The 144,179-nt window shown below is 40.8% G+C and overlaps 2 protein-coding genes across 6 annotated transcripts; both read left to right on the top strand.

Annotated features, from left to right (window-relative positions):
• Nucleotides 1–30,611: 30,611 nt before the first annotated feature.
• HBS1L (HBS1 like translational GTPase) lies at nt 30,612–98,201 on the top strand (the record flags this gene model as incomplete). Of its 3 annotated transcripts, XM_080941674.1 has the most annotated exons (18): nt 30,612–30,771; nt 33,669–33,734; nt 39,734–39,847; nt 42,797–42,991; nt 71,447–71,555; nt 74,964–75,226; nt 75,623–75,788; nt 78,240–78,357; nt 80,412–80,558; nt 80,947–81,021; nt 83,684–83,801; nt 84,482–84,550; nt 86,639–86,743; nt 88,755–88,845; nt 89,151–89,259; nt 94,724–94,824; nt 97,045–97,189; nt 97,652–98,201. In XM_080941674.1, exons 1-18 carry the CDS (start codon nt 30,729–30,731, stop codon nt 97,661–97,663), a joined length of 2,046 nt encoding a protein of 681 aa, XP_080797800.1. In that variant the 5' UTR covers nt 30,612–30,728. The 3 variants fall into 3 exon arrangements, with proteins under 3 accessions (XP_080797800.1, XP_080797801.1, XP_080797802.1); XM_080941676.1 differs by lacking the exons at nt 30,612–30,771; nt 33,669–33,734; nt 39,734–39,847; nt 42,797–42,991 and adding an exon at nt 44,659–44,727; XM_080941675.1 differs by lacking the exons at nt 71,447–71,555; nt 74,964–75,226; nt 75,623–75,788; ... (9 more) ...; nt 97,045–97,189; nt 97,652–98,201 and adding an exon at nt 44,512–45,920.
• Nucleotides 98,202–108,766: 10,565 nt separating this feature from the next.
• On the top strand, nt 108,767–127,671 carry ALDH8A1 (aldehyde dehydrogenase 8 family member A1; the record flags this gene model as incomplete). Of its 3 annotated transcripts, XM_080941806.1 has the most annotated exons (7): nt 108,767–108,904; nt 112,197–112,344; nt 113,755–113,910; nt 116,421–116,570; nt 120,399–120,655; nt 124,300–124,461; nt 127,219–127,671. In XM_080941806.1, the coding sequence occupies 7 exons, from the start codon at nt 108,767–108,769 to the stop codon at nt 127,669–127,671; spliced, it is 1,464 nt and encodes a 487-aa protein (XP_080797932.1). The 3 variants fall into 3 exon arrangements, with proteins under 3 accessions (XP_080797932.1, XP_080797934.1, XP_080797933.1); XM_080941808.1 differs by lacking the exon at nt 116,421–116,570; XM_080941807.1 differs by lacking the exon at nt 124,300–124,461.
• Nucleotides 127,672–144,179: the final 16,508 nt, after the last annotated feature.

Raw genomic sequence — 144,179 nt, 5'->3', positions numbered from 1 at the left:
TGGAATTTCAATGCATGCTATCAAACCTCTAAAAGAATTAAGTACTGACAAAAATATATTCATATAGTGTTATCCCAAAATGCTTTTAAAAATCTGTATATGTATCTCTCTTTTTTAAATAAAGTTGTAAGAAAAAAAAAGAAAAAAAGAAAAAAAACCAAAAAAAAAAAAAAAAAAACAAAAGCAAACAAAACAAAAGAAAATGAGTGAAAGTGTGTAAAAAGAAAAAGAATAAAAGCAATAGCAGAGAAAACATCCAGTACTGATTAGATTTCTTTTCTATGGCCTGTAGAACAGGTTTATACAAACTTGGTGTTTTAAGATAGCACATGTTTATTACCATCTATATTTTTATAGATCAGAAGTCTGAGAGACTTTACCAGGCTTAAATTTAGGAAGTTGGTATGGCTGCATATAACTTCCCAAAGCCCTGAAGTAGAATCTGTTTCTTTGACATTTGCAGCTTCTAAGGTCTGTTCATATTCCTTGTTTCACAATCTCTTCCTCCATCTTTAAAACCCACAGTAGCAGACTGGCTATGTAAGTCACATCTTTAAAATCATTCTGCAATCTACTGTTCAGACATCTTCCTTTGATTCTGACATTAGCCTGGGAAGGTTCTCTGCTTTTAAGAACTCATGTGATTGGGTTAAAACTACCTAATAACAAACAAAGAACAAAACAAAGCCAAAATCAAGCAATAACCAACCGACCAACCAAGCAACCAACTAACCAACCAAACAACAATCAAACAACAACCAACCAACAAACAAACAAAAGCCAACCAACCTACCACCACATAACCAACTGACAATCAACCCAACAATGAACCAGTCAACAACCAATCAAAGAACCAACTAATAACCAACAACCAATCAGCTAAATAAGCAACAACCAACCAACCAAACTAACAACCAAACAAGCAGCAAACAAACAAATGACAAAACAAAACAACAAGAAAAAAACAAAAAACAAACAAACAACCCCCCAAACCAGGATGGTCTCTTTATCTCAAAGTCCTTCATCTTAATCACACAAGCAATGTTTCCGTCCTAATGTGTTCTAATATTCAGAACTCAGAAACTGGACACCCAGAGAAACCATTACTCTGTTTAACATGTTGTAAAGCAATGTTCTTCTGAAGATGAATAGTCCCATGCTTTCTTTCAAAGCAATGACCAGCATTTTATGCAACATCAAATATAGATTATCACAAAGTCCACATACACACAAATTACATTTTATTAGAGGTATATACAGGAGATTTTACTGGAAACCAAACAGTACAAGGTAAAGCAGGAACGTCATCATCCTTAAGAAAGATATGGGCTGTTAAAAATTCTGGAGGCTCTTGTCTTAGGAGCCTATCACACAATTGACAACTATCTGAGCAGTATATCTTATCAACTGGAGTCTGAATTAGTCCATTTGTGGCCACTTCATTATTACTACATTTATATCTTACTTTCATGAGACTCCTCTTTTTGGCTTTTGACCTCTTTCTATTATGAGATTCAAATAACAAGTCCGGGTGTGTGTTATTCCTGGGCCAGAGTACGTTAGTGACAATTTCCAGTGTGGGTGGATCTGAGGTTCTGAAGGTTGAATGAATCTTTCCAGTTTGCTTTTCTATCAACATCAAAGGCTCTCTCTTGTCACAAGTACCCCACTTGCCTCAGCTTCATGGCTATTATGTAAGAAGTTCTCAACCTTAAGATCTTTCACAGAGGTCTTCTTTCATACATTTATGTCTTCAGTTAATTAAAGGAAGGCTTTCCCCACTAACTACCCATGTCAGAACTGCACAAGAGGCTTCAATGTGTGTTGACACATTGCATTTAATCCTCAGAGTGCATCCTGGGGCCACAAATGCCAGCCCTACCAGCTGAGCTTCGTTTGTCTCAGCCATACCCTCCAGGGTATCACTCCCCAACTCTACATATAAGACTTATCTGTGTTTAATATTGGCCATACTTAGCAATATCAAACCCTCTTCAATTGTCAAAGGTTTGTCAATATGAAGGTGGCTGCACTTAGGTAAGTAATATTATAATATTTGCAGATCCCTTCAGACCACCACTATATGTAAATGATAGTCATTTATACAGCTGGGCATTCTTACTAATGATACTTAGTCTTTATATCTAATTCCTCAGCCCCTTTTGATTTTTCTCAATAAATTTAAGTGTTTCTTCAAGGTTAGTACAAGCACATGTCTAAAAAGTAAAATATTAGGTATTGTAAAAAATGAATTAGTTGCTTAGATTTGACATAGGTAAATAAAGTAATATGAAACAAATAACTTGTTTATGCAAAATTCTAGCTTCTCTTCCAGAAAATTTGCTTCCATCTGCTGGGGCCCCATGTGTGCTACCCCTTTTTCTAGGCACAGAAGAGGGATTGGCTGACAATAAACTGAAAGGCATGGTTCTGGAGTACCAATTTTTATAGAGACCTTAAAGTTCTCCTACAGTTTCAAAACAATCAAAGAACTGAACTTCTACAGGTGGAATAAAAACCAGGGCAGAGATTTCCTGCTGGATGGTGGTGGTGGGAGTGGGGGTATGACTCAGTCCTAGGACTCTTAGCTGGCCTAGGTGAGATCCTGGGTTCCATCAGTAGTACAGGCTGTCAATAGAAAAGGAAAACAGATTCCTTTAAGAACAACTTATCAAGCCAACTTTTAGGTAATTATAGGTCTAGACAACAAGAGTAAATGTTATATTTTTAAATTTATTCGTATTTTATGAACATGGGTTTCTCTTGCTTTCTCTCTCTCTCTCTCTCTCTCTCTCTCTCTCTCTCTGTGTGTGTGTGTGTGTGTGTATGTATGTATGTATATATGTAAAGAGCCAGTCCAGGCTGCTCTTGGAGAGCTGGTGGGAGCATTTCCTTCCATTTCAGGGTCAGGACATGATGTTCGTAGCATGAGTTGGATTTAGTGGAAGTGTTTACTCCGTGGAATTTGAAAAGAAATCAGAATTATATCTCTAATTTCTATCTCCCGGAGGAATAAATGCATACTTTGCACTCAATTGACATTTAGTTGTTATCTCTGCAGACTCTAAGCTGGATCCACTGAACCAAAACTCCAGAACACATAAGATCGCACACAAAACAGGGATCTGGAATACTTTTGTGTGTTTCAGGATCTGTAAAGATTGAGGAGATGTGAGGGCACAGCCCTTCAACTCCTGGCAGCTATGGCTCAGTAGGGAAGCCAGAGGGCCACCAAAGAGGAACCCACATGAGGAGAACTTTAGCTGGTTAGGAGATATGACAAGGAGAGAGAGAGTGGAGTAGGTAAAAGGAGGATTGGACTTGGAGAAGGATAGAAATGCTTTTCTAAGAAAGTGATCACAGGCAGAGGTGTTAGAGGCTCAGTGGTTAAAAGCACCCGGCATGGCACACAGTAAGTGTTCAGGGAAAATAAGTGGAGAGGTAAATTGTATCTGAATTTACACTGGAATCCCCACTGAGCTTTGACAGCCGTGATCTGGAGAAGGCAGGTTCTTAGATTTCAAAACTGTTTTCAGCCGGAGATGTCTTTTTGACCCCTCTAAATTCTCTTTTAAAAGCTGGTTTCCAGGAACCGTTAGCACCTGCTCGCTGGATGAGCTCCAGCTCTCTGTGAGATCACACACAGGAGAGCAGAGGCCTGTAGCTACACAACCACGCAAGTCGCTGTGGTTTGCCTAGTTGGGGGTAGAGGGGAAGGGATGCTTCTACTTTAAAAGCCCAGAAACTGGCAGGCCATGGGGCTGTGATGCTGTTGACTTTCACCTCTGGTGCTGGTGTGTACTTGCGACTCATGTTCCATCTTGTTTATTCATGTCTATGTTGCTTTGCTATTCAGTTGTCAACGGTAAAATTTTCTCAGTGAAAAAAGAACACAGGCCTAGGACCAGGTTTAAAGTAGTAGAACTTAGGGGTGGCTCAGTGGCTAAGCTGACTGCTCTTTCAGGGGACTTTGGTTCCATTCCCAGCACTCACATGTTCACAGACATCTTTAGCTTCAGTTTTAGGGGATTTGATGCCCTCTTCTGGTTCCCTTGAGCATCTGGCATGCAAGTGATGCACAAACCTATATGTAGGCAACATACCTATACTCATAAGTAATAAAATTTAGAAATAATAATTTTAAAAAATTCAAAATAGTAGAACTTCATCTTTAAAAGCAATTTTAGCTTATTTTGCTCTGGGCAATAAAAACTTATTCTAATATTAATTAAAGATGCTTCTTAGAGGTGCTGATAGGGAAGAGGGAAGGCAAAAGCCTCAGGACACAAACATACCTCTGTGAAATCTGCTATGAAAACACCTTCTGGCACCTGTTGGAAATCCTCCTGGCCTCGACAAAAGAGCACGAGTAACACACTAGGGGGCGCACTGGAGTAGGTTGCTCAGTTGAAAAAGGATAGAGGAAAATTGTCCTTATGGTCAGGTACCCTGTGCTCCGGCTGTGCTATCTACTCATCTCAACCTCCCTATCTCTTTCTTTTTCACTGACTTTCACAAAGGGAAAGGAATTTCACAGATGAGTAGGGAGTCGGGTCATATGCCTTTAGTCCCAGCACTTGAGGGGCAGAGGCAGGCAGATCTCTGGGAAGTTGAAGGCCAGCCTGGTCTACATAGTGAGTTCTAGGACAGCCAGAGCTACAGAATGAGACCTGGTCTTAACAACAAACAAACAAACAGAAGTTTCCATTTAAAATGTGAACGCTTATGCCATCCTTATAGAAGGTAAGGTTTTGCACATAGTCTTGAATAGCCATCAAGGGGTCTTACAGGTTACTGGTTAGTCTTGTGCCTGTAAATCCACTGGGTGCTAGAACCTTAGGAGGTGGGTTTAATGGAAGGAAAGTTGTCTCTGAAGCCACAGAGTGATGGCACTCTTAGGATCCAGGTGCTTTTTGTCTCTTTCTCTGTTTCCTGAAGTGAGAGCCATGGAAAAGCTCTGTCACAACAGACTGTAGTATCATCACAATCCCAAAGTAACATGGCCAGGCAACCATGGACTTAGAACCACCTGGATAGTGAGCCCAAATAACCGTTCCTCATTTGAAGGTTTTTCTTTTTGGTATTCTTTCCCTGCAGTCTAGAAAGTTGTTCAGCATGCCATTGTAATCCCTTGGTCTGATACTTAATCGCTATCCATGGTCAGAAAAACCAACATCAAAACAATCCCTCTTGATTAAGTTAAGTGCTCTTATATTGATCACATATCATTTATAAGCTTTTAAATTTGCCTATCATGATTTAATTCTCTCAGAATGCCCAAAGCAAGGTGCCATACCTATTTTCGTTTTTGTAGGGTTTGTTTTAGTTTTTTTTCTCCTTCTTCTTCTTCCTCTTCCTCTCCCCCTCCTTCTCCTCCTCCTCGTCATTGTCTTCTTCTTCTCCTCCTCCTCGTCATCATCATCATCATCATCTTCTTCTTCTTCTTCTTCTTCTTCTTCTTCTTCTTCTTCTTCTTCTTCTTCTTCTTCTTCTTCTTCTTCTTCTTCTTCATCCTGTATCAGTCTAGCATTGTGGATAGGAAGTAACAGTCACTTCCTAAATCTCAGACTAATTTCTCAGTTTCAACAAGTTAATAAGCTTGTTTGTCTTCTTCCAAAAGTGGCTAAAATAAGTAAAAAGAAGTACTATTCTTTAAAATGCACTGTTTACACTGGGTGTGGTTGCCCATGCATCTAATTGTTGCACTGCTTTTGGAAGGCAAAAGCAAGTGGATCTCAGTGAGTTCAAAGCCAGGCTAGTTAATATAGTGAGTTCTAGGTCATCAAGACTGCATGATGAGACACTGTCTCAAAAGAAATAAAAAGCATTGTTTAAATACAAAGCTGTTTTTCTTTTAAGAACTGGTATTTGTTTTCCACTAGTCTTATCTTCATTTTGGCAAATAGCTTAACACTGGGAGCTTACTAACAATCTCTGGTAGCAAGCCAGACACTCTAGTCTTCATTAGGGAGATACTGAACAGACACAGATAGTTCTATCTGCCTTAAGACCAGGCTGTGAGTTCAGGTACAAGGATGCTCAGCATAGACGAGTCCAGTCACACTGACATTCTTCTTTGGTACAGCCCACTCTTCCTTTCTAAACTGTTCTAGATCTTTACAGATCAAGTATGACCTCCCATGCAGAACTTCCCAGATCATCATCCTCCATCTCAGACCTGGGGAGGGCGCTCCCTTGCTGTTATTTGGGATACCGATGTACATCCCAGTATGGAGGAAACTCTGTTGCACAGAACATTGGTTTTCATAAGACACCACATGAAAGATCATCAGTCACCACCGGAAGTTATAGTTCCGGGAACATTACCCAGGATGCATCAGTGAAGATTCCAGGAGGGAAGAGCAAGCCGTGGGAGTGGCTCTGGAAAGCAGTCAAGTCAGGCACAGGTTGCTGGCCAGGATTCCTGTATGATGATGCACTGACAAGCAAAGGCTTCCCCAGGTCCTCTCCAGGCTTGTGATGTAGAATTTACTTCCTGCTCTTTTATAGTTGAACAGTTGCAACAGAAAATCAAAGATGTCCCACCTAAGTGGATTTCTGATATAAGAATGGTCTTCATTGTCAAGACACTAAGAACTGACTATTATGGAAGTTTCTTCTTAAGTCAGAGGAATCCAGAACTCCAGCATGGACCCCTCTTTAGGTCTCCTGGAATATCCAAGTCAAAGTTATCCTTGCTGAGTTCTTGCTCATGGGATGCTTAAGCAGAATTTCTTACAGCTACGGCTAACCATGGGACCTTATAATCCAGAATATATAAGCAGGATAGTAGAAACTGTCATATGTGTGTAACATAGAGACAGAAAGTTCAGAGACTTTACCCAGTTCATAATAAATGTAGAACCGAGGCAGTACGGGGAGAGCTTACTGTGTCAACAAAATAAAGAACATGGAAGAAGGCTATCTGTGTGAAGTGAGGGAAAGCCTCTGAGTGTGTCCTTCCATGGTATGCATGCAACACTGAGACAGTTCAAAGCAGAGAAATTCTTATTCCTTATCCGGGGTTTCTACCCTGCCCTTGACCATTCCATTCCCAGATAAAACAGACACACAACCCTTATATTGACAATAAGCCTTAAGTAGCACAAGGGCTGGACAGATATCTATCTTCTAGGCTGTTAGAACCTACTTTCCTGTTGATAACCCCGAGTTATTACTTACTATGTTTCATCTTGGCTGCTCTTAACTCCAATTGGCCAGTCCTCACGAGTCACTTAACCCATGGCAGCTTCTTCCTCCCTTAACCTTCTCTCTCCCTCGTGGTTCTCTCATGATGTCCATCCCCCCTCAGGCATGGAACCCTAAAACCTACCTACATCTCTTCTGTCCAGTATTGGCTGTTGGTATCTTGATCTACCAATCAGAAATAACTCGAGGGAAAGGTCACATACCATCACTTGGGTCTACGTGCAGAGTCTATCATCTTTGAGGCAACCAGGTCAAGGGGGCCCACACTTAGCATTAAACACACAGCAAAAGACCAAACCTTCACCCTGACTGATATAGATTGGTCCATATGAATGGGACAGTTCCCATTTCACCCTTCATTGTGACATTATTGTTATACATTCTTCTCTATTTAAAGATTTATTTATTGATTTTATCCATGAGTACACCGTCTTCAGCTGTACTGTAGCTGTCTTCAGACACACCAGAAGAGGGCATGAGATCTCATTACAGATGATTGTGAGCCACCATGTGGTTGCTGGGATTTGAACTCAGGACCTCTGGAAGAACAGTCAGTGCTCTTAACCACTAAGCCATCTCTCCAGCCCTATTATACATTCTTGGTCATAAGCCTTGTCATAAGCCCATCAGTACCATGTTTATTGTTACCACTGATGCCCTTCCTCCCTTCTTCCTTTCTTTTCTTCCCCTTTTCCTTCTTCCTCCCTTCTTCCTCTCTTTCTCCTCCCTTCTTTCTTTCTCCTTTTTTCTTCCTTATTCCTTTTCCCTTCTTCTTGTTTTTTCTTCCTTCTTTCCTTCTGCCTCCTTCTTCCTCCCTTCCTCCTTCCTTTTTCTTTACTTCTTTCTTCTTTTCCTCCCTCCTTTCTTTTTTCCTTATTTCATTCTTATTTCTTCTATTCTTCCTTCTTTTCTTTTTTCTTCTTCCTTCCTTTCTCACTTTTTCCTTCCTTCTTTCTCCCTTTTTCCTTCCTTCTTTCTCCTTTACCTCCCTTCTTCCCTCCTTCCTTCCCCCTTTCTTTTTTCTAACTTCTTCCTTTTTCCTTCTGCCTCTGTTTTTTCTTTTTCTTCCTTCCTTCTTTCTTTGTTTCCTTCCCTTTTCCTTCTGCCTCCTTCTTCCTTCTTTCCTTTTTCCTTCCTTTCTCACTTTTCCCTTTCTCCCTCTTCCTTCCTTTTTCTTCCCTTCCTCCCTTCTTTCTTTTCTACTCCCTCTTCGTTTCATCTTTCTTTCTCCCTCCCACCATGCCTCCATCCTTGCTCTCCTTATTCCCCTTTTATTTGGGACAGAAAGTATGTGAATATGAGGAACAGGTTTCTCTATGTAGCTCTGGCTGTCCAGGAACTCACTATGTAAGCCAGGCCGTCCTTGAACTTTCAGTGCTCTGCATGTCTCTGCCTCTTGATTGATGGCCCTTTTAAAAATTTCTGTTCCTTGGCTGCATAGACCCAAGTTAGTAAATTCTCTCTTCTGCCTGTTCAAATTTGCTGTTCATGCATACAGTGAAATTTTCATTATTGTCCTTTTTATCTATAGAGGTTAGAGCTTTTATTTAGGGTTTTGTGGTTCTTGTTATTATTTTTTTTAATCTGCTTGTTTGTTTTTAATCCGGAGACACAGGATATCCAATCTGGCCTTAATCTTACAAACTCAGGAAGTCTTTTTATCTCATCCCTTGAGCAACCATGACAATAGGTGTGTGCCCGTGTGCTATTTATGTAGGTCTTTATGACTCAACTTCAATCTGTATGTGCTGGTACATACCTATAGTGCTAAAACTTAGGAGGCTAGGGCAGGAGAGGATTATGATTTCAAGGCTAGTCCAGGTTAGCTAGAAATTGACAGCACACTATTCTTACATTTTCCATTTTATGTTATGCTGTGCTGTGCTGTGCTATGCTATGCAATGCAATGCTATACTATTCTGTGTGTTTATTTACTTGTCTCTGTGTTTCCCAGGGTGGACTTAAGGATCAAGCATTCTTCCTGACTCAGCTTTCCAGGTGGCTGAAACTTCAGGCACGTACCATTATACCAGGCTTGCTTTACTCTTCAGCCATGACTTTTTCATCTCTTTGTGTACCTGCAATATAGCTGGTTTGAAGGTTCTTTTTTATTTAATTTATTTTATTTGTATGGGTATTTTGCCTGCATGTATGTCAATGTACATGTGTACCTGTGCCTTTGGAGGCCAGAAGAGGGCATCAGAATCCCTGAAACTGGAGTTACAGATGGTTGTGGGCTGCCATGTGAATGCAGAGAATTGAACTAAAGTCTTCTGGAAGAGCAGTCAGTGCTCTTAACTGCTGAGGCATCTCTCCAACCTTGAGTTTTGTTTTGTTCTTAAAGGAAGCTTAAATTCTGTTTCTCCTCGGGAACAACTTCTATGGACTATCATCTTCCAGCAACAGCAGTCAACCATTCTTAATTCTTTTTGTCCTTGATACTTTTGGTTTTCTTGTTTAAAATTGGTCGTAAAAATACTGTAATGTAAGAACTTTGGAAGTCACATTCTCCCCTTCCCCAGGGTGTCTTGCATGACTGCTGTTGACTCGCTTTCAGATCCACCAGGATGGGCATCAAGCAAGAGTGCAGAAAGAACATTGAGTGTTGTTATATGGAAATGTTTTCAGATCATAGTGAAAGTATTAACCCAAGTGTCTGCAGCAAAAAAAATTATTCCTGGGCCAGCCTGCCATGGCTCAAATATGGCCAATCCCAGTAGAGATTTCTAAAGTCTCCAAGCAACTGCAATTGCCTGCTGGTCAGGGCAGCACAATGTCATCCATTGAAACCTCTCCCACTACTGAGTGTTCAGTTCTTAGTTTTCCTTACCAAACCTGTGTTTGCTCTACCTCCTTCTTTTACCAATCCCATTGCTTGTGGTGAGACAATGAATTTGAAAGCTATCGACTTAGGGTGGCTTTGATGATCCAGCTCCCCAAGGTAAGCCCAGTAAGAGCTAAGAAAGACCCTGTTTACATGCCAAAAACATACATCACTAGAAACCAAAGTAAAGCCACATTTAATTTTAAACTAAGTTTTATGATATTTGTCTCCTAGTATACTAAAAGAAAAAAGAAAAAATAATTTTTTCTCTATTTCTATCTTAAGCAATTACAAGTTAAAAACAAAAATAAATCTAAATTGATGGACTATTACATATTAAGAGTACAGTTGCTAACTTATTCTGTATAACTAAGGAACAATAAAACTCACTAAACAACCTGTCAGATAACTAAATAGTCCTTTGTTGGCCCTGTATGCTTTCTAATAGGGGATGTGTGTAGGCAGGTCTGAGGTAGGTCTTCCAGGTTTTTGGTCTCTGATCCAACAAGTTGTAAACAAGAGCTCATGTAGTTTTTGTTGTTGTTGTTGTTTTTAAAGATTTATTTATTTATTATGCATACAGCAAGTCTACCTGCCCATATGTCTGCAGGCCAGAAGAGGGCAGCAGATCTCACTATAGGTGGTTATGAGCTACCCACTATGTGGTTGCTGGGAATTGAACTCAGGACCTCTGTAAGAGCAGTCAGTGCTCTTAGTGACTGAGCCATCTCTCCAGCCCACAAGGTTTTACAAAAGAAACAAAATATATACTCAGAGGAAAGTAATGGATTATAGATAGATACACTGTGAAGGCTGACAATGTGCAACAAGAGGACTAGTATTTAAGGTCCCCAGTATTGTTCAGGGCTTCCATTTATGAGGTTCAAAAGGAGGGATGGTTACTAAGGGAATAGTCTGGGTCAACCTCTGATTTTGTTAATAGATTAATTGCTTGTTCATTTTTTTCTCCTAATGTACATGTCCCTTTCTACAATGCATCCGATTTTAATGATATTCACAACCAACTGTATGCGTAAGCATAAGATGGTAAGCAGGATTTGCCCTACAATTTTATTGATGATGCAGTTTCACTTTACTGCATGTGCACCCCAAACCAGTTCAGACTGGATTAGCCCTTCAACAGAAGCATATAGTGGAAATGCACTTGAGTAGAAACTTTAAAAATTTGTTTCTTACTTGGACAGGGGAAACTTATGCTGTTCTTCAGAAATGGAAACATATGAAACCAGAAGCAGGTGTGGGTGTTCAGAGTCTGAGGTTGGTAGGTGCATTGTTTGGGAAACATTGTGTCTGCACAGTGCACATGGATAAAGGAACTAGACTCCCAAGTTCAAGGTGTGTGTGTGTGTGTGTGTGTGTGTGTGTGCGCGCGCGCGCGCGCACTCGTGTGTGAGTGTGGATGTTTGCATGCACAAAATAGCCAAGCTAAACTATCTCTTATGCTTGCCTGTTTCAGAGGGAGGATATAGAAGTTTGAATAAGAATGGCCCCCACAGGCTCCTATATTTAAATGTTTGGTGTGTTTGGATTAGGAGGCATGGTCTTGTTAGAGTAGGTGTGGCCTTGTTAGAGTAAGTATGTCACTGGGGTAAGCTTTGAGGTTTCAAACTCCCATGCCAGCCAGACCCAGCCTCTCTTTCCCTCTCCTTCTCTGTCTCTGTTTCATTGTATCTCTGTTTTTCGGTTTCTCTGTCTCTTTGTGTCTCTCTGTCTCTCTGTCTCTGTCTCTGTCTCTGTCTCTCTCTCTCTCTCTGTCTCTCTCTCTCTCCCCCCCCCCGCCCCCTCCATCCATCCCCTCCCTGTGCCTATAGATAAGGATATACTTCTTAGCTACTACTCCAGTGCATGCCTGCACGCTGCCATGTTCCCCACCACAATGATGGACTAAACCACTAACCCTCTGAAACTGTTAGCCCAGAATTGCAAGGTTTTGTTAGTTAAATAAGAGTTGGCAGGTCATGGCGTCTCTTCACAGCAATAGAACAGTGACTAAGACAGGGGTATCAAGTTCTAGGGGTATCAAGTTGGGTACCAATACAAGAGTTTGGGTGTTGACAGAGTATGCTGCAAAGAATGTGGACTTTGGGACTTTGTATTAGGAAAGCAATTTAACACTTTTGTAGAGCTTAATGGGACATTAAGGAGTGCGGAAGACATTGATGCTTAGAGGACTGTAAATTGTGACAACGAGAAGTTTCTGAAGGAAAGAGTATCAGTAAGTGACCTACAGACTTTCCTTGTGATATTTTGGCAAAGAATGCAGCTGCTTTTTGCCCTTGTCCTAAAATATCCCAAGGCTAAATTGAGGAGTTAACAACATTGGCGTTTCCAATTTCAAGACAGTCTAGTACTAACTGCTGTATGGTTGTTAGAAAGCAGGAAGGACCAAATTTCAGTTTCATCAAATAGTAAAACTTGGAAGATTTGGCCTTGTGGTTCTGTATTTAGAGTCAAGGATACAATAGAAGGATTGTGGAATCTCCCTTTGTGGCTAAGGAAAGCCTCCAAGACCAGGCATGTGTCAGAGGTGTCTCTGTATGGAGGCCCAGAGAGACCATTACATAATACTATGAAGATGAAGCCTGAGTTGCCTAGGAGACCCCAACCTGTTAGAGATGCCAGAGACCATGGGATTCCTGCCAAGGCAAGCTGCTAATGATGTGTAGAACCAGCTCAAGAAAGAAAAATGTGTTGCAGTCAACAAAACTGAAAGGAGCTAGAGATCTGATGAGAAGCCCTTTGACATCAGACATGGAGATGTAGAATTCAGAGTTTGCTCTGCTGGTGTTAGGTCTTGTTTTGGCCCAATACTTCCACACTATGAGCCTTCCTTCCCTTTTCTAATGGTAATGTTTGAATGAGAATGGCCCCTATAGGCTCACAGATTTGAATGCTTGTTTACCAGGGTATGGGAGTGTTGGAAAGGATTAGAAGGATTATGAGGTGTGGCCTTGTTGGAGGAAGTGTGCCTCTGGGGGTGGGCTTTGAGGCTTTCTCTGTCTCTGTCTCTGTCTCTCTCTGTCTGTCTGTCTGTCTCTATCTCTGTCTCTCTCTGTCTCTGTCTGTCTGTCTCTCTGTCTCTGTCTCTGTTTCTTTTTCTCTCTCCCTGACAAACTAAACCTCTGAAACTGTCATCAGGCTCCCTGTTAAATGCTTTCCTATAGAAGAGTTGCTAGGGGCTGGAGGGATGTCTTAGTGGTTAAGAGCACTGCTTGCTCTTTCAGAGGTCCTGATTTCAAATCCCAGCAACCACATGGTGGCTCACAACCATCTGTAATGAGATCCAGTGCCCTCTTCTGATGTGTCTGTCAACAGCTACAATGTAGTTAATATATAAATCTTGAAAAACAACAACAAAACAAAACAAAAAAGAGTTGCTATGACTTGGTATCTTTTCACAGCAATAGAACAGTTACTAAGACAGAGGTGTTGGTTAAGTTTTTTTAAATGAAATTTAATTTTTAAGACAGGATGAAAGAGAAGTTTCTCATTTGGAAATGTACACAACCAAAGCATGTCAAGAAATTGCAAAATAATGTGTAAATAGCAACCTTTGGCTTTAGTTTTAGTCTACGTAACTTGGATAGTAACTTATATACGTAAAACCATACCACACATAAGTTGTACTAAAAAAATAACAAAAGTATCAGGGAAGCTGAGGAGGTGGACTATAATTTCTGAAGGTGCATCTAAGAATTGGCCCTCATTTCTTACTTATGTAAATTAAATGTAATACTTGAAGCGTGAGAAAGGTATAGCTCTGATTTTAAAATCTTGTTCTGTCAGCTGAAATTTAATAATGTGGCAGGACAAAATGTGTAGCCCAAATTTAAAAACAATCGTGATCCCAGCCAGAGCAAAGGAAAGATTTATTAAGATGTCTTAATTTTCCAGGCGATCTGACAGCTTGTGTTCATGCCACAGTGTCTCATAAGACTGTTGTGTTTTTTTTCTTGCCAATGTTCCTCTGTGATCAAGACTGAGCATGCTCTTAACACCCACCTGTCCCCATCATGTTATTTATTTTCTTCGTTGACGTCTGAGTGACAGGCACATTGATACAACCGAAACGTCTCTCTGCAGCCATGGCTTTGTTATCAGAATGGTTCTTAAGTAGATTTGGGCATTTTAAAGGAGCATCCGTTAGACAAGATTAGTCTTTGTACAATATGACATCCATCCTCGCAATGGGTGATGGAATTTTACTTTCTTGACACGTGAAGCTCGCTAGATAGTGAGCTGACGTGGCGCTAAGCAGTTCTTTTCTTCATGGTTATCAGGTTAAGCCAGAATGACGCTGGAAGAATATTATTATGAGAGTTTACTGGACCAGGGATAAAGTACTACCTTCCCATGATGCCAGGGGTTTTTTGACAATGAAGCCAAGTTAGGTCTTGTCTTGTTAGAGAGAGAAGTCAGAAAGTGCCTGGCATCTGAGAAGTGCAGACTCGAGCTGAGGCTGACACTCATCTCTTCTCCGAGTTTTCTCCCTCCCCCATCTCTTTCCCTTTCTTTTTTCCTCTTTTGATTTTCTTCTTTCTCTGTATATGCATATGTATTTATTTATCTGCTCTTTTGCTGGTGACCAATTTCAAACACCTTCTTAATGGTGTGGCCTCTTAACACAGTTCCTTGTGTTGTGGTGACCCCAACCATAAAATTATTTAACTACTTCATAACTCTAACTTTTTACTGTTATCAATTGTAATGTAGATATTTGATATGCAGGATGTCTGATATGTGACTCTTACAAGAAGGTTGTCAGACCCCCAAAGGGGTTGTGGCCCATAGGTGACAAACAGTGTAGACACCCATTCTACCCCTAACAATTTGTACATCCCAGCTGTCTTTTGATTTTTTTGAGATGAGGTTCCCTTACATTACTTGGGCTGGCCTTAAACTCAGCTTACCAAACACTGGGCTGTGTCATTATGTTCCATAATGCTACAATTGTGAACCTAAATAATACTCCACAGAGAACCATATAAAACACAAGAAAATTTGGAAAGATGTGTTTTACTAATCCATCTTTATAAAAAAACTACATTGCTACATAAAAGTAAATGATATCCCCTAGTCATGATAGCTCATAAGTATATAATAGTATATAGAGACTTTGTTTCAGAGATGTAACAAGTTTGGTATCTATTTTTAAAAATATTTAAGAATCATATTATCCTAAACACCATAATTACAGAAAAGAATTCTAGACATGCTTTATTAGGTTTTAAGGAAGTGGCTTGCTGCAGTCACACACAGAGAATTTGGAAGTGGAATGTAACTGAGTTGGAATTCATCTGGGATGCAAGGATATCATCAGCACGCCATCTTCTTGAAATAGTTTGTAAATGGTAACACGTTCACATGAGTGCCAGTTTTAGTTACTTTTCAGAGAGGGGTTCCCTTTGATCAATGTCATGGAACACCGTGTGAATGAATACCTTATGTGTAAACTACAGGCTGTTTGGAGAGTTATCTCCCACATCATATTGATAGCCCACATATCTGTCTGCTTGCGTCTCCAGCTTCCGGCTTCTTCTTTATTCTCTACCCTACCTCCCATTGTCAAAATTAACAACAACAACAAAAAAATACCCAGTGGTTTAGTGCATATCTGAGTCTAAACTCCTATAGTACCAACGTCACTAACTGCTCGGTGCCAAGGATGGAGGTCAGTGGATTCTCTTGCACACTGCTCTGCTTCTGAGCTATATCCGCAGCCCCCCGACAGGTTTGAAGGATCAATACACTCCTATGGCACCACAGTGACTTTAATGGCTTATCTGCTCTCTATTCTGGTTAAACCATTCTGCTTGTGTTTTGGATCAAGGCATTGATTATCAAAAGGAAGGTCAAAGAGCTTTGGGGTTTTTGTTTTGTTTTGTTTTTCCTGGTCAACTATCTTTACTGATCTTACCTTTCCCTATTACATGTTTTCTGTTTACTCTCCTGTACACTCTATTAACTTCTTCCACTCTCTGTTTTATACTTGAAATGTTTTTCTGTCTTAGGTTATTATTTATAAAGGTTTGTTGGGTTATTTTTATTTGTGTGTGTGCATGCATGTATGTGTGTGTGTGTGTGTGTGTGTGTGTGTGTGTGTGTGTGTGTGTGTGTGTGTGTGTGTACACTGGAGACCAGAAAAGAGCTGTGGATTCCATGGGCCTGGAGTTACATGTGGTGTGAACCACCTAGTACTGGACACCAAACTAGGGTCCTCCTGGAGAACAAGAAGCAATGACTACTCATGTTTCTCCAGTCCTATCTAAAGGTAAAACTCAATATTAGCTAGAGTAGTTTCTCTTAAAAGGATAACTAGTTCAATCCTTATCCCAAGACCAAAATGTTTACTTTTTTGTGTAAGTATGCCATATTTTGTTTTATTCATTCTTTGGTTGATGCATAGTTAAGTTGTTTCCAGTTTCTGGCTATTGTGAATAAAGCTGCTATGAACAGGGTTGACTCCATGTCCTTGTGGTAAGATGCAGTGTCCTTTGGATAAATGTCCAAGGGTGGTATCCCTGGTACAGTGAGGTAGATCAATTCCTAATTTTCTGAGAAATTGTCATATTGATTTCTGAAGTGGTTGTACAAATTTGCATCCTCACCAGCAGTGGAGAAGTGTTCCCTATGCCCCACATTTTCAACACCATGTGCTGTCACTTGGGCTTTTTTTTTTTAACTATTCCTTACCACTTTATTATTTTTAAAAGGAGGGATACATTTACAGATTTTTAAAGGCATTTTGGCATAACATTATATGAATAATTTTGTCAGTACTTAATTCTTTTAGAGGTTTGATAGCATGCTTAGAAATCCCACTAGTTACCATAAGCATGAAGTACATGTAGGACAGAACATAACATGGAAACAGTTTCATGTTGGGTATAGATTAAGCATAATGATCTGTGAATACCAAAAATTGCCACAAGGCTATTATCTTAGTGCTTACTTTAAAAAAAACAAAAAAAACAAAAAAAAAAACAGTTTTTCACAAGAGAAAATTCACTGTTTCCTGGTCCCTTAATTTCATTGCTGGGAAACCTTTTTACGCTGTCCTCAGGTTTGAGAAAGACCATCCCCGGCAAAGGTCACTCTTCTGTGATAACACAGAATAAGTGACCCCTTAACCACAGAGCAGTTCTTAAAGTACCTGACCACTGCGTTCCTACCTGCACTGTCTTTCTCTTCTCTTGGTGGGCTAGCTTTCAGGGTATTCTTTTTTTTTTTTTTTTTTTTTTTTGTCTTCTACAATGTGATGCTTACATCACATGCTTGGTCCCTTACTTTCTGTGACTCTGTGTATAATCACACAGGACCCAAGACTTCTTGCTTTAGTTCATTTGGGCTATTATAACAGGGTCAAATTTCTCAGTTTGTAGATTCCTATTCATTTTCTGAGTCTTCATATGGAGAATAGAAATCTCCAGGGTCCCGAGGGACTTAGTTAATTATCTTTCAAGGTCTCTACCTTCTAATACCATCACATCTGAGATTAGACTCTCAGCATACCAATCTGAAGGATGCATAAGCAGTCAATGTGACATTTTCTTTCTTCAGTTTCCCAGTAACTCTGTTAGCTTCTAAATGTTTTAACGTGTCCAAATCTGTATACATTGCTTATAACAATTTGGGTACAAAGATTCCATTACCCCTTATATTTCTTTCTTTTGTGTGCATATATGTGTGTATATGTTCATGTATGTGCATGTGTGCTGGCTTGGCACAAGCTAGAGTCATCTGAGTTCCTTTGGATCTTAATTGAGGGGCCTTCATGAAGGAATTACCTGCATAAAATTGGAGCCAAATGTGTAGGGCACTTTCTTAGTGATTCATGGGGTGGGGCCTACCCTTTGTGAGTGGTGCCATACCTGAGCTGGTGGTCCTGTGTTTTATAAGAAAAAAAGCCAGGAGGAGCAAGCCAGTAAGCAGCACTCCTTCATTCTCTGAACTAGCTCCTACCTGCAGGTTCCTGCCCCATTTGAGTTCCTGTTCTGGCTTCTAGATATGGAAGTGTTAAGTTAAATAAACCTCTTTGTCCCCAACTTGCTTTGCGATCATGGTGTTTTGTCGCAGCAATAGAAGTCCTGACAGAGACGGAATGTCAACGTGTGTAGACATGTGTAGGCCAGAGCTCAACCTCATGAAATTTTCTAGGCACTGTCTACCTTGTCCTTTGAGACAGTCTTACTGATCTGTCTGGATTGACCAGCCACTGAGCCTCAGGCTCAGCCTGTGTCCCTCCATCCCCACCCCCACCTCAGCATTGGAGTTACAGGCACTCACTACTGGCCCAGCATTTTTTGTGAATGCTGGTAGTCAAACCCAGGTCCACGTTGCTACTCAATGAGCACTTCTCCAATTGAGCCATTTTCCCAGGCCCTTACATCTCACAAATGTAACATATCAAATGGTAGAGAAAATTGGGAAAGTAGTTTCTTCTGATGTAATCATCAAGGTAGATATTGAGATGGGACATTCAAAACAACTTTCTGTGTGGAAAACCAGCATCTACAATTGCCTATATTTTATTGTTGGTCGTGATCTATAAAGATTTTTGAACAGGTTATACAAGATTAGTTTAAGCAGTGAAAGACTAGGAATCTATGTATATTATCAGAGCTGGTGGAAAACTCTGTGTGTGCATACGATACTTCAGTTCCAGGTGTGTGACAAAAATAAACAGGAGGAACTGAGTTAAAGGGGAAGAGGTGTTTATGTTGGGGCCTGGCTTCTAACACCAGCCATCTCAGGAACTGAGATAAGACAAGTGTGGTAGAGAAAGATATCATGTTGCTGGGATGCTCACTTCTGGGCCATGCACAAGTGGCCTCTTTCCTGCGAGTGGGTCACATATCCTAATTGTTTATTCAGCTATGACTACATGAGTGGATTTACCAATCAGTGAACTCAAGTCCCTCATCATTCTGTCTCTGAATTCTACTGAAGGGACCACATCACACGTTTGCTCAGAGGACACTTTATATCCAGAGTATAACGATGTGTTTCCTGCTTTTGCCTTCAGAGGTAACAGATGCTGCAATCCCAGAGCCACAGAAATGCTCAACTTGGAAGAAACTTAGAGACTAGGAATAAAATTGTTTAGACACAAATAAACCAAGCAGAGAGGAACAAAAGAGAGTCACTGTGAATTAGCAACCAGAGAAGAACCAGAGTCTGTAAATTATAGTCAGATAGTTCTTTTATCTAAATTAAACTGATCTTAAAAGGGGGCAAAAATGAAATTGTCCTAATTTTCTCATCCTTATAAGGAAATCTCTAGCCACTGTTCACACTGGTGAGGTGTATAGTTTTAGGCTGTCTGGGAAACACGGTAAGTGCTGGACACTTGTCATGACTTGAAGGACACCAAAGGCTCACAGTATGGATTCTTTCTAAATCGTGTTTTTATTCCCCCCCCCCATTGCTCTATATTGCTTCCTACCTCTGAAGAACATTTCCCAACTTCTTCTAAGACACTTTCTTTCTAAACATTAGCCCACTCTCAAAACGTTCTTTTGCTAAAGTAATGGTCAGAAGATACAATCTCTTTATAAACCATTCGGGCTTCAAGCGGACACTCCTAAACCCATGGTTGAGAAGAGAGAGGGTGGAGGTAATGGCGGTCTATGGCTGGCTCTTTCTGTGTTCTCGCCTATCACATTGCCCAGTATCATGATGTGGGATATTATTTTCCTGATGAGCACATTACTGATCTTGATCAAACAGCAATAAGCTATAATTAACAGATAGGAAAGTTTGTAGCTGTACATTGAAGTACATCAACATGTACTAGTGTGTTCTGAGCATGGGAACAAACTTGCCCTCTGCCTTTTCTTGTTCTAAAATACCTTGGAGGGAATAATTAATATTTTGGAATTTTTCAGAACATTTGAAAACTCTCATGGAGAATTGCTGTGTTTATTAAATTTGATCAGGACTGCCCTGGCAACATGATGAGTCACCTGATGTTTAATTTCCTGCTCTTTCTCAATTACTAATCAAAAGGTAGCCTAAGGAACAGACAGTCCTTAAGGTAGGTAGATCAGAATCAATTATCAGCACAATCAAAATGAAGAAACCCTGTAGTAATTAAAAAATAATCATAAACAACTCTCATGTTCTATCTTGGGAAGGAGAAACTTTTATCAAAAGTTTCATTGTTGAAATGTGGCTTTTTTTTTTAAAGCATAAAGCCATTTCTTAAAACTTTTAGGCAGTTGATATGTTGAGTAATGTGAAAGAGCAGAGACTACAGAATTTCATAATGTGAGTTTTCTAGTCAGAAAAACCAAGTCTTTGCTACACACTCATCTTCCTGAGTAATTTTAGTATTACATTTCAACAGGATAGAATAAAAAGCTCTTTTTGTGAGTTTCCATTGTATACCAGGAGGTGGTTGTTAGACCTGTGGCTTGTGACTGAAGCACATGCCATGGGAAGCCCACTTCCTACGCTTTGATTCTTGCCCCACAAATGATCACAGGCAGTTGTAATTTTTTTAACCATTTAATCAATTGACATCTTTATAAATCATGAGTCTTTAAGCATGAAGCCTTTTAGTAACACATGTAGATATTCATCACCTATGATTTTTTGTATTAATAATTCCAGTTATATATTATTGCATACCAAATAACTGCAGAAGCCAATTCTGTAGACCACAATTATACTGTTCCTAAGGCTTCATGGTTATGGGGTTGATGAGAATTGGCTGCCTCTCTTCCGCTGAACATCAGCTGGAAGAGTTGTGATCATCTGAAGCCTTGTCAATGTGCACATCTGGTCACAGATGCTGAATGTCATCTGGTCCCTTAATTGAGGCACTGCTGAAACACTGCATATAGTCTTTCTATAAAATGACTGTTTTTTCAGAATGAGCTTTCCCAAGAGGACTAGGTGCATTTTTTTAAATTTTATTTTTTATAGCTTAGCTTGAGCAGCTGCATAACATTGCTGTCACTGTAGCCATGGGATGTCCCAGGGTTGGCAGGAGGAGGTGTCTCTCAATAAGTGAGTGTTCCCATCTTTTAGTGCAGGGGTATCAGCATCACAAGGTAGGAACATTCTGGATGAGATATACTAAATGGTCAACATAGAAAAAGATTATCCACCGCAGTGCTGATAGGAAATTATAAGATTAATTGCTGCCCTTCTGCTGAAGAAGGACTGGGGGCTCTGTCTGTCTGTCTGTCTATCTCTATTTTTATTATATTTTATTTTGTTATTTTTATTGTATTATATTTATTTTATTTATCTACATTCCTATTTCTATCTACTTATTTATATTTCTACATGCATATAAACCCTTTCATTATTACCCCAGTGTAGTGATGGAGCTCTTAACTAGCTTACTCTAAAGTCAAAAGTTGTGAAATAAAGAGAGGGTTTTTATATTGTATTTTATTTTTATGAAAAGGGATAGGAAAGTCTGTCTGATTAGCTTGACTACTTCCTCCAGAGAAATAGAAACCAAAAGCAGAGTCTTCTAGATGATCCCTCTCACATGCATAGAACATCAGCAGTGAGTAACCTCATTTCACTATGACTGTTTGGGGAGAGTTTGCAAAATCTCCAGTCAGTACGGAGAGCATACTGCTGTGGAAATGACCTATGTCCCTGTTTTCAAGATGAGCAACACCTTCATCTCTGCACACATTTTACACTTTACTCCTCTTATGACCTCTACTCAGAGCCCTCAGGGGTGGAGGGGTTTCTCTGACTGACACGATCTTTTTCTTGCCTTTTCAGAGTTTCTCCAGGTTTCATCTCCCAACCGACATACTGACACTATACGCCATCTGCTTTTCAAAGACACGGAGCAAGACAGGGCAAGGAGGGGGAAATTCCTCCAACAGCTCCCTGTTTTAAATGCTTCTAACAAGAGCGGAGGCCCTTTTACACCTTTAAACCCTACCTTTTATGCATTAAATTTTTATTCAGAGATTTTCTTTACTTTGTATTTTTCCCCCATGGGGTTTAAAAGTGCTTTTCCCTTTGATTTTTTTTTTCACTAATATTCTGCTGGTGACTTGAAACGTTCTGCCTGTGGATATAATTTTTCTCACTGCTAAAGGAGCCTGTGGGACCCTAAGTGATGTGTACACAGAAGCTGTTCACAGTGACACCCATAAGTAAACAGATTAGACAGAGAAGTTGTGCACACACTAACAAGAGCATCTACACGCACCCAGTGTGGATTCAGACCAAGAAAGACTACAAATTCACATTTCAGCTTCCACTGAAGTACTCTTTTTAAAACTTATATTACATTCAAGAAGAAAAGTTCTCTTTAACCCGAGTAGTGGCAGCTGAGCTTTCCAGATGGAAAGTGCAGCAAACTTGTCTCAGGGAGAGGGAGAGACAGAGAGATTGATTGATTGATTGATTGGAGATGGGTTAGATACACCCTGGAGCTCTTGGAAGTGGTTTCGTTTTGCTTAGCCTCCTTTGAACAAAGTTCCCTACTAAATCCCTTACTTGCCTTGGCGCAGAAGTGATGTTGAATGCTAGGCAGGAGGAGGTGTGGTACCTGGCTGTGGACTGATATCAGTGATGGGTGGGGGTGGGGGGATTCTCTGAGTGTCACATGCTGCCTCAGAGAGCTGAGAAGGCAATGGGAGCCATCATTACCCTTACAGAAGTATATATAGATCAAGGGCCTTGGAGGTGACTTCAGCACCAAGCACCAGCCCAGAACCAACAGGGTCTGTCTTGCTGCCACAGAAATCAGGGAGGCGGGAAATAGGGAACATGTAGATTGCTGGGACTCTCTTATGAGTGGAGCTGTTCTAGCTGTTCCACGTCGCTGTTACCATGATGTCATCACCGAGGAAGGCATCCTAGTTCCTACCCTTTCACCCTGAGGGAATGGAGCAATGTGTGGTCCTTGTTAACCAGCTTCCTTCTCTTCATGTACTGGTTTTGAGGTTGATCCACGTCACAACATATTATCATAACTTCATTCCTTTTCCCTACCCAATGCTATATTCTACCCACCATTTTATGTATTTAGTTATCAGTTAATGGAGGTTTTAAACCTACTTTCTGACTCCTGTTAATAAACCTTCTATGAATGTTCATGTGAAACTTTTACATGCACATAAATTTTCATGTCTCAAGGACATACATACAAAACTCTTGAAACATTCCTTTTCAGCCTTTATTACTTTCCTCCACCAAGTCCAGCCCACTTAATCTGAAAATTGTCACATGCCACAGATTTATGTGAAAGCATCCCTCGGGGATGTGTTTTGTTAGTGCCAACCTGGAATTCGAGAATGTCACCACGAGACACTGACAAACAGAATAGCCTCTATTCACTTTCTTACTCTTTGCAGATAGTTTCTCTATCCAGCATCCCACTCATATTGTTTCTAAGCCGTGATTTTTTGTATTTTACAAAGCATACTTGTTCACATGCCATGCATACATTCACGAGTCACTCAGAGTGTTTTAATTTATGTAGTTCAGTCTTGTACCAGTCACTGTAATAGCTGGCAGAGGGACAATGAACTAGTGACTATCCTTGTCTTTGAGGAACTCTTGTCCAGGTAGGAAGCTGACTGGGACAAAGGCAGTTAGAATGTCTCACATATGCGCTCTAGCACAATCAGAGTGTTTAGAGGGCATAGAAGGATGTTCTTATTCTCAAGGTACACGTCACAGTATGTTTGACCCTGGTGACACGGTAAGTCTAGCCTGAAGGACCAACATGTCCCACTGCCCTGGGACAGAACACATAACCAGAATTGAAACCTTTAAAGTGGGATCTTCAACCTGCAGTTCCACTGGCTGGGAAATAGAGTCATGGCAGGTGAGGTGAGAAGCCAGCTGGGGTTGAAATCATCCTGGAAATCCTGTCTTTCTAGGGGTTTGGACTTGAAATGCTTCCACTGAAAGATTTTAATCTGGAGGATTAGTTCTTACTAGAGCATTTAGAACAACACGGACTTTTGAAAAGTGAGTCTTGTGAAGAACTTGTGAGGTAGCTTTACTATTATGTTTCATGATACTATGATTGACAACTAGACAGCATGGGCGGGGCTTGGAAGAGCAACCATAGAAGGCTGTGCGCAGGTGTTAACTGCTTTGAGGGCATTCCCCTGCAAACGCATGTCTCCTTATGGAACTCGGAGTTCTGCTTTGTTCTTTCGGGGATCATTCTACTTGATAAGTTTATGACTCACGCTGTCCCCTTTCCACCCTCTTAATACATTCTGTATTCACTCCATAATACCACAAAGAAACGAGAAAGCACCCCAGAGTCTTCTTTGAAAGGATTCACACACCACTGTGTTTGTTTAGGTGTGCGGTCAGCGCTTCTGTCAAATATAGAGCCTCTGTGTGGTGCTTTGGGGTTAGAACTGTGCCTTGATATGAAGATCTATGCAGAGAATCTTGCCTCCTTCACTCAGCAACATTTCTGCCTTTCAAAAAAGTAAAAGGAAAAGATAAACGTTGTTAGACAAAGAAAATCTGGTAGCATAAAGAACACAAGGAGAAACTCCATGGAGGGTAAAAATATCAGTAGCTTTTACAGGTATTTTGCAACCATAGTAAAGATGAATGGATTTTAGTTACTGTGTAATTACAAGTCCTAAAATAATCTGCAAAGAACAATAAAAGACTTGAAGGATGTAGGCCAGTGTGTGTGTGTGTGTGTGTGTGTGTGTGTGTGTGTTTTGTATGTGCATAAGAGTGTCTGGGTGTCTGAATTCAGGTGTAGGTACATGTGAATATCTGTTCACACTAGGAGGTCAGAGGCTGGATCTGGGTGACTTTTCTCAATTGCTTTCCACCTTATTTATGAGACAGGAGCTTTCGAGGAGTCCAGAGATTACCAATTCAGCTAGACTAGCTGGCCAGCCTGCTCCACCTTCCCAATGCTGAGATTACAGGTACCTGGCACGCCAGACTTTTAATGTCGGTGCTGGGTATCTGTACCCAGGTCCCCATGGTTGCATAGCAAATATTTAACAGACTTAGTCTCTCTGCCTAGGCCCAAGACTCAGGACATTTTATAGCTTGTAGTGCAGTCTAAACATGCCTACGTGTTTCATTGTACATCTCTAGAACGCTTGAGATCTATCATGTCTGATGTCATAATTATTAACTATCATCTCTCCCACTTCCTTTCCAATTATAAAAATCAATTCTATTTCACTGTAATAATTATAGAGAACAGAAATAACTGTAATTCATAAAAAAATAAAGGTATTTAAGTATCCACCAAGAGTTTCAGTCATACAAAGTCATTTGAATTTAAATTCCATGGATAAATACTGTTCACCTCTGAGTAGAAAAAAGAACTGTAAAACATACTGTAATATGAATAGGCTGTTAAGTGACTTAAAGTTTATTTGTATATCCAAAATTGTATGCTAGTACTCATAAGCAAAATATTTAAAATAAACAAATACTTGAACTAGATAAAACATATGTATGTATATTCATAGAACAGAAAATTTTTACTTAGTTTTTTTTTTTTACATTTTTCTTTAGTTTTTACACTTTATACTTACGGATTTAATTGTGCATAACTTATGTAACACAAAGTACCTGAACCTTAGGTGTCTAGCATAATACAATTTACAGACCTGTAAGACCATTTAACTTACTCATATCAATGTATAGAACATATCAGAATCCAATATAACTATATATTTATGTATTTATCATTGAGACCAGGGTTGCTGTGTAGCACAGGTTTGCCTCCCACTTGTAATCCTTCTGCTGGAGCCTTGTGAGCACTGGGGTTTCAGGAACATGTGACCAAACTTGGCTTCGTAGAGCTCTGTTTAGTTCTTCCTCCCCAGACGTATTAACATTTATCACAAATATCTTCATTATTCTGTTTTCCGTCAAGCTAGAACAGTTTGGCTTGCTGTACAAGGCTCTATAGGGATCCAATGCCTGGGTCCTGTTCATTATATGTCTCTGAGACTTGTTCAGAGTTGTCCTGTGTGTATATGTACAGTATCTAGGTAGACAATGTAACTCATCCAGCACCAGTCTTTGTTCTGAATATCTTGGTTATTTCAGAAACTTTAGATCTAAATTATACCTTTTAGGGTGTATATGTCTCTGTGGTGTGCACATATGTATGTGTACGTATGTGTGTCTGTGTGTGTTTGTGTGTGTATATATATGTGTGTGTGTGTATGTGTATGTCTTCGTGTTGTGTGAATATATGTGTGTGTTTGTGTGTGTGTGTGTGTGGTATACATGTATGTGTGCATTTGTGTGTATGTGTGTGTATGTCTCCGTGTGGTGTACATGTATGTATATGTGTCTCTGTGTGGTGTATGCACATTTATGTATGTGTGTCTCTGTGTGGTATGTGTGTGTGTGTTTGTGTATATATGTATATGTGTGTGTATGTCTCTGTGTTGAATGAATGTATGTGTTTGTGTGTGTGTATGTCTCTGTGTTGAATGAATGTATGTGTTTGTGTGTGTGTATGTAGGCTAAGGCTGAGATCTATGTCATATGTATTTTGTAGTTGCTTTCTGTCTTAGTTTTGTGACAGCGTCTCTCACTGAAACTAGAGCTTTCCAGTTAAGCTGGCTGGCCAGTGAGCTGCAAGGATTGCCCCCTTCCTCTACTCTTTGTCTTCTCAGTCCTGAGAACACAGGTGCACATTGTGGTTGCTGTCTGGGTTTTTGTGTGTGTTCTGGGGATCCAAATACTTTTCTTACTGGGTCATCATCCCAGCCCCTGAGATAACATTTAAATTACAAAATTTAAGTTACAGAATCTGATTGTTATCTAGGAATGAAGCTTAATGGTACAGTGTACTTACCCAAAATGCTCAAGACTCTGCGTTCAATCCCCAATACAGAAACGAAAAACATGTTCAGAATATGATTCATAATTTCCATCACAATAAACAGCCATTTTTCAAGAAATGGACTGTGCTCTAAATGTTCAACAACACTATGCTCAACCAAAAATGTCTGATAAACTTAAATTTAAAGCCTGAAACTGTAAACCATAAGAACTGGAGAAAATGCGTGTGGCTTTTGTTCTGGTAAAGATTTCTTAGATGGAAAATTGATAGCAATATCCATGAAGGTCCAAAAAATGAGTAAATGGGATGTTACCAAAACAACAGTTTTTAAAGGCACTATTAAGAGAATAAAAATGACTGAGGAAGCTCAGTGGTACAGTGCTTGCCTAGCGTCCTCAAGACTCCAAATTTCATCCCCGACCCTGCAAGAGGAAATGCAACAGTGAGTCGCAACACTGGGAGAAATATCACCAAATTATACATCTGATTAGGCAAAGGAATTGTATTGTGAATATCAACATATTCCCCAGACTCAGAGATAAGGAAACATGCACCTCATTATGAAGCAAAGAAGAGTCAATCAGAAAATCAAGTATCTTCAGACAGGGAGATGTTTCGGAAGGCTGATGCAGGTCCACCACTCAGGGATGTGTAAAATCATCCAACTGCTTTTGTACTTTGCTGGATACTTTCTGTTCTTTTCCTTTTCTTATGGTGCTGAGCACAGTAACCATGCTTTTGTGCACATGAGGCAAATGTTCTACCACTGAACTCTATCCTTAGCACTGCTAAAAGGTAAATGATAATCACCTCACTTAACTATTCCATGGCCTAGTATTTGTTCAGGGAATAGAGATGTTGTATTTGTAACGGATACTCATAGCAGTCTCAACACTGAAAAGGACCAAAGTGGGTTTCAATAGATTAATGGAAGCAATACAAATTGTGGTGTCTCTATGCTTTCGTTACTGGAGAATCCCCCAATAAGATAGCAATGACCGTGGGTTGCTAAAGGGCATTGAGATAAACCACTGTGGAGACAGTTTCAGGGAATAGTGTCGTGGAAGCCTGTGGCCTGTGATTGGTTGGCAAATTACCTTGAACTGGATAGTGAACATTAGTACCACCAGGGTCTCTGTGCAGAAGACACACACAAAGGAGACACAGAGAGTTCACACTCTTCAAGGACAGCTACCAGCTCTTCATGCTTCTTGAGAACCCAGTGTTCTGACTTCTGGAGTGTGGTGCACCAGGCTTCTTATATAGGACTGCAGTCTGCCAAGTCAGCTGGCAGTCAGGTCAGGCCTGTACTCCCTCCTACGTTCCTACATGGAAATCTTTCTGAAAGAAAGAAAAAAAAAAGGAACAAGCTGTCGATGTAAGGACCTATGTGGCTGAATCTCAAAATAGTTGAGTAAATGAAGATTAAAAAAGAAAAAAAGAAAAAGAACACACATCTTCAGGTGTAAACACTCCAGATTATAAACTTAGAGTATGTCCCGCTTGTGGTTTTCAAAGTTACTCCAGTACCATTATCAACATGTAGCTTTCAAGTTTTACCTTTTGCTGTGTGTCTTAGTTAGGGCTTTAGTGCTACCACAAAACACCAGGACCAAAAAGCAAGTTGGGAAAAAAAGGGGTTTATTTAGCTTACCCTTCCACATACTGTTCATCACCAAAAGTCAGGACAGGAACTCAAGCAGGGCAGAATCCTGGAGCAGGAGCTGATGCAGAGGCCATGAAGGGTGCTTCTTACTGACTTGTTTTCCCTGACTTGCTTGGCCTGCTTTCTTATAGAACCCAGGACTACAGGCCCAGGGATGGCTCCACCCACAACGGGCTGGGCCCTTCCCCAATGATCACTACTTGAGAAAATGCCTTACAATTGGATCTCATGGAGACATTTCCTCAACTGAGGCTTCTTTCTCTCTGATGACTCAAGTTGACACAAAACCAGCCAGTACAGTGTGTAGACTCTGACAAGAAAACAGCTTGTGGGAGAAAAGGGCTTATTTGGTTTACACTTCCAAGTTATAAATACATCACTGGGGGACATCAGGGCAGATTTGGAAGCAGAGACTATAGGAGAAACCACTTACAGGCCCTCTTCAGCTCACGCTCAGCTCTCTTTCACTTATAGCCCAGGCCCACCTACTGAGGAGGTTGCCCTGTCAAGCAGCCTGGAACTCCGTGCATCAATTGTCAGTCAAGACAACTCCTCACAGGACAATCTGATAAGGCGATTTCCAGGTTACTCCAAGTTATGTCAACTCCCCAGTGAAACTAACAAGTCTAAATAATATACTGTTTTCATGAGTCAACATAAAATGAACTGGTCCACAGATCCAAACTATTCATCATGTTTGAGGCAGGATTGTTTTCTTATTCACCTTACTAGTTATGTGGTCGGTTTACAACTCATTTACTTCAAGAACTGCACCAGGGACTTGTAATTAACAGCGTTCACAATTAAGGTGGGGTAGAAGCTGACTTTTGTCTTTAAGTTTTATGTATATGAAGTTGAGACAGGGTCTCAAATAGCGCTGGTTGGCCTAGAGTTTCCTTGTGTAGCCAAGAATAACCTTGAAGGAGTGAGCCACCACATTTAATATATTTTTTTAAGCATTTAATGTTCTGTGTTAAGTCCTCTTACGTGGGCAAATATTATTTATGAGTTTGATAATGTATAAGATAATATCTTCATTTACAAAGAGATAGGCTGAAATGTGGAAATTATTTAAAGGTGTAAAATAAAACACTTAAAAATCATATAAAATTAGCATCTACTTTTTTTTGTCCATAAAATTTTGCCTTGGAGCCATATGAAACAATGTTAGCTAAGAGCAACCATTTGATAATCAGAAATAAAATCTGAGCCATTTGCATATCTGAATTTAATTTGTGCTATTCTTGTTGTGGATAAGAAAAGCTGAGAAGGCAGAATTTGACATTTACCTTTGATACAGGTCTTGGCATTGAAAACACAAACTACAACAAAGTGGTTTGTTCAGTATGATAATAAGGTTGATGTTCTTTACCCAGCATTATTAGCCTTATGGTGTATGAAACGATGATGTTTAATAACAGGTTATAGATTTATGTGTTATTATTACATCATAAGCACCCAAGGCTAGTTCTGTGTCTGAAAAGCTGTACTAAACACCCTTAGCAAGTTCACATGTTTATGTATTCAATCAATGCCTAAGGCTTCCTTAATTAATCCGTGCTAATGAAATATTTTACAAAGCTAAGGTCAGACAGCTGTTTTTCAGAGCTGTTAATGAATTTAAGATGGAGCCCACACCTGAAGCCATAAAGTACACGCAAAGCATATTGATCGGCTACATTTCAAACTTAAAAATTACTAGTTCAAAAAGTCTCCCTCTACAGCTTGGACTAATTATTAAGCCAAATTTACAAGTTTGTTGACACTGCCTATCGTGTTTACTAAGGCTTAAAAGCTGAAACAAAGTCCTTCCTTTAATTGAGCGAAATAGGCAGCTTTTCAGATGATCAAAAACCAAAGCTGGGAAATAATACTGAAAACTAGTGTAGGTCAAAGATCTCCACTCGACAGCCTAGTGGTTGCTCGGTTTCTGGCCGGTAGGTAAATCCACTTCAGCCAACTTGCTTGTGGGAGGGACCTCGCGCCACCCGCCAGCTCGAGAGCGCGCATGCGTACCCGGGAGGCCGGCCGTGACCCCGAGAGCTTTCCGTCGCGTAGTGCGCAGGTATGACGTCGCGCATGCGCGGAAGCTCGGGGCAGAGGCCTGGCGGAAGGTAAAATGGCGCGGCGGAGCTTGTCCGCCGGCGGCCCGCGCCTCGTCGTTGTCTGAGCCGAGTTTTTCTGGAAGGGACTGCTGCAGACGCCCTCTGTGCGCGATGGCCCGGCATCGGAACGTCCGGGGCTATAACTACGATGAAGGTGGGTGGTAAGGCCGCGTGGGCCGTCATCTTCGCTCTTCCAGCTGCCGCCCTGGCCGCTCTACGCCCGCCTGGAATCGAGCGCGGACCCGGCTGCCACGTTCTCACTGGTGTCTGTGGCTGGGAGGGACCAGGCGGAGAAGGAGCAGGAGAGAAGCCTCGGGAAGTAAGATAGCGTGTTGTCGGCCTCCTGACTGAGCTGTTGACGGACGGGGCCAGGGTGTAGCATCTCCAGGGCTCACAGGTGTAGCGAGGTTGGGATCCGATGCTGTCTAAGCATCACCTCTTGTTTCATTCGGGGACCACCAGTGAGTTTCTGACTTCTGTCTCATAAGCCCTCAGACATACCCACAAGGCTTTACTTAGTTATTAAAACAGGCTGGCTTAGCGCTTACCTGCAGCCGACCTGCTGCAAACGTCAGATTTAAGGTTTTCCCCGTGTCCGCGCATTTTTACTGCAGAACCTAGTCTGTCCCGAATTTCTCAAGGAATTTCAAAACTGGGGATGTGAGAAACAGGAAAGATTTTTGTTTAAAAGGCTCAAGAAATTAGGTCGATTTGCTGATCTTCAGGTGTATTCACTCAGTTACTGGCTGATAATGCTTAATGTAAATTTATTTTAAAAAGGACACGGAAAACAACGTTAGCGAGGAGGTCATGAGAAAGGGACTCGTAGTTTGTTTGCTTTTTTTTTTTTAAGCGAAAAATACGTCTATGAATGTTCTCTAGGAGTTGTTGAAGTGGTTATAGGAAGAATGTCATGCACTGAGTTGATGGTAATAAGCATCATTAAGCATCATAGAAGCTAAAGATAAACACAAATATTAACTAGTGCAAAAATCCTAAAGACCTGCTGGTTTTTAAAATGAACATGTAATGTTTAAGAAGGTGGTTGTTATTAACCCCCTTTGGGGGGATTGTGAGCTTCAATGTCTGCAACAGGTTTGGGCAGCTAACACTCTGGGCTGCATTTGGAGACTTTGACCCAGTGTGCCTGGAATATCTTACGTGGCAAACATTCACTGTAAGAATATGTAGTGACTGTATAAAATGCCTGATGGACCACTACCACTAAGAAATGACTTTAGACTGGGAGAGATTTTGTAGCTATGAAATAAAGGACATTCGTTACTAATTTATTTCCTCATCCAGCGATAATTGACTACTTAATGGTACTACTTAACATATTGAGGGCTGTGTAAAAGTAACAGCTGGTGAAAGCATGAGAGATTCCATACAGTGTCAAAGAGCTAAGAATTTCTGTGTGTCCTCTTGAGTGCTGAATATCTTGGCTATCTGAGGTCAGGTTTTATTTCTTTGTAACAGCCAGTGACATCATAACCAAGCATAGCCTGTCCTGGAATGTTCCTACCTTCCTGTTTATAAAAGTTCAATTCATTTTCAGTTTTCATCTTCTCAGTTAGGCTTCCCCTTAGGCTTTCAATAATTAAAACTTAACAAAAGTATTCTCATTTCATTATAGTTAGTCCGTGGGCAAAAACCTATTGGTTCCTCTGTGTAACACCGGCATTACTTTTCTGTGTAATTCTAGGTGCTTTTCATAACACCCTCTACCACTAGGATTTTGTTTTGAGACAGTTTCATGTAGCCCCTATCCTCCTGCCTCTGTTTCTGTCTCCCAAGTCCCAGATGACAGATTTGGGCTGGCAGGCCTGTTTTATACAGTACAGGCTGTTGGAACCTAGTGCATAAGGGGTGAGCAACTGAGCTACATTTGTAGACTGTCTTCGATAGTTTAACAGCCTTTAATTTTATGTCTAGTCAGTAGTGATGTGATACCTTACGTGTAGTTAATCTCTCCAGTGTTTTGTTGAAAAAGTGAAGCACTTTAGGAAGACTGCAGGGAAGAGTTCTTTTCATATTTGTGTGTTGGCATGCTTGAGGATCACTGAAGGAGAAAAAGGGATTTGTAATATCTAAAGATGTTTGTTTTGGGGTTGTGAGTGAAATTTTAAATTTGGGATTACATTCTGATTTCATTCAGTCTTACATATTTTCATCTAGTTAACTCAGTCTTACACATTTCCTTTGCCACAGCATTTGGTTTTGGCCTTTAACATGCTGTTCCTACTGTCTGCATGCCCTAGAAAACTGGCCACCTCCATCCTTTAGAATTGGTTTGGATATTCTCTTTCTGGTTTTGCTTTGCTCACATTTTTTTCCTGGATTGCTCCGTATTTCCTCATGCTGCCTAATCATCATGGAGTTTGTAATCACCCTTTTCTGGTTAGTTAGATTTTTGGCATTAAGAGCTGAAAAAGTCTCCATAATAGGCTCTGGTATAAAATTATATATGTTCCTTGCAGCTTGATTTGTTAATCTATAAACACATTCGTTTAGTGGCCCGTGTATGCCAGGTACTTAACTAATTTTGCCAGGAAGGATCTGTGATTTCTAATGCATTGAAACGTGTTGTACTTGGAAGACAAGGAATTAGAGGCAGCAAAGGTAAAGGTGGTGGGGAAGACTTCTGGGAGCTTACCTAGAGAAAGAAGCAACCTTAGGAAATCTCAACAAAGAACATATTCTTTGAGGTCAATTAACAGTCACCAAAGTTAGGCATCCTGGTTTCCCACAGAGAATGTCTGTATTGTTGATTGTATACCCTGTGCCTACCAGTTCTGTAAAGATGTGTGGTTACAGAGGAGAAGGGAGGTAATGTGAGAACATTAAATATGTCTTTCAAGTATAGATTGTCAGTAATGTAGATTGTTAATGAATGCCTTCTTTGTGGGACAAGTTCTTAGAATTTATGGGAAAGTAGATGTTTCAGCTTCCTTGAAAGTTGATGTTAACTTACTTTGTAGATAATTCAGGAGTTTCCTCACTAATATAGAAGACTAACTGGACTTGTAAAATAATCTTTTATGTTTTTAGATTTTGAAGATGATGATTTGTATGGCCAGTCTGTGGAGGATGATTATTGTATTTCACCATCAACGGGTAAGTTGTTAAAAATAAAAAAATGATTTCTTTGATTTAGCTGTCTAAAAATGTCAAGTACAATTGTCTTTCTGGACAAGAACATTCATGAGACTATAATATGTAATGTTGAAAAAGATATATATATATATATATATATATATATATATATATATGTATGTATACATGTTCATATACACAAACGTTAACATTTAAAATTTGTATAATTATTTGAAAACAAAAAGATGTTTTATAGGCCAGGGTGGCCTTGAACTCCTGGTGGTCCTCCAGCTTTGGTCATACTTGGATGAATTTGTAAGTAAGTATGCTCCACCAAGTTTGCCTACAAGAATTTTTTTACCCATGAATAATTTTTGTTTTCTATGTGTGTGTCCTGTTTGTTTTTGTTTAGCTGGATGTTTCTTCTGCACACTTATGGCATCATGTGCCATTCTCCCCCTTAGTTCTTTATGTCAGGATCTCTTGTTGAACTGTGGGCTGGGCTGGTGACCAGAAAGCCTCAGAGATCCTGTGTCTCTGTCACCCAAAGCACTGTGGTTACAGACATGTACCTGGCTACACCTGACTCTGATGGTTATTAGGGATTGAATTCAGGCCCTAATGCTTGTGCAGTAAGAGCTGAGACATTTTAAGGAAAAATTAAGCAGTTTAAGAAAAGTTTTGGTGCCTTTTCCCCCTAATATTCTTTGTAACAGGTAGTTAATGTAAACTCACTAAAATACTTGATCATTAGTGAAATTCTTAAATATCTGAAGGCAGGTAGTAATAAATTTTATATCAGGAATATTCTGAATATTAGACTGGCACTTGGGAACAATGTATTTAGGAAAGGAATAGTAGTATTTAGACAGATTAGGGAGCCTTAGAGAACTTGAAGTCTGCTAGGTATGGTGGCATAATCCTTTAATTCCAGGACTTGGGATCAGTCTGAAGCATGCTGATCTCTGTGAGTTTGAGGCCAGCCTGGTGTATATAGCAAGTCAGGCCAGCTAGAGCTACAGAGACCCTGTCTCAATCTCTCTCTCTCTCTCTCTCTCTCTCTCTCTCTCTCTCTCTCTCTCTCTCTCTCTCTCTCTCTGTGTGTGTGTGTGTGTGTAGGTCTTCAGGGTTTGTTGAATATAGTTTGTATAAAGTGGTATGTTGATACAGCAGAGTTTGCTTACAAATAGTGCAAATTCAAAGTCTCTCTCTATATAGGCAGCATTTACCTAGTGTGCTAACAACACAAAAGTTATTCTTTCAGAAGTTGCTCCCCTGAGAGTTACATGTGTGGCCTGGTTTATTTGATGGTTGATCACAGACTTCCATGTGTCTCTCATGGCTTGACTTGCATCTTGTATTAGTCACATTCCTGATATCCTAGCTATGTTGAACTTTTTGAAAACCTATTGACATCACCACACAGGAGATAATTAAGTGCTTTTGCTTCTTTGATGCTTTTACAAAAACATGTAAATTTGAATTTATTTTCCAGAACATTTTCAGGGCGCTTAGTAGGCATGTGAGAGATCCAGGTTGTGATCACCCTGACAGCAACAACAAAAACACCATCCTAAAAGCAATCTAGGGGGGGAAAAAAAAAATATATATATATATATATATATATATATATATATATATATATATATATGGCATAGCAGTTGCATCAGACCAGAAAACTAGCCTGTGCTGGCTTGAACTTAGCATGCATCACAGGCTGGGAGTCCCTGCTTCAGCATCCTCGACTTGGGATCACTGGCCTGTGTGCCCTGTGCATGGCCAAGGTTATTTATTTAGTGTGTATTGTCAGGAAATTTCCAATGAGAAGTGAGTTTTGGACTAGTTTTTTTCTTTCTTTTTTTAAAGATTTATTTTATGTATCTAAGTACACTGTAGCTGTCTTCACACACACCAGAAGAGGTCATCAGCTCTTATTACAGATGGTTGTGAGCCACCATGTGGTTGCTCAGATTTGAACCTAGGACCTCTGGAAGAGCGGTCAGTGCTGAGCCATCTCTCCAGCCCTGGATTAGTTCTGTTACTTAGAGCAGTAGCCTCCCGAGGCAGAGCAGCAGGATTGCTGCTGGGTCTTGTTGGGTGCTCTGAAAAGCACCTAACATCCTTATCACGGGTGTCATTGTTGGTATCTGTCCTAGTTTTCTCCTTCATTGCTGTAATGAAATTAATAAAATATCAAGACCAAAAGCAACTTGGTAGGACAGGGTTTATGTAACAAAAGTGCCCCAAGAGACATGCTCATGGGCCACTGTGATGTTGACAGTTCCTCAGCTGTGGTTCTGTCTTCACACCAGGATCAGGCATCACACTGTCCAAATACTTCAGAAGAGTACTTCTTCTTTGGGGATTAATGAACCCTTGATGTCTTGAGCTCAGGGAATAGCAATCTCCCTTTTATTCATTCAGGAATCGAACATACTCTACTCATGGTCTAATGAAGCCTGTACTTGTAACTTCTAAACTTTAGTCATGAATGCATGCATTTTTTTATTTCTTGATAAAAGTTAGTTTTTTAAATGTACTTTAAAAATTTCTTTATAAAAGATTTTTTTCATACTGATTATTGAATGTATGTCAGGACACTAATAGCAAAAGAGCCAAGAAAAGCAACTTGAATAGATATTTTGTTTCTTTTAAAGTGAGTGGAAGTAGCCCTTTGATATATTTGTCCTGAACCTTTTTACTCATCAGTAATTTATGTAAGAAAGCCCTGCTGTTTCCTTCTCCTATAAAGCAGCTGTGTAAGGTCCTCTGCAGATAGTTTGCTGCTGTACACTGTAGAGAACAATCCTGACTTAGGTCTGAGCATGCTTGATAAGGATGGCCGAGTAGGGCTGGTAAGTGGGGAGTATGTAGGTAGAACAATGGCTACCGAATAATGTTGGTTTTGGGAGACTCATGGAATTCATATAAGTCACAGCATGAAAGCATGGGTGGGACACAGGAACCAGTTGTGAAAAGTCTTTGTCATTTGTGTCTGTGTCAGCTTTAACTGGAAGTATCTGAGCAGGGAGGGGATGCTGTTCACCAGGCAACTGATGATGTACAAACTAGCTGGTTGTCCTGGAACTCACACTGTAGAGTCCTGGCCTTGAATTTACAGAGATCTGATTGCCTCTGCCTCCCAGATTAAAGATGTATGCTACCAATCCTAGCATGACAATGTTTCTTACGCTTACACTGTGGGAAGGAACAGCAAAGAGTAATTGCTCAATGCAGGTTTCTTTTTTATTTGTACTAGTTGCCTCTCCTCCTCTGCCACCTCTGTCTCTTTCCTAACCTCAGCCTCTATGGTTCCTTATTCTATTGACCTACATGGCAGTCCCAAACCACTAGCAAGGACTTCTACAGCAATGGCCATAGTATAAGCCTGGAAGTGGATTTTCTTTTTCTTTTTGATTTGGGAAATAGGGAACATCCCCAGAAACAGACGCCTCTAGCAAATGGCACAGGCGTTTGAAAGCTTTAACTTCCGCTTTGCTGTCAAAATCTCTAGCGAAACTTGTTAAGGGAAGCATCTGATTCTCACCAGGGTTTTTGGGTGGCAGTGGTATTAGACAGATGGAAAATGTACAGTTAATACTGAGCTAAGCAAAAAACAGTTCATGAAAGCCTGGAAAACAATTGTCAATCTCTAGGCAGAAAACAGCACCATTTGTATTTTTAGGCTGACAGAGTAAATCTAAAATGCCAGGATTTAAAAGCTTTACTTTACAGACACTAGAAATAAAAGACTGTCAATCTAAGTATTACTTGATAGTTATAAGACATCTCTGGTGTGTGATTTTAACCATGGAAAATGGATTCTTAGAGAATCTGAAACAAAATGTCTTCAGTGTTTGCCTATAAATACTAATTTTATTTCCCTGCTTAAGATAGGGAAGAATACACATATATGTAAATAATATGTATATTCTTGAAATACTTTGCGGTGTTCAAAAATAAAATTAATAATTACAGGGAAAATAAAATTAGGGCATGTCTTTTAACCTGTAGATCACTAACAAAACCAATAACCATCTTATTGAAAATGCTTGCACATTTGGAAAGATCTATTAGTTCTCTAATAAAGAATATTGGTTCAGGACTCTTTACCTTAAAAGGGCAAAAGCTTGCTTGGAAGAGGTGTAGGGATTGTGACTAATGTTAATATTGCATTCATATTAAACATTCCTGGAACAAGGCTGTGGCTAACTTGAGAAAGAAGGTGTTGGTCACAGTGTACCTATCGGTGCAGTAGAAATCAGACTTCCATAGAACGCTGAAGTGTTGGGTGGAGCTGTCAAGACTGAAGCATATTTCCTGGGACACTCATCATGCCTTTACTTACTACACTTGCCTTTAGTTCTCAGTTTCCTTGTATATATTGACTTTTTGTTCATTCTTCAATTTTTCTATGCTCTTACCTCCTTTATTGTTACTGCTTCAGTCTCCAGTGATTAATTTGTTTCTCTATTACGTGTTAAATATGCTACTTGTATGGATTTTAAAACACAACAGTACAACTTTCTTTTCTTTTTTTTTTTTTTTGTCCTCCCTGGCAATCTATATGGTCATTGACTTGTGACCCTCTGTTTTCTGAATATAAATATTACATATGGGCTGTAACTTCAGATTTTCTGCATTATCTATAAATTTTGGAGGTAATTTTTCCTTCCAACATTAATACCTCCCTGGAACCATGCACAGAAGTCCAGTGTAGGAAATCTGTTCAGTGGGCGTGACATGTTCTTAGGGGAAGTGAAATACCGTCAAAGCCCATTTTGGTAGTGTTGTGTTTGTGTTTCTGTCCTTAATGAATATATGCCTAGGTCATATACTAGAGTAACAAGTTTGTGTGTGTGCATGTGTATGTGACTGACTGGGTTACCGTGCATTTGTATGATTGAAAAATTAGTTGTTCAGAATTTAAGTCCTGTTGAGGACTCAAGAGATGATGGCTCAGTGGTTAAGCACACTACTATGGGGGACCATCCATCACCTCAGTTTCAGAGGATCCAATGCCTCTGCTGATGTTCAGAGCACATAGCATGCTTGTGTTGCACAGATGCATACTGGAGCAGCATATTCATACATTAAGTAGCTAAAAATGCATACATACACATGTGTATACTTAATTTAATGTTTATGCTTTCAGTAACTTTGGATTCTGTCAAAATTAGTGTTTCTTAGGTAGTAAAAGTTAGTCTAATGTTTGCTTTTCTATGAAAATACATTTGGAGCGTTTTCTTAAGTAAATGAGTTTGATGGGTGCTTTAAAAATCTCAGAACCAAGAGAAAATAAAGGGAGCACAATTGTGAGCAAGGATGAAAGTAGGTGAATGGAATGGTCTTGGGATTAGGGGATAGGAGAACTGCGGGAGATTAGTAAATCCTTAGCTTGAGGATTTTGGTAGAACTTGGGTGGATTTATATTGTCCTGGGACATTTCTAATTCATCATTCTTGTCTTTATGCATGTGAATATATGTCTGTCCATGTGCATGTTTGTGTGTGTGTTGTGTGTATGTATGTATGTATGCTTGTGTGTGATGCACAAATGTGAATATGCAGATGCCTGCCCCTTGTGTATGAGCATAGTGAGGCCAGAACAGAACATTCTGATATTTTCCTCTGTTTCTGTTTTAGTACCTTCAGACAGGATTTCTCACTGAGCTGGAAACTTGCTGTTTAGGCTAGGCTAGCTGGCCAGCTATCTGTTGGGTTTTGTTTCTCTGCAGCACAGGGGACACGTGCATGTGTGACCTTGATTTTTTTTTCTGTAAATGCTGGGCATTCACAGCTTACCATGCTTGCAGAACAAGGACCCTAAGCCATTAGGCAGCCCCTTAGCCCCAGGATTTTTATTTTCAGTACTGAGAGCCAAATCTAGGACCTTACATATACTGGGAAAGCACTTTACCAGTGAGCTATAGCCACATCTCTTTTATCTTAGCTTGTGTTAGAAAAAAATAAAATATTAGGAATTAGCTGTATTATAGCATTTTTCATTTTATATTCTAGCTGCTCAGTTTATTTACTCACGACGTGACAACCCTGAAGAAGAATATGGTTATGAAGATCTGAAAGAGTCTTCTAATTCTCTTTTGAATCACCAATTAAGTGAAATTGACCAAGGTATGCTTTTTTTAAAAAAAAAAAATAGCATGTCTTCATTGGCTGAAAATGATTAATCACCAAGGAAGAATTTATGAATTTTATGCAAGTTATTCATAGTAATGTTTATGGACATTAATGATACAAGCACATCTTTGAAGGCAACGTTCCACCTTATTTGTTGTGTTTTTGAGGGTGTTTAATTGTGTGTGGAGAAACTGATTGCATTGAGCACAACAGCTGCTCAGTCAGACTGTGGACTGAGTTTTCTCTTCCTCTCATCCTTTACATGGAGGAAAAGTCCAGTGATTAGTTATAAGAACATGGAAAGTCATCTCTTGAGCTTTCATAGGGCAGATGATTAAATGACAAGAACATGGCTTCCATGTTTCTACAGAAAAAAGCACTGAAGAGCAGAGTTCAGGCTGCCGCTGCTCTGCTGCCATGTCTGACAGGGAAGTTTCCAGGAGCGAGGAAGGAGCAGCAACAGCAAACTGCTTGTTTTTAGCTCTTAAACATTTGAAAAGGGGTAATTTTTTTTGGGGGGGGCTTCCTTTTACAAGTACATTTCACATTGCCATTGCTGGCCAGGGGTGTGAATGATGCCATCTGTGGGAAGGAGGGAGGCTGAGATGTTTCACTCTTCCCTTGCAGTATATTTTTTTATGTACATGCTTTTAACTTGTAAGTTTATAAGGAAACAGAAAGCGATGGGGAGTCTGTAAGCTGATCTTTGAATGCTAATAAAACAGCAGCTACTGGGGCTGGAGAGATGGCTCAGTGCTTAAGAGCACCGGCTGCTCTTCTAGGAGACCTGGGTTCTGCTCCCAGCACCCACGTGGGGTTTGCAAGCACCTATTAATCCAGTTCTCTCTTCTGACCTCTGTTCCACCAAGCCTGGACTTGGTGTCCATACATACATACAAGCAAAACACTAACATGAAATTTATAAATAAATTTGTATTTTTTAATGCCAGGTGCTAACAAAATCAGGATAAATGGAAAGAAGACATATAAAATTAGAGTCTAGAAACAATAGCAATAGAAGAAATTACATTTTACTTGGGAACTCTGTAGACACACTTGACCATCTGGTGGATTGCAGAGCTGGTGTATGCACTCTAGAGTTCTCTTTGTACTCTTAGCAAAGTCTTGAGGGATAAGAAGGTAGGAGTGGGCTACAAGTCCCTTTTCTGCTATGTGTGCTTCTGTGGCTAATAATTGAGGACTTATAAAAGTCCCAAGTTATATTGAGAAAGAAGACTAGTTTTCTGGCCTGGCATGTAGCTATCTATATATATGACAGGCATAACTGTCATGTATTTCACGAAGTGCTTTGCTGGCGCTGTACCAACACCCTGAATCTAACAGGTCTATCGGTAAATCTTATTTTATAGGGACACAAATAGGATATGTATCAGTTAGACCAGTCTACCTTGTATGGTCTCCACTTTTCACCCATTATGACAGTTCTTCATTATGAATGAGTAGGGAATAGATCCTAGAGGTAGTTACTAGAGGTTTTGATGCTATCTGCTAACTACTGACTTCCAGTTTCAATGATTCATGTATTAATCCAACACATTACTTCCCTAGTCATAGGAAAAGCCTGTAAACCCTTTTTAAAATTTAGTTGTTCATTTTATGTATGTGAGTACACTGTTGCTGTCTTCAGACACACCAGAAGAGGGCATCAGATCTCATTACAGATGGTTGTGAGCTACCATGTGGTTGCTGGGAATTGAACTTAGGACCTCTGTAAGAGCAGTCAGTGCTCCTAGCTATTGAGCCATTTCTCCAGTCCCTTGTAAATCTTTTAAAGTAAACCATACACAGATATAAAATAGAATTGTCCTGGTATTTAAGGAAATTATTTTTAATAATTAAAAGTGCAGTTAAGCATGTAATGCAGTATTTACATAGAGCATCTTAACAAGAGATGCCTCACAGTAGATGTTGCCTGTGGGTACATGAAGACTGCATTCCGTGACGTACAGAGTTCCTGTATTCTGTACATTAGCCTCTAGGTACCTGGTTTCGTTTTTAGGTCTTAAAGCCATGAAGACTGTGATGAGTGTAATACTGACTTTTTATATTATAAGAATAGTGAAAATCTTTAAGCATTACAATCTCAGGCCTCAATGTGGTTTTTAAATTGAATATTCACTTCCGGCTTAGTTTTATGAACTTTATTTTTATGCTAAATTGTTTTTTGATAACTTTAAAGGATAATTTTTGTTGGCTATGAAGAGCTCACTAGTTTGAAAAAATTCTTAAAAGTAGTAATTTATAACATGTAAGAAATATAGTTAGTAATTAACTGGGTTCACCAGGTTCAGAGTAGTTCCCAGCCCCTTTTCCTTTTGAGGCATGCTAAAAGTACTGAGTACAAATTACACTGTCACTGTCCAAATGTTAGAGTGTACCATTTGTAATTCCATAACTTTTTTTTGTTTTTAATTATGTGTACATATGTGTGTTTTGTGTGTGTGTGTGTGTGTGTGTGTGTGTGGTTGGCTTGTGCATGTGAGTAAAGGTGCCTGCAGACTTCAGAAGAGGCTGTTGGATCCTCTGGAGCTGGGGTTACTGGCTGATCTGATCTATTCAGCATGGGTGCTTGGGAACAAACTGTTCCCTGTAGGAATAGTGCCTGATCTCACACTCTGAACCATCTCTCTAGCTCCATCCCCTCGTAGTTTTAAAACAAAAGGCAGTATTGTTCTGGAGATATGTAATGTCATCCTATTGCAAAGGACATTATTGTATACACTTTAGATGTATTTTCTAGGTGTTATTCAGAAACATTGATTACATTGTTTTTTTTCCAACTGAAATGTGAGGAGACAGGTGCATAGAAAAATGTAACTGTTGTAACTTCTATCAAAGAAAAGGGGGATTTGAGTATCCTAGTGTAGTTTAAAATTCTCAAATGTGACAATGTAGAGCTTTCTAATCTGTTATGTGTCCTAGCTCGCCTTTATTCATGCCTTGATCACATGAGAGAGGTGCTGGGGGACGCTGTGCCTGATGACATACTGACTGAGGCAGTTCTGAAACACAAGTTTGATGTGCAGAAGGCTTTGTCCATGGTTCTGGAACAAGATGCTGTGCAGACGTTAAAGGAGAAGAGTGAGCGAGCAGTGTGTGCAGGACAGCCTTCAAAAGGTATGCCTTCACCTGCTCTGTCTGGCTCCGTGGGAACCCGGATGCTATGCTTTGCTCACATACATCATTTTCCTTCTAATTTGCAATTTTAAGATTTTTTTATTTTATCTTATGTGCCTGCATTTATATCTGTGCCCCACACATGTGTGATGCTGTGAGAGGTCAGAAGAGTGTGTGTGGTCCCCAGAACTGGAGTTAAGAATGGTTGTGAGCTACTATGTGGTGCTGGGAACCAAACCTTGGTCTTCTGCAAGATGAGAGGGATTAATGCTCTTAACTACTGAGCCAACTCTAGCCTCTGCTTTGGGAATTTTCACCTTGAGTAGTATTATGTTCTCTTCTTGTGAAAGTGTATGCATAATAATAACACTAAGAAAATAAAATCAGATGAAAGAAATAATTTTCCTTGTTAGTTTTTTACTGAGCTATTGCCTTTTAAGAATCCTAATGAGATAAGATAGAAATGAGAACCTAGCTAGTAATGTTAAAAATTCCTCTGTTTATATCATGGATGATTACAATTTCATGTTATTTAAGTATCACAATAAATACTGAAATTATACTCATGACATTTTTATTTTTAGCTAACATGTAAGAAAACAATAGATTTTTTAAAAAAAGACTTATTTATTTTATGTATATGAATACACTGTAGCTGTCTAAAGACACACCAGAAGAAGGCATCAGATCCCATTACAGATGGTTGTGAGCCACCACCATGTGGTTGCTGGGAACTGAACTCAGTACCTCTGGAAGAGCAATCAGTGCTCTTAACCACTGAGCCATTGCTACAGCCCCCAACAATAGATCTTTAATGTTAAAATTACAGGGTTTGGGGTATAGAATTTTGTGAACATGGAGAACTGTGGTACACACATGTATTGTTATAATTTCTGTTAGTGGGAGTATGATCATTTGTTAACTGTATTGATATGTTCTTCAATCTTTGGACTCGATTTTTGCAAAATTACCTAGCCTACTACTTTGAAATCGGTATTTTTCCAGTGGGGGGGGGGGGGTGGACTGAAACATGTGCTTTAAATTGATCATGATGATAATGTCTTCTGCATTAGTAATGTGTCCTTAAAACAAATTAAAAATGTCACAGGTGTTGTTTGCTTGCTGTTGTTAATGTCTTAAAATACAGAATAAAATGAACCCATTTTTTAAAAAATTTTTAAAAGAAGTTTTAAGGAGGTAATTATAATTTTACTATGATAGACCTTCACATTCATGAACTTTATGATTCAATAAATTCATGACAACTAGAACCTTGGTACTTACTGTTACATATACAGTGAACATAGTGTGAAGGTCACCTTAGGTTGTAATATTACTTTTTTGTTTTCCTCATGGTCCCTATTGCTAAATAATGCACAAGTATCATTTTATTTATATCTTGATCAATAGAAGCACTTAGTAATTAAATGCCTTATTTCATGTCTCCTTTTGGTTGCTGTGACCGTCTCCTGCAAATGTCAACTCACGCATCTGAACATTAATGGCTCTTGTAAGGTAAGGAGTCTTATTTTCTTCCTTTAAAGTTTCACCCAAAAATATCCAACATTCTTATCCTCAGTCAGAAAATCTTTTGGATAGTAGTAGCAAATCTTTTGATTGTTGTAGCACAATAGCAGAATGCGGATCCGATAGTTCTTCACTTGAGCCACGTCACTACTTACTTCACAGAAAAGAAAAGCATGACAGACCCCAAAGTGAAAAGGAACTAGAATCATGTAAGTTAACAAAAGAGCTGGCTCTAGCTCACCTGATTCATGATTCGCCAAGAGATTCTTGTGCAAGCCAGCCGTCAGCCAGACTGCCACCCTCACCCAGTGGGCAGAGTGGGCTTCTTAAGAGTCTAGATGCTGATGTGGTAAGACCTGCATCTGCGTGTGCTCCTGAAGAGAATTTTACTTTCAGAGGACTACCAAACTTAGAGTCCTTAATGAGGGAGGACACAGTAGCTAGTCATGGTTCTTGGGGTAGTTCACTACCTGATTTTCGAAGTGTTCCAGTGAAGAACGACTTGGGAAGTTTAAATAATCCATTGCATGTATCTAGCCCAGTGGAAAATAATTCCAGGATAAACACTGAAGTTGAGCACAGTGCCAAGAATAATAGTGTAAAAAATAACAGTTTACCATTTTCCCAGCTTGAAAGTCCATCCCTAGCTGAGCTGTTTGAGCAACACAGAGAAAGCAGCTCTGGCCAGTGCTTTACTTTGTCTGATCTATGTAACCAGTCATCTGCCAGCTTGGGTTCCCTTCCCTTGTCAGAACTGGCAAACCGTTCTCAGTCTGCTAACGGAGTATCAGAATTAACAGGATCTCTGTCATCTTTGGCATTTTGTAAAACTGCTCCCACAAGAGACCTGGAGAATTTATCCCTTTCTGATTTGATTGCAAAAACGATTGAACTAGACAGTTCTCAGATTAAGAGAGATTCCTTTGATCTTAGTTTATCTGCAATAAGGAGTCCTGAAGTTGATTCAAATATTGATCTTAGTGTCTTGATAAAAACTCCAGAGATTGTCCCAAAGCCTGTAGTCAACCCATTAGTTGATCTAACACCAGACACTAAAGTTCTGAGTTCAAAGTTAGGAAAACCTCCCAACTCTACTAAGGATAGTAAGAAAAACAGAAAAGCCTGCCTTGCTAGAAAAGCTCCTCTGTCTCTGCCGTGGACCAAGGCCCTTGCTGCTAGGCCTTCAGCTTTTGCTTCAACGCTGTGTCTTCGTTACCCACTGAAAAGCTGCAAAAGGCGCACTCTTGAGCTCTACAAGACTTTCCTTTATAGCAGACAAGTTCAAGATGTGTTGGACAAAGAAATCAGTCCTCTTGTAGGAATAACACCATTTGACTTCAAATCAGCATCTCCCGATGACATTGTAAAAGCTAATCAAAAGAAAGCATTTACTAGAGAATAGGAACAGAAGAAAAACTTGGCTACTATTGTAAGCTTTTTAATCTCAATGTAAAGTTTTTGTAGGATCATTTTATATTATGGGATTCAAATTGTGATTTTTATTAAAATTGTCTTTAGTTCATTATAACAACTTAAGGATTTTTTGCACTGAGAATTTTTTTATGATGTCTTGGAGTAATGAGTGTTTTCATTTAAGTTGCTAGCTCATAAGAGTGTATGTTTACAATGTGCATATGGAAAACATGATATTGTGAATTGACCTGATATTTCATTTGATACCCAACTTAAGTTTTTTCTATGAAATATTTTTGTCCTCTTTTTCTTAAATGAAAAGGCAACTACTTGGGATTGTCATGGTATGAAGACTGTTCTCAGGACATATAGCATGACTGAGAATGCTTGTATTTTCAACTATTATTGGTGTCATTCCTTGTTCTATTATTTTACTTTGGCGACTACTAAAACTTTCCTATTAGAAAAACTTAAAATTCTTGATTTTTGCAAGTCCTATGAAATATGGTTAAGGTGAACTTTTGATGATGTAATGAAAGTCTTTTAAGGGACCATGTATATATTGGGATTGGATTAATACAGAAATTATTTTTATATATTATATATTTTATAGGTTTTAAGGTATCCTCTTTAAAATAAACATATAGAAAATATTTGGAAGTATGTTTGCATGTTATTTAAATAGTTTCACCAGCTCTCTGATAGTTCCTGCAAAGTGAATAATGAGATGTGGATCCCTTTTGTTCCTGAGGCTGTGTGTTCAGCAGTCCCTAAGTTCCACAGAGGCCAAGCCCTGAGAGTGCTTTGTGTGTTCAGCAGTCCCTAAGTTCCACAGAGGCCAAGCCCTGAGAGTGCTTGTGGTTAGTGGAATAAGGATACTTGTACAGCATGTGTTCTCAGCTAGAATTAGGAGTCATTATTATTGCTTTCCAGTCTGGCTGAGTAGGTTACTGAGGGAGGCCCTTGGGAATGTATTTTCTATAGATACTTAGATATCAGGTGATACATATGTCTGCTTTTCCTGGAGAACTGTGGAGTAAAAATTTTAATACCAAATATTATGAGACCAAGTTAATTTCTAATAATCGGGAATATCAAGGACAAGTTACTAATCAGGAATAAATGCCTAGAAAGATACACAGTAGTGTTAATATTACTTGCATAATTTTATTCCTTCATAAAAATCAAGTAGCTGCCCACTAAGTATTTTCTTTTCTGTCAGGTGCTTCACTATTCTTTGATTTTGTGTGTGTGTGTGTGTGTGTGTGTGTGTGTTTAGATTCATTTTATCAGTAGTTGCAGCTGTACATGATACTCCCACATTCAGTATTTTATTTTCTGAGCCACAGTATGAGTCCCACAATGTGTTTGAAACTGAATATTTCATTGTTTATAATGTTTAGGAGATAATAAAAACCACAACGTGCATTTTAGAATTAGCATTAAAATTTGGGTTACCTGTCTTTGGTTTTCTAGTCTTTCACCTCTAGTACTTTAGTAGCCGAACTGTTTAAATGACTTACCAACTAGATTTATATGCAGGTAGTGTCTCATTTAGTGCTGAATGTACTCTGAGAGTTTGTAACGTGTAATTACTCCTCATAGATTAACCCCTATGTAAGTGATTTTCTTTCCAGAGAAAGCCAAATATTCACATTTAATTCACACTGAAGAGTATGATAGTATTAATTTACTTTTTATGATGGAATAATTTTTAAGAAGAAAAACAATACTTTGTAAGCTATACTTTCTTAGTTAGGTGGGCTGTGTGCCCTTGTTGGCTGATGAAGATTGCAACTACCACTTAGATTTTTTTTTTCATTTGTGTGTGTGTTTATACATACATGTATGTATATATGTAATTATATTTACATGATATATATGATACATGTGTTTATATATACATATATAAAATGCCTTTTAAAAAATAACTTCCTAGCCTTCCTGTTTCTCTTGACTTGGCTCCTGGCCTGTCTGACATGTGCTTAACAAGATCTTGTGCCTCTGACTGGGAATGTCACAGTTTCTGAGACTCAGGAGTGAAGCCGAGAGTCTGCTGTCACCCTTACCGTGGTCCTTGGCAAAGAGCAGGATGTGCTTATGGATAATTGGCTTTTGTGAATATGTTTACAGTAAGTGTGCACCAGCTGATTTGGTAGCTCAGGGATGTTGAATGTGTTGGGTTTACTTTATTTCCTATTTCCAATATCCATGCTGACACATAAAGCTATCTTTGTGCTATGATAAATGCCTCCATTTACATGGGAATAAAATACAATACAATTAGTTATTAATGATGTAAAAGATGTTCAGAATGATCCCTTTGCTCTTTGTTCTCTTCATTCTTTTAAAAGTTCTGTTGGGTCCATGGGCATTTTGTTATTCTCATTGTAAAGGATGTGGTTCTTAGAATTGTCTAGAATTACGAATCCTTTTGGTACAGAACACTGTGTCTTGCTTTTTCTGCTTTCCCACCTATGTGCTCTCTGCTTTGAACCTTTCTTTCTTTTACCCTTTCTCAAAGAAATAGTAACAGCTATTATAGTTGATATTGGTATGGGACTATCATGGATCTAGTTGCCACCCCAGAGATAACACCAGGGAAGGTGTTATCTCTTTGACTATAAAAGGAAGCACTTCAGATAATACAGTGCAGAGAAAAAGAACACATTTGTAAAATGGCTGCTGTCTTCTAGGTTGGCCTGGAACAACATGTATTTGAATTGTTAAATATTGAAAATGAATTATGTATTGTCAACTTTATCTTATGTACACAAATGTATGGATGTATGTGTATATACATATATTTCTTTATAAAATTAGTTCTATAATAGCTTAGAAATTGTTTTCTGTATTTTAATAATAGAATGTGTATAAGCGGAGAGAATTGTGGATAGAAAGGGAATAACCAATAGGCTTTTCTGTGATTGTTTTTTATATTTGTACCTGTAATTATGTAAGACTGTAATTGGGTAACTAATTTTCAGGCTGTGGAAACTTGTCACATTTTGAGTGTAAATATACATTTTTATAAAGCTACATTGAAAGAAATTACAATTCTGAGGTTTTCTTAAATCAAGTATGAAAACATTATTTGCTCATTAGAGTTTCTATAGAAATTTGGTATTTCAAAATGGTATTTTGATAATTTATCCAGAAAGTACCACGTTTTCATCTTTCTGTAGAGAAATTAGAAAACAATCCACTCAGGTGTGAAGAATTTCTTCCAATGTATTCATTTATAGTTTGTGTGTGTGCATGTGTTGTATGCATGTTTGTGATTTACTATTTTATGTGTCATAGAAACATAAGCATTCATACAGGTTACTGAATTTTGATTTCTGAAATGATAGTGGGCAGAGAAAGAATTGAGTGCATACTTCCTATCCTGTCATGCCTGACTTATATATTGTGTTACTTAAAGCAACGTTTTAGATGCCAAAGTGAACAGCCTGAGGGTTCTTCAAAGAGAAAGGTGGATGTAGGCATCTATTTACAAGTTGCAACACTTGTAACTCTGAAAGTGATCTCTTTCTTTTTGTCTCCTCATCTGAATGCTACTTCTTGCTTTTTTTCTATCTTCATTAATTATCATCCTCCATTGCTTAGGTCAGAAACTCAGCATCGTCTTTGCTGCCTTTCTTCCTTGACCTGATACTTATAATTGATTACCACTCTTATGTCTAAATTACGAGTAAGCAATTTATTTTTATACTCATGCATGCAGATAACTAGTTCTTATTATTTGAGCTAATTATATTGCACAAGGTGACTGAAAATATTGAACTAGGATATACTGAGACATTCTTTGTATAGGACATATATGACTATTGTGTCTTGTAGCTGATGAGCCACTGGTTTCATGCACATCAACCACTCAGTATGTAACTTGGTTTTACACGTGTCTCTATTAAAAGAGCGATTACTTAATATGCATTGTTGCATCTCATTGCTGCATTAACATTGAGGTGATATAGTTTAACATAATACCTCATCTAATGTGCACTCTATTCACAACAAATCCCATAGTTTTCTGGTGCTCAGGGATTGTAGGCATGTCAGTGTTCTGCTTCTAAGAAGACAAAAATTGAAAACTAGGATACCAAAATCAACCATAAGAAAAGCACGTGTTCACTGTATGAGAGCTGAAATAAGAAAATAGTGTTGCCGTGTTTGGCCTCACCTGGAAGGGAGCTTATCTGTTGGTTACTCAAATTGTCCAGTGCTCTGTGTAGGTCGGTATGTGGTGGCCACAGTGCCCTGAGGAATATGATTTGGGGGTTACAAATACATGATAATGAACATTGGCATATCCAGTTTTGGGTCTAAGAATCAAGGGAATTTGGCACACATCATCTGGCCTGCTAGTTCCCATCTTTACTGCTCTCTTAAAAGCTGTTAGCTTTTGGAAGAACTGAAGAAACTTTAAGGAGTTTCTTGATTGAGTGCATTTCCTCTTAAAATATTCCATACACCAGACCCAGTGTAATTCTTCTGAAATGTTCATAGCATTTCCTCTTTTTTTTTGCCTAATTGTTCAGCTTTTACTTCTAAGTTGCTGTAGCTAATGTGTTTAGTTCATTCATTCTGCAGTTTCATGGGCACATGTTCTAGAGCTTCCTCTTCTCCCTTTGCTTTTCTTGTCCCTGGCTGGCTTTGTTCTCTTCAGATTGGAGTCATTGTGTCTTCATATGTGTCTGAGGCTCAACATATTCTTAGCCCCACCACATAGGAATTGTTAGTACATCTGCAGACATACATCCACTGGTTTTCACCTCATTGGAACTCTTAATACCCCTACAGACTTTTTCTCTTGCCTTTCCATATCTTAAAATTATCTCTACTCTTCTTATACGTTTTATTTTTATTTTTTGTCTACATTTCTGTTTAACTTCACTAAGTTTTAGCAATATGTGTTTATACATTTATCTATAAGCAGATTTTGTATGTATTTATTTATAGGCCACAGAAATTTGTCCTTATAATAATTGCTACTATTTTGCTGCTTCTTAAATTTTGGCTTAGTTTGGACAGTATTTCTTCTGTGACCCGTGCTGGCCCACAGTTTACTGTGTAGCCCTTGCTGACTGCAGCTTATAATGTTACTCCTCAGTTGCCCAGTTGCTGGGTTGACAAGGTGTGTACTACTGCTCTCAGCTCTTGGGTTAGATTTTAGAAGTTTTTTTTTTTTTTTTTTTTTTTTTTTTTTTTTTTTTTTTTTTCAGTTTTTTAATGAAGTTTGTGAGTCTTCAAGATACTTTGTTTGGAAGTTCTGATTTGTTATGTTAATAAATATGAAATAGTTTATTCTAATACCTTTGACAGATTATTTCTTGTTTTTTGTGTCTTTGATTCAGTGATACTAAGCACTAGCATAATAAATTTGGTTTGCTCACCAACATCTTTACCTTCTATAGAAAGGTAGGTTTGTCATTAGCCTTGTTAGAACATGTACTAAATTTTTCTCTATCTTGGGGCTTTACTAATATTTTGGAATTTCTTTTAGGTTTTAATATTTTTGCAGATTTTGTTTTTCTGAATTATTTCTAAGTAACTTTTCCCCCCTATTTAAGTGTAGAGAATGGATGTTTAGTGATTATAAAACACCCTTTCTGTGGATACAGAAGGCTTTAATAGTGTTAAGTACTAGTGTTCTCATAGGTTTGTAGTGTTAGTCTAGTATGATGTACAGCCCCCTCGAATCCTCTCTGCTATGCTACATTTTGTTTGCCCTCATTTTAAGATGATATCTACACACAAAATTAGTTTATATTGTTGTTTTAGAACTTGCTCTGTATCCAAGACTGGTTCAAACTCAAAGTCCTCCTGCCTGAGCCTTCTCAGTGTTGTACTTACAGGTCTTTACCACCATATCCAGCTCTCAGCCATTTTAAATGCATTAATGTCTTGTGATTGGACCCCTCGTTGTCTTTTTTATTGAGTTCTTTATTTTTTCCTTTCAGAATTTCAAAAAACAAAATATTTTTTGAGTTATTAGTACATGATTGTAATTTTTGTGCCTTATACTTTCAAGGCAAATTGCAGATTGAATCACCTTGTTTGCTGGAGTACCTTTCATATCTTCTGTTCTTGTGTGTTACTAGTGTATTAGTTACTAATTTTGTTGCTGTGATGAGCCTGCTAAGCAACTTGGGGAGTATTTGGGCTCATTGTTTGGGGGTAAAATCCACGAGGCTAGATGCATGAGGATCAGGTTATAAAAGCCTGTTCCTGTCTCCTAGTGACTCACTTCACTGAGGCTGCACCTTGTGAAAGTTTCAAACCCTTCCAAAGCCCTGTCACCAGCTGGGGACCGACTGTTTAAATAGATGAGTCTGGGATAGCTCAAGTTTACACGGCTAGAGTTTCTCATATCTCTTTGACTTTTATTTCCACCCCTCCTCTCTGCCCAGGAGCTTTCTTCCTGATCCTCTGTTTTCCATCTTGTTGATTTTTGTCTTCTTTTGCATGTTTAAATATGTTGGCTGTATGTATGTGGGATGCTGGTCAGGGGGAGGCATCAGATCTCCGGGAACAAGCCACCATGTGGATGCCAGGAACTAGACCTAGGTCCTTTAGAAGAACAAAAAGTGTTCATTAACTGCTGAGACATTTCTCCAGCTCCCTTTCTCTAGCTTTTAAAACCTTATTTTATCCCCTAAGCTCTTCTTACTTATAGCATCTTTACTATTGTTCATGTGCTAAAATATAAAAGTATTTTCTGGGGGTTGGAGAGATGGTTCAACAGTTAAGAGCACTGGATTCAATTCCTAGCACCTACATGGCAGCTCACAATTGTCTGTAACTCCTGTTCCAGGGGATGTGACACCCTCTCACAGACATACATAAAGTCAAGTTACCAATGTACATAAAATGAAAATAAATAAATTAGGTTAAATAAGTATTTTTCTTCTCATTTATATTCTTTATATATATGTATATATATACTATTCTCATTTATATTTATATTATATTCACACATAAATTCTGTGTGTGTGGGGTTGTATGTACACATGAATACAGCTGCCTATGGGAGCCAGACGATGGCATTTGAATCACCTGGAGCTAAAATTATGGGTGGTTTATCCAGTGTGTGTGCTCAGAACAGAACTTGCATCCATAGAAGAGCAGGACACACTCATAACTGCTGAGCCATCTGTCTAGTTGCTGGAAGTTCACTTTCAACAACAACATTGAAGAATATCAGAGTACAAGGCTAAACTTGGACCAACTTGTATTCTGACCTTGCTCTATTCTACACTGGGTTCATATTCAGCACAGTTTTATAAATATTTCATTTTCTTCCTTGGAGACATAGCAGAAACCCCTTACCTTTAGTGTAATTCATGTAATTTCTAAAATAGTATATTAAATGTTATCTTTTTAAATTTTGATAACTGTTAACATGTATATTAAAACATACTGGTAGAAAATATACATAGCCTAAGAATGGGTTGTCTATACAGTTTGTATGAGTGAGCTGTTAAAAGAGCATACAAGAGAAGATTTAAGTCAGGATAATCTGTCAGTTTCTTGACAGTTGTCCCATCTGGGGTGGCTCACACCTTTAATCACAGCACTCTGGAGGCCAGAGGCAGGCAGATCTCTGAATTCTAAGCCAACTTGGACTACATAGTGAGTTCTAACCAGGACAGCCAGGGCTGTATGTACAGGGACCTTGTTTCAAAAATTAAAAAAAAAACAAAAAAAACAACTCATGTTTTGATGGTGGCTTTGTTTATTATGCAGACCCCATGTAGTTTATTTGTGTCAACTGTGAGTGTGTAGACAGTGCTTAAAGTATCTTGGCTGAGTTGTTTCCTAAGAGCGTCAAGCTCCTGTCTGAGATTCTTTGCTTCTCCTTGTGTTCTGCTTCCATAGACTTCAGAGAGGGAGAGGGAGTGAGTTGAGTGAGTGAGTAAGAGAGTGAGGGAGTGAGTGAAAGGGAGGGAGGGCTGAGGAGGGGGGGCTGTCTTAGGAGCTACAGCCTCTCTCTCTCACAGTGTCCTGGAAGTATCCTGTGATTGATGAGAAGCCTATTGTAATGAAGGGTTAAGATGAGAATCTACTACTCAGTTTATGTGGCCTTTAGTAATGCACTGAAATATATTTCATTTTACTGCAGTTCTGTTTTTGTAGGCTGTTAAAATAGGCATAAGTAACTTTGCTTGTTTTCCATTGTAAATGTATTTTCTTCGAAAAATTTCACTAATTTATCTATTACCAAGTATTTTTAGTCAAACAATTAAGAAGAATTTATACTTCTTATAAAGATAACTAAGAATGAATTGGCTTTGTGCTACGTGGGAGTTTTTTGAGAAGTGGTTGAATTCAGTGAGGAAGCTTAAGTACTCTAATGTTCTTGGCACACTGGAAAAATTGAAACATAAATTGCTTAATTTAAAAATAATTTACTTTAGATTCTTAAAGCTCTTTATTTAGTATAGCATATGAGTTGCTTGAATAGTACATAGAATTTCCTCTTAATCCTAATAACCCTATTTTTAAAATTTATCAAGATTAAAATTAGATCATAAATTTCCACACAATTATTTCATTCTATGGTAATTATAAGTCTTTTAGTAGAATGACTTTTGAATGCATGCTACTTACTACTAAATACTTTAGTGAGGGACACAATGGAAAGAAAGGAGAAATCAATTCAGTCAAGCCAGCATTTAGTTACTTTGTATTAGGATTATGTGAAAAGTAAAAGCACTGGCTCTGTGAGTTTGAGAGCTTTGGTGGGAAGCCTGGAATGACTTCTCACTCCTGTCTTCACAAATGCTGGAATTGCAGGCATGTACCACTCTGTCTAGCTTCCTTAGAATTGTGTTTCTAAGATTATAAATTTAATCATGTGTGTTTGTTTCCATGCACACACCTGTGAAATGCAACTTAAAGAGGTTAGAAAGAGCATCGGATGCTCTGTGACTGGAGTTACACACAGTTGTGAGCTACTTTCCTTAAGTGGGTGCTGAGACCTAAACCTGAGACGGCTGTCTGTACGCTTCACCCCTGAACCATGTCTCTAACCCCCTTTAAGAGCTTTGTAGTATCCCACTGAGGAGGTGTCTGGTGATTTTATTTAACCAAATATCACATGAATTTAAGTTGCTTATTTGCTAGTATAAAAATGTATAGTTGTACAGTCTCAGCTATTTCGTGAAAGATGATTCTGTGGGAAGCTGATAGATGAAAGGAGTTGGCTGTTATAAGATGTTTATTAAACTGATTTACCCCTTACATGGAAGTTTGGGTCCTAATAGCATTGATGAGGTCCTGTAGTAAAGGGTTTCATGTCACACTGATAGGTGTTAATTTGTATGGAAGTTGTTACCTATGAGTGAGCTGCCAGGGGCGGGGACAGATACATGGTGCTTCTTGGGCAGTCGTGACACCAGCTGTCAATGTGCCTGAAAACTGTGTTAGCATTACATTACCACTGTACCACTTATCTGAGAATTCAGCATCTGCCTCACAGGTTTCTGTGAGAAGTAAGCTCCCCTGTGATACTGTGAGCACAGCATCTCGCAGATGGAAAAATGCCCAAGATGAGGCAACCACACTTGGTTCTCAGAATCCACTGTAGTGAACTGAGGCACTTGTTAAACCCAACTGACTACCTCGGAAACTTTTAGTTTAGATGAATTATTTGCTAACTTTCCACCACTTGCCCATTTTTTTTTAGCAGTCTAAAATATGTTCTTTAATATACTCAAAGAAATATACAGGGATTTTTTTTTTATCCCCCTCTTCCTCTCCCGCCCCTCCCCAGTTGTGGGCTGTGAGCTATTGTGTGGGTGCTGGGCATGAATCTAGTGATGTTAACCACAGAGTCATTTCTTCAGCCCCAAGCTCACTTTAGTTTTTAAAGCAGTCTGCTCACACACAGCTCTTAGGGTAGAAGATCAGTGTGAAGTGTTGGTACTCAAATTTCATGGAGCTCTGCAAGAAATCTGGAGTTTAGAATAAATTAAATAAAAGCCCAAGATTAGGGTGCTGGAGAGCAGAGCAGCATTGTGCTTTTCTAGAGAATTTCCTGGGTGGGAGGGTGTAGTGAGGATTGAAACTGTTCATATGTAATGTAAGAAGTACTTTATTTTTTTAGGCTGTTGTAATTTTGTCCAGACAAGCACATTTTTAGTCACAGCAATAGTATTAATAAATGTCTTTGTTCAGATATGAGAGAGAGAGAGGGAGAGAGAGAGAGAGAGAGAGAGAGAGAGTGTTTCTGTGTGCATATGCACATGTGGAGGCTAAAGGTCAGTCTCATCTCAGGAGTTGTCCACCTTCTTGTTTGGAATATGGTCTCACTCAGATGCAGGGGCTGCCTGATCGCTGAGCTAGGGGTCTGCCCTCCTCCCTGGCTTGGCTGCTTATGTGGATTCTGAGGGCTAAAACCTGCTCTCCCTGCTTTGCAGTAAGCACTTTACCAACTTCTGTCTCCCCAAGCCTAAATGTAGAGATGTAAGGAATAATTTCTAGAGCACAATATCAGTTATTTTCCAAGTGACTAGAAGTTGTTAGTGCTCTAATGGCTACAACTTTTACTTTGTGAACTAGATTGTAATTTTGTATTAAGGTTTGTGATAAAATCTAGCACACATTGAAATCTTACTGCATGTGTATGAATGAATGTGTGTACAGTATGCTTGTGTGTGTACCTGTGTGCTATGCATGTGGATGCCCAGGGTTGATTCTTCCGCTTTCCTCATTGAGGCAGGGAGCTCAGTCAAACCAGAACTACTTGTATTATATTTTAGTTAGCTTGCTCTAGGAATCCTTGTGCTGCCTTTCTGACACTAATTACAGGTGGGCTCTCATCCCCACTGACATTCTAATGGGTGTCTGGGGATTGGAACTCTGGTCCTCAGGCTTTTGCAGCCAGCAGTTCAACCTCTGAGCTGTTTCCCCAGGTCTTGAAGTTTCTGTTTTCTAACGTCAATGGATTCCGAGTTGTTTCCATAAAACCGAAATCTGGTCCCAGCGATTGTCTTGTCTGGGACTACCCTTCTCATTATTGAGATGGGTACTGAGTGGTAGATTTGATGGGGATTGTTCAGACCGGAGTGCAGCCGTACTTTTGAAGGAAGTGGTCTAGTTGCTAGTCTCGAAGATGTACTTTCTCAGTGTACATCTGATAACTAGAATTTTAATGTTTGGTTAGATTCAGCGAAGTGATTTATTTGAAGTTTTTCTTTTGAAAATAAGCACCAGTTTCTTGAAATTTTGAACTTATTAATGTCTGTGAATGTATTTGGACTTTATGGTATGTTGAAATGTACTTAAAGGAACATAATTGGTGTCAGACCATGGACTTGCCTGGAAAACCCTAATTTTTTTTTTTTTTTTTTACCTTAAATGTTTTCAAATTTATAGTGCTTTCTTATGAATGATTTAAGGTTGACAATTTGTTTTACATGAAAGGCGTTTATTGTGAATTTAGCCTGAATGTTTATTAAGTATAGAATCGGAAAGAAGCATCCCTCCTTCTGAAATTCTCATCACTGTCTGTGATGTTAAAACAGTGTCTTTTTAATATAGACTGAGGTGGGAGTGCTGGCATGGCCCAGGAGCAGGAGAATGTGGAACTCTCAGGTCAGTGAGACCCCGCCTCCAAGAAGAACATGGCAGCTTGGGTTGGGGGAGGGGTGTCTGTGTTTTGTGTATGTTTTTTTAGGTATAATGTCATGCTAGCCTTACAGTTTTATATCCTGCTTTTTTGATATGTGTTTTAAAATAAGGAATCAATGGCTAGAACCTAATTACCATACATTTAAACCATTAGGAAACATAAATGCATTTTCAATCCCTTTCTGTAGTTATGTGGGGGAAAACTGGATACTACATGGAGGTCAGAGGGGGTACTTTTCCTTGATTGGCCACTAATAACCATGTGACACAGTCAATACTAGACTTTTGAAATCTCCAGTATCCCAAACTCTTCAATTTAGTTCCAAGGAGAAAAGCAACTACCTTCTTTGCCAAAATATCACCCAGTGACCTCTAGACTCTGGCTAATAAATACTCTTCCACTCTGAATTCTCTGTGCCAGGCCTCATGATCTACATTCTCCCCCAACATTTCTCTCTATAATGCTTTGGTCAGTGGCTTGATATTCCCCAGTGAAAACAAGTACTTTCCTAGTCCAAAGTTCACATTCTGGCAAGGGTCCCAGCAGTAAAACTCAGGTCCCCACGCTTAGCAACAGGTGCCTTTTCTGGCAAAGTCATATTTAATTTAAAGCAAAAATTAGTGTTTGTAGTGTCTTCTCATCTTTCTATGCACCCTTCACATTTGAATGAACCAGCCGTCCCCCCTTTCTCTCCTGGTGATGCTGGTAGCAAATCCAGGGTTCTCACTCACGCTTGACAACTGGTCTAAGTTAAAATCCCTGATATAACTACAGGCTTGTATTTTAAAATTTCTTCCTTGCATTTTAGCTGTGGGTTACGGGGGGTGGGTCTCTGGTTTTTCAGTTCAGTTTAGTAAGATTTTCCCATAGATAAGAGTTTTTGTTTTGTACTTTGTAGTGATAGTGTATGTTCAGGCATTTTGCAATCACGTTGAAGATTAATGTCTGTGCCAGGGAGAGAGATTCCTAATGAGTAGGCTAAGTAGTTATTTTTTATTGTTTTGTTTGTATATATTTAGACACAGTCTATTATGTAGCTCCAGCTATCCTAGATCTTGAACACCCAGAGATCCACCAGTCTCTGGTTCCTTAGTGCTGGGATTAAAGGTGTGTGCCAACACGCCCAGCTAAGTAGTTGTTTTTGAAATTAAAACTCTAGGGAACAAACCTTAAAAAGTCATCTGAATGGGTTTCTTTCTTGGGCGAATTTGCATATACCTATGATGAACCTGAAACCACAGACTGAGATGGTGGATGCTTATACTGGCAAAGGGTGTTCTACCAGTCTGGATTAATTTCTCTGAGCCCGACTTCTCTGTGTGTAGAGTTAGTTTTACATCAGGTGACAGATGTAGTGGTTCTCAATTATAAGTTTCTTTCTTTAGAGAAAGGTGCTGGTTAGCATCAGCATTTCTTGGTGAAAAGTTTTCAGAGGGGAGAGGAGCAGTGCTTTTCTTCTGTTTGTCTTCTGGTATATATGTGTGCTTGTATGTGTATGTCTGTGTGAGGTGTGTGTATCTGAGATGCAAATTGTATGTGTGTATGTGTCTGTATGAAGGGTGTATGTCTGTGTGTCTTATGTGAGGTGTGTGTATATATGTGTGTGAGGTGTGCCTGCCTATGTGTACCTATGTCTGTGTGAGTGTGTCTGTGGGGTGTGCACGTGTCTGTGTGAGGGGTGTGTATCTGCGAATGTGTATGTATCTGTGTGTGTGTGTGTGTGTGTGTGTGTGTGTGATCTGTGTGCATGGTGTATGTGCACATGTACGTGCAGGTATATTTCCTCTATGGGCACATGTGGAGGCCAGAGGTCAATGTTTTAAGGTACCTTCTTCAATTGCTTTTCCTCCTTGTCTTCTGAGAGGGATCTCTTCTTGTTGAAACTAGGGATGCTCTTCACTGGATGCTTGGTGCTTTCCCAGGATGCCCCTCTCTGTAACCTCAGTACTTAGGTTAAAGGTACATGTGGTCATACATGGTGCTTGGGTCCTCATGCTTGCAGTGCACCCACATAAGCATTTTCTTGTGTCTGTGCTAGTCAGTCCATCTACACCTCCCACTGAGAAACACTGGGTTACAGTCTGCTTCATTCCATGTATAAAATTACAGTTTCACTAAACACATGAATGCCTGTGATATTTCATTCACTGGATGGTATATTGTGTAGGACATTTTTTAAAACGTAACTTTGGAACTAGTATAGACCAGTTTGAAAAGTAAGACACGGGCTGGAGAGAAGGCTCAGTGGTTAAGAGTACTGACTGCTCTTACATAGGTCCTGAGTTCAAATTCCAGAAACCACATGGTGGCTCACACCATCTGTAATGAAAAATGATGCCCTCTTCTGGTGTGACTACAGTGTACTTATATATAAGAAAGAAAGAAAGAGAGAGAGGAAAAAAAGTAAGACACATTCTATATTTTAGTATTTTGTACTATAGTACATATAGCACACACATATACACATATACACATACCACAAAGGTACACGGTAAAGGCCTTTCAAATTTAACCTGTAAACTACTCAAATAGCTTTTGCTTTTATCTGTGGTCTAAAATTGACAGCATCTCACTGGAATGTATGCCTTGAATATGAATGCCTCTTTCCAACCTCCTAAAAATCAGCATGAACAGATCACCCTGGATGTTCTTGAACCTGCTTTGTAGGCCAGGGTGGCCTAGAACTCAGTAACTACCTCTGCCTCCCCAGTGCTGGATTTAACGGCATGTACCACCCTGCCTGGCAGAAGGATTGACTTTTCAGAAGTATCTCAGATAGTAATAAGCTACCTCAATAAGCTCACAGAATCAGATATGGGCAACACATTTTCATTTCTTAGAGGTACTTGACTCAAGGTTTTTTACTTTAGAATGATCCTGATCCAGGATCTTGGGAACACATGTCTGTCATTTTGAGGAGGTGCAGTCAGGACACAGTGGGACCAGAAAGAAGGTGCCTTGAGAAAGGTCTGGAGAAATGAGCAAAGGTCAAAGGTCACCTTAGTCACCTGCCTGATCTTGAGTAGTCATCTAATACTTGTCTATAAAATGTTGGGTTTGACCACATCACGGTTCATGATATGTGAAACTCCGTTCCATTTAAGGAGTTGGGCCTCACTTGATCTGCAAGGAAGGTGGGTGCATATTCTCTACTGAGCATTCTTTACTTGGCTGCTTTTTGCCCTTCACCTTGTCATTAGCTATATGGGTCTTAGTGACTTCAAGAGTTTAATAGCTTGAGCACTAATTCTGCTCTGTAGCCTTATAGTCTGGTGTTTTATGTGGAGTCTCAGCCCATCAGCCTACGCATCTGTCTTCATTACTAGCATGTTGATTAGTCATCACCTCTTAATTAATATATCTGGTTAGAGTCTCAGCAGTCATGGGTTCCTGTTTTCATGGTTTTTCCTTCCTGACATTCAGTTCACCCCATATTCCAATAGTGCATCTAGTTGGAGTCTTAGTGGCCACTGAAGTTCCTGCATGCTACAGGGCTTGCCCATCCCCCAACTCTTAATTGTGCTACTTCTTCCCATCTTGTTTGCCTTGGTGTCAAACACATCCCTCGGAATCAATCTGTTTGCAAACTACTGCCCCTACTGGGTTCCCAGGATGACGTCAGAACTTAACCTTCCAAGCTCTGAAACACCCAGTGTGCAAGCAGAGTCTAGTGAGATAAGCTCTTGGTGGCATCATCTGTTTAGGTGGGGTTCCTCCATGGACTGCTGTCTGCTTCCCAATCCCCTTTTATTATTACTATCTTCCTCCTTTTACTGAGTTCCTCATGGTCTTCCTCTTCAATCTGTTTTAATCCAGTCCCTGCCACAGTGTCACACAGTTGGAGTTTTTCTTCTTTCCATCATGAATGACTTATTGTCAGAGTGGCGATCATTCTGGTGTGATTAGAGATCCACAGGTTGTGTCCTTTCTGTTGGTAGTCGACTTTTAAGGGCACTGCAAGTATCTGAATTCTTTCAGTTCCTCAGAAATGCCCACTATGTAGGCCACATACTATTTTACTGAGAAGGTACAAAGATAACCTCCCAGAGACTGGTTGGAGTCCTTGACATGGGGTAGACTGTTGGTAGCAAAAGTGCATGTAGATTTACATGTTCTGTGTTTTGTTCCTTGTCACCTAGGGGAAACAGTTTTGTAGTTTCTACTTCATAGGATCAGCAAGTCTATTGAGTATAGAGGTCAGCTTTGATGTGAACATGAGGGTAAAAGACTCCAATGATAAAGGGAAGAGATGTTTTGTTAAACAAGGGATAGAAGATAAGACACTGTCAGACACTGTAGCCATCTGGTCGTCAGTAGTTAAGAAAGTAAGGACCAAATCTGAGTGGTATTCCTGAGAAGAAAAGTAAAGGAAGTGTTAGTTGGATAGAAAAAAAGTTGAAGAAAGGAATTAGCAGTAAATGTCTGAAGTTTCATGGTTGGCTGATAGGAAAAGATTATTAGAATTGCTGGTTTGTGGAGAAATGATTTTATATAAAGTGTGTGCTGTGCACTTAATTCCTTTGATAATTATTCTCAATAGCTGTGGTTCTCCACTGAAGGAATTCTGTTCCCCTGTCTGGAGAGATTTGGGCAGTGGTGCCAAGTATCTGACAATGCTGAGCACAGTCTCCTCACAGCAGCAAATGATCACATTTAGAATGTCTGTGACACCAAAGAATCTGACTTTTTGAGAGTTTTGCGAGTCCAGAATAGATTTTACCCTGAAATACTTTCCTGTAAGAGGAAAAATGTTCAAAGAAGTCACACGTATGCTTCCCTCTGCCTTCATTCCTTCGGAACATCGAAAGAGCTGTCAGGAACTGACCAGCTGCTTGTACATGTCTGTTTCTGTATTAGCTTCTGTGTGTGACAGACATATAAATGCATCCCTCCTGGTTGGAGGAGCTGTTGTGGCAGTCCCCAATTTTAATTTATTCTGGCTAGTGTACAGAAAGTCTCGGTTGGTAAGTTCAGGTTTCCTCTTCTTGTTCCTGATCTACAGATGTTACTATACTACTCATTCTCGAACTGACTCCCCAGCATGGTCTTCCCTGCATTTATACTCCCAGGTTTACACTATTTTTGTTATATATCGTACAGACTTAATTGCATAATTCTTTAGCAAATAAAACTGGGTTCAAGAGTTTTCTTCTGAGTTCCTTTCTTACGGCACGGTTCATGTTTGTTCTAGTATTTCTTGATCATATCCTTGTAGTTATTTGAGAACTGAAGAAGCTAAATGGGCACAGAAATGTCCAAATCCAATTTTATAATTGATGAACTTGATCGACCACAAATTTCAATAATTATTTTCAAACTAGTTATTCTAAAATACTACTCAATGATAATTTTATCAGATGAAAGTCTGATTTCTTAGCTTCATTTGGGAATTTTGTTTTTTGTATTCTTGCAAATACGTGCATTTCAGCTTCATCCTGAAGTAGATACTCATTTTGTGGGTGTGACAGGGCTGTGCCTTATATAGCTTCTGGTAGCATATTCTTAGATTTCTTTTCCTATGAAACTTGTTTAAATGGATGGCCACTATGAGGAAACTGTGTGTCTATGGACTATAACTGAGATCCTTGGGCAGTAAAGGATTTATGAAACATTGACACATGGGTTTTCATGGGTAAATCACCATTATCACTTGTGGTTTTTATTTTTCTTTGTCTTAATTTGACCTCCTCATTTCTAAGCAGTTTTTAGTAATTTCTAAGAATATTTAATGCTACTTATTTTATTGTATATTTAGTAAATGGAAAAGTTCTTCCAAAGCGCTCTCTCTCTCTCTCTCTCTCTCTCTGTGTGTGTGTGTGTGTGTGTGTGCGCACGTGCATGTTTTATGAGGGAGAGAGACAAAGACTAGATGCACAAAAATTTCTTAAAAGTTTATTGATTCCTGGGGGCTGAAGAGATGGCTCAGAGATTAAGAGCACTGTACTTTTCCTGAGGTCCTGAGTTCAGTTCCCAACAACCACATGGTGGCTCACAACCATTTATAGTGAGATCTGGTGCCCTCTTCTGGCAGCCAAATGCTGTATACATAATAAATGAATAAATCTTTTTTAAAAAGTTTATTGGTTTGTTAGAGTTTTAGTTCTGTTGTGCTCCCCTCACCCCATTTTGGGGCCAGATTAAAGTGAAACCTTATATGCTCAGGCACATACTTTTATCACATATATATGTCCATTTCACATTTTACAGTTTGTGTCTCAGAGTGGTTTATATGCTTTTGAGAAGAACCACCATTAAATCCAACAGCAGTCTGGCACACTTACCTGATGCCACTATGGTCTCTCTGCATCTTTTACAAAAGTACACACTGAGAAAGAGTCTTTGGGTAAGTGCACATTGTAGCTAACAAGGTGCAGGCAGTTCTAGAGGAAGCATGAATCAAAGGGTGACTACAAGGGACAGGAGCTGTTGTTTTTCAGGAATGCTTTGTTGTAGATGGCTGTAGTACGGAGAAGGTGAACTGGGTAGGCATGCAGGTAATTCTGTTTAGGCTGTAGACCCTGTCATTATAGTGAACTCATGAAAAAAAAAACAGATTTGATGAACTAAATAACTTAGTTTTAATGAAGGATAGAGCACACACACAGTTCTTCCCATTGTACTAGGGACTCAGTGCTAATCATTGAGTATTCATCTTTAGGATGCACACATTTGGATGGCCCTGAATTGGAGGCTGGGTAGATTTTGCATGGCTTGAGCATGGGTCTTGATACTTGTTTAGAATGAATGGCACATTTGGTTTTTGCCTCATAGAGTCCTGTTGAAAGTGAGGAACCTGTTAGTGTTTGAAGAGATCTATATAGATCCTCCAAGCTGGGAACCATTTATTTCACCTCATTGTGTGAGTAGAAACGGCATACTCCATTTACCAGATTGCTGAGGAAAAGGGCCAGCTGGAAGCTATGTCACAGGAAGGGCCAATTTCCCAGGGGAACCTGGGACCACCCATAAGAATTTGAGGGGAGAGTTATAAAGGTGCAAGGTACCAGCTAGTTAGTAGAAAGGCAGGGCTGGGAAACTAAGGCCTTTTCTCTACCCAGTGTTCTTGCTTGCTGCACTGTGAGGTTTCCTGGAAATTCATTGCACACACAGTGAATGGATTTCCATTTACTCAGGAAGGATATGATAGTTTCCCCTGCACGTGCGCTTGTGTGTGTATGTGTGTGTGTGTGTGCATTTGAATGCTTATATGTATCAGTGACTGAGTTGGTGGTGGTATATTGTGACCTCAGTTGGCTTTGTTTCCCATCTAGCCTGGTGCTAATGATGAGGATGACTTTGTACAATGTGAATTCGTGTGTGTATTTGCATGTTTTAGTTAGGAATGACCTGTGGTTTTGTTAGTGTTCTTGAGGATCATCTGATTTAGGAAGATAGGAAGGCTAGTGCTGTGTTTTCAGCGTGTTCTTGCCTATACTGGCATATTGTATATGTATATATAAAGTATACTTGCATATTTTCAATTAATCAAAAAATTGAAATGTTGCATCTTGAGTCTTATAGTAAACACACACCGAAGTAGTATTTACTGCATCCTTAAAAATAGTGTAAGATCATCACATTGACTTCTATGCTTACAAAACCTTTACAAATAAAATATGTTATATCAATGTAATAAATAATGTAAGAATCCATGTTTTTCATGAAACTGGAAAGTACTGGAAATGAGCTTAAAAGGAGTTAGAGTTAGTCTGGTGGGCCTCGGAGGGAGACTTTCATCCTGTTTTTTCTTGTTTTTAGAAGTCCAAGTCCACCTTGTCTCCTTTTGTTTTACCCAGTCAGGTGTGTCCTCCCTTTACGTACCACTGCTATATCCTCAACCATTATCACTACCATTAGCACAGTCATCAAAAGACTATCATTACCACCACCACCATCACTTAGCATCACCATCATCAGCAGGAGCAGCAACAGCAGTACCACCATAGTTCTATCTTCATCACCATCATGGTGCACCAAGTGTCTCCCACCTTCCCTCACTCTTCTCTCTGGGAACTCTAGACCTTTCTTTTCTCACAAAAGCCAACTCCTCCTAGCGCTGTCCCAGTCTTTCCTGCCATGTATCGGCTTGTTTCACTTCCTTCTTAGCCTCAGGACCAAGGAAACCCAGCTTGTTGTTGCTGGACCTCTTTCCTGTCTCAGCTTGGTGGTGGTTTCCTTTTGCCTGTGCTAGGCCTTGGCTCGTTCTTGTGCAGACCTCTGCTTTATGACCTCACAGCTCCTTTTCTTGACCATTAAAGACTTTGGCTGTTAGCTGCCAGTTTTCTTCTGCTTCCTGAGGTCTTGATGCTCTTACCCTGGGATGGTGCTTCACCAAGTCCAGGACTTTGATCTGGCTTCGTTTGCAGTCATAGCCACTCAGTCAAATTTCCTACTCCTCACAGTAACTAGTTCACATCCATTTTGACTCCCTTGCCACACACAAACCCTTCCCTTTATTTGGTAGTCTCCATTTCTCATGTGTCCAGTTCAGTTTTAGAGGGTAATATTTTAAGGTTTTTTTGTCTTGGCACCTACTGGGTAGAACCTTGACCTTGCATACATCAGTCAGTGCCTTTTCTGTTAATGTGTCATCAATAACCACAAAGTGTAAAAAGGGCCCAATACCCCTAATTGTTTTATTGTTTTTAATTGAAATAAAAGCATATTAGTTTTCCCATCCCCCTCACCCTGGCCTCTCCCTGCTACTGTCCCTTGAACTATTTCCATGCCCTTCTGAGTTGAAGGCTCCTTTCTCTTTATAATTGTTATGTACATGTTTGTGTATGTGTGTGTACAAATATATATATAAATACAACCTACCAGCTTTGGTTGAATGTGGTTTGCTGTTGTGTGTGTATATTTTTCAGGCCAACTACTCTATACTGAACAACCAAAAGGAGGTTCATCTCGGGAGAGGCCAACTTTTCTCTCAGCAGACATGGTTGCCTGTAGCTGTGTTTTTAGGTGTTGGACCTGAGAGATTCCCCCTTCTCACATTAACATACCAGTTAGGATATTGTTTATGTGGCCATTTTATGAGAGGCTGTTTCACAGTATATTTCCTGGTATTCAGACTCTTAGTCTTTCCTCACAGTGTTCCCTGTACTGTAGGATGCAGTGTGTCCCGTAGGATGCAGGAGCTGTAGTGTACACATATCTGCTGCTGCTGGGCCCCCATGATCTATTGATTTCTGCATTGTGTCCAGTTGTGGTTTCCTGTCATGGTCTCCATATACTGTAAAAAGAGGCTTCTGTGATGAAGGATGGCAGCCACTTTACCCGTGGGTATAAGGATAAGATTTAGAATGTAGTAATGAAGAAATTAAGCTAGTCTAGTAAAATGGGGGTAATAGACTTACTTTTTTTATGGGTGTGGTTCATGACCTCATGAATCCTGGGGAGCTGACTAGGTTTTCAGGCCACACATGATTTTCTTCTTGTTGAATGGGCTTTAAGTCTATTAGATAGATTTTGATTGCCACCAAGATGTGAATGCCAGTTACTGCACCTTTATGCATATCTAGCCATGCTGGTAATTGTGGTCCACAGGGATTGAAGCTGGCTAGGACTGTTTAGTTGTTCTCCTCTGCCCTTTGGCAGCTTGCATAGGACTTTCTGGAACCATGGAAGCTATATGACAGGACAGAGACTTTCGGGTTAGATCCAGCTCCTGTCAACTGGGCCTGTGTTCACAGTGTGTGTTGTCTTCTGCAAGAGAGCCACCCAAATCCCTGAGAAGCAACCAAGAGCTACATCTGTACTCTATATTATCTTGGGAGTCATTTGGATTCCCCAACCAACCATTTCTAAGGAGATTTTTCAGATTGGTACTAGTGTTTTTGTTAGTCTGTGGTTCTTTAAGGGGAACCTAGTTCAAGTGGCTTAACTTTGTTTTAGGCATGCTCGTGTGAGTGTTTGTGTGTGTGTGTGTGTGTGTGTGTCTGTGTGTCTGTGTGTCTGTATGTCTGTGTGTGTGTCTGTGTGCACAAGACACTTACATATACTGAGTATAATTTTAGGTGAACATAAAAGATGGCTCCTTGTGGGTTGGTGTTCCCCTGTCCGTCCTCTCCTTTACTGACCTCTCTCCTTCTCCCTGTTACTGATTCCTAACTCATGTCACCTGTGTCTGCTGCCCCTGCCTCTGTGGTCCTTTAGACTTTATTGGTTTCTAGGGTTGTTGTATACTGATGTTTGAGGATATGGAGTTAAAAGGCTCCTATACAGCTAACGAAACAATCGAATGAGTAAGAAATCTTCGCCATACTCTGAAAGAGGATTACTATCCAGAATATACAAAGAATTTAAGAAAAAAAGATTTAAAGGAAACAAATGATCCAATTTAAAAAATGGGCTAGGAATCTAAACAGAGTTCTTGATAGAGAAAATAAAAATGGCTAGTAAATACCTAAAGCATATAAATGCAAATTTAAAAAGTTGTGAGATACTGTCTTGTCCCAGTTAGAATAGTTAAGATGAACAAAATGACTGGACAGCACCCGCTGGGAGGTGGCAGAGGAGGAGGACTTTCTCCCTGTTATTGGGAATGAAGATTGGTGCAGTCGCTCTGCAGATCAGTCTGCAGAATCTTCAACCACATGGTCCAGCTACACCCCTCTTGGCATACACCCAGAGGACTTAAAGTGACTTCCCAGGCCCTTTCTCGGCCATGCTCATTGCTCTTCTCGTCACAGTAGTCAGGGAACGGACGTCTACATGTCCTGCAACAGATGGACAGCGAAAATGTCTTACGTATTCACACTGGAATACTATTACTAATACTAATACTATTTAAAAAATCATGGCATTTGCAGGTAAACGAGTGGACCTAGAAAAGATTATTCTGAGTGAAGTAAGACAGACCCAGAAAGGCAAAAGCTGCACATTCTCTCTCATTGTGGTTCTGAGCACCTGGTTTTTGTTTATTTTCTATTTCATTTTTTTGAAACAGCGTCTCATTATAGCTCTCGCTGTTCTGGAACTCACTATGTAGAACTGACTGGCCTCAAATTCAGAGCTCTGTCTGGCTCTTTTGGGATTAAAATTGTGAGCCACCATGCCCAGCAGCATTTCTGCCTTTGTTATTAAACATTCTTTTTAATTTTCATTTTTTCCAGTCTCATCAGGAGTAGTTTTGTATTAAAAGAAAACAAACAAAAAAGGAAGTTATCCACTAGAAAGGCTCATTGTTTGGTTCCCAGACATCCATGTCTGCCTTCTGCACTGTTAGCCCTTCCAGCACCACCTCAGTGTCTGCTGTGCTTTGGACCCTGCTCTTCCTGCGTTCTTGTCTGTTGGCAGTGTGTCCAGTGAGCCATGTTTTCCTTTCCAGGGGGTCCTGGATGCTTGTCTAGTGCTCTGCCACTTCCCTTCCCGGCCACTCAGTCTCAGTCACTGCATGCCTGTGTTCCTCAAGTCTTTATGGCCAGATTGGATCTGCACATAGCATGGGCCTGCCAGCCTGCTGGTTGAGTAACAGATGGACTCTGACCTCAAGCTCATTGCTCCTCCCACCCTGGAATGGAGCTGTCTGAAGTAAAGGCTGTTGGTAAATAGCCTCGTATTTGTTCATGCCAGATTTTCCTTCCAGATGAATTAATTACTAAGACTTGGAAGATATCAGCAATGGTGACTTTCCAGTCCCAGATGAAAAGATACAGACATATATTATATCTCTGCCTTCTCACATGCCTTCTGCTGTTTGGTTCACTCTGGCTTTTACTTCCTTAATTTTTAAATGCTCTTATAAACTACCAGTGACCTTTATCGAAAATCACCTTGTTCTGAGTTTTCAGCCTCTTGTCACTTGATGGTCAGCAGCCTTGGGTGCTGTAGGCCCCTTGGTTCCCTTTCTTGGTGTTATCTCTCCCTGGCTCCCCATCTCTTGTACACTTAAATAGAAAGTACATTCAGGGCTTTGTAATGGGACCACTCTGGTTTGTTCCCTGGTCTCTCTCTCTCCAAATTTCTAATGTTCTTCTATTGTAGGGCTTTAGAGGTCCCACTTGGGTTTTAATAATAAAGATGCAAAGCCATCTGTATGGTAAAAGGCTGTTGACCTGTTTGCTGGGCAGTCTCTCAACTAGCCCACCTAATGAAAGCTACTTAAGTTTCAACCTTGTGTCTCTTCACATGGCTCTCTCTGCTCTATATCTCTGCCTTTCTCATGTTCTTGCTTCTGTCTTCCCTGCCCTGGTTGATGGTACTGCTGGTCCTTCTAACCCCGCCTCATCCATAATGAGGCTCTTTATTCTACAGAGCCTCTTCCTTACTCATCCAGTCTGAGCCAATCAGCAGCAGGGCAATGCCTGGTGCATCTCGCTGTGTTGCCTTTTGGCCTGAATTGGCTACTTGCTTTTTAACATGGTAATCTCAGAGAATCTTCTTTTGAAGCAGGTGAGGAAGGACAAACATGCTCATATAGAAAACAGGTAATGGGCCTAAGAAATGATAATACAGAATATCCTGCCAGCACAGCAACTGACAATTGAAAATACAAAGGCACACCTACAGAGCCATTTGGTACAAAGTATGTGTCTAGGGGATAGGTTACCCCTGCACTCTTACCACCGTGTGTGCTCATGAATCACAAAGGCAAGTGTGCTCCAGTTCTAGCCTTGCCTGACTTTGGTGAAGTGTCTACTTGTCATCTGACACTGTTTAATGGTCAGATTTCTGAATGTGTGACATCATGGTTTTCCTCATCCTCAGACGGTTGTCTTCACATATTGTTACTGTACTGTCTCTCATTTCCCTGTGCTGTCCACATCTCTAGAACAGGAGTAGGGGCTAGTGTCTGGCCCAGTGGTCCTGTGTTTATCTTCAGCTTCACATGGTGCATTTTCTGCACTGAGAACAACTTTCTCCTACAGCAGGTGACTGACCAGACCACCTTCTTGCAAGAGCTTTGGTTTTCGATGTAGATTCCTATGTTTGATTGACTGAGCGATGAATTGATGTTGTGGAGCTCTGATTCCCACTTGTCTGGGGAGGCTCTCTCTAATTTACATGCTGCCAACATGTCTTACACGTATGACCATCTAGCAGTGACAACAGTGTAACTTCACATTTTTAAAAGCGTTTTATGTTCCCTGTCTGGACTCACTGAGCACATTTTTTTTTCTTGTTCACCTTTGCATTTCAAGCAAGCCTGGCCTACAGTGAGCACATAGTAACTTATCTTTCCTCATTGACATGGCACTTTCTGTATGTGTGTTTACAGTGTAAAATGTAGTTTCCATGTTTTTGTGCATCCAGTCCTGTTGGTACTCCTTGAAAATTGATTTTGAAAGCTAGAGTTATATATAAAGAGTCAAATGCACACACTCATACTCTGGCTCATAGCTTATCCTCATACTTTTAATTTTTGTACATTGTCCAGATCTCCTGTATTATGGGTATCATAGACCTCACAGTATTGTTCTGTGCAAGTAAAACACATGAAATGTTCCAGCAAATTTAAGCAGACTTTCAACTTGTTCATCAGTTGATAAATCTCAGGGGATCAAAAATAGTTTAGCCATCTGCCAACTGACCAGACAGTTTTAGTGTTGTGAAAGGGTGTGGTCACGGAGGCAGGTAGAGGATCTAGGTAGAATGTCAGAATAAGGCTGAGAGCAGAAACCACCTTGTTTCTTAATACTGAAACTTAACAGTCAGCTCAAAATTTGAAAGAGATTTGGCGGGGTTGAACATGGGTGTCCGGAGGGCTGGGGATTTCCCAGAACAGACCTTATTCTTTCGGAGTCTTTATCTCACTGTTTAAAGAGAAGATATATTTATAAGACGTGAATTCTGTGTAAATTAATCACAGTCTCTAATTTATAATATGCCATATGTTTCTGGAAATTAATTGTTATATTTTACTCCTTAACTAGGAAAATCAGTCATATCTCGGATATCCCAGAGTGAATCTGAAATTGTGCCAAAAGTTGCAAAAATGACCGTGTCCGGGAAGAAACAGACAATGGGATTTGAAGTGCCTGGGTAAGACTTGTAAGCCTCCACCCTTTTTAAAAACATCCATGGCCTCCTATGGATTGAATAGAGTATCTTTTTCAATTTTGCATAATAAAGCACTGGAATTCAGCTACCTCCTAGACTCTGTATAGCAAAGGACAGACAAGACTCAGAAATTAGTTTTGATTCTAGTCTTGTCTTTGTATGACTCACTAACTAAATACTGCTTTGAGAGTGGAGAGATGGCTCAGTGGTTAACTATGCTCACTGGCTGTTTTTGCAGAGTACTTATGTTCAAATCTCAGCACCTATGTGGTGGCTCACAACCCTATGTAACTCCAGTTCTAAGAGATCTGACACCCTCCTCTGGTCTTTGCAGGCATTGCACATACTTGGGGCACATAAATGTGCCATATATTAAAGGAAAAAAATTAAACATTAAATAAAAATACTGCCTTGAAGCGTTTGTAACTCTGTGTTTGCACATTTGGTGTGTAGATGTAGTAAGGTAGTAATGTTTGTGTGTGCTTGCAAATTTTTGTGTGTGGGTGTAGTATGTGTATGTATTTGTGTGTATGGTTATATTGTGTGTGTTTGGATATTTGTTTGTATATATGCACTCACCAATATAAACATATGACCAGAGATTAATGGGTGCTTTTCTTGGTTGTTCTTCATCTGTTTTTATTTTAAAGATTTACATTTTTTAAGTTTGTGTAAATGTGCCTGTGTGGGTTATGTGCACATGAATGCAGGTACTTGTGGAGGTCAGAAGAGGAGGCTGGTAAGCTGCCCTGGGTTGGTGCTGGGAACTGAACTTGGGTACCCTGAAGAGTTGTCATGTGCTCAGTCCCTGTGTCACTGTGCAGACTATACTGCTTCTAAGGATCCTTGGGGTCCATGTGCTTGTAAGCCCCAGGAACAATGTTACAAATGGGCCACCATGTCCAGCTTTTACATGAGTGCTGGGGATCTGAACTCAGATTCTCACGTTTGTACAGCAAGCACCTTGTATACCATAAACTATGTCTCTTGCCAAATAAAATGGTTTGTCAATCTCTAAAGATTTTCTAGTAGTTTTTAATGGAGAAGGGAAGTGAATTACATGTATCTCAATTAGTAAAATATTAATATTTAGCCTCTTTAAAATTGTCCAGAATTTTTATTCTCTAAAAACCACATTTGCTGGGCTTGTGGCATGAAACTGCTGTTATAGCATTTGAAACTGGAGGACCAGGAGTTGAGGGTCATCCTTGGCTACACAGAGGTCTGGTGCAGCCTAGCCTTCATGAGTCTGTCTTATAAAAAAGAAAAATAATAATAAGTGGTATTTGGAAGGTGTGTATACTTCATTTACCAAAGCATAAAAGGGAAAAAGTCATCCAACGTCAGCTGTCATAGGACAAGCTAATAACTAGCAGGGGACCGAGGATGACTTTCATTTTAGCCATATGTGATGCAGTCTCAGGAACTTACTCGTTGTATAAAAATCTGTGGTAATGGGAATATATGTCCCCTTGTTCAGTGGTCTCTCAGTTCAGTGTTTGGATTTAAATGTAGGACTTTATTCACTTGATTTCAAGTTGAGCATGGGAATAAGTCAGATCGAGGAGATGGAATTCCTCAAGTGCAGATCAGTTTAGTGATGGGTGAGATAAACTTTGGCATATGACTTTAAGTTCTGGTTCAATTTTAAAAGTTTGACCATTTCTATCATAATTATAGTTGAATTAACACAAATATCATTTTTATCCTTAATGTGTTGAGTTATATTTAATTCTGTTATGGAAGTCTCTTGGTTTGTTTGAGACATTAACCAAGCTGGCCATGAATTCACAAATATCCACCTACCTGTACCTTGAGCACTGGGATTAAAGGTGTGTGCCACTATGTCTAGTTAGGGAGACTTTTATTGAGCAAATACATAAAACACACAACTCTTATTTTAAGGGTGCCACAGTCACAATGTGGAAAGTCTCTGAAGTCTTAGCAGTTCGCAGCTAAGATTTAAGTAATATATTGTATTGGAAATACAATACAGTACAATACACAGAGTGCCTGTGAAACAGTGAAGAGAAGGGTTCAGTACACTGTAACTACAAGTAACTACAGAAGATCATGTCCAAGGACAGCTTTTATAAAACCCAAATACTGGCCAGGAGATGACACAGTGCTAGATGTGTCATGAAGATGATGTGTTCCTGCTCATTACAGGGCATCAGTTAAATACTGATCAGAATCTTTGGAAATATTGATTATTTTAGTACATCTGCAAATGTAGTAAGGCTTTCCTTTTTTTAAAAAAATCTTTGAGTCAACACTTTGACAGGGCCCAGTGGAAAAATTCATTGAGTATGAAATGTCCAATAAAAGATTGAGACAAATCAGATACTTTGTAGGATTTATAATTTGGATAAAGTCTTGGCCTGTCTAATTTAGACTCAAAAACAAAACAAAACAAAAACCATAGACAAGGAAATATTCTCACATTGATTTCAGCTCTGTGAGGTGATTTTCTACCTGACTTGATTCCTAATGGTTTCTATAAGAAAGAAGAAATAGTTCTGCTAAAACAGCATTTAAATGACCACCTATGCTAAGCTCTCTGTTCACCTTTGCAGAATTCATAGCTTTAACATAAATAACTCGTTTCTTTTGGTGCTTGAGATAACATGTGCCACCATGTCCTGTCGCTCTTTCTAGACTATTCTGGCAGACTCGTACTTCAAGTTCATGTCTCAGTGCTATATCTAGACACTGGAGTCCCAGCCTTTGGGAGTGTTTGAACATTTGCTATATGTGTACTGGTTCATCATAATATATAGCATGTCATATATATTATAATGTATTCTTGTTTTTTTTTTTTTTAGGCTTTTAGACCAATACTACATACACATAGTGTTTCAGACGGACAGAATTCTTTCAGATTAAATGGTTATAAATATCATTTAACATAGAGATAATTTATTGGAGTGGTTTTGGCAGTCTTACTGCACAAATATATAATACTAAAGTAGAACATTCTACACAGTTGCAATCCAATCCTAATACTCTAGAGGTTGTAACAGGGGTAGCCGATAAGTTTTAGTCCAGCTTTGTCTACATAATGAGACTGCCTTCAAAACATAAACAGACAGACATGGCCACATAGATAAACAGCAGCGTTTACCTCTCTGGATGCAGAAGCTTTGCTGACTGCTGTCTGACAGTGTGCACCACACCTGGTTGCATCTTTATGTTTAGTAGACACCTAGGATTCCAAGTCTTCGTTTGTGTGGATTGGCTTTGGTCACTTTTTCTTTTCCAGCTTGACAAACCTGAGACAGACAGGCTGAGACCCAAAATATAAGGGTTATGAAGAGACACCCTGCCCTCTGCCTCAGTTGGACAGCATCTGAAATGGCTTTCTCAGTTTTTCTGGTCTACTTTCTGCAGCTTAACTTCTGAGGAAAATGGACACCATGTGCGTGCTCCTCACAAAGGACCTCCTGGTGATGATGTGAGCATCGCTTCTAATGTTCCTGAGACTGGCACTCCGAAATCTGCCCTTCCACCTCCCTCTGTTCAAATGTCAGAAGAGCTGGGCTCCACTCCAACACCAGTGAGAAAGTCTGGCAAGCTGAGGCAGCAGATAGACGTGAAGACGGAATTGGAGAAGAGGCAGGGCGGGAAGCAGCTCCTCAACTTAGTGGTCATTGGTATGCCCTTGTTCTGCTGGGTCAGCAGGACCCTGTTAGGAGGCAACACAGCCTCTTGGAGCAGCATAGACTTAAAGCAAAGAGGCATTGCATCATAATGCATTCTAGTCACCCAGGGTGAAATGGTACCATGTTACCAAGGAGGGCATCATCATTGGCTTGTGGCAGTTTCATTTGGTGAACATTTTGAAAATGGAATGCAGTTCCCAAAAAATGGGAAAATTTGCCCTCTCTAAGGCAAATTGTGTGCAGTTCTTACCCTTCCCCCATTTATGTGTTTTAACCTTGATACAAATTGGTAGTTAATGATGCAAGCTATTGGATTAGTGTTGCAATGCCTCAATGTGAACAACATCTGAATGTACCTAGTATTAATCCTGAATCAATTTTCCTTAGGTCATGTTGATGCTGGGAAAAGTACTCTGATGGGCCATATGCTTTATCTTCTGGGTAATGTAAACAAAAGAACTATGCATAAGTATGAGCAAGAATCTAAAAAGGCTGGCAAGGCTTCATTTGCATATGCATGGGTCTTGGATGAAACTGGAGAAGAAAGGGAAAGGTAGTCGCTATATTTCAAAATTTTTAGTTTGAAATGCTAGAGTCCTTTAAAATGAGTTTGCAATGTATGTTGAATATGTAAAACGTAAAATGCATCAGAGGGAACTTTAAAAAATTCTTTTGTTTGTACACTGGTCATGCTTTATTCTGTGAGAAGATTAAGATAATATTTATCCCAAACCAAACAAGGAATAGCAGTGGTGGTGGGGAAGGGATCCCTGAGTTGGTCTTGCTTCAAGCAGAGTTGGTGGTTGTTGCTCCCTCAGCATATTCCACTTTGTTGACTTTGAGTTAAAGTTGTATCTGACTCAGTCTTGCACCAGGTTATAAAGGAACGGAAAATGTAAACTGCTGTCCAGCAGGTCCAGACTATAAGCCCTCACAATCCCATTCTCATGAGACACAGTCCAGAAAGAAACAACTGAATCTATCTTGCCGGTTATTCATTCCTTCTGTGTCTCTCGGCTTAGTGCTAATTTGGGTGGATTTTCACAGAAGGATGGGGATATGCGTGTATCTTCTGTGGTGTTTTGAAGCACAAGCATATTCATATTTAAGGCTCTCAACATGGAGAAGCAAAGTCTCTCTACATGAGGTGAGACAGCAGATACAGAACAACTAAGACAAAATAATGACCAACATACACAGGACCCCTCAAGTCCTAAGTTAACAGGTCGGAGCAGCTCCCGAGTCTTTAATTTGGTTATGATTAAAGGGTGTATCTGGGCTTGCAAACTTCTTTCTGCATGTGTTCATTTTCCTGCAGTCGTTGTCTCCATTGTGTGTAAAGCAGTTTCTTGACAGCAGGCTGCATGAGTCTGTAGTGCTTCTTATAGCTGGGTATCTGCATCCTCATGGTATTTCTCCCTTAGATATCTTTTTCTCTGTATATCATTGTGAACCTGCTTCCTACCCTCACACAAAAGCTTAACCTGTCAGTTCACTGAGAAACAGTGAAGTCCAAGTAGTTCCCACCTGTATAACAAATCAAAGTATACAGCTTTTATTTTCTTTGTGTAATCTGATCGTGTAGATTAATAGACTGAGAAGAGTATAATCTAAACTGGAAGGGCTTAGTAAAATTTACTTAATTATGTGAGTTGAGCTGCAAGCAAGGTAAATGCACTTGGTCCTATAATGACCACATGTTTGAGTTTCCAGCTGTACCATCTGCTTATTGTGGTGATATTGTGGTTGCTAGCTTTGTCTTTTCACCAGTGTTCTATAGACAGCAGAAGTTTCAGAATACATGTCACAGGCTTTTAGCTCACTCCACAATATACTGCAGAATGACCTTTTTAAAACCTGATATGCTCTTTAAGTATATCTGAAATGTTAAATATTTGCAAATCTGTGTTGAAGAATAGATGTTAATAGGCTGGGTAACATTTTTGTATCCTTACAGAAGGATAGGAAAGGTTCAAATACAGACAAGTGCTGAGTCCAGACTGCACTGGGCCAAACACTTCAGGAGGACTAAGTTTTCTAAAGTTGCCTGTGGCCACTAGGTGGTGAAGAACATTAGCAGGATTAGGCAGCACTTTGGCAAGCTCAAATGGCTTGGCTAAGGAAACCACTTTCCTGACTGCCTTGGCAAACTGTAGTTTAGAATGGTCTAGAGCAGTTCTAACCTAACCCTAACACTGTACCCTTTAGTACAGTTCCTCATGTTGTGGTGACCCCCAACTATGGAGTTATTTTGTTGCTACTTCATAACGGTATTTTGCTACTGTTAACTAATGTTAATATCTGATCTTTAACCCCTGTGGGAGTCACCACCCACAAGTTGAGAACCATGAGAACAAACCTGTTGTCTGCCTGATTTCTTTTACCTTTTCAAGGTCACATGACTTAAAGCTCTTGTAGCTTTTTCTAGCGATTTCTTATCATTGGAATCTTTGTTTTGGCTGAAAAGAGGCCCTGGCCTGGTCTCTAAGAAGGATGGAATGAAATCTGAGGCAAACTGTCTTTATCTCTCTTAATTTTTGGTAAAAATTGGATATCTCTCATACCCTTTTTCTTCAAATTGTAACTACTGACCAGCTTTGCAAGGGAAAGTTTTATGTGTTTCTTTTTGTAATTAGTGAAGTACAACAGGGCATTAGAAAAGGTAATTCTTGAAAGTAATCATTTGTCATGTTATCTTCATGTATATTTATTTTTCTCTCATCTAGAGATATGAGTATATAGCTTTCTTTGTTTATAAATTATAGTTTCTTACAAAATATTAAAGGAATGGGAAATACCTATCATTTTGATAGAGCTTACTATCTTTACAAACTTGTTTTCAAAGCATCCAGGGATATTGAGTTATAGCTGATATTTCAGTTCCAATTATTTGCTTCATTATGATGAAGGATTTAGGTTACCATTTAGCTTACTATTAAGAGTTTTAGCCCACATCGGTGACTATTTATATAGTGGGTTTTAACCATTTTGTGTTTTGTTTAAGGGGAGTAACAATGGATGTAGGCATGACGAAGTTTGAAACCACAACCAAAGTTATTACATTAATGGATGCTCCAGGCCATAAGGATTTCATTCCAAACATGATCACAGGAGCAGCCCAGGTACCTGCTATTTTAGCTGAATATGGCACACTGACTGTGTCTGAAGTCCTTGATACCCACCCAGCTTGGAGTTCTAGGGCTTAAATTCATAAAATGTTTTAAAATGGAAAGTTTTACTTTTGAGTAGTTAGAAAAAGTTGTATACCGTGCTCTGCTTGCTTGTTTAAGCTTTCTGATGTAACAGCTGTGGACACATCAGGTCGAAGTGTGTTAGGTGTTAAAAAATGATGATATTCAAGTATAAATTTTTGCCCCCCTTTTTCCCTACTTACTGCTAAAATTAAAGTCTGGCACAATAACAAACACTTGAAAAAGTAGAACTAAGCTGAAAGAGTATTTGAGTAAGAGGTAAGTAAGGGTAAACGAAGAAAGTGGTGTCCCCCCAATGCCCCCACCGTACCTGAGTACCACTTTTGTTGTTTGGGTTTTTGAGAGTGGAACTTGCAGTGAGTTCAAATTAACCTAGAGTTTCTAGGCAGCCAAGACTCACCATGTGACCTCAAACTCTGTCTTCATTTTACCTTCCACATGCCTCGAGTGCAGGTGTATATTACTACCATGCCACACTTACAGATGCTAACTGCATTTTACATGATAAAGTTCTGAAAGAATGTTCTATGATGTATAGATTCTAGACTTTCTTTATGACCATTATGTATGGTAAGGATTACATGATAAACTTGGTAAAATTCTCTATAAACAAGATAGGACAGAAAACAACAAAACCTGTCAAACAACTAAGATGGTATTGTGGACTCGAGGTCAAGAGCCCAGCTCATGTAAAGCCATGAGCTATCAGCAGCCCCTGGAGAGATAGTGTCAGCAGTCACGATGGTTCTGGAGGAAAACATAAGTCACTCAGTCAAATTAGCCTGGGTATCTCTATGGACAGTTATAACGCTAAGACTGTAGATGGGAAAATGAATGACATCCTTTGGAAATATCCAGACAGGGCATTGACAGAAATAATTGATAAAAATGGATTTGGAAGAACAGCTGTGCTGCAGAGGTTTTTGCAAAAATTTGTAAATTATTTCCCCAAGATAGAAGTAGAATCCCATAAAGAATGGTCAGCCCAAGAGTCACGGGAACCTGAGGCCTTCAGAGATCTTGCTCAGCCAGAGCTGTCTTTTTTTTGTGTGTGTTTTGTGGATTTGAGTATGAAAGGAGAAACATGAGAAGCTTGTGTTACCAGAATCTCTGTTAGTAACTGTAGCAGATGAATATGTGACCTTTGGTGATTTTTGTCAAGGTTTTTCTCACTATAGATAAAATTCAGATAATTTTGCGGCATAACTTTTTTGTAAGATAAATTCCAAAATATGGAAGTGATAGAAGTAAGATGGGTATAATTTAGGACTCTGGATAGTTACTTTCAAAATGCCCTTCAGGAGGTTCTGTCCTCCACTGACAAGTGTGCACCACACACACCTGTGCTAATCCCGAGAAATCATTGTGTCTCTTAGATCACTTGTGACATCTAAAAGTAGGATCTGGGAATATATAGTTTTGATTTTTTTAAAAATGGGGGTCATTAATAAATTTAAATATTGCTTATTTATATTTCTTGAGAAAAATCCCTAGATTATATTTTTATATTTTAACTAATATTCTGTTTTGGGAAAGATGACACTTGAGAATATTTGCCATCTTTATGTTTTAATTTTATCTTTCCCTCCTTTAGATAGGTGTTTTACTTTTAATGAAATCAAGTACAGGCTTTCTTATTCTTATTTATTTATGTGTCAGTGTGGCTGTGCTTGAGTCACAACGCTCATGTGGGGCATCTGGTGGAAGTCAGTTCTCTCCTGCAGCCATGTGGGTCCAGGAAACTGAATTCATCTAGTTAGACTGTGCTGCTCTGTCTTGCTGACTATCTTCCTGTTCTTTTTGTTGTTATTGTTGGTTGGTGTCACAGAGTATATAATCATTATTGAAACGTATAGCCCACTGTGATATTCTTCATGGGCTTTGGTGTGTGCTCATGCTGTGGCCTGCCTTAAATCTGACCAATCGGTGAATGGTGTGAGCTGTGATTCTCTCTTCTTCCTTAGGCTGATGTCGCTGTCTTGGTCGTTGATGCCAGCAGGGGAGAATTTGAAGCTGGGTTTGAGACAGGAGGACAGACCCGAGAACATGGCCTTTTGGTCCGTTCTCTTGGAGTGACTCAGCTTGCTGTGGCTGTCAATAAAATGGATCAGGTAACTGAAGGGGCTAACTGTAGATACAGATGATATTCTGTGGGCAGGAGAGATGGCTCAGGAGTTGTTGCTCTTTCAGAAGACCTGGGTTTGTTTCCCAGCACACACAGTGGCTCACAACCATCTGGAACTCCAGTTCCAGTGATCCCACACTGTCTCCTGGCTCTGAATTAGAAGTCACTTTTAGCATAAGTAGTAGACTAACTTTTAGAGATTCTTTGCTGGCTTCCTGTTCTAAGAAAAGATTATCTTAGTTCACATTAAAGGTTTTTTTCTCAGTTTTAATTTATATTTGACATAATTTTGGCTATGTACATTTTACTGTGAAAATTATTTTATGTGTTATATTCTCAAGTATAATTCTGTGTATAAATTGGATCTTTACCAGGTAAATTGGCAACAAGAAAGATTTCAAGAGATTACTGGAAAACTTGGGCACTTTCTCAAGCAAGCAGGTTTTAAGGTATGATAATTTTAAATGAAATTAGTTTATTTCTCTACATCATTTTACTTACAGAAGAAAAAAGCTAGTATATTAATATTATTTTTTGATCTTTTTATTTAAAACATTTTTATTATAATTTTTAACGTTAAAACATAATTGTATTATGTCCTAATCCTCTGTTCCCTTCTGCTCCTCCATTACTACTCTCACATTCATGGCCTCTTTTTCTTGGGCTATTGTTACTTTGATAACTGCATAGATAAGTGAGTCCAGCCTCTTGGATGCTTCTATGTGTACAATCTCAGGGCTGACCATTTGGTATTGGTTAATCAACTAGGAGGCTCACCCTTGAGGAAGACCAGTCCTCTCTTTAGCATCCCTCGGCTTCGTGCTCTTGTCTTTAGACAAGAGTCCCCTCTGTCCCTGTTAATGAGTCTGTCGGTTTTGTCATTGCTCAGGTCTTTCATAGGCAGCCATGTTGTTGAGGTGTCATGGATGTAATTTCCCTGTCATTTCTAAGGTATAATCTTGCAGCAGACTTCCTGGTCCTAAGGCTTTTTCTTTTTTATTGTATTTGCTGTTCATATAATTGTCTTCGTGGTTTTCTTTTTTTAAACACATTTTATTGATTTTTTTTGTGAACTTCACGTCATGCATCCCAATCCCACTCATCTCTCTTGTCTCTTCATCCACGCCCTCCGCCCTACAACCTACTCCCCCCAAAATAATAACTAAAAATAGAAAAACAAACTAGAACCTAAGAAAAACATACACACAATGTCATCAGGAAGTTGTAGTGTGTCACAGTGTGTCCCACAGTACACCCTTTTGTCCACACGTATCTTACTTGCAAATGTTCATTGCAGTGAGTCACTGGTCTGGTTCGAGGTTTCTGGCTTCGGCTACTGTATAAATACTGGATCTTCATAGGGACTCCTCTCAGATGTCCTGTTGTTGCCCTGTGCCATGAGGATCCCGTAGCTTTGGATCTGCAGGACTGGCCCCTTCACACAGTCTAGTAGTTCATATATGGATGCCTTTTGGTGTGGGCCAACTTAAAGTTCTGAATCTCAGCTTGGGTGGTTGCTGAAGTTGGTCAGCCTTGTCTTGGCATTCTCACCCAGTGCTGCAGCCAGCAAGGGCCTGGCCAGCTCTGCTGCTCTTATGCCCATGAGGCTGGCTCACACACACTCATGCCACCAGGGCCAGTCTACTGTGCTGCTTAGGCAAGGTGTGGGCTACTACTCTCCAAAGGGCTGGAGCTGGCAAGGGGATAGGGCCAGCTCCCCCGTTCTCATGACCCAGGCTGGAGTAGGAGGGTTGTCCTGCCTGTCGAAGGTAGCATCTGGCTCTGACTTTAAGTCTTTGTGCCCCTTTTCCATCGTGTCCCTTCAGTCTTGGATATAGGAGTATTTTGTAGGTGGATCTTTTGGAGGTAAGTGACCCCTAATTAACTGTTTCTGCTCTTTGATCAGTTGTGACTTTCTGTACTGGGATCTATTTGCATCAGTGAGAAGCTTCTTGGATGAGGGTTGAGAAGCTACACTAAGCTCTAAATCAAACCATGAATATTTAGAATGTTCTTAGGGAATAGACTGATTCAGTAAGTGGCAGAAGTACTTTCTCCTCTAAGGTCCATGACTCCACCAGCGATAGTTGTTGGATAGTTTTCCAGTGCTAGGCATGGTTTCTCTCTGGGAAAGCTGGCTGAGTAAGGCCATCTATCTGTTGGTTACTGCCAAGACATACATGCTGCTCTTGCACCTTTGGGGCTCTCTTCTCATGCGTCTCTGCTGGAGGTCAGAGGTATCACACCTGGGTAAGACTGTTGTTAAAGGCTTCCCTCCCTTGGTAGCTTGCTGATCCTTAGGGAGGAGGCCTTCAGGACAATACAGCTCAATTCCACTTAGTTCTGTGTTTAAAGTGTGTGGTGTCTTCAGCAAAAGGGTCTTATTTGCAACTTCTGGAAGACATCCAAAGGCAGCAGAAGCCCTGTGTATTGTTTTGGGAATCTCTTGGGCTCTCCCTCACCAGAAACTTTAAAGGAGGTTTCTAATATCTAGTACTGGAGTTTTTGTTAGGCAGTCTGTGCCTCTTAGGTAGTGTTATTGCCCCAAGTGGCATGACTTCATTGAACTATGTATGTACATGTACTTACACATATTAGGTGTGTTTTAGAGAAATATAAAATATGATTCCTTACAGCTTGTCCAAAGATTCTTAGTGTTATTATCCCTTCCTTTCCTTCTGTCATGATACTATTTTGCTAAGTATATTTAATTGCATTTTTCTTTTTATTTCCTCCTAGTATATGTATATACCTGACTTTTAAAATTTACATATATTGAGTATTTGACCTAGGTTTTGTATAAATAAGAAATTTCTTTTTACCTACCACTTTAGTCAAGTTTAAGAAAGTCATGGAAGAATGTTGATAGAGAATTTATTGAGCAAAAAAATCTGCAGTATGCAAGTAATTTGCTTTAATGGTTTCAAGGAAATTTCCAAACCGGGGGAAAAAATTGCTCCAGATAATGTCAGTCTGTACTTCCCTGAGTCCTGCTTTTTGAAGTCTGTTGTTCATTTTGTAAACTTGATTGAGCTTTGAGTTTGTGCTGCTGAGTCTTTGCAGTGTTTGCTTATGCTGTGGTGACTAAGTCTGTCCTCTGTTTTCTCACAGGAGAGTGATGTAGCTTTTATCCCTACGAGCGGTCTGAGTGGTGAGAATTTAACTGCACGGTCACAGTCCAGTGACCTCACAAAGTGGTACAAAGGGCTCTGCTTATTGGAGCAGATTGGTATGTATGCTGTGGCCACTCTGTGTTAGTGTGCTGTAGACTCCATATTTATTATCTAAACCTTTTTTTTTAGTTTTATTTGTTTATTACATATAAGTACACTGTAGCTGTCCTCAGACACACCAGAAGAGGGCATCAGATCTCATTACAGATGGTTGTGAGCCACCATGTGGTTGCTGGGATTTGAAGTCAGGATCTCTGGAAGAACAGTCAGTGTGCTCTTAACCACTGAGCCACCTCTCCAGCCCCCTATATAGAGTTCTTCATGAGAGACAGAGTGTACATGAAAAAGTGTAGGATTTGTAATCAGATAAACTAGATGCTCAGTTTTGAAATCATGTGGACTGTTTTGAAGCCACGTTAATGAGTTTAGAATTTGCCCTACCTGACTTGATTAGTTGAAATTAAATGAAGCTATGTGGGAAATACAGATTATAAATGTGTAAAGTATATGAATCGTAGTCTTTAATTGTTAGTATATACAAAATAAATTTTTTTTCTAAAAGACGAGAGAGTAATGGGCACATGGAGATGGTGAAAAAACATCCCTTTCGGGTTTGAGGATGCTAGAGATGGAAACCAGGCCCTGGACAAGCTGTGCATGTGATCTTCTTCTGAGCAATGCCCACAGCCCCATAATTAAACTAAAGCCTGCCTTTACCATTTTTTTTTCCTACCAGATTCCTTCAAGCCCCCTCAGCGTTCTATCGAAAAACCTTTTAGATTATGTGTGTCTGATGTCTTCAAAGGTGAGAGCTGATCGCATCATGTGTCCTGTTTACCTGGACTGTCACATTGTTACATTATATAGGATTGATTCTCTCTGCATGAATGTAAGGATGAACAGCAGGCACAGCTCAGTCCTAGGCTCCTGAATGCCTTTCAGTTTACAACCACTTCTCACTTTATATTCACCTGTCAGGGGCAAAGAGCCCTAAGCTTCATCTTTCTGACCTAAAACAAATTGAATAAATGATTCACCATTTCTTAACATCAAGAGTAACAGGCTAGCAAGATGGCTCACTAGGTAAAGGCCTAAGTTTAACTTAACTCACTTAGCCTGAGTTTGATCCCTGGTCCCATGTGGCAGAAGGAGAAAATTAACCCCTGAGGGTTTGCTCCTGGTGTTCACACATATACTTTGTGGTGATTGACTGTACACAGAGAAACTACATAAATGTACTCTTACAAATAATGAAATATATATGTATGAGATATATATTGCACACATACACACCTTTTGAGATCCTGATTGGCACTGTCTACCCATGTTTCTGTGCTTTAGTGTTCCATCCTATCCTTGCCTATTTCCACTCATCCATGTCAGTCAGGAAAGGACACGGTATCACATGGACTTCAGTGGAAAATTTAATGTGACCAATCAGAACCATCAACTATGATAAAAGACTAGTGATTAAGGTATCAGGAAGCTGGGTACCTTAGAGCTGAGGAAGGGAAAGGTTATGGCTGTGATGGAGAAGGTGTTGTACTAAACACCTGAGAATGCATCTGAGAAAACTAGGTAGAAGGCCCAACCTATCTAGAAAACTATAAAAGGGCATTAGGATAAAGGATATAAACTAAAGTATATTGATACCTTTGAAATAATTGATAGTAGAAAGATATCGGTTTTCTCCTAAGTTTCCATTACCTCAGAGAAGAAAAGGAGTGCATTTGCACTGTGCAGTTCTTATACTGATGGCTGCTGTGCCCACCCCTAATCCCCTACCCCCTGCACTATTACTCTCCATTACGGTGATTTCTTTGTCATCTGTATTATGAGCCCTTGAGGGTAAGGAAAGTCTGAGGTATTTGCAGAATCCAGTCCAGTACCTGGCACAGTGTACATTTAACGTGGAGTGGGAGTGGGAAAGGAGGTGATGGAATTAAAGTATTATCACCATGACTGGCTTCCAGAAAGGTGGAGGTACAGGTTTTGTCTTAACTGGAGCTTTGACCTCCTGCTCTTCAGTCTGGCTTCTGCCTCTGCTTGTTCCCTCAGCTGTCCTGCTGAGGTGACACCCACTCTGGTTCTGACTCCTGGGTATTTGCATTTGCATTCTTTTGATGGTGGTTGTTGTCATATCCATTGTGACACTTTTCTCCCTGGTTTTCTGTGACCTACTTTCTCCTGCCACCTCATTTTTGTGGCCTGTCCCTGGGTGTGTGGGCTTCATTTTCAGGTTCTGAAATAGTGTTCTCGGGCCTCATTTCTCTCACTCTGCCTGCTTTTCATGAGCTAGTGTCTGTAAGTTCCCCTACAGCTCACGCACTTCGTGATGTTTTCCCAATGTCACCTCTGCCTCAGAATAGTGGCTGTAGTGTGGCCACCAGAGTCACAGATATTTGAAGTTAACCAAGGCTGTTTACATCTCTCCTTAGTTTTCTGTCTCCCACTGTCCCTCACCCAGAGCCTTGTATGTGTCAGACTGGTGACCCCACCCCAGCGTGCTGCTGTGGATTCTTGGATACACAGTTGGCTTTAAGTCATACTTGTGGCCCTGGGGTGTACTGCTTTTGTCTCTCTTTACTGACCCACCTTTCTTACTGTAAACAACTCTTGTTTCCTTACCCCTGAGCTTACAGAATCTCTGGTCTTTACTAGTCAGTAAATATCTGGAAAGGAATGAACCTTCAGTTTTTGTAATCAGAATAATTTTATTTGCAAGAAAAACTGGAAGTGGAGTGCTATATTTAGTAGAGGTTTTAAAACTTCTTGCCTGACCCTTGCTTGGTGTTCATTTGACTCCCTTCTTAACTATGTTGGAAACAAATGTCATAGTATTAACTACCAAAGAATGTTACTTTGTTTCATATGATGTTGGCATGTTTTACAGATCAAGGATCTGGCTTTTGTGTGACTGGTAAAATTGAAGCAGGTTATATCCAGACTGGTGACCGACTGTTAGCCATGCCACCCAATGAAACCTGTACTGCTAAAGGTATTGACCCATCTGCAGCCTGCTTTTGCTAATAGGCCTTGAGACAGCAGATTTTCTCTTCAGTAGTCTACTTATAACTCTAGAGTAAATATCCTCTTACTGAAATTGTAACTAACTGTCAAAATGATACTAACTGTTGAACACTAAAATATAAAAACATTAAACGATTTTTTTTCCTGTTGTGGTATATGTCTATGTGTACATGTAACATTATAACCCTGGCAACATTCTCTATTGGGCACTGAGTCATAAAATCTGGTTTAAGACCGAACAAGCCATATGCATACCAGACAGATTCTTATAAAATTATAATTCGTAGAAGAAATTAAAGAATTCACCCCAATAATAGCTAGTCAGCAGCAGGCAACTTGTTACCATAGAATCTGTATTTCTGAATCAGTTAACAGCTTTGATGATTATACCTATACACGATACCTTTGATTGCCTCTCTTTCTGCGTGCGTGCGTGCGTGCGCATGTTTACAGTGTGTGTATAGGAAGACCTGAGTAAGAGACCAACATGAAAGCCTTGCTATTGAAGCTGGTTTGAGTTGCTTCCCCCACAGCTTTTCTAGAGGAACACTGTGCTGACTTAAAAAGTTCTCAGTTCTACTTAGCCTATTTGACTTCTTGGTAATTGTGTGACTTCAGGTTAAAATGGAAGATGTTTTGTGGTAGAATAATACTATTTCTAACAAGTTTAAGCTGAAGTGTAAGCTGTTAGAAATGCTAACACTTGATTACACTCCTCTACTGCTCTTAATTTAGCTTGTGTTCATAGCTTTACTGGCAGGGTTATACATTTGAATGTACTTTTAAAGTTTCAGTTTTTAGACTTTCCTGTACTGTTTGCTCTTCTCTTCCTAACTCTACTCACTTAGGTGGTGGACACTAAATCTAAGTACTTGTTAGGTAGAAATACCACTGAGCCACATCCCCAGTTCTTGGTATTTGGGTTTACAGACTTGCCATATACCTTGGGATGGCTTTGAACTCAATCTGAAGCCCAGCCCAGTACTCTTGCCATAGCTTAAGTGCCAAGATCCATGTGTGAGCCACCATAGGTATCTTAAGAAACTAGTAACTATCTGTTAAGTAATGTGCTCAGGCTGTATTTGAAGATAATATGGTAACGGAAACAGTTTCCATTTGACCCCTTTCTTTTTGCCTGACAGAGACCATGGCATTTTTGTTTAGATGAAAAATATTATTTTAAGAAGACCTACTTTCTATTGCCCTGTTGTTTGCAAGTGCAGCTCCCTGCTTCTGCTTTTAAAGTGATGAAGACCCAAGACCCTGGGTGCAGAGGTGGCTCAACTGGCCAAGTACTACCATGCCAGCAGGAGGAGCTCCATTCAGTCTCAAGAACCCACATGGCAACCTAGCAAGAATATTTAAGGGCTTGCTGAGTGGGCCTCAGACTCTGAGTACCAGTGCTCCACAGACCCCACCCACCTCCAAGCACATGGCTTCAGTTAGGTCACTCTCTAACTGAAAGCAGCTGACCAGAATGAGGAACCAGAACCCAGGGCTTCAAGGCAGAAGAATCAGAGTTCAAGGCCAACCTAGGCTATGCATTGGGTGGAAGGATGGAACGAAGGGCAGGCAAGTTCAGGAGAATAAACCAGTGACATCACCTTTGCCAATCCTGTCTTTATGCCCTTAAGGATAATTTAATAATATCAATTATTTGGACTATATGCTTTAACTGCCTGTGCCTTTCTAACAGTGTCTAAACGAAGCCTGCTGGGAGACTAGCTTCATTGTGTAAATGAGTTTAAAATATTTGATTAAATGGGAAGCACCTGGCCTCCTGTGGGCATCTGCCATTCTGTTTAGGGAGGAGCTCTAGAGCTTCAAGTCTGGAGAATGGTGCTTCCTCCCCAGTGGGTTCCATTTTTCACTGCTGACCCATTCAGACTGAAAATGATGAGCTCAGTGAGGAAGCTCTCTGGTTGTTTTGGCTCTGCTGAGAGGTTTCACTGTAAGCTTTGGTTTTTACTCATTTCCAGGAATCACTCTGCATGATGAACCTGTCGATTGGGCAGCAGCAGGCGACCATGTTAGTCTTACTTTGGTTGGGATGGATATCATCAAAATCAAGTGAGTAAGGAAACGGGTTCACACATTTTTTTTTGTATCAGATAAGCAATGTCAGAGTACGTCAGTTTTGTAATCTGGTTGTTCAGTTTTAGTCAGAATTTTATTTGACCAAATATAATTTTAGTAAAGCCCATCCTAGATGGAGTTAATTCATGTTGGCACACAAACTTTGTATGTACTTGGGATGAATGCTGTAGCTGGGGCAGGGAGTCCTCAGAGAAAATTCTTATTTGCTTAATCGTTGTACGTTCTCTACAGGTGGACTTTGCCATCTTGATTCATTCATATTTCTTTCTCTGTTATAGTGTTGGCTGCATATTTTGTGGCCCCAAAGAACCCATTAAGGCTTGTACCCGCTTCAGAGCCCGGATCCTCATCTTCAATATTGAAGTTCCTATCACTAAGGGGTTTCCTGTAAGTTTTCAGTGCTTTGTTCTTGCTTCTGTGAACTTGGGAAGCCCTAACTCACCCTATAATTTGCTGATTGTTTTACATGAACGTCTTTTCTAATTTAGGAAAATGAGTTAGGATTTAAACATAATTTTTTTGTTTCTTACTTTAATTCTCTATATATTTAATATATAGTATATATATATATTGTAATTCTATAGATATATTCTATACATCTATCTATAGATTATTATCTATATCTGTTTTATTATTTCTGTGTGTAGGTACTGTCCTCATGTATGTCAGTATATGTGTGTGCCCACAGAGCATGAGGTCTCCTGGCACTGGAGTTTCAGGCAGTTGTGGGAATCAAATTCTGTTAATGAAATGTTTATTTCAGCTAGCCCATATAAAAGACACAGAACCTAGATTGGGCAGGTTCTATGCTATTCTCACCTATATCCAAGCCGTTGCCCCTTGTTACCTACAGTGTGAGTCTTAAATCCACCTTATTCTAATCTAGAAAAATGTGGAGCCCGAATTTACTAGCCACACTAATTTTACTTTTTATTTTGATTTTGAGCCTGGGATCTCTTTCAAGAGAAGAAGTGAAGTAGGAATAAGAATTGATCTTTCAACTTGCTAAAGCTTTGATGATGTTTGAAGAACCAGGAAGAAACTTAGTTAGGACATTCAGATTCACTTATACATGATTATTTCTGTATAAATGTGCTTATTGTGTTCACTGGGCATTTAAATACTTTAATAAGCCTATTTTGTTTTTATTTACTTTTAAAAAAGTGTTTCACTGAAAGAGTTGTTATAATTATTTCATTGTTTACCATTTAGGACTCATGTATCAACCAGCAAATAAATCACAGTTAGTTGCTTTTGAATGAATGAAGCAGATTCCTGGAAGGGCGTTTACCAGTGGAGGCAGGTCAAGATGGCAGTATTTACTTTGAAGAGTAACACTTTCTTCTTGCCTTTAGTTTCTTAAAAACAGCATCAGCAGAAGCTTTTCAGCTGCCTTAGACTACAGCAGTGGTTCTTACCTTCTTAACACTGCGACCCTTTCATGCAGTTCCTCATGCTGTGCTGACCCCAACCATAGAGTTATTTTTGTTACTACTTCATAACTGTAGTTTTGCTGCCATTATGAATCATAATGTAAATTTCTGATAGACAGGATGTCTGATATGGGATCCTAGTCAAAGGGACATTTCACTCTAGAGGGGTCACGACCCACAGGTTGAGATCAGGATAAAATTGGAATGGGAAAAGTAGTCATATTAATTAAGATAATCCTTCTTGAACAATTAAAATTTTTCTAATTAGCACTTAATTTTGCAGTGATGGTGCATAGCTATGTGTAAATGTCCCTAGTTGTTAAGGTGAGCTATATACTTTTAAAGAGAAAATTATAAGATATGTTAAACTTAATTTATATTTTTGTAGTTACTATATCTAAGAAAATTTGCATTGTTAAGTTTGTGATTCAGTATTCCCTGTATAACCATTACTGCTGTCCATCTCAAGAACTTTATCACCCAAACTAAAGTCTTGCAGCCCTTGTTCTGAGTATAATTTTTTTATGGTAAAAAAAAGGTGTATATTTGGAATTAGCCACCTGGACTCAGTGTAGAGGATCCCAATCTCGTTGGCAACATGGAGAGCATCATAATCGGGAGCCAAGTGAACATTCACCTTCTTCTGTCCGTTAGGCCACATCAATGTCATAGAGTTTCTTCACGGCCTGTTTGATCTGGTGCTTGCTGGCCTTGACATCTACAGTGAACACAAGCGTGTTGTTGTCCTCTGTCTTCTTCATGACTGACTTGGTGGTCAGTGGGGATTTGATGATAGCATAGTGGTCCAGCCTGTTTCTCCTGGGTGCACTCTTTTGGGGATATTTCGGCTGCTTCCGAGCCGCAGGGTCTTGAGCTGCCAAAAAGTGGGTGACATTCAGATCTTCTTTTTGTGGCTGTGGACACCTTTCAGCACTGCCTTTCTAGCTTTCAAGGCCTTTGCTTTGGCTTCGGCTTTGGGATGGGCAGGGGCATCCTTTGCGTTTGGCACCATCTTGGCAAAAAGCCTGAGTATAGTTTTAGAGGACATTCTAGTAAGCAATTGTCTTCTCCCTCTCTTAGCATCCTGTAGTACAGTGCATTTTTAATTTTGAAGAAATACAGTTTCTTTGGTGCAAGTCCATGAGCTCAGGGTCAAAGCCAGCATCACAAAGCCTTTGCCTGGGCTTTCTTTAAGAGCTTTGTGGTTTGTCTTGTGCTTTAGGCTGTGGATCAGTTTGTAGTTCATCATGTGGTGCTAGGCAGAGTCGAATTGCCATTCAGTTTCCCAGCAACATCTGTTCAAAAAGAAAGAAAGACTTTGTTATTTTCCCCAATAAACAATGTTGGCATCTCTATTGAATATCAGATGACCATACATTTGCTGATTTTTTTTAAAGGCTACTTAATGAAGATTATTTATTTTGTTGTCTAACATTAAAGCTTAGTAAAACACTAGATAATTTAGTTCTCATAATCATCAATGAAGCAAAAGTCAATCCCTGATGCCCTCAGGCTAGTGTCTTTCAGAATCCAGAAATGTTAAGGATTTTATCAGAACACTGAACGCACACATGCTGTTTAAAACTATTCTTAGGAAGAGACAACACTATGTCTAAAACATTGCTTCTGTTGTAACTTAATGCCAGGAACACATGAAATACAGTGCACTTAATTGCTTGAGGTTTATAGCAGATTTAGGAGAAGTGCTTTTGAGTTTCCAGATGGGAGAGGGAGGTCTGAGAATTGTGAATAGAGATTCTGTGCCTGCGTTGGCATTGTCCATATGTACAGATGAAGTAAGACCTGTTCAGTCGTCACTAGACGACGAGGAACAGTCAGGCCAAGGCCCAGTCTAGCATCACTTTCACTGTGAGACATGATATACTTTCCAGTTAACACAGTGCTACAGATTGTCCTACATTATGAATGAGTCTGATTTTATATGTGGTTAATACATCAAAATGATATACAGTAAATTCTATTGTTTGCAAATTGAGACCTCACTTATCTCCAACAGGTTTTATGTTCTAGCGAATATATGTTGCTGTAGAGAAAGAAGGAAAATGAAACCTAAGCCTGTCTGTTCACAGCCCATTTGTTAGTCCTGGTGTTATTCTAGGATCCACATATAGCTCAGCAAACGGTGGGAGGATCTTAGTGAGGTTCATGGGGATCACATGTGTCTCTTCTCTGGTATTTGGGAGACCATGAAGACCTAGTCGTGAGGTTAGTAGGGAATCTTTGGTCCTGAAGAGATGTCTCTTAGATTCTTAGTCTCGCACTTATATCTCCATGTACATACCAAGACTGTAGCCGTTGAATACTTGGAATTGGTCTCCTCTTTGCAGCATGTAGCTGGCATCTGCCTGCTCAGGAACTACTTACTTTGAAGTCTTTGCACCTCATATCATTAGGTACCATTAAAAAAGAAAGCAGTAGGAGGTGCCCAGAGTCTAGACTTGCACATCCACAGCCCCTTCACAATTGTTGTTTCCTGTATTCATTCCTCTTCCAGAATGTCTTAGGACCCAATACTTAGTGCACAATGTGCAAGCTTCCACCACCAGCTGCAACTCTGGCTGACTTCTCTTTTCCACAATAGCAAACTGTTGTGTTTAGGAATTTGCTGATAGGACATGTCTGCTTCTACAACTAAATGGCCCAAAATGATGTTCACAAAGCACTTATAGAATGGTGGCTTTTCCACTTTCTGAGATTGTGGCCTTGCACCGTTCCAGACTTTGGGCCTGCTGGTAACACACTCAGAGCAGATTATTTGAGTAAGGATAGTCATCTGTGTTTTGACTTGGATTGGGATCTGCCAAAACTTCCTCTTTTTTCTTCATAAAAGCTTCTTTTATGAAGCAGAAAATTGTGCCCATGTTATTTCTATAGGACTCTTAGTAAGCCAACATGGAAAGAGCCAGGAATTTGTATTTTCAACTGTTTCAGGTATTTCAAGTTGACATAAGTTCCAGAGCCACATTAAACAACTTTCTGCTGTTTCCCTTCTTGTCAAGCCTCGTTCAGCAAAAGTCAGTATATGATGTATCATCTAATGATGCGGCAACTATTTAAAATGGGTGCTGCTGTTTTCTGCATGTCAATACTCCATACTGGTCCCTGGTTCTCTCTGACCCAGGCAGTCACTCCTTGGCATTTGTTCTGGCACTGTGGGGCCACATAGAACTAACATTAATTTATCTCTGATTAGTAACTATCCCAGCTGCCTCTCTACTAGCTGGAACTCTGCTCACATTCCCTGTAGCCACCCCGGCTACCCTCTGACCATTCCCTTGGCGTTGAGTTGCCAATGTGAGGAAAACACCACACAATAAACTGACCCAATCGGTGTAATATAATTTGCTTACCTAGACAAGTCAAATCTTCCTGTACACATCCATCCCTTATAAAATATCTGTAACAACCTGTATCTATGCAGAGATGCAGAGAGGAATGTCTCCGTCTGCTTCCCTCTTGACTCCCTTGCTTCTCCCTCTCCCCTTTCTAAAACTATTCCCGCCTATCCTTTCTTCTCGGCCAGTGACAGGCCTTGTTTTATTTTGAGTCTGCCTTCATCTGCATAAGGACATCAACTTACAGTCTGATGTCAGCTGAGAGCCTGAGTGTTCAGGGTGAGGTGGTCAGAGATGGTCTGATGTATTGGACATTCCCGTGTGTTGATGCCAGGTGACGTCTGAGCATCTTCATTTTAGTGTATGGAACCTTAACTAGATAAGGAACTTTGCTGAGGTGAAAATGATTTGAACCCTTGTCAGATACACTTTAAACCCTGTCTAATCTCCTATATAAGTAAAACTGTTGTCTCTAAATTCTGTCACACAGTGCTTGGTACTCAGGGATGCTTATAAATGTTGCTCTCCTTCATTATTGCTACATATGGAAATTTGCCCTAGAATGGATGTAGTGATCCCTGCTAAATATGATGGATCCTCCTCCCTCCCTCATTATTCGTGATGAAGCAGTTCACTTGCTGAACATCTATGCTTCTGAGCCCTTATCTCACCCTGTCCCAACGCTGTGAGAGCCATAGGGCAAGGAAGCTGGCTACAGACATGGAAATGAAAGGCTTAGCTTCTTAGAGTCTTTCCCTACGGCTCCTCATGATGCCGCCATGGTGGTAAGTGTTATAAATAGTGTCTGTGTTTAAAAGCCTTTTCGGTGATTCCAAGGGACTGTCGTCTTCACCTATATCGGGCAAGGGGACAGGAAGGCTATATAGCCTGCTGAAGTTCACTGGGTGCAGGCTAGAAAGGTGAAGGAGCCGCTCACCAGCGTGGGACGGAGTTATCAGGAAGTGACTGGGCTGTGGTGACTGATGAGTGGAATTTAATGTGCCAAAAGCAAAGGCTGGTGCTGCTGGAGCAAGTAGTTTTCAAGTTGTCTGTCTGTTTTAGGTGCTGTTACACTATCAAACCGTCAGTGAGCCTGCTGTTATTAAGCGATTGATTAGTGTCCTAAACAAAAGTACTGGTGAAGTCACAAAGAAGAAGCCCAAGTGAGTGTTCTGATTCAGAAACTGTAGGTACTAACAGTGTAAGCAATTCCTTACAGATAGGCTCAAGTGTGTGCTGGGGTAAGTGGGATCCAAACTATACACATCAATTAATCTTTAAGGGATGGGGATGGCTCAGACAATACTTTCGTGCTTGCTGTGCATGGATGGGGCCTGAGTCTGCTCCTTAACCACTGAGCCATCTCTCTAGCCCCAGGTCCCATGTTCTTAAAGATGAATTAATGTTGGCACTTGTTTTAGGTCTCAGTCTTGTGCTTCTCTTGCCTCTGTCATCTGCACTGTAAGCTTGTCCCCTAGTCTAAGAAAAGGCTCTCTGCATGTCCCTAGCACTTTCCTTTTCCAGCCTGTGGTGGAAGTTTGCTCCCCTCCACCTGCCCTTCAACTGTGCTGGTTTCTGATTGTTGCTTAGTGTCTAGGCTGAGGCTGCACAGTTCTTTGGTTGACACAGGAAGTACTTTCTGAGAAACTAAGCCAACTGTAATAAAGATAAAAGCAGTGCAAGTACTAATTGCAAAGTACAGACTCTTACTTGGTACAAGCTAAGGCCATTCCAGTTTGCTTGGCTGCCTGCAATTTGGAGTTTCCCTCATCTTGAGCCTATGGGGAATCCCACCCAAAATCCCCTTCCTTTCTCACCTTCTGCACCTGTGTAAGAGGCCCAGGTGCCTACTGGGTAATGTGCAGACCTCCTGTGAAGAGATTCTCCACACAGAAGGTGGTTTGCTCTCAGGAGGAGAGGGAAGGGCTGCTCTGCCTCTCTCTTGAAGGAGTCCTTAGTTTCTCACATCAGTATGTGCTGAGGTGCTCTGGGAAGCACCACATTAGAAGAATGGCATTTCTTAAGGTCTGTGTTTTCTAAGCTGCCATGGGTGTTTTCCTGCAAGTTAGATCCTCAGCAATCACATGAAGCTGGAAAGCAGGAAAGGAACACAGCTTACAAGTAACAGACAGGGTTCTTTTCTTTTTCCTTTTCTTTTTTCTTTTAATGCAACCATGCCATATTTTTTTTCTTTTATTTTATTTTTATCTATTCACTTTACATCCTGCTCACAGCCCCTCTTCCCAGTCACCCCCTCCAACAATCCTTTCCTCGCTTCTCCCTCCCCTTTGTCCTCTGAGGGTGGAGGCCCCCTGGGTATCCTCTTCTGACCCTGGCACATCAAGTCTCTGCAGGACTAGGTACTTCCTCTCCCACTGAGGCCAGACAAGATAGCCCAGCTAGAAGCACATCCCACAGACAGGCAACAAACAGCTTTTGGGATAGCCCCTCCTCCACTTGTTCAGGACTCATGAAAACTAAGCTGCACATCTGCTATATATGTATATGCAGGAAGGCCTAGTTCTAGCCTGAGTATGTTCTTTGGTTGGGTTTAGTCTCTGAGAGTCCCAAGGGTCCAGGTTAGTTGACTCTGTTGGTCTTCCTGTGAAGTTCCTATCTCCTTTGGGGCCTGTAGTCCTTCCCCCTTCTCTTCCATAAGAGTCCCCACACTCCATCCACTGTTTGGCTATGTGTCTCTGAGTCAGCTGTTGGCCTCTCAGAGGACAGCCATACTGGACTCTGAAATAGGATTCTTAACTGGCTCAGTCACACATAGGTGCTCTTGTATGTAGGCTTGTTTTTCTGGGCTGTATGATCCAGACAACTATGGAGACCTTTTCAGTTGATGTTGGCTCCTTATAACTACTTTTGAGCTTTCCTCCCTGTACCTGCTACAAGATCTAGTATAATATATTCAGCATGTGTGAGGCCCATGATTGAATCCTCAAACTGCAAAATTAAATCAATACATTTATAAAATGGGTTAAATGTTAGTATCCTAATAATATTAAATTTTAGTGTCATTCACTTTATTAGATAGCTAAACTTCTAGATTTCCCCAGGGAATGATAAGGTAGAGTCGATTGAGATGGGTCAGTGAGTTGATGAGTCCGGGATAGGATGTAGTGGACTTGAAGGGGGCAGATAGGGGTGTAGTTTAAGATTGGTGTATACACACAACACATAAGAGATCTACCTAATGGTTCTTAAATCTAGAATTACTTAAGTTCCTTTTAGCCCAGAAAAGTTCAAAGTTTTAAAACATACACACTTGCAACCTTTTCTCCTGGATTTGGAAGCCTGAGTTGATTTGCTGACTAGGTGTGAACTACTCATCTTTCTGGTGCTCATCTGTTCTTTCTTTTCCCCTGCACTCCTGTCAGGTTGCTGACCAAGGGCCAGAACGCCTTGGTAGAGCTTCAGACACAAAGACCGGTGGCTCTTGAGCTCTACAAAGACTTCAAGGAGCTGGGGCGGTTTATGCTGCGTTATGGTGGCTCCACTGTAGCTGCTGGTGTTGTCACTGAGGTATCTGCCATGTTCAGTTACCTTTGTCTGTTTTACCTTACAAAGTGATTGCTGAGGTTTTAAATGATAAGAGGAGAAAAGTATCATACTTACAGGCAGATGAGTGGGAGTCCCGATTTTATTTAATAGAAGAAACCATATTTCTTTAAATTACTGGCTTTCATGATTTCAAATAATTCATCCAAAAAATTGAATGAATGTAGTTGCAAACATTTTCTGAAAACATGGATATGATATTTGAAGGAGATAGCCAGAACTGAACCCCACAGCATTTCAGTAGTTTGAATTTCCCTACATTCTCATAAGTAATATGAATATTACTTATTTATCTTAAAATTAAATGGCCAAGTATCAGGCCAGGGCCCTGGAGAACTAATGAGGGGAGGAGCTACTCATGCCACCACTGTATTGTTGTTCTTGTAAAGTGTCTCAAATGCTAGCAGCTTCTTCTTTATTTTACAGATAAAGGAGTGACGGGTCCAGATGAGACAGTCAGCCCGAGACCCTCAGTGGTGCAGCTAAGGAAACAGCATGCAGTCATGATTGTGTAGATGAGAGAAACTAAAGTACAGCTAGCTGCCAACAAGTATTAATGATCACTCCTGCAGAGCGTCCAGGTTGCCAACTGGCAGAGGACAGTATTGTACTTTCACTTCTTTCCTTTCGGGTGGCAGTAAATGCGTTTGTTGTGCTGAGACTTGCGGGAAGTATCAGAAGACACTTAACTCAGTGGACTTGACTCCCAGCCAACCTAAAACCTAAAGCCTCCATTTTCGTTCTCCCGCTGTGTGTGCTAAGGAAGCCTGTCTTACTGGGACTTGGAGAGTCTGTCTTTGACCTGGTGCTTTTTTTAGTTAACACTAAGAAAAGATTTACTGAAGGTAACAGTAAAGCTGTTTTGTGCTGAAAATGAAACCGTCCATCAAGTCTGCCTTCTGGAGTGTGATAGGAAGTGACTGACGCCTGTTCTTAGGTCACAGGATACTATTTAAGTTGAAAAGTCAGCTAATAAAATGCCTTACTTTGAATGTATTGCAAAAGTGTGTTTTGTTTCTTAAACATCTATGAGGCAGTCTCTACCCCATCATTAGATGAGACTCAGGCAGTTTGCGGGATCTTTTCATCCAAGAGGTTTTTGACTAATGTGATTTTTTTTTTTTTTTTTTTTTTTTTGCTTTTTATACTAATGCTGAGCCAAGTTCAGTCTTAACCACTTCTAACCGAACCTTTCATTTTCCATTCCTTTGGAAATGATTATTGACCATGTCTATGTCTTCTATGTGGATAGGCTGTGCTCCTTTATGAATAAGACTGGTTTTCTTCAAAGTGTCAACAGCAAACTTGAAGGGTTATTGATTTAATGGTGATTTGTTGGGCTGTTTCTCAAGTCAAATTTAGGTTATCTGATTTCCTTAGGTGAACCTGAGGCCGAAGGACTGCAGACATTTTAAAAATTAGAAAAGGCCTATTTTTTCCTAGGGTTTTGCTGTATAGCCTAGGTTGGCTTTGAACTTGCTGCATAACAAAGTCCTTCAGGCTGAGGGACTGCAGGTGTACACCCTCATATCTGCTGCACAGCTCAAGAATCCCAGTCACATGGTCTGCTGTATAGACCCAGAATGTTCTGCTGGGTGCGTGGCCTTGTGATCCTTTAATAAAAAGCACTGTGTGGCTTCAGTTGAGATGAAACTTGCTAAGAACATTTTATTCCTGTTATTCAGAAACTTTATAGACACTTCTGATAGAAAACAACTTAAGTTGACTTATGTACCAAAACATTTTGACTCACTTAGTTGAAGCTGAGTTAATCCTACCTTTGAGTTTGGGAGGGACAACGTTCATGACCTTTGCTCTTATTGTAACCGAATTCTTCTCTACCTCTGTGTCAGTTCTCAAATGACTCTGAGACTTAATTGTTTATGAATAATGCCTAGGCGTAAGCTTGGGCTTCCCGACTAGCTCATAGCTTATATAATCTGTTTATTCTGTTTTCTCTGTGCCACATGGCTGATTACCTCTTCTCAGTTACACCCATCTCCTCAGAGTACCAGGCCAAATCTTCCCACCTTTTGTCAACCAAAGTCACCAAACTGTAATATAGATTTCCATCCAATGTCATTTGAAAGGATGGCATAAGTCCTGAAGGTTCTATAGCCAACAAGATTTATTGGCTGTGCACAGGTGAAGTCCTGCCTGGAGGTACTCATGTCTCAGCCAGTCTCAGAGCTGCTCCCATGTAGGAATTAGCAGTCAGTAAGTTACCTGCTTTGGTGATCTTGATTTCTTTTTTCCTGTCTGTAGTCAGAATTTTCAGGAGGTCTCTCCTGGTCAAATCTGGTTTTATTAATTTTGATGAATCCATAGTTTTTCTTCTCTTAAAACAAAATAATATTCTCTTCCCCAACACAATACATCCCCTGTCTTTCATTCTGAGGATAAGACATTCTTAATATAGACAAATTGATTTTTATTTAGTTCAGCAGGTTTTTTTTATAATCCAGTATCTCTCAGTGGCTGTTGGTTTTTGTTATTAGCATTCAAAACTTTAAAGTTATAAAGCACTATGTAATCTATTTCTAGGGGGTTTTGTTACCCTGTTTTGCTTGTTAAGCATCTTCTTTAATGTACAGTTAGATTTTGCTACAGCTGTTTGTCCTGCAGCATTGTGTAATATGTTTTACATTGTAATATGCAAAAATGTTTCATTTTACTAGACATATGCTGGAGCATTGCCAGTTTTAATCTCTGAAGGCATCTTCAAGACAGCCATCACCTCTAATAAATGTGCAGTCTCAGAATCAACCTTTTCAGAACTCATGGCAGAAACATTGAGATCTTTAGTGTCAATTGATGATGTATTAAAATATGTACATACCTTAATTCTCCAAACTCTATAGAGTGAATTACACAAGCTACTGTGACATTGCTCTAAGGTAGCATTAAGCAGAGTCAGGATGAGTAACTTGGAATATACTATCTCTATGGATTGCCATTCAAATTCCTCACGCCTTTGTGGATTTTTCTCATCTGCCCTTTGGTTCCAGATTGGATTCTTCTGAAGATTGTTTATTCTGATTAAAATAATCCTCTAAGCTTTCTTCTGAGACCTGTAACCTAGGATCCATCTTTCAGTCCTGCCCTTATCTCAGTCTGCTTTATTGTGATCTTAAAGAGGATCTATATTTGTAATCATTACTGAATGTATAATTTTTATATTGATGGTCAAAGCAAAACTCTATGGGCCCCCAATGCCTTCTATGGTGTTTTCCGTTTTCACTTGAGGGCTCAAGTTCTACCCAGTGTAGAAGAGAGAACCTCCTCCAGCTCCATGCCTGCCTGGGCTCTGTCATGCTTCTCACCTTGATAATAGACTGAACCTCTGAACCTGTAAGCGAACTCCATTTAGACGTTGTCTTTTATAAGAGTTGCCTTGGTCATGGTGTTCGTTCACAAAAATGGAGACCCAAACTAAGACAGAGGCTTTACTTTCTCCTTTCTTTGGACACTTTGTTTTCCATTTGTATTTATTTCTCTCTTAACATTTTCTAAATTTAATATTTTTTTCCATATTAATTTCCTCTACATTCTTTTCCCTGGGGAATTCTTTTTTAATATTATTTGATTCTCTATTTATGGACTTTCTTTTATTAATTTGAAACTAAGTATTTGTTTCTTGTTTACTGTCTTCAAACTCACACACTGCCAGTTTAGAAGTCTGGAGCCCCTCAGTCATAAGGCAGCACCAGGGAAATTCTGTTTCTTCTGCTCTTCTGTGCGTCTGCAGGCTCCGCGGGTCACACGCTGCCCTGGTTGCGCCCCTCTTAGGTTGGTCACTTTCTCTGGGTATACCCGGATTAGGCCGCGGTTTTCCCATGGGACACCTTTTCTATTCAGCAGGGGCTTTTTAAAAAACATCTGCCTCTCTGCAGTTTCATGATCCTTAGCTAGGAAATTGTCTTCCACCTGTGAGTTCTCAGGCTCTAAGCTTGGATTTCTAGCCCAACATTCAGTGAGCCATTTGTCACCAAGGTCTTTTCTACCCACTTTCCAGTTCCCTCTGAGACTCATTCATGAATGAATGCCTAGGCCATAAGCTTGGGCTTGTTCCCCTGACTAACTTGTAATATATATAATTATTCTGTGTGTACCACATGGCTGGTTACCTCCCCAAGGGAAATCTTCCCACTCTAACTCCCAGAGTTCCAGTCTCTCTACCGGATGTCCCACCTTCTTATCCTGCCTCAGCTCATTGGCCTTTGGCTTTTTATTGACAGGTGTTGCTTCTATATAGTGCACAAGAAATTATCCCTACACTGCCTGCTTTGGTTGTCCTACCTCCTCTGCTCTGGTGCCTCTGAGATCCATAGACTCTTCTGTAGTGACAGGTGGTAGACAGAATGTGGTGGCTGTATGCTGTAGTCTCAAACCCTCTATCTACAGCAGAGACAGGGCAGAAGAGGATGTGTGGGGGAATCCCCAAACCCATCCATTCACTGGCCATGATTGGGGTTTTCCCTGGGACAAGTTCATAGCACTGTGAAATGAATACAACTTAAGGCAGAGCATTGTAGAATGCTGAAATTCAGGGTTCTACTAAACAGTGGTTTGATATGTTTCTTATATGTATATTATGTGGAAACATGATAAAATTAACATTTTAAATTAAGAATTTAGCAAAAATAGCAATATAAATGAAGGAGGCTTAATGACTTTCCTTTTTTGAGAATGTTAAGCGTTCATCAAAATCCGGGTCCTGTGGTAAGCACCAGGCCAGCTTTTACATGTAATATGCTTCATTTTCTCCTCAGTAAGACTAATTTAAGATGTGATTAATGATGTAATCATAGTTGAAATATACCACTTAAAAGGCACAACTAAAATAAGTAAGCTGATTTCAGATATGGAGACATTGTGACCACCATAACAAGAGGATTGTATTAGGTTTCTCTAGAGTCACAGAACTTATGGTAGTCTCTATATAGTAAGAGAATTTGTTGGTGACTTATAGTCTGTAGTCCAGCTTCCCAACAACGGTCAGCAGCAGCTGTGAATGGAAGTCCAAGGATCTAGCAGATGCTTGGTCCCACAAGCTAAGCAGGTGAAGAGAAAGGGAGCCTTCTTTCTTCCAATGTCCTTATGTAAGTCTCCAACAGAAGGTGTGTCCCAGATTAAAGGTGTGTACCACCATGCCTGGATCTGGGACTTGCTTGGTCCCAGATGACCTTGAACCCAGAGATCTCCTTGCCTTAGTCTCCTGGCATTCATAGCCACTATCTCTCAAGATCTCCATGCCAAGACCCAGGTCAGATACTTGTCTCTCTCAGCCTCAAGATCAGGATCACAGGTGAGCCTTCCAATTCTGGATTGTGGTTCATTCCAGATATAGTCAAGTTGACAACAAGGAATAGCCACTACAGTGATTTTGGGTAATCTCTTTGAGTTGATCAAAAAGCAATCAAATTTAGTGAGACTCACAAAAGATCCTGAGTTCCAGACTGGCTTAAATTATATAGCCCAACCCTTACTGCTCCTCAAAAATACATAATGAAAAACTATTAAATAATGTAATTAAAACTGTTTGAATTCTCATACTGCCTTACAGATCATATAAGCAAATTTTGTAGCAAAGACCTGGTGATTCAGAACCACCAGCAGCAAGGAGTTAAATGCTGCAGAATCAACTCTGGCCCGGTAGACTTGCAAGGAAACATTTACTTTGAAATGGCTCAAATAGGTTTTAATCCTCCTTCCTTGGGCTGCAGATGTGGAACTGTTGGCTGAAGAATTAAATAGATGGTCAAAATGTTATAAGCCTGTATTTATTTACAAGGTAAACCTGCAAGCAAGAAGCTATTAAAACAGTGCCAGGCATGATTTATGAAGTTATTTTCTAGAGCAGTGGTTCTCAACCTTCCTAATCCTTTAATACAGTTCTTCCTGTTGTGACCCTCTCAACCATAAAATTATTCCATTGCTACTTCAAACCATAAGTTTGCTACTATTGTGAATTGTAATGTAAGTATCTGTTTCCTGCTGGTCTTAGGTGGCCCCTATGATAGGGCCATTTGAACCCCCAAAGTGAGGTGAAAACTACTGTTCTAGTGGGGCTAAGTTATTAAAACTACAATATGCTGTTTAAACAGATTAGGTGTAGCACAGATATAAAAACTTGAAATAAAGATCAGAAAACTTACCCAGGCAGAGGTGTGTGTGCGTGTGTGTGTGTGTGTGTGTGTGTGTGTGTGTGAGAGAGAGAGAGAGAGAGAGAGAGAGAGAGAGAGAGAGAGAGAGAGAGAGAGAGATAGATAGATAGATAGATAGATAGATAGATCATGGTCAGTATAAATTAAGGAGGAAAATGGACACACAACAATACACAGTTACAGCAGCTGAAACATTGCCACAACTGGGAAAGACCAAGTCAGTAGTAGAAAAGCCTGTTCCAAATACAGTTAAGAGTAAATCCTCACCAAATGCACTGTGGTGAAACAGGGACACTGAAGACAACAGCCTTCAGTTGGTCAGAGGCGAAGTACATGAAGGAACAGGAGATAGTAACATGGAGATCTGAAGTAACATCTTCAGAGGGTTAATTTAAAAACCAAAGCCATGATGCACAAGAAAGCTTGGCTATCCATGGAGCCTCAGCAGAGTGGATGGTAGCATGTCCTGTCTACTCAGAGGCCATATGCTGGTCTGTCCAGCTGTGGCAGACTAACTGAAGGTAGGTCACTTGAGAGAACCTGAATTCTTGCTGTTCTAGAGACTGAGAAGACCATGGTGGCAGTGCCAGTAGATTGTATGTGGTAAGTATTCCCTGCCTTGAGATGTCTCTTCTGCCCTCACCAGCCAGAGCAACTGTGCTTCCGCAGCAGAAGGCACAAATGATCTTCAGTCCATCACAAGGGCACAGATGAGGCCATGAGCAGAACGTTACTCAGCTCCAGGAGTGCTTAATACTTAAATACTGTCACTGGAGGGTTAAACTTGAACCTGAATTCTGAAGGGATACACCATTCAAACCACAGCATCTCCGGGTAGAAAAAAGAAAGGCTTCCTTGCTCCCATGACCAATCCCTACAAAGGACATGGATGTGTCCTGCTGAGATGGACTCTGAGGCTGTTAGACATTAATGTAGCCAAAGTCTCTTCTCTTTCCTGTCAGTACTTCAGTGTTTTGTTATCTTTGCATAGTTTCCAAGTTTAATGTTGTAATTATAACATGGTCAGATAACGGGGTGTTCAAGGAATGACTCATGACTGAGATCCCTAATTCTCATTTCATAAGCAGGTAGGGAAATTAACATTAAAATAGCTATCTCACATACTTATTAAATAGGCCTGTTGGAGCACTGGTAATATCAGACCTCAGTGCACATAAGGTGGATAATCTCAACAGATTGTGTAACACTGTGGCACATTATAGATGCCTTATGGGTGACCCACACACCAACATTGTCACTTGAGTTATATGGTCCCTGTGCTTGGGTTTATCTTCTGAAACATCTCTTAAATATGTGTTTTTAAAGGAGCAATATCCGGTCTGAACCTGTGTCCTGAGCAGGCCTTTGGGCACTGGTTCCACACCCATTGCCCTAACACCCAGGGTCAAGCAGCCAACCCAGCTGTGTTGACTCTGCCAGTCTTAGTGTTAGGTGAGAGGAGCTTGGCCATTAGAACATCTCTCTATGTAATATAACATATAGGTAGAAACAGAGGCTCTCATAGCACCTGCTATGACTGATGGCTTCTTGTGCTGCTAGGAAGCTCACACCAGATTCAATGCTCAGCTCTCAAACTAGAACAGATCTCATGTTAGTATTTTGTGAATGACACTTTCTGAGTTTATCTTATTTGCATTTTATATTCTGTTCGATATTCCTATCCATAACTTACCCATTCATAACTTACCCATCCATAACCTACCCATTCATAACTTACCCATCCATAACTTACCCATTCATAACTTACCCATCCATGACTTACCCATTCATAACCTACCCATCCATGACTTACCCATCCATAACCTACCCATCCATGACTTACCCATCCATAACCTACCCATCCATGACTTACCCATCCATAACCTACCCATCCATGACTTACCCATCCATAACCTACCCATCCATGACTTACCCATCCATAACCTACCCATCCATGACTTACCCATCCATAACCTACCCATCCATGACTTACCCATCCATAACCTACCCATCCATGACTTACCCATCCATAACCTACCCATCCATGACTTACCCATCCATAACTTACCCATCCATGACTTGCTATAGTTGTGCTTTTCGCTAAGAATGTCACCCCCTTGTGGAATGCAAAATATGACCCATTGGAGTATGCATGTAGCACATACACATATGTTGCCCTGTATTATATATTTAAATCATGTAACAGATACGTAGTATCCATGCATGTATGTATGACATGTCTATAATAAAAAGATCTCAAACTATAGCCTTAAATGTGACAAAAAGAAAAAAAATCAGCCAAATAAACAGTTCCTCTCAAAAAATTAGGAAAAAAAAAACCCTACATTCTCAGGAAATAACATCCTGTGCTTTTGCTAATAGAAACAGGTTGTGAAATAAATCTGGGCAGGGTGGGAAGCAGCATTCCCACCCTCAAGGAGCTAGAACATTGCTCCTCCAGTTTGTTCTGCATGTGCAGGTGCATGTGAAGGCCAGAGGTTGGTGTCATGTCCTTGCTCTCTTTTTATTTTCTTTAGTTGAAGCATCCCCTTTAATCAAGGGCTCCCTGGATTGGTTAGCCTGGTGGGCTTCTAGGCACCAGGGGTCCTGTGTCTGCCTTCAGAGAGGACTACAGGCATATACTACTGTGCTCTGAGTTTTCTGTAGGCTCTGGGTATCCGAGCTTGGGCTAGCATTTTGTCAGTGAGACATCTCCTCACTACCATATTTGGGCTAAGCCTGCAACCTTCTAATGAATACATTATGGGACAATGGTTTAAAAATAATGCTTCCGACTGGAGAAACCTGCTAAGTACTACATAAGCCAGGTGGTCACGGTTAACACCAGCAAAATGTTTAGTTTTAGTGAAATCACAGGTACCAGTGCATATGATGATGACCGCTGTGGTATTCCTCTCTGAATATCATAATACTAGTCTAATCCTGAGGAAAGTATCAAATTCCATTAGAAGGCTGATTAATGAAATCCTTGACACCAAAACTGAGGTCATCAAACAAGAATCAAACTCATTGCCAAACACAGTAAATGTCATGTGGGGTCAGGATTGGGATCCTACAGAAGAAGGAACTAGGTAAAAACTAAGGAAATATGGATACACTGGGTTTTTGTTAATAAGTTCTAAATGTTGGCAAACCTATACTAATGTAAGCTGTTAATGGTAGACTCGAACTGCAGTGATATGCTATTTACAAACAATGCCAATGACATCATAATGATTCCTGGCATAAAACTGTAGATTAGACAATTTAAGAAGGAGCATACATTAGAAAACAAAACAAGCTGGGGGCCGGTGACAAGCCTTAGTGGGAAAAGGTGGTGCTTACCACCAAGTCTTCTGACCTGCATTAGATCCCCAGAAAGAAGAGTGGATGCAGGGATACCAGGGATGCAGTTTCTGTTGCTGTGATAAAAACACCACACCCATAAGCAACTTGGGGAGGGGGCTCATTTCAATCTTCCAGCTTCACATAGCCGGTCATCAAAGGAAGTCAGGGCAGAAACCCTGAGGTAGGAACTGGAACAGACTCCATGGAGGAATGGTGCTTACTGGTTTGTTCCTCACAGGTTGCTCAGCTGCTTATAGCACCCAGGGCCCTCAGTCATCCACTGTTAATTTAGAAAATGCCCTTTAGTCTTGTCTACCTTCCAATCTTATAGAGGCGTTTTCTCATTGAGGTCACCACCCCCAGATGACTAGCTGTGTCAAGTCAACACAAGTCTAGCCAGCACAACTGACCCCTTGTTCAACTTGAAACACAGCACCACTTTTCAACTAGAACCTTTCCTATCTCATTTGTCTTTAGGGTGACATATTATCAATATAAAACCTTACAAATGTCCAAAGTCTCTAAAATATCCAAAGTTTCTCTAAAATTACCAAAATCTTGCTACAACTTCCAAGTCTCTTAAAAAGTGCAAAGTGTCAGCTGTGAGCTTCTATAAAACCAAGTAATTTATTCCCAAGTGGGAAGAACCTGGGCGCAGTTGCATCACATAATGTCTTTGAGATCCATCCAAGTTAGCATGTTTACTGATAATTGATATTGCTGGGTGGTATTCCAAATGTGTGTTTGTCTTATGATTCATGGGACATTCTACATACTTTTCTTAGAGATGAAACATCTTCGACTATACACATAACACACCAACAAATCATGACAGCAGTCCATGAGCTCTTTCTGATCTCCAAATCCATGTATCCATGAAAATGCTTCTTTGTCTTAAACCTTGAAAAGCCTGGCATGCCTTCTGTGGGCTAGAATGGACACACAGTGTGATCTTAGTTTTATTATTATAATACTGTCATGAAACTTACCTTGTCCATAAATGTTATTTTTTTTTTAAGGAGAGATTTGTTGAAATCACTAGGCCCAAAGTAGGCATGTTAATGTGTTGACACAATTGCTCCAAGAAGTGTCTGCCAGCATAGGACATGTGTGCTTTTCACATTCCCAGACCAATATTAAAGTTTAAAATACTCTCTAGTCCAATTAGCCAATTCAGAACCTTTCTGTGTGTCCCTTTTCTCGGCTTACAGTTAGCCCAACATCTGTTAACACATTCATGGCCAGCTGTTCTCAGATACAAATGGCTCTTATTACTAACCTATCTTTTCTGCTGGATTCACTTATCAGTTTGTAGAACTGAAAAGATTTTTGTGTGTGTGTGTTTTGCTGTAGATGTCACATGCATTTTTGGTTTGTATCTTCATTTTCTTGGCATGTCTAGGATATGCGAGTTGTTACTGCAGCCCTGACATGGGGATGGAGCACACGTCAGGGAGAAGTCTGCCGAGATGAAAGCAGACAAAAATGAGCAATGGACAGAGAGATTCTGTCCTTCTGTCTTCGGGGCCAAGGTGGTGAAGCATTGATGAATATGTCCATCCCTTGTTCATGTGTAACCTTGACCATATTACCTAACCCCCCAGAGACTCAATTCCTTCTCTAGAAAGGGAGAACTAAGGACAGTTACTTCATGGAAAATTATTCTGTGGTACAGACTTCTTTATGCTTTGCACTTCATGTTTAAACAGTGGACACATGCAGTATGGTGCCTATGAAATCATCTGCACGCACGGTTGACACGGTTGATATGAAAGAACAGTCTGAAGACATTGTGCATATGTAACTTGATGACAGTTTAACACTGTATCCATTTCTCAGAATGGACCCTCAGTTGCCTTCAAGAAGTCAAGAGTTTGGAAGGTTCTGGAGAGCATCAGCCACCACCACCCCTGTGCCTGATATGCAAATGAGGACACTGGACCTGAGAACTCAATGAGGGTGTTCGAACAAAGTTCTGAGGGCAGTCACAGTGACCTGCTCTACAGGCTGAGAGCACTCTCCTATCATGGCTGGGAAAAAGGAACTTCTGATGTTGGAAAACTTTATAGGAGGAAAATTTTTGCCCTGTAACTCCTATATAGATTCTTACGATCCGTCAACGGGGGAAGTGTATTGCAAAGTACCAGATAGTGGGAAAGAAGAGGTGAGTCTGTTCACTTGGGAAACTAAAATGTATTTTCTGTGTTGACAAGTCGTGGACAACTATTTTCTAAAAGTAGAGGGGTGGGATGAAGGAAAATGTGGCACTTTATAAGTTAATGCATCATATGACTGGGCAGGTATGATGCCGGAACAACTCTCAGCTTACTATGTTCAGGAGAAAGCTGTTAGCTGTGGGTACAGTGGTTTTGTTGTTGGTAATTCTCAGACTATAATGGTTATGTAGTACAAAGAATTGAAAAGACTCAAAATATGAAGTGCATCCTTCTCTCTACAAAGTGCCTACTGGCTCTATAGGTTTATAAAAATAAGTTTTGAAAACTTTAATTGAGAACAAAAGCCCAGTACTTTATTTTAGACCATCACCTGATAGTTCCTAGCATCTCCAAAAACACTCAGTGAAACAAAATCAGCTGTTTGAGTAATGAAGCTGAAAATTAAACTCTTGCGTCTTTTCATTACACTTAACAACTTAAAAAAATGGTGGTTCACGTTCCTTTCTCTTTCCTTTTTCTTTCTTTTTTAGTTATGAAGAATTAAGTGACCTGGGGACTTTTGGAAAATGCTTGAAATAATTTGATTAACTAATCAAATAAGTTATTGCACCGAGAATAAAAAATGTTTGGTGTGCTAAGAGTTAATGATGTGTGTATGGTTACAAATGCATGCAGCTTGTTGTTTATCTTTTTAAGGCACAAAGAACTCAATTATAACATAATTCCAGTCTTCCTATATAAATATACCTTATATGCAAAGTTTTTTTCTTCAAAAGTTTAGCTTTTTTTCTTCACTGTTAAACTTTAAATCTATCTTCAGTGGGGGGGGGGGGACTTTAGACTCTGTGCTAAAGTTTACAAATATTGGATAACTTGTTGGTTACATTGTAACCAGTAATTTTGCTTGCTTTCCATGACCCAAACTCTTCTCCATCTTAGGGTGTTTCCAAAGTGAGGAAGTACAGGGTGGGCATGGTAAGGGCTGGCACTTCTTCAGGAAATAGAATAAAGCATATTTGCTTTTGCTTTTACAGTAATATGTATGTTTTATTTTTCTCAACAATCCACTCTGCAAATATTCTATGTTCCACAAAAACTTTGTCTTTGTTGACTTTACAAGACATGTGGCAAATTGTGTGTGTGCATTTGTGTGTGTGTGTGTGTGTGTGTGTGTGTGTGTGTGTGTGTGTGTGTGTGTAGAGCAAACTGAGATGTTGCAGACTGTGGATTCAATCTGACCCATAGAGGGCAGAAAAGCACTCGGATACATTCTGAGTGCATCACGATTTTGGCCACAAGAGGGCATCTGTTTCATTCTGGGAGCTCCACACACCCTTTCCAACAGAGGCCTCTATCATCTGTGGGGTTAGGAGAAGGATTAAGTGCCTTGTGATTTTGGTTATATTCCTTCAGGTACACAGATGAGTCCATGAGTGACTGATGAACGTGTCACCCCAAGTGCCAGTGACAGTTGTAGGACGTGATTATGCAACAAACACTTGACTTTATAAACTGCTCTGAATTAAGAGTTTTAGAGGTTTGACATGTCTAGACAAGTGTCCTATCCCACACCAGATCAAACCAGTATGTTCTTTGGGAAATGACTGAGAATTCTCATCTTTTAAAATTAAAATCACTCTTTCCAAATTACTTGATGGCCGAATTTTAGATACCTTGGTAGAGATGGCACATGCTCCTCTTCCTGACCCCAGTTCCCGTCTGTCTATGCCTTTGACTCTGAATATGAAGGTTGAGCACCTTAGAAATACATGCAGTGTGTGTGTGTGTGTGTGTGTGTGTGTGTGTGTGTGTGTGTGTGTGATGTCTGCCTCTCAATCAGTCCCTTTTGAGATGCACAGCCTTATCTCCTCCTAGATCCCCAGTTAGCCCAACCAGCTGAGGCCTCTGGGCCATCATTACTTTATCTGTAAAAGGTAATGGTGCCGTGAAGAAGGCAGAGAGCTGCATTTCTGTCAGTTCCGCAGGTCCCTCTGTGGTGAAACTGCAGTTTGCTTCTTTTAGTGCTGAGAAGAATGCAGGTAGCAAGGTAACAGCTGGCTTTCCCTTCCCCAGCAAAGGAGAGCTGGTCACTTGCAGTCTGAGGCTGTAACTGTCTATGTTACAAACACTTTTTCTTTTTTTTTGCCATGAAAATAAATGTTCATTTCTCTGGGATAAATTCCCAGAAGGGTGTTATTGACTTTCGGGGGTGGGGGTGGGGTGGAGTGGCTGCTTGACTAAGAGGTTCAGCACTGTCATGTTCTGCCAGAGTGGCCACCTTTCTCATTCCCACCAGCAGTGGGTGAGAGCTCTTTATTCTTAGCATCCTTCCCAACATTTGAGATGGCCAGGTTTTTGTTTTGTCCCCAATTTCTTTTTGTGGTACTGGGGGGGGGTCAAACTTAGGTCATTGGGCATGCTAGGAGAATACCACTGAAACACACTCACAGCCCAGAATCTTTTAAGCATGGAAATTGGCTTCATGCTCATTTCCCTGTAGTTGCTAAGACTGGGCATCTTCTTGTGTTCTAATTTACCACGGCTATATATCTTTTTTTTGTGAAATATCTGCTCACACCTTTTGTTCATTTCCTAATTAAATTGCTGGTGCCTTTGCTGTTGTGTGTTGAATGGGGCAGCCTAGAATCACAGGTCAGTGCTGTGACGTGCAGGTATTTCCCCTAGGTCTGTAAGCCACCCTTTGAAACAGTCATTCTGCCTATCCACAGTCAGTCAGAGGAGCCAGGGGAACAGTTGTTCTGACACCCCTGAGATCTTCCATTCTGGGCTGGCACCCAGGCTGGCTTGCTCACAGGAGCTGAGCCGTTCTCTGGCTTGTTTTTGTACTGATGGAAGTTCATGCTAGAGTTTGCACCAGTCTCTAAGTACAGTGGCATGTGTGCCAGCCTGCCATTGGCTCCGAGACTAAATTCCTAAGGGACTCAGCAGAAAGGAAGAAAGGCTTTGACACCTGCTTTCACAGGGTCACCTGCCAATCACTTAGAGCCCATGACTCAGAACTCAGATGGTTGTATTTGCCTGAGGACAGTGGGAGGAAGACAACAAACACTCGTTCCTTTGTTTTAAATCCTTTGTTGGTTACATGAACACGTGTGCCATCGTCATCTATTTTGTGTGTTGTTTAGCACGAGGACATGTTAAATCCCTGAAATTGGGCAGAATGATCATCAGGTTTGGAAGGAGTCATGAACCCTGAATGCTGCCAGCCCCTCGGCAACCATAGTGCTAATGTGACCATCTCTGGTTTGTTCCTCAAAGATCGAAGCTGCCGTGGAGGCTGCCAGAGAGGCCTTCCCTGCCTGGTCATCCCGGAGCCCCCAGGAACGTTCTCTTGTCCTGAACAGGCTGGCTGATACACTGGAGCAGTCCTTGGAGGAGTTAGCCCAGGCAGAATCTAAAGACCAAGGTGATGGGCGTCGCTGGCAGGATCTGTCTGCCATCCAAGATCTTTTACCAAGAGGGGTTAGGTTTGAGCGCTGGTGTGTCTTTCCAGATGCTTACAGAAGCTGCAGTGCACTACTTAGATATAGGCTCCTAGAGCCCCTATTCCAGTTTGTCAAATAATCTGACTTTTAGTAAAATGGATCACACTCAGGGCAAGTTAGTCGTGCCATCCTGGCTGAACCCAAAGCTAACTGGCGGAAGAGTACACTCTGCCTACTTGGTGGAAGGAGCTGCAAGGGTCTACAGAGAAGCAGGGAGTGGGGAGACAGGAGGAAGTAGGGATGGCCATGCAATCGGCTGTTCTAGTCAGAAGGCTCCCAAGTGAAGACATTGTGAAGGGTAGCTCATTTTCTGTTGCATTACAACTATTTCCTCCCACATTTTCTCTCCCTTCCAAAGGGCAGAGGAGTAGACAGACTACCTATAAATTTCCTAATGTCTTTTAAGGAAGAGTCATGCAGTGTTGAACTACACCTGCCATTGGCCAGCTTAAAATTAGGAATCCAATGACAGGCCTTTAGGGCACATTTCTTCCTTCCTTCCTTCCTTCCTTCCTTCCTTCCTTCCTTCCTTTCTTTTTGTTTTGTTTATCTTTATACTGATTACCTTTTTTTCCCCTTACAACTTTATTTAAAGAAGAGAGATACATATACAGATATTTAAAAGCATTTTGGCAATTCTTTTAGAGGTTTGACAGCATGCATTGAAATCCCACTAGTTACCATAAGCATAAAGTGAATGTAGAACAGAATGTAACATGGAAACAGTCAGAGTTCAAAGTCAGTGAGATGGTGCTTGCCTAAGATCGCTGCACTGGGGTTGGTCGCTGAGGCAGGAGGATTGTAAGTTCCTGATAGCCTAATACCCTTTCCCACTCTCCCCACACCAAAGAAAAGGAGAGAAAGGGAAGGGGATTTTTTTTCTTTTGCTCTTGTTCTTGGGTTGGTGGTTGCACTTCATCACTGAGGAAGAGAAGTTCAAATAAGGTCCCTGCAAAAACCAGCATTCTGTGCTGAGGCTCTCACTGGGCCTGTCAATGACTCCTCCGTGTGTTTGGAGGATGTTTAAGGACGTATACAGTCATCTTAACACTCATTCCAACCCCGTCATGTCAAAACTGCTAACGCCCATGTGTGCAGAACGGCAGCATCTGGTGCATTCATGATTAAAGCTAGAGATATTCACAGGGATGTTCTAGCTCTGCTTTAGGCCCACCTTCACCTCCTTCTACAACCTCATGCCTAAATATTTCATCGCTTGATCCATGCATGTGCAATGAAAAGGTGCCTCGGGCGGACCGGAAATGAGTGCGGTGTCAGATGACTCCACGTGAAACACAAAGGCAACATTTTCTGTTGTTTGTTTTCCACAGGGAAAACCCTCACTTTGGCAAGGACCATGGACATTCCTCGGTCTGTTTATAACTTCCGGTTCTTCGCTTCCTCCATCCTGCACCACGTATCAGACTGCACTCAGATGAGCCACCTGGGCTGTATGCACTACACCGTTCGCACCCCCGTGGGAATTGGTAGGTGGCCAAGGAGAACCTGTATCAGAAAGTTCAGAAAATTCTAGGCACTGACTACTAGGGACAGACTAAGGAAACATAGGGGTCAATTTTTCACTTCAGTACTCTGAAACGCTGGGACATTAGTTCTCTTCCTTCTTAATATGATTCAATAATATAAGAAATTTGAATAAATTAGTAAGTGTGCTGCCTCGTTTGCAGTATTAGGGGAGGGGAGGCTGGAAGATCAGAAGTACAAAGTTATCCTTGGCTACACAGTGAGTTTGGAGTCAACCTGGACGACACACAAGACCCTGTCTTTAAAAAAAAAACTATAAATATGTGGCTATTCAAATGAAGTCAGTTGTCTAGTAAATAAGCGTTAACCAACAGTTAACTTAATTTTCCGCTTGTCCTTTAAGCGCCTGAAATGACTACGTAAAATCAGTAGATGTCGCTGTTGTCTTTTAAGTGCCTGAGATGGCTGAGTATAATCACTAGATGTCGCTGTTTCACCAGAAAAGAAACACCATAGCCTACAAAAACACTTAGGACTACAAAAAGAAAGCAAATGAAACATTTCACTCTTTTGATTCCCTGAACCCTCTAGAAAAATTTCCCCAAGGCATCATGGAGAGTTTTAATTTCCTAAGAATCATCTGAACTTTAAAAAAAAATTGTGAATACATTCTGTTACTCTTAATGACCTTATTTTTCAATGGGAAATTTAGTACAATAAAATGTACTTACTTCCACAGGGCAAAAATATAAAATAAAATAAATCTCTTTTAATTCATGAGGGAGACAATTCATATTTGTGTGGGCTGAGGATGGAAACTGGACTGTTTACAAATATTCAAATATTTCATAACGGGGGCTAGAGAGATGCTCCCTGGTTAAGAGTGCCAGCTGCTCTTCTAGAGGACCTGGGTTCAATTCTAACAACCACATGGCAGCTCACAACCATCTGTAATGGGATCTAATCCCCCTTCTGGCACACAGGTGTACATGCAAATAGAGCACTCACATACATAAAATTAACAAATTATTTTTAAAAAAGAATACTTCATTGAGATATAGAGATACATTCAGTCATGTCTAAACATGGCTCAAGATAGCTGTGAATTGGGCGTAACATACAAAATTATAACTTAGTTCTCATATTATGAGTTTTTTGGGTCATTATTTATTTATTTTTATTGGATATTCTCTGTATTTACATTTCTGATGTTATCTCCTTCCCCCAATCCCATTCCCCCTCCCCCTCCCATTGCCTCCCCCAAACCACGCTCTTCCACATCAGTACCTTGGCATTCCCCTACACTTGGAAACATGAGCCTTAACTGAACCAAAGGCCTCTCCTCCCACTGACGCCAGAAAATGCTATTCTCTCCTGCATATGCACCTGGGGCCATGGGTCTTTCTCTCCATGTGTGCTCATTGGTTGGTGTTTTAGTCCCTGGGAGCTGTGGTGGGTTTGGTTAGTTGATCATTTTGTTCTTCCCATTGGGGTTGCAGACCCTTTCAGCTCCTTCAGTCCTTTCTCTAGCTCCTTCACTGGAGTCCTTGTGTTCAGTCTGATGGCAAGCATCCTCCTCTGTATTAGTATGGCTCTGGCAGAGCCCCTGAGGAGGCATTCATGTCAGGTTCCTGCCAGTAAGCACTTCTTGACATCAGCAACAGTGTGTGGGTTTAGTGGCTGCATATGGGTTGGATCCCCAGGTGATGCAGTCTCTGGATCTTTTCTCCAATCCCAGCTCCTCTATTTCCTCACATGAGTGTTTTATTCTCCCTTCTAAGAAGGACTGAGACATCCACCTTCTGGCCTTCCTTCTCTTTGAGCTTTATAAGTTCTGCGAATTGTTTCTTGGGTATTCTGAGCTTTTACTCTGGGTCATTTTTAAAGTCAACGGATTGCCTGGTTCTTATGTGTGAACTTGGTAGATGAGAAGATTATTTCACAGAGTCAAAAGATTGGTGTGCTGTTATCCAGCAAACTGTAAGACCTCCTACATTGCCAGGGTGGATTTCCTAGTTCGAATGTCAGAGCCCATCAACATAGCAGTTGCCTGGTCCCTGGTGGAACAGTCAGAATTATTTTGTACTTGTGAATACACAGTTCAGTAATGCCTGAGCTTTACTATCTTAGTGTCATCAGGCTAGAGACAGAGGTGGAGAAGCCCAGCAGGAAGCAGCTTCATACTGCCCTGGGAGAAGGCTTTCTTTGAAAAAGGAAAGGCCAGGCTACTGATTTCAATATGCATTCTATTTGGAAAGCATTGACAAACTTGGCAGCCTTCAGCCCTGCAGCTCATATTGCCACTGCTCCTAATGATAACTGTAGCTTACCAAGAGGACAGTTAATTTGTTGACTTGGCTGTTGCACGGGGTGAACTGCTTGTAAGGTGTTTTAGACGAACTTTCCCAGGATGGCTTAAAGTGAAATTTGGGTTTTCCAAGCAGCACAGAACTCTGGCTCTCTGTCTCTGAGGCAGATCGTGAGAACAGTGCTTTTTCTTCTTACCCCACAGCTGGCTTGATCAGCCCTTGGAATTTACCACTCTACCTGCTGACCTGGAAGATAGCTCCAGCCATTGCCGCTGGGAACACTGTGATAGCCAAGCCCAGCGAGCTGACTTCTGTGACTGCCTGGATGTTTTGTAAACTCTTGGATAAAGCAGGTAACAGGATGTGGGGGCAGGGAGGAGACACGGAGCTAGGGCAAAACTTTTAGAAGCATTCTTCACTCAAAGCCAAATTGATTCCAGTGCTTTCTTGCCATTTTGTAAGCCTGATACTTCCTAGCCATGCCTTCATCCACAGCAGGGGTCTCTTCTACTTACCCCCTTGTCTCTTTAACCCCATAAGGGTGTCATTGAAGAACAGCCTCACCCCATAGGCTGAGAGCAATAGTAAATATTACAGACTTAGAGAGACCTGGTCACATCAAAGGCACCGACTAATTCAATATAGTATCATCAACAGTCACTTTAAATTTAAGTTTAAGCTACTGGTCAGTCTTGGAAGTTGGATATTCCTAGAGTTTGTGTGGCTAAACCACGCCTAATAGATTCGGCCATTTTCAAGGGATTTAAATATACGTTCCAGTTTCTCCCTGTTTTCGGAACCACACAGATGTAGATGGATTACTATATCAGCATCCACCCATTTGTCCCTCATCCTTTCAACTAACCATTTAATGTCCATGCCTAGGTGGACTTCCTGGTTTCATGTGGGACATAAGTCTGCACTGAGAAGCCTGACGTTGCCCTGATATTTAAACCCCAGCAAGGGACTTTCTGTTAGGATCCTCAGCTTATGAACCCTACAGCTAGGATGGGAAAGATGACTGGGTAGTGGGGAGTTATCCCTCCTGTCTGTGTCAGCATGTGGTGTGCCTACTGCCTTTTGGTGCAAGGAAGGCACTGTTGGGTCCCCTGCCTCCACACAATGGGCAGCAGGTAGGAGTCTACCTCTCCCCCTCTCCTGATTCCCTGCTTCTTGATGCCTCAGAAGCATGTTAGCTTCTAGTGAGCTAGCTGTTTAGGATGCTGGTGATAGGTTAATGGTCCTTATGGGCCTGAGAATCAGGTCTCCTAACTGCAGTCTTTGAGGGGACCTATACGATACCCTAGGCCTCGAGAAGCTGAAGACTGTGTTTATCTCTTCCATTTCCTAGAATGTCCTCCTCCTTCCTTATAACATTCTAATTCCTTCTTTGCAAACCAAGTCTTTGGTGTGCACACGGGCCTTTCCTTGCCAGTCTGGGGACTGCAGGTTCCTAGAATAGGGCAGGAGAGGGGCTGAGCTTGTCTGCTTCCTGTCATCATAGGGAACATCATCCTCTATATTGATGTTTTCCTTTTGCTTTTGCAAGTTTCATGGTCAGCTGACCCCATCATACCTAGATCTGTTGTTAGGCAGCACCTCATAGTGGGAACATGTCTTGGGGGGAGATGCTTGCCTCATGACCAGGACAGAGGAGGAAGTAGTGCTAGCTGGGGCTCACTGTATTCCCTTCCTGGTCATGTGTTTAGTGACCGAGCTTCTTCTAAATTGTCACTTTTAAGTGCTCTGCAAGCATAGCAGCACAGTGGCCTGAGGACCAAGCCTTCAACTGTGGGCCTTTGAGGGGCCTCTCAGGTCCAGGCAGAACAGGATCTCACTCTGTGTGGATCCTAGGTAGGGTATATTGAATATGTGTGTTCCTGTGTGGCTTTAGATGCTGCACAGATCTTGGTTTGTGATAAGTTTTCCTTTCTAATCTCTGTTTGTCTGTCTGTCTGTCTGTCTGTCTGTCTCTCTCTCACTCTCTCTCTCTCTCTCTCTCACACACACACACACACACACACACATTCTCTCTCTCTCTCTCTCTCTCTCTCTCTCTCTCTCTCTCTCTCTCTCTCTCTCTCTCTCTCTCTCTCGTCATGAGCTTTTCTTGTTTTCTGTGGCTTGCTTACCATTGCTCTCATTTCCTTTGAGCTAATGAGCCATCCCTTGGAGGCAGCCTCCTCTTCTCTTCGCTGGGCTGGCTTTGCCCAGTCTTCCCCCAGTGGATACCATGCTGCTGCTCAAGCTGCAGCCCCGTCAGCCCTGGGTTTCACATTGGGATTGGAACGATGTGTGATTTATCAAACATAGGAAATTCTACTTTACTACACTGCAAGAGAAACCGTGAAGGGCATGAGAGTGAAGGGTAAGAGCGGAGTGACAGTGTGTTCACTCTTGCAGCCTTAAGTGTTTCTACAAACACAATCAATCATCCTGCAGAGCAAAGCCAAGAAGAAGCATGCAGCAAATATCTCTCTGGAAATTCCAAATTATTTTTTGTTTTCTTGAGGCACTAAATCTTGTTTCTGGAGAGTTTTTATGGCCCTTCCCACCAGTTTTTAACCTGCTCTTTTAAGTTTAATTCTTTCGCCTCTTCATCAAGCCTTAGCTCTTAAAAGGCTTCATTCTGGTGGGTTCATGTGTTCCTGGCTTATCTGCTAGTCACCCCGGTTTTATCTCGCAATTTCTTTGTGCCAGCTAAACTGTCCGTTCTTCTTCTCTTGTAACCAGAATCTCTTATGAGCTTAGAGGGCAGATACCTGTGCAAACACTTTGTTTCTGCTGCCTCTTACCGGATTAGCATCAGACCTCAAGCAAAGACTCAGAATGGTCATGTGTGTGGAAATCAGTCGGTCTGTGGAAAGAGCTCACTGTCCTGTGCTGACGTACACACAGCACTTCTGTGTTTTCCCTCAGCTTCTGTTAAAACATCACAGTAAGCATTAGACACAACTCAGTTTATTTTGCCATTCATGATTTATTAATATTAACAAACTCACCTTATACCTTTACTCTCCTGTCTACCCAAAGATATGGCCCATCTTTTGAGCTACAGGGCCTCAAGTGGAGATGATGGGAAACGTGATCTTGCTTTTGTCCTATTAGTGGCTGCCCTTCTAGAATCTTCTTTGCTCTGAGGACTGAGTTCTTCTACCTGATACATAGAACTCCTCTATCTATGACCATGAACCAGTATTAACCTAAACTAGACTCAGTAAATGCACACACTGAATAGAGGCAGAGTGCTTAGACGAGACACTCATCACAATATTGACTTCCCACCCTTCTCCTTCAAGGATCTGCCTGGTGGTGGTGGCATGGGGGGTTGGGGTGGGTCTTCACCATCCCCTCAAAGTGACCATGCTTATGCTTGGCTCTGTGGAAGCGAGTTCTAGATAGTATTAGGTCATTATGTTAAAGTATCATCTATACTTTAAGATCACATTCTTGAAGATTTTCTTTGCTTTGAAGAGAGATGCCTAGCTGGGAAAGAGGAGACAGGAGCTGCCAGGTTGTTGCAAAGGCTCCTCACACAGGATTTCTGCACCCATTACAGTCACTGGAGGAAACAGAGGGGCCTCCTAGATCCAAACACAACCTGAACATGCAAAGCTTCACCCCTCCTCAAATTTGCTTCTGTGTGGATACTGACCGCTAAGCATGGGTTGGTTCACTCATCTGCTATCATTTGTTAACCTGCTCTGACTGGTCTGATTGTCATTTAACTTTACTTTGCCAAATTTCTCACCAGAAAGCAAACTAATAATAAATAGTGAGTACCTTACAGGCTTGTGAGGTCGAAAGCCGGTTTGACATAGGATGACCACAGATGACTGATAACAATAGCTGATGTTCACTAAGCAGCCAGAACGTGTCAGCGATTACTGGTGGCACATGGGATAAAATAAAGAACAAAATTCAGACAGTTCTTCCGTACTCTGCCAGCAACTTGGTGCCCAGGGGTAGAAAATTCATGGGTGTGTAGATATCTTAATGAGTTCAGTACTTGTCACACAGCAAGAGGATCTAATTCAATCTGTACAGCTCAGGTAACAGAGCCAGGTGTGGTGGTACACACTAGAAATCCTGGTGCTGGGGACAGGGGAGCAATGCATTTGTGTGTGCTGATCTCAGATGCTCAGAAGCAATCACTACCACTGGTTTTATTTCACATCCAGGTGTCCCACCAGGTGTGATCAATATTGTGTTTGGAACAGGGCCAAGGGTTGGTGAGGCCCTGGTGTCTCACCCAGAGGTACCCTTGATCTCCTTCACTGGGAGCCAACCCACAGCTGAACGGATTACCCACCTAAGTGCCCCCCACTGCAAGAAACTGTCTTTGGAGCTGGGAGGCAAGAATCCTGCTATCATCTTTGAAGATGCCAACCTGGAGGAGTGTATTCCAGCAACGGTTAGGTCCAGCTTTGCTAACCAGGTATGAGTCCCACTCACTACAGCCCTGTCTGGTTGGTTCTATTTATATCACAATGCAAAGTCTGGGGGGGGGGGGATGGTGGAAATGAGCTGTTATTTTTCTGAAAGTGGAATCAATTTCAGAGCTGACCTAGCAGTGGGGTGGGTGTGCCCAGTATGGACAGAGATCCTTTCTGTCAAGTTCCTCATCTTAAGTCACACAACTTCTATCCAGTGCCAGCCATGATAGAACCATTGACTTTGTTACTCTCTGCCGCTGCTTTTATTTTTTGTCTCTTTCTTGTGGCCATGTGTCTGACTAACAGATTTTCTTCTCTCTTAGAACTATCTCGATGCCTGCATAAGTTGAGTTCCCATTCCTTGTAACATTTCAAAGTGAGTTCCCAAGCCTGGAGTGACAGAGAGCTTCAGGACATCTTTGCAACTTCTATTATTAGTACATCAGAGAGGTTTCTGGGCGTGCGCGCGGGGGGGGGGGGGGGGCTCTATTATTTTTTCTCCAGGTTCACAGCCTCTTAGAAGATTAAGAACACTAGACCAGATTAACTGAACAGCAGCTTCCCACAGATGGGAACTATGCTTCTACATTCGTTTGGACAATGCCATGTTTCCAAGGGATTTTGGAGATGCTTAGTGAGAAATGTGGCTTTCAATATTCTCATGATAATTGAAATGATGGTTATTTCCTTTACTTCCCAAAGAAGATGACTAAAAATTTATTGTTTGGTTATCGATAGGCAAGTCCTTGTTACAACACATCTGATTTAATCGTCAGGTAAGCCACTGAAGTAACTATAACAAGGGCTTCAGGACAACAAGAGGGACAAACTTCCTCTGAGAATTAAAGTGAATGATACCGAGTGGACACATAGAATGAAACTTAGTCGACACATTGTATAATCAACATATTGTATAAAGTAGCCTTACACTAAGCACAGCCATAAAGACTGTAGGATATTCATCTACCAGGATTCTTTTAGAATTTGGGTTGGCCCATTAAACCTTTCTCTGGGAGGTGATTTTCTTTTAAGGTATCAATGGAAGAAAGGGTATGTTCAGGCCAATGTACAGATGGATTTTAAGCAAACTGTTACATCTTGATTCATTTGCTTAGCTGATTGATGGGTTCCAGGCAGAACATATTTCTCCCTCAATTGAAGACAACTGGCTTCAAGCAAGGTAGGGGTGAACTCTCAGGGTAGCCTTGAGCACTATTAATTCAAAGCTCCATTTCCTGAGTGTGGATTGAGAATATGAACACAATACAGAGCTATAATGGAGAAAATATCCAAATCAGTGTCTGGCACGGCATGGAGATCAGTGAATGAGACTTTCTTTGGAGTCATTGCTTCTGGGCTCTCAGTGTGACCTGTATTCTCCTGGCACCAAGTGATGGGAAGGGGGTTAAAATGTCTAAGTCTCTCCACCCTGCCCTTCTTTTGCACAGGAACGTTTGCAAATGAATATGACAGGTGTTTATCCATCTTCCAAGCCACATAGGCAGATGGTTCTGATAGTTGTCTTGTTGAAGAAAGAATTCATTATCTCAGAACACTAACTGCTTCTTTTGGATAATAAAGCTTTGTATGAATACCAAGATAATTAGAATCATTCTGTTGCCCAGGATTGCTGTGAATATCAAATCTAGACGTGGTGAAAATGTTATCAATATTTATATGTTCATACACTTTCATACAGCTTGCTTTGAAATGTTTAGAGATGGTTCAAAAACTACCGGATGTTATAATTAAATGGCAGTTAGGATTATTTTTCTCTCCAAAACCTAACGGGACCTTTCCCCTGGGCACTCAACATCTCTATTGAGATGGCTAGCGGGCACCAGAATTTAAGATGCCCACAGCAGCACTCTTGATTTCCCACTCCACCCACTGGAAAGTGACTCTTCTCTGCCCCTTTTGCCTTTCCACAGAAAAGTATTTCATCCAACATAAAACAGGGCCCAATGCTCCGATCAGCTCTGCTATGGCTTTTTCTTTTCCTTGCACCTATGTCTGGTCTATAAACAAATCTTGTTGGTTCTATGATTAACACATATTCCAAAACATAACTTTCCTAATGTATCTATGCAGGTCTCCCACACTTTGGGGGTACCATACTCCTTTAAGAGTTTTGAATTCAGTGGGATCATATTTCTTCTCTCCATTTCCATTGGTGCCTCCCCTGTACGAGTTTTCTATATTTATTGGGGCTTTTAGAATATTTTTCTTCACTCCTCACTATACTTTTTTGTTTTCTACACAACTTCAAGGGTGATCATCTAAGACTGTAAATCTCTGGGTGAGGGGAGACAGATCAGTCAGTACTGAAGTACTTGCCACTCAAGTATGAGACCCTAAACTGAACCCAGAACCCACTTGAGAAAGCTACATATCTCCTGCAGTTGTAAGACTGAGGAGATGAAGAGAGGCAGATCCTCTGGCTCAGTGCTCAGGCACCTTGGCCTACTCAGAGAACTCTAGGCCTTTGAAAGAATCCTGTTCTAAAACAAACAAACAAACAAAGCAAACCCCCAAACCAAAAACAAGCAATAAAAAGAAAACCCAAGGAGAACTGCTCCTGAGTAATGACACCCAGGGTTACTTCTGCCTTCCACATGTACACACACACCACACATACCCTCCCATGCACACATACATATGCACACACATACCCATAGTAATATACATATGCATATACACATACATGCATGTGCACACACCTATTCACATATATAAGCATATGGACACACATGCATTATACATATCACAAGCTTACCATAAATAAATACATACATACCACACATGCACCACACATACAGATGCATACACATATTACATATACCATACACATACACACATGCATATATATATATATATCACATCACACCACATACACATGCGCACACATATCACACACATGCATTCACATATCACATACACACATGCATTCACATATCACACAAACACACCCACACACCACACATGCATTCATATATCACAACACACCATACATACACACATACATATGCACACACAGAGATTGTAAATCTGATCACATCGCTCTGTGACTTAAAACCTCTTGCTTTCTTCCCATGATGCTGAGAGTAAAGCAACCTCCTCCTGAGCCTTTGAAAGTGTTGGGCTGCTCCACCCCAACCTCCTCTTCTTCCCTTCATTCCTCTACCCACACCCTTCATCACTCACACCAACCACAGGCCCACTGTAGGTTCTCTTCTCTTACCATTAAAATCTCTCTCCTCTAGGTCCTTGCTTATCCAGCTCCTTCATGTTAATCAAGAGTGCCTTTAAATAGGCACTCTGTATATATTGCCCATGAATTCTTTCACTGAAACTCCTAATTTTATCATTTGCCTATTGTTCTTCTATTGTTTTGATAACTTTCTGAAGTCATATTGTGTAGTGAATCTTTATTTATCTGTCTTCCTGTGAGATTATATGTTCCCTGTGATAGGAACTAGTTTTTTTTTTTTTTTTTTTTTTTTTTTTTTTTTTTTTTTTTTTTTTTTGACAGCTGGATTCATTGCCTGGGCCAGTCCCTGCTATGTGGCAGGTGATCAGAGCCATGGGGGCATCTCTCTGTCAAGGCGAATATCCTCAGCTTCATTATTCTGTTCACTTTTGACAGGGGGAGATCTGCCTTTGTACCAGCAGGATATTTGTCCAGAGGAGCATCTATAGTGAATTTCTAAAGAGGTTTGTGGAAGCTACCAGAAAGTGGAAAGTTGGTATTCCTTCCGATCCATCAGCCAACATGGGCGCTTTGATAAGTAAAGCACATTTAGAGAAAGTAAGTGAATCTCTCAATGCCATCTACATTGGATTAGGTCCAAATTTGGATTCTAGGACCCACATTGAGAAGCTCCAAATGCTTGTAACTCTAGCTCCAAGGAATCAACATCTCTTTCTGATATCCATAGATACACATACCTGCATACACACACAAACACACACACACACACACACACACATGTACACATGCACAAGTAAATAGAATAAATCAGATCTTAAAGAGAAGCTCAGTATAAGCAGAGTACTATGAATCAGGATTTGAGATATTATTGCTATGATAATATCTCACAGACTGAGAGCAGAAGAGAACCTTTTAGACACTTGCTTGATCCTATCCTTTTCATCCTTGAGCAAATGGTTTCTTCTGAAAGAGAGCTCTCTAGCCTAGCCTATATAAAACTATACTCCCTGGAACCCCCCATGACTCTTTTGTTTCTTGTCTTAGATTTGTTTTATGTGTGTGAGTGTTTGCCTGCAGGTGGGTGTGTGTACCATGTGTATGAGTTTTGCCCAAGGAGGTCAGAAGAAGGCACTGAATACTAGAAGTGGTGGGTGGTGGTGAGCCATCACATGTGTGCTGGGAACTGAACCCAGGTCTTTGTCCAGATCTTCACATGCTCCTCACCACAGAGCCATCTCTCCAGCTCTCTCCATGGTTCTTAACACTGCCCGGTGCATAATGTTTACTTCTTCTCCAACTGACCATTTCCCCCTGAGAAGAAAGTAGTCAAGCTTATGCAGTTTTGTATCCTGAGACTTTAAAAAATTGCCAGAAATACAGCAGTTGTCAGTATTCATTGGAAGGATCATGATAACACTCTGTGCTGGGTTTCAAAACCATATGCCTCAAACTCAAGGTACCCATTTTCTTTGAAATTTTTCTTTTTGGTGCTTGGCTTAAAGTACTTGGAACTGTGTCTAAACACATAGGTTCTGGACATATATGGGATAAATCAGCATGGACTCCAAATGGAAAACAAACTCAATTACCCAGCCTCTGTTCAAGAAAGTACTTGCGTCATTATCTCTGAATCATTGGGTTAGCTTATGGCATAATTTATTTTACATTATAATTGGCTACACTGCATTACCTATGTTTGTTTTTAGAGTATAACCAGTAATAAGATTGAAAATTAGAAATCTGTTTCCTTCTTCTTTTTCTCCTCCTCCTCCTCTTCCTCTTTCTCTTCTGTTAACCTTACTAAGTCTTTGAGGAATTCATACAATAAATTTTGATCATATTTACCATGTCCCCAATCCCCCCAAGTTCTATCTCCATCCCACAACCACCCAAAATTTGTTTTCAGCTTTTACTGCCTCAAGTCCTGTTTTGTCACCTGTGCATTCTTGGGTCCACTGGAGTCTGGCCAATCTGCCAGGGGATCTACCCTTCAGAAAGAGAGCTCTCTCCAAGTGGCTATCAACTATGCACAACTGCTCAGCTAGGGGTGGGACTTCGTGCCCACTTCTCTCTCTGTGCTCTCTCTGTCTTGAGTTCGTGTAGGTCTTGTGTGTGCTGTCACAGTAGCTGTGAGTTCATATGTGCAGCTGCCTTACCTATATAGAAAACACTGTGTCTGTGCAGCTGTGTAGCCATCACTGTTTCTGGCTCTCACAGTCTTTCTGTTCCCTCTTCTGCAAAGATCCCAAGGAGATGGTGTGATAGGGATGTCTCATTTATGGATGAGCACTCCTCAGGTTCTTATTCTCTGCACCCTGATGAGTTGTGGATGTATGTGTTAATTATTATCATCTTGGGGGGGGAATCTTTTCTGATGAGGGTTGAGAAATCTACTAATCTATGGTATAACAATAAACCATTAAGAGGCAGTTTAATACTGTGTTATGTCTTCTTAACAACATAATAGTTTTAGGTTGTTCTCTAGGGCCTACGGCCTCTTAAGACACAGGTTCTTGACCACATAATAGTACCAGATAAGGATTTCATTTTGTGGGGCAGACCTTACATCTAACCAGAAGATAGTTGGTTACTCCTATGATATTTATATCACTACTGTACCAACAGACATATCTGTCTGTGTATGCTGTTGTAGCTTACATGGTTCACATCTGGGCAATCATGACAATTATCTTTCTCAGCAGCTTCATCCCTCCATGTTCTGTGATATCTTCAGCAACAGAGTCACATTCTAGAGTGTAGGCAGGAGCAAAGGCATGTCTGTAATATGAGAGCTCACTGGCTAATAGCTCCAGTAGATGTAATCCATTCTGGGCACTGGGTGTTTTGCTTGTTAGCCCGTGGTGTCTAAAAAGGGCATTGTCACCCAATTATAGGGCAAATCTTCACTTCTTACAATGAAAATACTTCTGTTTCTTGCAAAACACATAGATACACAGATGCACATATGCACAGAGATTATGAGTGTGAATTAAGCGTTGTTGTTTATTAGCTGCATGGACCCTAGATATTTTTGGAGGAACAGTGATAAGGTGAACATCTTAGGGATAAGGATAACCCACAGAATTATAAACGACAATATATAAAGTCATTTGTATTCATGCCTGGTACTGAGGCATGAAATAATCTGCCACCTTCCATACAAGGGCTGAATATGTAAACTCTGGTGAGAATTGTTTTGCCTTTAGCTTTGCTTCTGTGGCAAGATAATCTCAGGATCCCTTAGCACTGACCTTACATTGCTTTTTCGATCATTAGAAAATATTGATTTTTCTGCTGATGTGTGTAAAATACCCACCGGTGAGAGGTTGGTAATTATGGTTTTTACCTTCCCAGGTCAGAAGCTATGTAATGAAAGCTCATGCTGAGGGTGCCCAGATTCTATGTGGTGAGGGTGTGGACCAGCTGAGCCTTCCACTCAGGAACCAGGCAGGCTACTTCATGCTTCCCACGGTGATAACAGACATTAAGGATGAGTCCTGCTGCATGACGGAAGAGATCTTTGGTCCAGTGACGTGCGTTGTCCCTTTTGATAGTGAAGAGGAAGTAATTACAAGAGCTAACAGCGTTAAATATGGGCTGGCAGCCACGGTGTGGTCAAAGGATGTGGGGCGCATTCACAGGGTAGCTAAGAAGCTGCAGTCAGGGCTAGTCTGGACCAACTGCTGGCTCATCAGGGAGCTGAACCTGCCCTTTGGAGGGATGAAGAGCTCTGGAATAGGAAGAGAAGGAGCCAAGGACTCATACGATTTCTTTACTGAAATAAAAACCATCACCATTAAACACTGACCTTCCCCGTGGGGAAGCTGCTGTGGCTGATGCCTGATGGCAGAGAATCACGAGTCAGTGCAGTCAACAGAAATCCTAATGTGTGTTCAGTCTTGTATTGACTTGCCAGGAGACTGACTCTCGCTGACCCTTGCTAGTTGTTATTTTTACCAGATTGTAAAAAAGAAAAGAAAATAAAAGAAAAAAGGCAGTTTTTAAAAATGAATCTTTGAAAATCTGACAAAATCAGGTATTTTTTGTTTGCAAATATATGGCAAAAACAAAAATAAAAACAGACCTATAGACCTGGGAGATGGTTCAGTGGATAATGTGGGAGTACAAGCATGAGAGGGCCTGAGTTCAGATCCCCAGCATCAGTGTAAAAGACACACACACACACACACACACACACACACACACACACACAAAACCACCACCACCAAAAACAACAAGCTTGAAGAGAAAGAACACATTTTCTGCCTTGACAAAGCTGTGGAGATGAACCCCTCAACCCCGTAGCCACTACCAAACTGACTGACAACTAACTGGCTGAGCTCATTAATATTGGGAAGTGATGGTTGTCTGAAGAGCTTGTAAGTGTCATACATGACAAATTTTACTAAATATTTCTGATATGGGTAAAGGAAAACAAGGTCGTTATTACTTTTTAGAGGTAACTTGGAACACAAAACAAAGTCTGGTCCATTTTCATTGTCTAATAAACTTGAATTCTTCAAAGAAGCAGCAAATTGTTCAGCAGTATGACATATGCCTTGAGTTGTTACTCTTCTTATCCTCATTCTCTTAGAAGTGCAGGCTTTTTAACTATTAAAACTATGTCTAATGCCCTGTTGCCTGTATCCTCTGAATACACTGAGAAAAATGCTGAAGTTTCCAGAAGTTCCATAGCAGCTTCAGGGTTCTACAGAAGGTATAGGATAGAGGTGGGATTTGAACCTCAGACTCTGCAGCTCAGGATTTTTTGAGAACTCACTGCTGCCATGGGTTCTGCTCCAGACGTGGAGAGGCACTGTGATCCCAGCACACATTCTGGATCTCCTTTCCAGATCTCCCACCTTGCCTTTCCTCTCTTGTTGCCTCCATCCCGAGTTGAGTGAGGGAGCTCTACAGCATCTGTGCAGACAGGGAGGGCCCTCTCCTCTCCTCATGGTTTATTTGCTGTCTGATTCCATAGCTGGCTGGCTCCTGAAGGCCTCAAGCTCAGTTATTCCTCCTGAACTCTGAATTTATTTCATGATGCCTGGCACTACAAGAAGGGGTTCAACATGAGCTCACAGAACTGAATGCTTTGGTTGCATAATGTGAGGCAGGCATTGTGGAGGTGGTAACATTGAGCCTCTTGAGTTTTCTTAGGTATATTTTCTCGTTTGCAAATGCTGAGAAATTCCAACTGACCCCTTGAAGAGCTAGTGATGGTGTGGGCTCTACTGGTTCCTAGCTTTTACTTCCCCTCCTTCCTCTTCCCTTGTTAATTTTCTTGTTTGAGGCAAGAGAATTCTGAGTATTAACGGAAGAGGTTTCAGTACCCATAGTCTTTAGGAATTGCTATCTTTGTGGTAGATATTGATTAGCTGGTTAGCTGGGACAGGAAAGAAAGGGGGTTCATGGATCTGGATCCTTCCTCGTCTTATTGACTAAAAACGGATTGCTAATGGCAACCACAGAGGAGCCAAGAAAGGAAATTTTAATGCATAGTTTTAAAAGCTATACCTTTAGCTAGTAAAACTCCTAATACAGTAATGTAACCTCAAAAACTGGAAAGTTAAAAAAAAAAAATAGATGTAACAGGATCGGGAGAGAACAGGAGCTAGAACCAGTACTTATTGAAATTCATAAAGCCAGAAATAAACTTGTAAATATTGTTTAGTTTAATGTTATTGGAGACCTAAAAGAAGAACTACTTAAGATTGATTGCTCTGAGTTTGGTGGATCCTGCTTATCTATAATCCTAGCACCTGGGAAGCTGAGGCAGGAGAACTGCTATGAGTTTCAGGTTGCCCTGGGCTACAGAGTGAGAAAGTATCTCAAGGAAATGTTTCCCTTCTGGGAAAAGAACTGAGGATGGGAAAGGAGATGTTTGTCTTTAGGAGGAGGTAAATCATCTTGTTTTGTTTGTGAACAGCATGTCCTCTTTGACTGGTTCATTTTTGACATGTTGTTACCAGCCTGCATTAGAAAGTGACATATTTCCACATTCCTGTGCAATGCTTTTTCAGGAAGGAGAAGTGTTTCCCAAAACATTAGAGAACATGATTCCATGTTCTATGATGCTGAGGGCTACACCAGGCCTCTAGCTCTGTTACAAAGCTGCTTTTAGAGGGCTGAGGGTGCCTTATATCTTGGGAGGCTAACACAGGCTACTGGAAAGAACATTTTGCCCCACTGACACCTGCCTGGGTCCTCTGCTATCTCAGAGCATCTTTCTCTCATTAGCAGACCTGGGAGGCAGACCTGGTCCCTTCTGCCCTGGATGAGGTGGGCAGGAGGCTGCACTTGGATCCCAGACCTCTAAGACCCCCTAATTTTTCTCACTCTGGCCTGAGTCTCCTGTGAGTTTTCACTGTCCTATTCCTGCAGCTGCTCATGAGTCTTCATGGTGGGCAGACTCATTCTTGTGGGGGCAAGCCTCTGAGTTCAGGCCAGCCAGTGAGGGTTTAGGGGTGCTGTCTTGGTACATTTTGCTTGTGGTTACTAAAGGGCAGCTTCTGGAACACATCCTGTCATTCACTGTTTATTGGTTGAATGGTCTGGAACAGTCACACGTCAGTCTTGACTGCACTGGGGCATTGCTGATCACCCAAAAGCCTGAGCAATCCACCGTCACCACGACTCCGAGGCCTCTGCCCAATGACTGAATGGTAGGCGGCTCTCAGAAGAGGCATATTTCTGATTGCAGCTGGCCATGTGTCCTGTGATGATGATTTGCCTAATCTTGCCCGTTGTCTGACGATGAGCCATCACTAAGAATGTGATGATGGGCTTCTCATCCCACACCTCCTCCCGTCCTTGTCCTTCCTCCACATGGCTCAGGCCACTCTTACCCCTGGAGATGCCAGTATACTCCAATCTCATAATTGCATTTAATTCCGGCGTGACTCAACAATCTCCCCCAGAGCTTTGGAAATTACTCACTGGAATATTAAGGACTGGCTAAATAAAGCAAGTGAATCATAACAAATCAGACTGCCAGAGATCTCGAGGCCACTCTCCCCTCCCCTAGATGAACAATGAAGCACAAATGAAGTTATCTGCTTGCTAGGAATCTTAACAGCAAAAGGGGTCTGTAGGTAGTACTTGATATAGAATACATAGGACACCCAGAAATACAAACACAAAGCTGCTAATGGCCTCCTGAGGACAATGAAAAAGTAAACGTGACTTCTGAGAAGTATTTTAGAGTTCTCACCCCCATATCCTAAGCAGCTGGCCTCTGCCCCTACTGAGGGTGAGTTATGGAGGCAGAATTATTCTTAATCATAGCTTCTGGAATTGGATTTATGTCTAAAACAAGGAAACCTCTCTAACGCTTGCAGCTCAGAGGAGTGAATGGCAGGCGAGAATAGAAACCAGTTTGTGGAGGACTTTACAGCTGGTGGGCTCTGTGTGGGCAACAGCCCTGAGTCTCTGTAATTGTTATGGTAGCCCATGAGCTGTGGGGCTCGGCAGTTCCAGGCTCCTGCTGTGTGTGTGGGAGCAGGTCCTGTGTGGCTCTCTTGATTCATAGGCCCATTGTTCATCTACATGTGGGATCACAAGGGCCACCTGTGGAAAGCAAGAGCAGAGCTCACAAATTTCCAAACAGGGAATATCTGCTTTTCACACAGGCCACAATGTTGACCCGTATAGTTACCTCTCTAGAGGGATTTTTTTTTCAGACTGTTTGTCTAACCTTAAAAGCTTAGTAGATTACATCCTTTGGAAGTCTCCTTTGCACTGACTTTAAGGAATTTGGGGAACGCCCTCTTCTGCTTATTAGTGGTGAGCACTCAACATTAGTGCTAGGGGCTTATTTATTACTCTGGGTTTCCGGGACCACCGGCTCTGACCTGGGTTGAGTGAATGGTTTGAGTTCAGGCCAAGTTCTGTCATCAGGTGGACGTGATAGAGTCTCTGCTGCTGTCCTCAATGGAAGTGACACTAAAATGCTTGCTGGGACTTTTTTTTTTTTTTTCTACTCTGAGACTACTGACCTTCCTTCCCTCTGCTGCCCATAAGAGAGGAGAAAGTTTACATCTCGGTTTGGAGCAAGGGTCCTCTGGATATATTTAGTGCATTCTAATCTCCAGAAAGACCAACTCCCTGAGTGTTAAAGTTAGAAATAATTAGACAAGAAAAAAAATCCCTTCTCTGGAGCTCATGTGACTGTCCAAAATGACAAGGAGAGGAAACTGTTTGGGGTCAGACTCTCTGCTCTCTCTGAACCTTTGACCTGTATTGTTTATAGATAGACTATGACAACCCCCATGGCCTGATAAGGTGAGTGTGGCTATTTCTGCCTTTGTATATACTGTTCACTAAGAATTGGTGTAAGAAGCAAAGACCTGGGCTTCAGACACTGAGGTAAAGCTGTGAAGGGATTGTACTTTCCCTCACGCCCATTTGCAGCAGAAAATGCATATAGAAAAGCAACATTTCTTTGCCATATTTCAAATGTCTTTACAGTGTCTCAGGCATTTATTTCTTTTCTCCTTTCTTTCTTTCTTTCTTTCTTTCTTTCTTTCTTCCTTTCTTTCTTTTTTTCTTTCTTCTTTTGTTTATATAATTTGAAACATGTTTAAGCATAATTTTTGAGCTTCTGAAATGGTATCCTAAAAATGAGTTTCACTACTCCATTCTTCACAGAGTACATATTTCCTGAAAAGAAGCAGGGGCAGTTCTTATTGGGTCTTTGTCAAGATTGCTTTTATAGCTATAGATCTGAGCTCATTGTCTTAGACAGAAGTATAAATTATAAAAACTCTTTGCACAAAAGGTCAGGACCACTGTATGAGCCATCATAGTCCTGGAGAAACCACATACTTGACTATAAAGAAGGTGAGACCAAGCTTCTCACCAATTTCCAAGGACATCCCAGACAACCAGCAAGAGAGAATAATGCAGCCAGGGGTCCTGGCTCATCAGACGGTGCAAAATGGTTGCCGCAGGCCAGCTGATTGACAGGAGACAAAGGTCTGAATCCTGAGGGATGGAGCTATGGTTCTTGGAGAAGTATGGTTTGGCCTCACTCTCTGTGCAAGGGCACTGTATGCAGTTTATTAAGTGTGACCTTCTGCACTGTACCCCCTCTGGGGACCTCTTCTTCAAGGTGTAGCTCAGATTCTGTGATCCCTGTCACTACGGCATTACATTCCTGTATGTGTGTAATGTGTCATGGGAGTTAGAGGAGAAGAAGCAAACACTATAGTTTCAGACAGAGGAGGAGTAGGTACCAATAAGCCAGTGCAGTAAGAGAAAGGCTAGAGAGACTATTAATAACAGACTATTAAAACCAGATTAGCATTTTGTAGGAATGTCAAAACAGAAAAGGGACTGGCATGTTTCAGATTAATGTCATTAAAACAATGAGTTCCTTCCATAAACTGAAGTCTTCTAGTAAGATGATTTGGTCACGAAAAAAGAAAATAACATCCTGGGCCTGTAACTTGCTGTGTGTGATCCACATGAATGTAAACTTGGTTTTCACCCTATTAATTTGAGGGGAAGGGGGAAGCTTCTGTTGTGTCTTCTTAATATCTTTAGTTGAGCCTGGCAAATAAAACCTAGACTGGACAGATTAAGAACAAAAGGCATTTTGAAATTTAATTGTATATGCATGGGGATTCTACAAAAAGAGGGAAAGAAGTGGGGAGGGGGAGGAAGGGAGGGAGGGAGGGAGAGAGCAAGGAAGGGAGGAAGGAAGGAAGGACTAAAGTATTTAAACTTAGGAGCTAACCATTTTAACAACAGGTGATAAATTGTGGCGAAACAGCCAAGCAAAGGAGAGATGGTTGGCTGTAAATTATGGGAGGTATTTATGAGGAATGAGTGGTAACGAGTTATTCCATGAGGTGTTTATACACACCCTACACGTTCCTGTCTGTCCATATGTGACCTCTCTTCCTGGTATGAGAGGTGAGGTGACCCTTCACAAAGACAGCTAAGGTCTTACTTTGAAGTCCATAGGAGAAGGCCGAGGGTTCCTCCTTAGCTGGCTTGCACTCAAAAGAATTCCTAGGCCAAAGTAATACATTTTGGAGAGGCACATTCTGAGTTTCATCTTGTATGTATCTTCATAAAGAAGAAAGCACACAGACAACAAAGTCTATGCGAAGGAACATTTGGAATGCTAAGGTAATATATTTTGAGAACAGAACAGGCCTGCTAGGGAGCCGGTGATGTGGGCACTGTGGGTGCTGGTAAGCAGGGCTTCTCGGCTCCTGTGGCCGGGGACACCATGTGAACACAATAAAGCACAATTGTAGTCTGAACCTTCAGTTCCCAATTCTACGCTTAGCCTAGAACAGGAATGAAGAAAGAGCACCACTGGATAGGGTGAGCTAACCCACCAAGCTGGGTCCACATCATGAGACAGTGGTAGGGGAGTTCTGTGTGGGGTACAGCAGAAGTGGACATGTCCCCTTCCCTGTAGAACCAGGTGCTTTTAGTCACAATTTTATATCTGGAAGGGATATTTTCAGTAATGTCTTAGAGCAGAGATTTCATCCAGGATTTTATTTATTTTTAATGCAGTATGGTATCAAGATGCCACCAGACTGTTCTGGGTGCCCATTGCATACTTAGAAAATTTATCAATGAAGGGCAGAAGGAGTGTAGATTCAGCATTTCACTTCACACAACTTTTTAATATGAGGGAGAATGAAAAACCACTAAAGGATAGAAGCAAAATTAATGCAAACACATAAATAAATACATGAAGTATAAAACAGACTGCTAATTACTGCAAACTGACATTTGCCTTCTGAAAAACACAGCCAGAGGTCTGAGAACCCCAGGCTTAGTCGACTACTGGAAGGAAGCACATTGAACTGCTGGAAAAACAGATGTGTCCTAAATGTTTCCAAGTCTTAGCGTGGTCTGATTAGGCTTTTCTGAAGGCCTAGCCTATGCTTTGGGAATCAGCATTGTCAGAAGATGTCTTTAAACTAAGTTATCTTTTATCTCTCTGCCTAGTCTGAGGTAATTGTGTCTCATATGTGTGTCCTTAGAAAAAGGCCAAGTCCTCTGATTCAGGGTAGACTCTATTCTCTAGATAGGTTCATCCTTGAGGAATGCAAGCATGTAGGCAGCTGTTCATGGCTCCTGCCTCTGTTCCTACTTGAGTTCCTGTCATGGCTTCCTCTCAGTGAGGGACTATTATTGAAACATGTGAGCCACATAACCCTTTCCTCCCCAAGTTCATTCTATAAGTCTCCGGTTAATTTGGAAACCTACGCTTTCTGTGGAGCTACTGATTTACAACAAGTACTACCTTCTCATTTCTTTCCATCAGGAATTTTGAACTCCTGTTAACCTTAGCATGGCCTGCTAGATATTAAATTCTTAAGCTTTGGCATTTATGCACTTCCCCACGAATTTTAAATTTCTGATATGTAGCTAAGCATGACTTTCCTGGGTTAAATAATCACATATCCGAGGGCATGTGCATTATTATGAGCAGCACTTTTCTTTTAATTGTCTTTAAGGTTTTTGTGGCTAGGTTTATAAGTTTGGGTCAGGGTTTACCTTAAATATGTCGTCATGAGGTTTTCAAGTGCAAATTCTGCAAAGCCCCCATTTACTGAGCATGAGAATTATGTCTATATCTGAATAGATGGGTGTGTAGCTATAGCTCAATCCTGGTCAGTATTCACACATACTTTGTCTTCAGTGCTTTCTCTACCTATACAGTGTGCAGAAAATGTTAATGCTGAGGGCTGTCTGGCAGTGTTGGCCATCTTACAATTCCTTTACTGAGCTTTGAGCAGTGCCACAACCTCAGGCAGGAAGCTAGTAAAAGCTAATGAGAAAACAGAACCCTGGGCTGAGGATGTATATCAGTTTGTAAACATGCTTGCCTAGTGTGCATGAATCCCCAGACTCAATCTTAGCACCTCATAAATTAGGCATTATAATGCACACACATCACCCCACCACCTGAGAGCCAGAGGCAGGGGATCAAAAGTTCAGGGTCATTCTTAGCTGCTTGTGAATTCAGAGTCTGCAGGAGTTACAAGAGACCTTAACTCAAAGATAGGAGAAAACCAACCAACCAACCAACCAAACGACAACAACTTGAGAATCCACTAGTCCCAGGAACTACGAGAGACCTCACTTCAAAGAGAGGAGAAAACAAACAAACAAACAACAGTAACATCAGAATCCACTAGTCCCAACTCAACGTTCTTCTCTTTGAGAATGATCTCAATGAACTCCATTTAACTTTGTTTAGGGAATGGGGGATGGGCAGTCTCCACTCTCACTTTTATTTTCTTTTAGACCTTAATTTGTGTGTTGTTCTGAGATAATTTTTTTTTTTTTTTTTGTTACTCTGGTTGGTCGTATCTACCCACAAGGTTGAGGAAATAGTTGTGTATTATTTTAAGAACATGATAAAGCTCTCTCTGTAGATCCTAGTGGAAGGCCTCTGGTGATGAATGTTTTCCTTGAGGTTAGCTGTTTGGCACAGGATGGAGGGATACAGGAGGCCCTGTGTGGTCCTTCTTTTTTATGCGTTTTACACAGATTCGAGTCACCTGGGAAGAACAAACCTCAACTGAGGAATTGCCTATGTCAGATTGCCTGTAGGCCTGTGGAGAATTTTTTTCTTTTAAAATTGTTTCTAATTTTTATGTGATGGATGTAATTTTGTCTGCACGTCTGTATATTATGTGTACTTGTGTTCACAGAAGCCAGAAGAAGGTAATGAATCTCCCAGAACTGGAGTTACAGATGATTGTGAGCGCCATGTGGTCCTCTGGAAGAGTAATCACTGTTTTTAACTGCGGAGCTGTATTTCCAGTCCCTGTAATTTCTAATTAATGAAGGAGAGGTCAGCCCACTGTGGGTGTTATCATCCCCTATCATCCCCTGGTGGGCTTGGGCTGCATTTGAAAAATGATGGAGCCAATGAGAGGCTTCCAACATGGTGTTTGCCTCTGCTCCCCTCAGATGTGATCGGGGTCTGTAACCCAAATAAGCTCTTTCCCTCCTAAGTGTCTTTCCATTGTGGTGTTTGTCACAACATTAGAAAACAATTGTTTTTCTTTAACTCTTTTTCCTTCTTCTTTTCCTCTTACCTTTTGCCCTCCCTCTCATTTCTCAGTGTGTTTTATATAGCAGTCTTATTAGGTGCTGATCCATGGAGTTTTAGAACAAATTTAAAATATTTGCATCATGAAATGTCCTCCACCCTCTACTCTCCTCCCTTCTCCCTCCCCTTCCTTCCCCCTTAATCCCTTCTACCTCCCCTCCCCTTCTCCCTCCCCCTCCTCCCTCCCCTTCCCTCTTTATCCCTTCTACCTTCCCCCTACCCCCTCCCTCCCCTTCCCCTCCCCCCTCCTCTTTCCCCTTTCTTCCCCCTTAATCCCTCCTACCTCCCCTCCCCTTCTCCCTCCCCCTCCTCCCTCCCCTTCCCCCTTTATCCCTCCTACCTTTCCCCACCCCCTCCCTCCCCTTCCCCCTCCCCCCTCCTCTTTCCCCTTCCTTCCCCCTTAATCCCTCCTACCTTCCCCCTCCTTCCTCCCTCCTCCTCCTACCTTCCCCCTCCTTCCTCCCTCCCCCTCCTACCTTCCCCTTCCTTCCTCCCTCCTCTTCCTTCCTCCCCCTCCTCCCTCCTCTTCCTCCCTCCCCCTCCTCCCTCCTCCTCCTCCCTCCCCCTCCTCCCTCCTCCTCCTTCCTCCCCCTCCTCCTCCTCCCTCCCCCTCCTCCCTCCTCCTCCTTCCTCCCCCTCCTCTCTCCCCCTCCCCAGTCCCCTGCCCTTAGGTATTTCTCAGATATGGAACAGCCTGTGCCAGAGTTGTGCTCATGCACTTGTGTCACTGAGTAAGACTATGTAAGATGGGGTGTTAAGATTACGGATTCATATTAGGTTACCTTTCCGTGACACCATGTGAGAAAGCATGACAGCTAGTGTTCCCTGGCATCTGCTCCTAGTGTGGCCTTTCTATAATCTTGGTTCTTAAGGAAATGGCCAGGTGGTTTTGTTCTAGTTAGGTGGCAGGGAGTGGGGCTAGGTTAGGGCTACCCGTTTACCACCATTGTAAATTGAGTCAGAGATCAGAAACAGAGAAAGACAAGCCCAGTATGGCTGGCTGGTGCCTGACTATGCACATAACTCTTGCTGAGATGCCCTTCTTGGAACAAAGACTGTCCAGAGAGCTACAAAGCCATGGATATGATATGTGGATTCTAACACCTCCCTTCTCAGGGTTTCTCGGCCTTAGAAGGAACTGTAGGGTGCTTTTCACTCTCCCAATACATGAGCTGCAAAGCACAGGCTGCTGAGAGAGTGGACATGGAAAACGGCAGACATTTACAGCTTGTTCCCTGTCCCTCTGAGGGGAGGGGAGCAGGTAAGATCTGCTCAGTTTCACTTGTAGATACTGATCTAATCCCTGTGACTTTTGGTTCCTTGGCTTACAGCTCTGGCAGTCTGTAGATAAAGTGAGTTTCACAGGGTCAACTGTCCTCATTACAGAAGTGTCTTGACCAGGCAGGGACATGTCATACCATGGATAACAAGGCTTCTCAAATAATGAAGACAAAATAAAAACATCCCCCCAATCATGAATTATAGATTCTCATCTAAATGACATTCACAAATCCCAGTTATTAGTGCTAGGTTATTTACTAGTTGCAAGACTTGGACAGAGTTTTTGAGGCCTGGGCTGGGGGCTAGAATGGGCCTGTTTACCTGTGGCAGACTAGTAACAGCTAGGACTCTGCAGAGGACACTCTGAAAGGACGAAGGCTGGCAGCTTCTTAAGGGTTAGCTTAAGAGGTGAAACAGGAGATACCATCGTGATGATGTGTGGCCATCAGATGCACTGGGGCTGCTGCCAGAGTAGCCATAGGCTTAAGGGCACTTCCTGAACTACCAGGTATAAAATGATAAAGTGGAAATGAGCAGAAAAAAAAAATCTTAAATCCTGGTAAACAACGTGGGCTCCAGAAATCTGGTGAAGATAGTTGGGCCCTGATGGAATCCAGGATGGGGCTCTGAATCCCTGCAGGGAGACAGGAAGAAACCAGTGCTAAACAGAGAGTGCAGCCCCATGATGGCATCAGGAAGGTCATTCTATGAGCCTGAAGAGTGTCCTGTCTTTGGTACTTGAGTATCAGGGCAGAAAAGTAAGTGAGCCACTGTACTGGATTGCCTGGGATTCCAGCACCTCCAGCACCTCCTCTTCTTATCAAGGAGTTATACAGGAATGTTCAGAATGTGGTGTGCGTACAGATGGGAAGGAGGTGAGGAGTGACATTGTCTTAGGGTCACTATAGCTGCAATGACACACCATGACCAAAAGCAACTTGGGGAGGAAAAGGTTTATTTGGCTAATGTGACCACTAAAGGAACTCAGGTCAGGAACTCAAACAGGATAGCAATCTGGAGGCAGGAGATGATGGATGCAGAGGCCGAGGAGAGATGATGCTGACTGACTTGCTTCCCATGGCTTGTTCAGCCTGCTTTCTTGTAAAACCCAGAACCACCAGACCAGGGACGGTATCACCTACAAAGGGTAGGACCTCCCACATCAACCACTAATTAAGAAAATGCTCTAAAGGCTTGCCCACAGCTGGATTTGATGAAGGTATTTTATTAATTGAGGTTCTCTCCTTTCAGATAACTGTAACTTGTGTCAAGTTGACACAAACTATCCAGCACAAACGTGAACTGTAGAAGTATGCCCCATAGCTCTTACTCTAAAGGGCTGTTGTGAACTGAGAGGACTGAGTTAGCCAGAGCCAGGCTGTCTCCATGACAGGCTGAAAACGGGCAGTTTGAGACACTAGGCCTAAGTTTCTGTTTCCCAGAAATGAGAACCCAGATCCATGGGCAGCCAGTCATGGCCTTGTCATCTGGCCTGAAGTAAGAATCGGCTGCTGGAATGAGGAAGCAACTCCAGAATGGGACATCTCCAGAGTCTAACCAATTATAGAATCAGAGCTAACCAATCAAAGTAAAAGGGCATATACTCCTCCCTGGAGTTCCCTAACTGACAATAAAACCAAGGGTCCCATTCCCAAATGGGGAGACCCCTGCATGCAGGAAACTCAGCCGAATAAATGCTCTTTGCTTCTGCGTACTATTTCAGTCTGGGTACCATTCTTCAGCGAACCACAGACCCTAACAACATGACATATGGCATACCAAAAATTTCAAGAAGAAAGCCCATCTCAAAAACATGAAGTGAAACTAGAACAGAAATACTTTCAGGAGTCAGAGATGTTGGGACATCGTCAACCATGGAACTATTTTTATTGTTGTCTGTTCTGGATAATCCGACTCATCTCTCCTCTGGTATACCCAGGAAATTCTTATTTAGCCTACTGTTAATTAAAACACGTTTTAACTCATCTTTGCTCAAGGAAGCTCTTTCTGCATCCCCGACTGGAGACATCCTCCTTCAAAGCTTCCAGGGTTTGGGGGCTAAACCTCTCATTTTTGCCTGAATGTTAAATCTAGCTGGTCTTCCATACTGGCAAGTGCATCTTGTGAGGGTGGACAGCTTGCTTCTCCTGTTTGTTGATGGGCCTCTGGATCTCAAGCTAATATGTTATATATTTTAGGTGTGCAGTCATTGTTTAATAAATGAGGAATGTGGAAATTTACTTTTCTATAGAAGAAAGCAGGAGAGAGACTTGGTATTTAGAACTAGAGAGCATTTAGGACTTTAGTCCATTCTGGAAACTCTCTCAGTGAGTTTTGGGAGAATTGACAGCTATACCTAGTAATACTGACTAGAAAGTCTTCATACCTTGGCTCAGATTAAATATAAAATAAAGTGAATACACATACATTCTCAAAAGAAATCCTGGTTCATTGATAGGACAAATGCATGGGAAATACTTCCATCCTAATTACCCACTTCCTATCTCTTATACTCTGCATCTTACATTCAAATTGATGTAAATTAATAATAATAATAATAATAATAATAATAATAATAATAATAATAATGATGATGATGATGATAATATCCAGACACAGCATACATTCTATAAAGAAAAAACATCATATCCATAAAAATAGATGCAGAGAAGAGGGCACCTCTTTAGTTTTGATGGATGCTAGAATCCTTGGATTTCTTGTTCTAATACTGGCTACCACCAAAGTCTCACAGCCAAAAGAAAGCTAGGAAACCAGGTTTGAGACTGAATTGGACACAGACTATCCCAGTGTAGCCAAAACTATTACTCAGCTTGGCTTGGGTTAGCCATTTGTGCACATGTGCACATTTTAAAAATCCTGTTTCACTTTTTATTCTGTTGTCATATTGTTTCTAATTCCAGCAAAGAACAGCTGCCAGACTTCATGAAAAGAGAAGAGCCAGTTCCTTAAAAGGCAGTATAAGTGTTGGTCCCTGGAGGAAGTTGGTACAGTACAAATGTATGAGCAGAATTGTTTTATAGACACAATGTGGCACTGACTCTTAAGCCTGTTAAGCAGGACTGGAATCTTGACACACTACAGCACAGGTGAGCCTTGAAACAATGCCATAGTCTAGGTGCAAAAACACAGGGTTGTACCTGAAATTCCCAGAGCACTCAGTTTATAGAGACAGAAAGGCAGGGGGGTGGGGAGGGGGATCTCTAGAGTGGGTAGAAGAGGAGGAGAAAGGACAAAATGGGGAGAGGGAGGAGAAGAGGAATAGGAGATAATGTTGTAAGAAAATAGAAATTTTTCTGGACTGCTCTATTCTGCTGCTCGTTACACCGTTAAGGTTTTATAGCTGGGGTGAAGTGGGGCTTAGACATACCCATGACTCTAGTGAAGCATTTCCAGCTCAGTGTCATTAAATGGTTGGACAACAATGGAGCTATTGATGTATACCAACCAAATTTCACCAGGGTACTCATTGGACACAAATAGCCTTTATCTGGTATAAAATTTGATCAAGTAAAATATTGGCAAAGTTTAAGCTTCAAAAGCCAATGCTCTGCTCCTACCCCCCTAAGTAATAATATACAAACATGAAGCACAAACAAAGGGTTAAAAAATTTCAAGACCCTATGGGTCTGTCTCCTGCCTAGACTTAACCCTTCGGTGGGGGGGGGGGTCCATTGCTGGTTTATGGCTTTATCAGCTTGACACTTTTAGAAGGACTGTTGGCAACATTAGGACTTTTGGGGGAGAGTTTGCTGCTCTGTTCTCAGTGGTTACCATTGGGTTGTTTCTGCTTGTCTTCAGGAGGGAGCCTAGTTCTATGACCTCCTCAGGAGTATCTTGGGGTTCTAAAGCTAGCCCTTGAGTACCAGGCATATGTATTTCTTTTCAACATGTCTGCAGTCCACCAGAGTTCAGTGCTGCCTACAACTGTGCACATCCTGAAAGGTCTTGAGAGGCTACATCTTTGTCTATATATTCAGGCCTTCTCTGGTGGCCAGTACTTCCAATGCTTTGGCCTCCCATCCTGTCAATTGTGACACATGTCGATGTTAGATGGGAAAACACTCACAACACATAAAATAAAGTAAATATATCCTTAAAACATAAAGTAACATTAAAAGTAGGATCATTAGCTGGAGAGTTAATCCTCAGAGTTTTTGATAGATGTAGCCAAATGTTGTGCAAAGAGGCATTTAGACCCACAGTCTTCTATTGTGCACACACGTTCTTAGCTGTTTATACTTGGCAACACAAGACTTAGCAGTCTGTAGGTATTGATCTTTCAGACTGTGGTACTTCAGTGTTGCCTTTGTCTATTGCCAGTCTCATGGGACTCTGAACTCACAGCAGTGTGGAAAGGGGCCTGTCACCCATCTTGCTGCTGGCTTTTGTCCCTCTCCTCCCCTAAGCAGCCAGGTGAGCAGTTTGTGCTGTCCTTGGTTGCTCTGATGCCAGGACACCCATCGAGTCTCTTTGTAAGGTTCCAGAGTGGAGGAGGCAGGCAGCTGGGCACAATTGCTCTGGGCACAGATCCATTTCTGATTGTACCTGAAGCACTTTCCTGTCCTGGATTGGGCTAGAGCATAGAAAGGGGGCAACGATGCCTGCTAATGTGATAGACACACTAATGCTCTCTTCTCAGTGCACCATGCTCTCCTTCCTCAGTTCTTCTTTTCTTACACATCTCTTTGTAGTTCATTTATGGAGAAGGGATAGAGGGAGTACTTACAATGTAGTGTGTGATGCTTTCACACTTTGAGAGATTCAATTCAAGCCTTGCACATGCTAGGTTTGCACCCTACCATCCCTTCACACCTCTACCAGTTATTCATACCTCTATAAGCCATTCACACCTTTACCACCCCTTCATCCTCTATCACTCCTTCACCCTCTACCATCCTTTCACACCTCTACCAGCTATTCACACCTCTATAAGCCATTCATTCACATCTCTACTACTTACTATTCATACTGTTACCACTATTCATACTTCTATCATTCATTCACACCTCTACCAGCCATTCACACATAGTTTCTTTTGACAAGAGTAAAATATATCTTTTATTTTCCTCTTTGTTCTGTCTTGCAAATCAATGAAAATTAACCAGAACTGGGCATGCAGTTCAGTGGCTGAGCACTTGTTTAACATGCAAAAGGCCCTGGGTTCCATTCCTAGTTTCCTACCCTCCAAGATGTTTTTCCATTCCTTTGAGACATATACATTATCTAACCAAACTGATCCACAAATTTGGTTGATGTGCTACCATGAAGAGCCATGGCAGGGAGGAAGTTACAAAGGGAGAAGATTTTATATGGGACCTATGGAAATGAGTTTTGTCAAGGCCTGAATGATACTAAAATTTCAATCTAGATAGAACATAGGTGACTTAGTTAGGTTGCTGTGATGAAACACCATGACCAACAAACAAGTTGGGGAGGAAAGGGTTTATTCAGCTTACACTTCCACATCACTGTTCATCATCAAAGGAAGTCAGGACAGGAAATCAAGCAGGGCAGGAATCTGGAGGCAGGAGCTGATGCAGAGGCTGTGGAGGCGTGCTGCTTACTGGCTTACTCAGCCTGCTTTTTATAGAACCCGGGACTACCAGCACAGAGATGGCACCACCCACAATGAACTGGGCTCTTCCCATATATCACTAATTAAGAAAATGCACTCCAGCAGGATCTTATGGAGGCACCTTCAATTGAGGTCCCTTCCTTTCAGATAACTCTAGCTTGTGTCAAGTTGACTTAAGACTAGCTGGCAGAAGAGGGTTACTTAAAGGGTGTGCTTGGCAGGTGATAAACTCCTTAAAGGCTAGTCACAGGTCTACTAGGAACTTCATGCAGATTGGTGCTACACAGTATAGAAAAAAACTTCCTAAAATGTAAACTTACCCTTGCCCTGTTGTTAGGTTTA

The sequence above is a fragment of the Micromys minutus genome (assembly GCF_963924665.1).
Source record: "Micromys minutus genome assembly, chromosome: 30".
Classification (NCBI taxonomy): Eukaryota; Metazoa; Chordata; class Mammalia; order Rodentia; family Muridae; genus Micromys; species Micromys minutus.
Note: the sequence above shows the minus strand (reverse complement) of the source record. Positions and strands in the feature narration are given on the sequence as shown.